At 40.6% G+C, this 102,003-nt stretch overlaps 1 protein-coding gene across 50 annotated transcripts; it reads left to right on the top strand.

Moving 5' to 3' along the window:
• The first annotated feature begins 6,612 nt into the window (after positions 1-6,612).
• On the top strand, positions 6,613-94,655 carry C2CD5 (C2 calcium dependent domain containing 5). Of its 50 annotated transcripts, none has more exons than XM_083699863.1 (30): positions 7,077-7,489; positions 14,629-14,715; positions 15,155-15,326; positions 16,853-16,948; positions 18,000-18,155; positions 21,651-21,849; positions 25,335-25,544; positions 26,409-26,560; positions 29,795-29,986; positions 32,590-32,675; positions 33,479-33,511; positions 37,778-37,886; positions 43,556-43,621; positions 59,163-59,277; positions 60,752-60,940; positions 63,243-63,434; positions 64,187-64,373; positions 66,611-66,775; positions 67,704-67,841; positions 69,486-69,549; positions 74,233-74,294; positions 75,964-76,062; positions 76,939-77,028; positions 79,163-79,250; positions 80,206-80,292; positions 87,809-87,850; positions 89,705-89,806; positions 90,734-90,921; positions 91,544-91,690; positions 93,198-94,655. In XM_083699863.1, exons 1-30 carry the CDS (start codon positions 7,400-7,402, stop codon positions 93,336-93,338), a joined length of 3,744 nt encoding a protein of 1,247 aa, XP_083555989.1. In that variant the 5' UTR covers positions 7,077-7,399; the 3' UTR covers positions 93,339-94,655. The 50 variants fall into 50 exon arrangements, with proteins under 50 accessions (XP_083556027.1, XP_083556030.1, XP_083556003.1 ...); XM_083699874.1 differs by lacking the exon at positions 43,556-43,621 and adding an exon at positions 55,694-55,723 and having other exon boundaries at positions 7,078-7,489; XM_083699900.1 differs by lacking the exons at positions 33,479-33,511; positions 43,556-43,621 and adding an exon at positions 55,694-55,723 and having other exon boundaries at positions 7,084-7,489; positions 25,335-25,459; positions 60,752-60,847.
• The last annotated feature ends 7,348 nt before the right edge of the window (positions 94,656-102,003 follow it).

Genomic DNA, 102,003 nt, shown 5'->3' with positions numbered 1-102,003 from the left:
AAAATTTTAAATGATGATGCTGTTAAGGTGCTACACTCAATATGCCAGCAAATTTGGAAAACTCAGCAGTGGCCAGAGGATTGGAGAAGATCAGTCTACATCCCAATCCCAAAGAAGGGCAGTGCCAAAGAATGCTCCAACTACCGCACAATTGCACTCATTTCACACGCTAGCAAGGTTATGCTTAAAATTCTACAAGGCAGGCTTAAGCAGTATGTGGACCGAGAACGCCCAGAAGTGCAAGCTGGATTTCGAAGGGGCAGAGGAACCACAGACCAAATCGCAAACATGCGCTGGATTATGGAGAAAGCTAGAGAGTTCCAGAAAGACATCTACTTCTGCTTCATTGACTATGCAAATTCCTTTGACTGTGTCAACCACAGCAAACTATGGCAAGTTCTTAAAGAAATGGGAGTTCCTGATCACCTCATCTGTCTCCTGAGAAATTTCTATGTGGGACAAGAAGCTAAAGTTAGAACTGGATATGGAACAACTGATTGGTTCAAAATTGGGAAAGGAGTACGGCAAGACTGTATATTGTCTCTCTGCTTATTTAACTTATATGCAGAATTCATCATGCGAAAGGCTGGGCTGGATGAATCCCAAGCTGGAATTAAGATCGCTGGAAGAAATATCAACAACCTCAGATATGCAGATGACACAACCTTGATGGCGGAAAGTGAGGAGGAATTAAAGAACCTTTTAATGAGGGTGAAAGAGGAGAGCGCAAAATATGGTCTGAAGCTCAACATCAAAAAAACGAATATCATGGCCACTGGTCCCATCACCTCCTGGCAAATAGAAGGGGAAGAAATGGAGGCAGTGAGAGATTTTACTTTCTTGGGCTCCTTGATCTCTGCAGATGGTGACAGCAACCACGAAATTAAAAGACGCCTGCTCCTTGGGAGAAAGGCGATAGCAAACCTAGACAGCATATTAAAAAGCAGAGACATCACCTTGCCAACAAAGGTCCGTATAGTTAAAGCCATGGTTTTCCCAGTAGTAATGTGTGGAAGTGAGAGCTGGACCATAAAGAAGGCTGATCGCCGAAGAATTGATGCTTTTGAATTATGGTGCTGGAGGAGACTCTTGAGAGTTCCATGGACTGCAAGAAGATCAAACCTATCCATTCTGAAGGAAATCAGCCCCGAGTGCTCACTGGAAGGACAGATCCTGAAGCTGAGGCTCCAATACTTTGGCCACCTCATGAGAAGAGAAGACTCCCTGGAAAAGACCCTGATGTTGGGAAAGATGGAGGGCACAAGAAGAAGGGGACGACAGAGGACGAGATGGTTGGACAGTGTTCTTGAAGTGACAAACGTGAGTCTGACCAAGCTGCGGGAGGCAGTGGAAGACAGGGGTGCCTGGTGTGCTCTGGTCCATGGGGTCACGAAGAGTCGGACACGACTAAACGACTAAACAACAACAAAAGAACATAAAAATTACTGTCACGTAGAGCCTGTGTAGATTTGAACCTAGGTCTCCACTGTTTCTAGTTCAGCACTCCACCTACTATGCTTGGTTAGAATGAGAACCATTTAAAGGCATATGCATTTTAATTCAATGCCAAAAGCATCATACTTAACAACCTCCTGTTTGCTTTGGGGAGCATTGAAGAGAGCATGCAAAGATCCACCTGCGCACACTACATTTCTTTGACCATTTGCTATTGTCAGACAGTATAGTTGTCAACTATTTTGCTAGATGGTTGCTTTAAGGACAAGACAGAGGGCAAAAGTTCCTTTCTTTCTCCTCCTGAGAAGTGTAGGCATAGATTACTGATTGGTAGCAGGTCCAGATGATTCCAGATTGCTGAAGTTCCAAGTGGTAGAAAACCTATGTGACTTGTGCATTAAGACTACTGTATTGTAATACACAGCCTCACTTGAGACTGGTTTAGAAGCAGCAGCAGGTGGAGAATCCTGTGGTCATGTTGTTTCATACTTTCCTCCAAGCTTTTGCTGGAGATCTAAGGGAATAACGTTTATTCCCTTGCCCAAAAAGCAAGTTCTTTATACAGGCTGAAGCCAAGGTCTTTGGGAAGCAACAGATGACCTTGAGCGCCCTTTGAAGTAGTGGAGTTTGAAGAATCAAAAACAAAAAGCACACAAACCCCAAAGCATTTTGGCTCATTTTGGAACAGGCAGCACAAAGTGTCATCACATGAGATTTAATAGCTGCGTTTGCTCTCTTAAGTTTGAAGAATACAGAGGGGGTTTTGTTCTATTTGTTAGCTAGCTTAATCTCTTTTAATGCACTAAGAAATACCTGGCACGTCTCTACAAAGAGAACACAGATTATACTATAGATAAATACCGTATATCCCATCACACTGCTGAAAATATCTTCCCATGGTTCTGGCCTTTTAAAGTTGGTTGGGGATGGGCAATGACAATTTTTGTACTGCTGCTGCTGCTGTTGTATTTTCTCTGTGTGTTTGAAGCTGTCAACCTGAGGTTTAAATCCTACACACACACACACACACACATTTGGGAATACCGGTAAGTCCTATTGAAATAAACAGAACTTCAAAGTACACATGCAAAGGATTTGGCTGAACATCTTGGAGTTGATTCTTTGCAGAATTAAGTGTGCCTAAGCCCACAGAAATAATTTGGTTTAGGGTTATTGTTGTTGGCATCAGTTTGTCTCAAGAGACAATGGACTGCCTCTGGGGGTGAAGCTAAACTACTGCATTAGCAGCACCAAAGTGACCTTCCCAGGGCGCAAGCCTGTGCAGTGTGTATGGAGGGCCTGGGCTGCCCAGACGACAAGACACCCCTCTCAGCCTCACTGATGTGGTCCAAATGAAAGCATTTGGCATCAGCTTGACTGCAGGAGTTGCCAGAAGGAGGCGTACAAGGTGCCACCCAGCCGCCTTAGGGTTTACTGTAGAGTTTGTGTAGGGTTAGGATTTGTGTAGGGTTTACTCCTGAGCCTTTTCTTCTCCTGAAGATACCCTGCAAAGCAGCAGAGGTTTAGGATCAGAGTTTTCCTTCTCCTAGATGGGCTACCTTCCCAGGCTGAACCCCACCTACCCTTCACTTCCCTCTACAACATGTGCAGAAACTGCCTTCTTGACCGTTGAACCCACAATTGGTCTTGTCACCTCAATCGGCCACAATCTATCTTCAAATGCATAATTATGGTCTTATTCTATTATTAATTAAATTTCTATACCACTTTTCATCCAAGGGTCACAAATCAGTTGACAATAAAAACACAGAAATGCAAAACAAACAAAAACCGTACTATGGCACATATTATGTGTGCCATAGAGTTGCAGTCCTAAAGGTGCTTTTTTGTTTTTGATATGCTGTTAATATTGGTAGCACCACTATAATGTACTTCAAAGGTAATTCATATACATATACAGTAGATGTTTTCAGACTTTAATACTACAAGCCCCCCCCCCCCACTAAAAACACATGGCTAAGGCCTTGGGAATCCAGAGTTAAGTCTCTACTTAGCCATGAATCTCACTGGGTGACCTTGGGTTAGTTACTATCTGTTGGCCTAACCTACCTCCAGTTGTTGCAAGGATAAAATTGGGTGGGTGTCAGAGAACAATATATATTATCTTATCCCACTGAAGATGAAAGAAACTGAATCAAAAGTACTATTCTTACCAGAATACTAACTGTCTTTCAGCTGTAACCTCTTTTATACCCTTCAAGATGTAAATAAGCCTGATGTTTCACAGCTGATTGGCCAATACAGCAATATTGTGTTAATGTTAAACAAACTTACCTTGTCATCCATCTAAATCTTAATGCTTGTCAGTACAATTAAGTTATAAACTGTTAATAAATGATTCTATAGCAATAAAATCCAGAAGACTGTGTCGTTCTATTGCAGAACAAAGAGTATTTCGACACCTTAAAGATGAACAGATTTAGAGTGCAATCTTACACATACTTTCTCAGCCACAGGTTCCAATGAGTTCAATGGGAATTAAGCCTAGATCTGTATAGGACCGTGGCACAAGCTTTTAGGAACAAGGGTCTGGACGAAGTCTTTTTTCTCAGTTGACAGGAGCCATGGAGTCTGCTGCCCATCAGGATAGGTAGGGCAGAAACCAGCAAGACCAACAGTAGAGAGAGCCAGAGGTAATCACAGGCAGAACCAAACCCTCATTGTGTGTAAGAAAGAAGGCAGGCTGAGACTGGTGGGGCAGAGCCGCATTCACGTTTCATGGATCAGCCTCTACTGGATGGGAGGATATCTTGAATGAAGTGCATTGGGAGGAACATACTGGAGCTGCCTGTTGAAATATCCACTCTTTCTTTTGCAATGTTACGTTCCCCACAGGGTTGTTGTGAAGTTAAGAGATGAAGAGACCATGCATAATGCCTTGAGTTTCTTGGGATGATAGCTGGAACACCAGTGTAATGAATAATAAAACACTGGCTCTTCATATATCACAAATGGTCACTAGCTCATACCAGATTTTCCCAGAAAGAGGAAATCTGGATTAAATTTGGGGGGGGGGGTAGTAAACTGGTGAAAGCTGTTATGTGGAGCACCAATTCTACAATAAAGACCTGCCTGGACATACCCTAAATCTCTTAAGTATCAAATGCAGCATCAGAAGGAGGATACTCCCATTGCTGGAACCCTGTGATTACTTGAAGGTGCAGCACTTTTCACATATATTGGGGGGGGGCCAGAGCAAGAGAGTAATTCTTATTTGACTAATTTAAAATTAAGACCACCCAAGTTAAAAAAACTTGGAATGTCACCTATATTGCAATTCCACTTTCAGAAATCTAATACGCAAGGCAAAGCCACCCCCAATTAAATATACTTTGGCCCTTTTCTAACCTCTCGGCCCCCCTCCCCTGGTTATAGATCATTGGTTGGTCAATGTGTCACTGACTGCATCCCATAAGTGGCCATTTAAATTCCACACCAATGCATCACTCTGGAGCATTCTGGGAAATTAAGACGGCTGCCTGCTATTGGCCACCACTAGGTAAGGCCAGACACACCAGACGTCAGCTTTCTAAAGCCGCAAGGAAACATGAAGCCTTTGCATCCAGTGTTTAAATTTAACGTGTTAGAAAGTCACTAAGAGGTTTTGTTTTCAGTGTGCAATAAACAGAAAGACTTGGCAATAGATTTAACCGTGCAAATATTGACAACAGACTTGGTAATAGATTTAGCCGTGCAAATATTGACAACAGGTAACTGAAAAGCAAGTCCTATTGAGCTCAGTGGGGTTTATGCCCAGGTACTGCAGCCCAAAAATCCTGCTACAAAACACACAGTATTACAGAACATTGTCTTTCAATGGAATCTTCAAGCTGTCAACCAAGACGTGAGGAGGCCAAGCAAAAATCGTCATGGCTTGCAGGCCTAGACTCGTACAGGGAGAGAGAGGTATAATAATAATAATAATAATAATAATAATAATAATAACAACAACAACATTTTTTATTTATACCCCACCCTCCCCAGCCAAGGCCGTGCTCAGGGCAGCTAACAAGCAATAAAAACAAGTTGAATGAATACAACTTAAAAACAAGATTAAAATACAACATTAAAACATTAAAACGCAGCTTCATCACAGGAGGAGAAAGGAAAAAAGAAAGAGGGGGAGGGAATCAAATTGACTCCAACCCAAAGGCCAGGCGGAACAACTCTGTCTTACAGGCCCTGCAGAAATAAATCAGATCATGCAGGGCCCTGGTCTCATGAGACAGAGCATTCCACTAGGTCGGAGCCAGAGTTGAAAAAGCCCTGGCTCTGCTTGAGGCTAATCTGACTTCCTTAGGGTCTGGGACCTCTAGGATGTTGCTATTTATGGACCTTAAGGTCCTCTGTAGGGCATAGCGGGAGAGGTGGTCCCGTAGGTACGAGGGTCCTAGGCTGTGAGGGCCTTTAAAGGTCAAAACCAGCACCTTAAATCTGACCTTGTACTCCACTGGGAGCCAGTGCAGCTGGAAAAGCACTGGGTGGGCAGACGAAATTAATGGACTATGCAGAATTGGACAAAATGACAGGAAGGATTCGTAACCTGCGGGACCAGAGATTTACAGAAGATTGGAAGAAGTATATGAATTATTTGAAGAGCAGTTGTAATCAACAAATTACGCTAGTAGGATTACAAGAAGTTTTGTAAGGAGAAATATATGAAGTGTTACAAAGTAGAAAAAGATAAAGATATGAGTTATGAGTTTGAAATGTAATAGGGAAAATAAGAAATGCATACCGAGAGACTAGATTGGAAAATTTCCAGACAGGATTGATGGAAGTCAAAAATTTGAATAAGATGTAAAAGTATGTTTAATTACTGTTGGAAATGATATGTTAAAAAAAAACTAATAAAAAATATATATTTTAAAAAAAGGAAAAGCACTGGGTGAATATGCTCCCATGGCAGGGACCCGTGAGGAGCCTCGCTGCAGCATTCTGCACCAAGTGGAGTTTCTGGGACAGCTTCAATGGCAGGCCCGCGTAGAGCGAATTACAGTAGTCAAGCCTGGAGGTGACCGTGGCATGGATCACTGTGGCCAGGCCGGGGCGGGAAAGGTATGCTAGGAAACCCAACTCCAAGCTGTGAAGAGGCCTTTTAACGCAGCTGCAGGTGCAGCCGCAGCAGCGACAAAACCCCGCTTGCAGGCATGGAAAAGCCCATCAATCTCCAGCTCGGTGCTCTCCCGCGCGGCCTGGGAAGGTAACCTAGGCAACCGCAAGCCGGGCTCCTATCGGGGACTCGGCGCTCGATACTGCTCTGGCCCCCACCGACGGCTCGCGCTTTATCCGCCCTGTTTTAAATAACTGGTTGACGAGGAGGACGCGCCCCTTTCTCCCCACCCCAAAACAAGAGGTTCAATGGGTGGAGGCCCGAGAATCACTTAAAATAATTTCTTTAAAACGACCCCCATCAGCGCCGAGACAGTTAGCCGGCTAATGGCAACAGGCCTGCAAGCTAACGCGCCTGCGCGGAAGTCGCCATCGTCTCTTGTCACCCGTCGTAAAACCGCATTCCCTTTCGCGCATGCGCAGACACAGGGAAAACAGGCCTGAGGGAAGGAAAATCATCAGCTGGAGGGGGGCGGTGAAGGGAACGAGAGGAGCGATGTTGTTCGACGAGTGCGCAGGCGTGGGGAGCCGCCGCAGCCCTAGCCGTGGAGAGCCTCGTGCTTAATGCGCTCGGGGAGGGCCGTTGGGGAGGGTACCTTCTGCTCGCGCCCGTGCGCGCGCGGGGGGATGCGCATGCGCACGGGCGACGTTTACACCGTTTCTGCCTCGGTCTCTCTGCGCTCTCTCCCCCCCCCCGGCCACCGCTTTCCTTGGACGGAGCCTCCGCTCTATGGGCCGCCCGCCTCGGGCTTTTACCTCAGCCGCCCCGGGCGGAAGGTGAAGAGGAGGAGGGGACTGAGGCGAAAGGAAGATGCCCGGGAAGCTGAAGGTCAAGATTGTGGCGGGGCGGCACCTGCCCGTCATGGACCGAGCCAGTGACCTGACAGACGCCTTCGTGGAGGTTTGAAGGGGCGGGAAGGCGGGAGGGGCTTCTCTCTCTCTCGGTCTCTGTCTCTCCTCAGGGCTCGGCCCCGGTCAGTACACCTGCGGCTCTTCGCATTTATTGATTTGCCGGGGGCCATTTGTGCTTCCGAGGTCGTCTCGCCTCGGCGCTTCGACCGGCGGGGCTGGCGCCGCGCGGCGCCCTCCTCCTGTTCGTGAAGAACTTCGGAACTCCCTGCCACTTGAGGTCCAGCAGGCGCCTTTCCTGCGCATGCTTAGAAAAACAAAAAAAGCCTACCCGTTTTTTAGACTAGTCAGATGTTTGGGAAGTCGAGGTGGTTTTATCCCGTTTTGTTAGGTGTTTTTATGTTTTTTGTAATGCGCTTTCATTAAAAATAAATACAATCAAGGGGTGTATAAGTTTCGTGAAATAGTTTTCTGCACACACACCCCATTGTTAAAAACAACAACCACCTCAAAGTGATTTAGGATAAAATTCTCACACACAAAAATCACAACCCTACTTTAAAACATACAAGAGTTAAAATACTAAAACAAATTAGAATCATCTCAACTTCTCTAAACAGTGGTGTTTTTAGCAGGTGCCAAAAATGCAATTTATTTTATTTGCTTATTAAACTTAACTAGTCGCTTGTCACCCAAAGTTTTCCAAGCAACTTGCAGAAATATATAGCCAGATGGGTGGGGTACAAGTAATAAATTGTTATTATTATTATGCACCTATTTAATACCATAAGGGGAGGGAGGAATCATGCAGTACTTCAGTATATCATCTTACATAACATTTAAGAAAAAAACAACACACCCACCATAAGTAATAACAGAAAACAATAATTGCCTAAATTTGCATACAGCACACAGTGAAATACACACGTGTGTGTATGCATGTGTGTCTTTTTCATGTTCTGTTATTGTTTGATCATTTAATAAATCGTTCAGTAGATCAAACCAATCAAACCACTTTGCGAGGCCTGCGTGAAAAGCAAGTGGTATGTATGAACACCTTAAATAAGCAACTAATCACAATGCATTATTACTACTTACTGGTCGCTTGTCACCCAGAAAGATCTCCCAAGCAACTTGAAAAGCACATACATTGGTGAATACACTATATGACAGAAAAGGGAAAATAAAGATATAAAAATTCTAAATAAGTTTTTATAAAGGGCCAGGTTGAATAGAAAATGAGCATGAATGTATGGTATATTCTTAATCAGATTATATGTAAGGTTATTACAGCAGTATTCTCTGTTGTTGACATTTGTGTGTGTCGAGACATAATGGAGTATGCCTCCAGTGTTGAAGTCAAACTCCTGTGTTAGCAGCACCAAAGTGACAAAGTGACAGCTTGGGTAGTGTATATAAAGGTCCTGGGCTGCCCAAATGACAAGAACTCCCTCTTAGCCTCGCTGATGTGGTCCAAAGGAAAGCAGAGCAATATGTTTGGCACCAGCTTGGCTGTAGGAATTGGCGGAAGGAGGCGTACAAAGAGCCATTCAGCCATCTTAGGGACTCCACTCCGAATTTATGTAGTGTTTGCTCCTTAACCTTTTTTCTCCCAAAGATGTCCCACAAGGCAGCAAAGGTTTAGGATTAGAATTTTCCATCTCCTAGTTGGGCAGGCTACCTTCCCAGGTTGATGAGCCTCACCTGCCCCTCTTGCCATTAATCTCCTAATATCCAACCGAAAATCTATTGTCTTGCAGTTTCATTGAAACATAGAATGACGGAGATATAAGGGACTCAGTGGGTCATCTAGTCCAGCCCCCTGCAATGTCCATTTGATGTATGCTTTGCTACTGGGGGAGGAATAGTCTTTGTCCTCTTTCATGTCCTCGCCTTTTCTAAACTAAAAAGTGTAAAATATTGTTGTGCCAACCTCTTGATCAAATCTGTGTTCAGTTCTTGCCGAAAATTGTACAAACAGTAGTTGTCAATTACCTTGTAGTTCACAGGACATGGCTGCTGGATTATATACAACTAGGTGAATTGCATGTCATGCAGGCCTGATATAGATGGTAACTTGTTTTCCCGGCTTGTGAGCTAGGTGCTTGTGTGTTGGCCAGTGCACTTATGGCAGAGAGCTAGAGCCACTCTTGGCATGTGTATTTGCATGTGACCAGAAACGTGTGTTACAGATATTTGAGTACACATACAGGCAGAACACATCTACTTGTAAAGAAACATAATATATGAAGTTGCCCGGTATGCTGCACATAGTAGTCTACATGAAGATTTTATTTCTTATGCAGTACTGGTATAAAAGGTCTACATGAAAGTGGTTTGATGTAATATTTGAAGTAATTATTCAAGGAATTGTTTTCCCCAATGCTTAGTTTAAAAAAGGAGAAATGTCATTTCATATTTCTTGTACCATATGCTTTCCTTTTATTAGCTATAGATAGGTGTTGGCTGTGTTTCTTCAGTAGTGATGGAACAACACTTGGCTCATACTCAGAAATACTATCTTTACTATTTAACTTGTCCCTGAGCTCAGTTCAGGCATTGAAAACTGATTTTGTGGTCCTGGTGACTATGTTTGGTGGGCTTTTTTCTACCTCTTGAATGAACAAGAGCCTGAAATTTTATCTCTCACATGTAAGCAAATTATTATTCATTGTACTAAATTGACAATTGACATGTTTAGGGTTGTCAGTTTCTCACATATAACAATTATTGTGCCTTTAATACAGTAATTGCTTTGCAGACTTTATACGTAATGCACTTATTATGCCTGCTTATTGTAGGGAGAATGCTTGCCATCTTTTTCCTCACAGAGCTTCTGTGTTTTTAAGACTTGTATAATGTTCAGAAATGATAATGATGAGAATGATAACAGCAACAACAATAATTTATTTATGCCCCACCTTTCCCACTGATGGGGCCCAAGGCAGCTTACAGATAATAATATGAACTGATAAAAACATAGGAAAAAAAATAATTAAAAACCTATCAAACATCGATAGATTATATATATGTATACAGTTTTAATTCTATTTAAAGCATATCAAAATTTCTCCCATTGGGACAACAAGAAGAGAGACAATCTTGCTTCTCTAGGGAGGGAGCTCCAAAGTCTGGGAGCAGCCACCAAGAAAGCCCTCACCCATGCCCCTGCCAAGCATGCCTGGTAGGGCAGTGGGACCAAGAGAAGGGCCTCCCCGAAGATCTCAAAGGTTTGTTTGAGGGAATACAGTCTTTCAGATAGCCTGGACCTAAGCTGTGTAGGACTTTATAAGGGGATAACCAGTACTTTGAATTTTGCCCAGAAACAGTCAGTAAAGGTGTTGTAGCAAAAGAGTCGCATGCTTCCTACAACCAGCCCCGGTCAACAATCTGGCTCCAGTTTTCTGAGCACCTTTCAAAGGCAGCCCTGCATAGAGCTTATTAGAGTAACCCAAACAGGACGTAACTAAGGCTTGTGTCACTGGCCAAATCAGACATCTAAAGGAACAGGTGCAGCTGGCACACTAACTGGGTGGCGTTGTGGGTTAAACCACAGAGCCTAGGACTTGCCGATCAGAAGGTCAGCGGTTCGAATCCCCGTGACGGGGTGAGCTCCCGTTGCTCGGTCCCAGCTCCTGCCAACCTAGCAGCTCAAAAGCACGTCAAAGTGCAAGTTGATAAATAGGTACCGCTGTGGCGGGAAGGTAAACAGTGTTTCCGTGCACTGCTCTGGTTCACCAGAAGCGGCTTAGTCATGTTGGCCACACGACCTGGAAGCTGTACGCCGGCTCCCTCGGCCAATAAAGCGAGATGAGCGCCGCAACCCCAGAGTCGGTCACGACTGGACCTAATGATCAGGGGTCCCTTTACCTTACCTTTACCTTTAATCCTGGACAATGCAGAGGCAAGAGGCAAGAAGAAAGTCTTCAGCATATGTGCCGCTGGGGTGCAAAGATCCACCCAGCGCCCCCAAATTTAGTTGTGAGCGCCGTCATTGAGTCTGACAAGCGCCACCACTGGCACGGTGCATCTTTGGTAAATGAACGCGCAAAGTCGAAAGTCCTTTAGTGAAACAGTAGGTATATATTTCGGTAATACTTAGGTAAATATGTATTTTGTTTTTCTAGCTTGATCAAAATTATTTATTATTTCATAACAGGTAGATAGTTAAGAGCTTAGGCGGCTTCTGCGGGTGGCACTTGGCGCCCCCCAGAATTCGCCGCCCAGGTGCCCCACACCCCTTCCCCCCTGGGCAAAGACAGCCCTGCAGAGACCTGGGCATACAAGTAGTTTCTACATAGGTACCACTTTCCCCCATCAGGGCATCTCTGTGATGTGGGAATTCATGTGGGTGTTAAAGACAAAGAGCCTTTGCAAAAAAGGTGATAACTAGACTTAAGTCATTTCTGTTATCCACTGTTTGTTCATTTACACTGTTTTAAAATCAGTTGCAATGTCAGCTAGAGCTCATCTGGTGATAATTCAGGGCACAATTGTGAACCAAATGTGGTTTAAAGCCCCTTTAAGAGCTTATTTTATGGTGGTTGTGGTGGCAAAAGAAATATTTCCCACTGATATTGCAACTGCAGAATGCCATCTGACAGTGCTGCTTAGGAAAGACAGGAGGCTGATACAGTTGGATGACTGTGATTCTTTGGAATCAAATATCACTCACTCTGATAGGCTTGAAATACGATCTGTCTTGGATAACAAGCCAGTTTCAGGAACTGTATAGGATGTCCCCTTAGCAGTTGTGTGGGTGATGGATTTCACCTGAGGTTGTGAACTAAGTACTTGGGGAAGTCTGGTCAACAATTTTCTCTCCTGGCTTTCTTCTGTCCTAGCTGGTGACAGCCAGCTGAGAGGCTTTGCCTGCTCTTGTGTATTTGGTAATGAATACAACTTGACCAGAGGGTTCATTTTGGGCCACCTTGAAGGAGGCATGGTTGTTCACATTATTTAGCTGTTTATAAACTTCTGTGACAATTGTAGACTGCGGAAAGTCAGCATAGGAAAAAAAATGTATGCATGTAAATAATCACATAGAAAGATATTAATTCCACTTATTTTTGTACAAAAGTGTGCTTAAAATACTGACCTTTAATCTTCCATGTTAAATACTATTACTACACTGTGGAATGCCTCTGTTCTGTATTCTGCTCTTCAAAATGCAGTGGGTGGAAACATTGGGAGTCAAGCCTTTTTCAATGCCTGAAAGGTCAGATACAAGTCTGATGCAGAAAACCTTGTGGCCATCTGAAAAACTGTGCTTGTTCTCTGAGTTGAACATGCACCTAAACTTTCCAACATTAAGAAGACTTGTGTCGATTGTGTTCCAATTATACAAATAGGAAAAGGAAATACTGTATAATAACTAACCTTTAGTCTCTTCGAGTGAGATCCAACATTTCACCAGCAGACATAATGGGACTCCTTTCTCTTTCTCCCCAACGCCATGCCTTTCCAAACTAGTTCTGGAGACGCCTCAGCCATCTGGAGCATATTTTGGAGGAGTATGGGGAGAAGAGAATTCACATTTGTGCGAGTGGTTGTCTGCTTTGCAAGTGGGATACCACAATTTGTTATCACTCTTTGAGGTTTTCAAAATAAAAACTAATTCTTCCCTGTCCTTAGCTATGATTCTTCTGTAGATTAAAAAAAAAACCATGTGCAGAAAGAGCCTTTAAGCTGTGTGCCTTGCTTATCAGGCTCTGAGAAACTCTCTCGTGAGCTCTGGAGGCCTGCATGAGATCTTGGATGGCCTTGCGAGATCTTGTGCTGGCTCTGGAAGGTAAGATTGCTTACTCGGGGTAGTTCCAGGGGGTTGTTTTGATTTTACATGATTTTGGCTTTACATGCTACCCCTGGAACATAACCTCCTTCAAGATGCAATCCTACTGTATATTAATAGACTAAATAATTGCGTTGTTGCAGTTATGAAGCTTTTGACAATGTTGGCTGAGCCATAGGAATGTGATGAATGTTGATGAACATTCTATCTAAGTGAATTAATCTGTTAGCCATAGAATGTTCAAAAGCATGGGGGAAGTTAAAGGACAGTTGGCCTTTTAAATATCCTAGAGATAGGCAGAGTTCTGTGGGCAAGGTAGGGAAACTGAGAGGTAGAAAAATGAATGAGAAGCCCGTCAGTCTCATGGTTGTTTGAGGGAGGAAGCCCAAGGTGTTTTTAGTTAGGTAATCAAAGCTGTGTGTTTGCTTAGAAATTTTCTAATTTGGCAAATTTTCCAGACAAGCTCCTCTCAAATTTTGGGATATTGAGTCTTTTTGATTAAATATGAGTTGAATCCTAAAGATTTCAAAGTTGCATCTATTAGAAAATTACACATGTTAAAGAGCTTTAGTACTCGTTTTTAATCTCTCTTCTGTATGTGAATAGAAACTTTTCATCTTACACATTAGTTTACATGTGTATTGATGGAGCTGTAGTTGGGAGATGAATCCTGAAGGGACCTTGCTCTACATTCCCCCCCACCAAAGAACATCTTAATTTTCTTTCTGCCTTGTTTTTCATTTTTCACGATATAATCTACAAGTGTATAAGTCCTTCACTTGCTCACATGTTCAATAATTATGTGTAGAATCTGCAAGCATGCTCACCCACAAACACTGTACAGTGAGCATATTGTTTTCACTGTCTAGCCCACTTTTCATCTCCCATATAAGCACAGCCATTTTCTTTCACACCAACTCAATTTTTCTCATTCTCACTGTTCTGCTATAAACCACACACTGTTTTCTCTCATGCGCATTCAGTAATCATCTTCAGAGTCTTCTGAGCCTATGCATTGTTGTTTGCTGTCTTTTAGGAGGTATAACAGACTAACTGCTGAGGGATAGAAGTGCTAGCTGCTTACTAGCTGCATTGGAATTGAAGATGTAAGCTGGTTACTATCTGGTTTGGAACTCTGAGCCAATCTAGATGTTGGGGTTGTGACTTGGCATACCAGGACAAAAATTTCTACCTCCCCAGCTTTATAATTTCAAAGAACTCACAGTGTTAAGTCAGGGCAATCACATTTAAAGGCCCACTTTATATACATGTAGCAATGGTCTGTCAAATGTTTGAAAACAATTGCATGGCACTAACTTTATTTTAAAAGTGTAAGTTTTGGAAAAAGGTGGAGAACAAGATTTTGCTTCAATTTGTCTTTTTTTGGGTATATTTTTCAGGTGAAGTTTGGAAACACCACATTTAAGACAGATGTGTATCCCAAATCTCTCAATCCTCAGTGGAATTCTGAATGGTTTAAATTTGAGGTAAATTCAACAAAAAAGGTAGACTTCAAAGCAAATTATTGAGTAAGCCCAAAGAATGTCCATTTTCAACTAACAGCAGCTCCTCATTTTGTCTGAATTAGCACAAAATGTACTTAATTTAATCTGGTTTGTCCAAAGAAAGAAGTTCAAACTGGTTTCTGATTTTGGATTGTTTAGATAAACTGTAGCAAAAACTTAATTGCAGTTCCCATTTCAGACAGAAAAACAAACTAGTTGAAGAACAGAAGTGGATGTTTTGTAGTGGTCATCTGAACAGAACCATTTGGAATTCGTAGTTTTGAGACTCCTACCAGTTTCATGTTAATCTTTATTGTATGCTCCACAGGGAATTTAAACTAGCAATTTTGAATCAATAAAGGTTTTGTTAATACAGATTCTGCCTTGTGAAATTTTGAAGCTCCATATTTTTATTTTCTAGGTGGATGATGAAGATCTACAAGATGAGCCTCTGCAGATAACTGTTCTTGATCATGATACTTATAGTGCTAATGATGCCATTGGAAAAGTTTACATTGATATTGATCCTCTCCTCTACAGTGAAGCAGCTACAGTTATCTCTGGCTGGTTTCCAATTTATGATACGATACATGGTGAGATTTTTAACATTGTTTTAAAACATATTTTATTTGGCAAATCATTTAGGAGTGTTGAGGTAGACTCATTGTGCCATTTAAAATACAAATTAGTTTTAAGTTTTCCTGAGACATCAGTTGAGTTCTTTCAGTTTCACATGTTGTTTCAAAGAAAGAAGTTGTGTTTAAAGTTATGCCATTTTTTCTTTTGCCATGGATCATAGCACTGGGATGACAAATCTTCCGATGCTAAATCCCTGAAAATCTGGACAAAAATAGTATAATATAATATATGAGCAACACCTAAACAGTGCTGTGTAATAGCTGTTGTGATGCAGCTTTTGTGTGATCTTCATTGTTAGTAGACTCACAGAAGTCAGTGATCTAGTTGGATCTTGCCCTGTGTAATGTATGTTTGTGTGTCTGTGTGTGTGATGCTGTTTTTATAAAAACAGTTACAAAACAGTTACAAAATAATAAACAATTAGTACTGATATGTCTACATTAACCTTGTGGAAAGAAATTTAATTTAAATTAATTTTAGAAACAAATCAAAGAATTCTGCACCATATACTTAATGTGGTCACTTAAGTTATAGTTAACATTTTATGATAATTTTAAGAATACCAGGTGTAATCTTTAAATCACATTCTGCCATCATAATATTTTCTGAAAAGCTTTCCTTAAAAAACTAGTTATGGAAGGAATGCCTTTTATTTTAAGTAGACTTGTGTTATGGAATGATCTGTATTCTTTTAAAAAGGATACAGCACATGACATAGGGTCATTAAGGGTGTTCCTCAATCAGTTTCCTGATGAACTTATTGGCTTTGACTCATGTTTCAAGGGATTAGAGTTCACAGAGTGGTGAAGCAATGTGCTGAAGCAGTAAGTTTTACTTGACATCAGGCTTACACCATCCTTCAGCTAGGACATAACTATGGAGGGTTTCTTGCAGCTATTTAGATCTGTTCTTGACATACTCTCCAGTTTGACACTGTTGCAGACTGTGGTTGTTTGTATCTCCCCAAGATGCAGGTTCCCAAGCAGTTTTCACTATAAAAGTTGCTCCTACCTTTCATGTTATATTCTATGTTGTATATCATGGATATACTATAATATGTGATGCCATAGAATAAAGAATATCCCAGTGCTATTTGGGACTGAAATACTGAATAAGAATGTTCCAGTTGCATCTGCCCAGTTATTAAAATTTTCATTAGAGGCCCTTTTGTAGGTTACTTTTCAGTCAGGAAGAATCTGGTGACATGTGAAAGGACATTATCTACCAGTACCCCCATTGCCCAGTCCATGTGGTGTGTTTAGTTTTCATTTGAGTACCTATTTGATTTTTAGTATTTTTGTGGCTCGGTTTTTACCATCTTTTAATAGATTATCTATTGTTTTCTGTTCTTTAATTAATTCTGAACCCCCTTGGGAGTCTTTGGGCTGACAATGGTATTCCGATATTTAAAGCAATCGTGGAAGATTATTTTTCTATTGTAATACAAATTCACACTTTCTCGCATATTTTTTACAAACAGGTATACGTGGAGAGATCAATGTGGTGGTGAAAGTAGACCTCTTCAATGATTTAAATCGTTTTAGACAGTCATCATGTGGAGTTAAATTTTTTTGCAGTAAGTCTAAAAACATAGTTGGAAAAAATTGTCTGTGGAAAATGAGATAAGTGATGTACTAAAGAAATAAAGCTTTTAAGATTTATATTCTCTAGATTGAAAATAGTCAGTTAGTGCAGAATACAAGTGCCAGAAGAGACTGCCTGTTTGTTTCCATCTTCAATTCAAAGCGAATGGATTTATACATACATAAATACATACATACATACATACATACATACATACTTACATACATAATAAAGTAAAAGGACCCCTGACCATTAGGTCCAGTCGCGGACGACTCTTGGGTTGCGGCGCTCATCTCGCTTTACTGGCCGAGGGAGCCGGCGTACAGCTTCTGGGTCATGTGGTCAGCATGACTAAGCCGCTGCTGGTGAACCAGAGCAGTGCACGGAAACACCATTTACCTTCCCTCCACAGCGGTACCTATTTATCTACTTGCACTTTTGACATGCTTTTGAACTGCTAGGTTGGTAGGAGCAGGGGCCAAGCAATGGGAGCTCACCCCGTTGCGGGGATTCGAACCACCGACCTTCTGATCGGCAAACCCTAGGCTCTGTGGTTTAACCCACAACGCCACCCACGTACATACATACATACATACATACATATATTTAAACCCTTAATAATTTTGGCATGCAGATAGCTGAAGGAGCCACAACTCTCATACCAGACTACCCACACTTTTGCAGTCCTTTTCCGATCCCTTACTCCGAATGCCTCCTTTGGAGGTGAGATGGGTATCAACTAGCAAGGGGGCTTTTTTTTTTTTGGCTGTGGTGCCCCAGCTATGGAATGCTCTTTCTAAGAGGCTTCTTGGTACCAGTGCTTTTTAAAATTTCTTTTTAGTGCTTGATGTTTTTAGCATGATTCATCTGTAAGCTTTTTATCTTTGTATTTTATGTTGTTGTTTTTTTGGGGGGTGTATTTCTATTTTTAAAAAATTCAAATTGTTTTATTATAATCCGGCCTGGAATGAGTTGTGGGAAAAGGTAGTATATAGTTGTGTTAAATAATTAAATATTTTACACTGTGCTTATGCTTTTAACAGCTACTTCTATTCCAAAGTGCTATAAAGCTGTAATCATTCATGGGTTTGTAGAAGAACTGGTGGTTAATGAAGATCCAGAATATCAGTGGATAGACCGAATCCGTACACCAAGGGCATCAAATGAGGCCAGGCAGAGGCTTATTTCATTAATGTCAGGTAATTACAATATCATTTATTGCCTTGAAAAAAACACACATTAATCTAATAAAGGCTCTGCATTTCTGTTAATTTCTGTTGAGATGTTTTGCAGATTTTATTACTGTGTTTTAAAGCCAGCTGAACATTTTATAGTTAACATTACGTGAAAGAATAGAAAAGTATCAAGTTTGTAGTTCAGGGCTGCTTCCTGAACAATCCTTGCCACTGGAGACTCAGATGGCCATGGTGGTTAGGACAACATTCCACCAACAGCAACTGTTGTGCAAGCTACACCAGTTCCTCCGCAGAGGTAACTTGGCCACAAGCTAGTAAATGCATTAGTAATTATGTAGAGGTTATTCATATAAATCTTGGTAAATAAAATAAAACAAGTAACTTTTAGACTGGATTATTGCAATGCACTCTATTTGCAGTTGCCCTTGAGGCTGATTTGGTGGTATATACAGTGGCTAGGATGCTTGATGGACTATCCTACCATGCACATACTACTTTTGTGCCAAAGGAATTGTGTTGGTTGTCTGCTGACAAACTGATTGTAACGTTTTGTTACTCTTCTTACAAAGCCCTGTACAGCTTGGGACCAGACTACCTGAGGGCCTCCTTCTGTTTAAACCAGCTCAGTCCCTGTATAAACCAGCTCATCATTATGGGAGGCCCTTCTAGTCATGCACGTCCAGCAGAGTTGCATCACGTGACTGAAAGGAGGGCCTTCTCTGCTTTGACACTCACATTGTCAAATGACCTCCACTTAGAAATATGACGCAGGTGTTTCACCAGCCAGTAAAAGCTTACCTGTCACAGTTGTCAATCCTGGCCACTGATCCTTAATACCAGCTTTAAATGAACTGGATATCTGTTACATTCTTTACAAAAAAAAAAAAAAAAATACAGTAGCAACTGATAGACTATATGGAGCTTGCAGAAATGACTGGCAGAATCCGAGACCTGGGAGAAGAAGTTGTGGAGGAGGACTGGAAGAAATTCAAGGACTATTTACAAAAATATTGTAAATTGTATGAATGTTAAGAAAGATGTAAGATTATCAACAATATGGCACCAATAAGTTAGTTAAAAGGAATATGAAGATAAATGAAAATATAAGAAAAGATAAATTTTGGATAAATATTATGTTAAAATTAAGCTTTTAAGGTTTGGGTTAAATTATCTAAAATTAGGGATACAATATCAGAAAATTATAATATAAGAATTGAAACAAGGTGATAAATTGCTGGGTAAAGTTTGAAAATTTGGAACGCAGGAACGAGAGATGCGAGGAAGTCCAAAGAAGTGATGAAAATGTGGATATTGGAAAAATTATATGTTATTTTGTTTGTTCTTTCTATTGTTCTAAGAAAATCTTTAATAAATATTTATATAAAAAAAATACAGTAAACTAGTTTGTTATTTTTAGGATGAAAATGCTTTTTACATTTATTTTAAACAGATAAAAATAATTTCTCTCTTGGGTATTAGGAAGTCTACAAAAAATCATATTAATAGTAACTGGTAAACATTTCACTTGTTAACATATACAGTAACTTAATATAGCAATAATTTACAAACAGATACAGTAATTGCAACTTGGGGGTGGTGATTTCTAGTCTGTGTTGAAACTTTAGCTCACATTATACAGCAGCCACGTATCCCCTGGAAAGTTGGAATTTCAAAGGTCATTTTGAAATGTTGAACTATGTAAGCAATCTTTACAGAATAACAGTGTAGACACTGAATGAGTGAAGATCTGCTCTTAACTGCTTAATGATTCTTTTTCATATACTTGGCCGCTGATTCAGCCTACAGTTGTTTGTCTTGCACTGTTACTAATTATAGTAGTTCTAGCACTTAGCAAAAATATTTTTTTTACTTTCTGAAAGTATATTATTTACAGTATTTAAAAGTTGGAAATCTGTTATGTGCTTTCTGATGGAATATTGCCTCCTTTGGAGAGGGTTGTAGTCCCTCTGAAAGACTGTGGGGATTTCTGCACCATTTCTCTACTTTTTGCTCTTCAAGCACCTCCACATGCTCTATAAATTGCTTGCTTTGTGACATGTTCAGTTGTAGTTTGGAGGAGGTGTGTGGTCACAAGCATTTAGTTTTGAAGGTTGTTTTTTAATATCCGTAACAACATGGAAAGATGATTTAAATTACATCCTGTTATACAGAAGATGTAATTCTTTTGTATAGCTAAAGTTTCAGTGTCCATTTATTTTCAAATTTTGCATCAATCTATGAATGCTTACATAGTACATGCAAGAGCAACATAGTACATGCAAGGCCTGCCACAGAAAATGATCTACAAATATATTTAAAGTCTGCTTGTAGTCTGCAGGAAAATGCTTACATAGTACATGCAAGTAATGCTTACAATCTATGAATGCTTACATAGTACATGCAAGGCCTGCCACAGAAAATGATCTACAAATATATTTAAAGTCTGCTTGTAGTCTGCAGGAAAACACTTTTGGTCTCGTACTAATGATGGGTTTACAGTCTCAATGCACTTGCCTACTATTAACACTGCTCCCTAGAGATTTCTTGTTGATCAATTTTGCACATTAGAGAGCGTTTCTAAATTCTTTTCTAGGCAATGGATTTCAGCACTGCCTATCTATGTTTATTCTGAACTTAGTTTACTACTGAGTAAATGAGTATAGGAATGAAGCTGGCATAATTTATATTTATATTTAGAGAGATTACACACACAAACACACACACACACACACACACACACACAGTGTCCATTGTTGTTTTGTTTAGCACTAATACATCAGCTGTTGCTCCTAGAAGCTGTCAGCATGCAACAGCAGCCATACCCAGGGTCCAGCTTTGACTAGCTGTCTAAACCAGGAGAGGGTAGCCAATGGATCTCAAACCCTCAGTGAGTTAGGGACTTCCTCTGCATGTGAAGAAAGGCTCTGGAGGATTGTGCTGTTTTAAAATAAAAGTGTAGCAAATTTGAATAATAGCTCCTATTTTATTAGTATTATAATATATTAGAAAATGGCTTGAAAAATGTTTGGCGTCTATTTTCATGGTTATAAAAAGTTTCAGCAGAGACACTAAGGGCCACTTCACAGACTATATAGTTGTCATGAATTTAACCTGTGTACAGGAAACTTGTTTGCAAATAAGCATATATCTGCACCTGTCTTATTTCTACTACAGGGATAGGGAGCCTGTGGCCCTTTAGATGTTGAAGGCTCATCAGACCTGAAGAATGAGTCCAACCACATCAGAAGGGCCATAGCTTCCCTGTAGCAGTTCTATAGGCATCTATAAAATATTTTTATGCATCTGTAAAATTGTAACTGGTGAAACAGTCCTTAAGTCCATGTACCTCTGGATGACAGAGCACAAAATTTTTAAAAAATGAATAAATCATGCTATCTAAATGTGAATACATTTTTCTGTTCTCATCTTTTTCTTATTATCAGACTTGCAAATATATTTTAAGTTAATTTCTGGCTAACTGGCATACACCTTTTGCAGGAGAGCTGCAAAGGAAGATTGGCTTGAAGGTACTTGAAATGAGAGGGAATGCAGTTGTTGGCTATTTGCAGTGTTTTGATCTGGAGGGAGAATCTGGACTAGTAGTACGAGCCATAGGAACAGCCTGTACCTTGGATAAATTAAGTAACACATCAGCATTCTTACCCACATGTAATTCCCCATCCAAAGATATGAAGGAGTAAGTATGAGTCAGATGTTCATTGGAAAGAGACTTTCATGTTTTGTTTATATACTCATACAGTTTTGCATAATTTCATTTGTCTGCTGTGATTTCATACACACGTTCCTGCCTACCAATCTTGTTGGTAATTTTTTGGAATTTAGAAATCTGAGGGGATTCAAAATGAACTGATGGTCCTATTTGACCAGATGCTGCAGAAATAAAATTTGTGTGACAAATGCCTATGCAGTCATACCATATATAATTCTAGCAGTGTTATACAAGGTGCTGCTGATTGTGTTTGCCTCTTCTACGTTGCAGTTCAATGTGCGAGTTTTACTGGTGGTGAACCTGCATCAATGGAATGTTTTGTCTTTCAGAATCTTTTGCCATATTACAATTTTTCAACAGGCCTTCTGTTTCCAGTACTTGTAGTCTGAATGTGCTTCTGCATTAGAGACAAAAGTATTACAATGTGAATATTAAATGCTATAATACCATAAGATGCTAATATGTGTTAAGCTTTTTCTATCAGCTTTTTCTATATCTGCCTTTATTCTAAATAAGAGAGGGAAGCACCAAGTTGTCTTTGCTGCTCTTTGACCTGAAATAGTAGGCAAGCTTTCACTTCACTTATAGTTCATGGAGTTCAGTTTTTAGCATGAGCAAGTGAAATAAAAATAGTACCATGCCAGCCTGAAAGCACCTTGTTTGGGAAAGCTATGTATATGCCTGGTGAAAGAGCATCTAGCTACATTTACAGCATCATAAAGACTTTTTTATGCCAGCCCTAAGAGAAGGACCAGCATATGTTTTTTCTGTGTGTGTAAATTGGGATTATGTGTGCTCTAGTTGAGATAGCTGGAATCTTCAAAACTATCCGTTATTTAGGAGCTTATCATTGAAAATAATTATTTTCATACATTGAGGTATGTGCAAATGTTAGACTCACCCTCCTGTAACTGTATATTTTGTCAATATTCTTTGTACACTGCTGTTGCTGGGATTGCTGAACCTTAGGTTTCACACCTATCCTATAATTCCGCAGTTAAACTTGCCACATTCTGTTTCCATATCCCTCTAAGGTTGGCTCAGGTTTTATGAGCTGCTGCAGGAAGCACCACACTGACATGGTCTGTGTGAAAGCAATTGATAGCTTAATGAAGGGTATATGACCAAAGTTAGTCTGTGCGATAGCTAATCAAGTTGCTTTTGCACTGGTAAGATAAATAAATGCTTCCAAATCTTCATTCTGAATTAGCTTCATTCATTGTTCAGAGTTGATGCTAGTTTGATCAGACGATCAAAACAAAACGCTTTGTGAACTCGAATGTCACTGGCTATTTTTATTTATTTCTGTTTTCAGCTAGCCATGAGACTGGTCTACAGATACTGGCTTGGCTTGCTAGCCAACCTTTACTTGATCTTGCAACATACATCTTTCCTCAAATCCTCTGGCATGCACAGAGGGCTTGGCGGGGAAGAGTAGAGATTTTTTCCCTTTTAGCGTTAGTATGGAGAGAAATACTGCAACCCAGAATATATTTTTTCCCTGTTGTTTCTTGCCTTTTCCAATTCTCAGCACAAGTGAGAGTTTAGAGAAGTATGGGCTACTGGGTTTTATTTTCATCAGAAAACATGGGAAACTCATATATTGTGAGTAATTTGTATATACCCATCTTTTAGCTAAGAACCATGTTTTTTTAAAAAGACATTTTTTCTTTACAAAGCTTCCCTGTAGTGGAAGCATAGGTCCATAAGTAAAACCATGCAAGTGCCACATTGCTTTTACACATCTACCGTATTTTTTGCACCATAACACTCACTTTTTTCCTCCTAGAAAGTAAGGGGAAATGTCTGTCCGTGTTATGGAGCGAATGCCTACAGGTGGCGGGGGGGATCTGCTGCAGTTGTGAGCAGAGGATCCATGGTTCCCCTTCCTTCCCTCCTCCGTGGCTCGCTTTGAAACAGCAAAGCGGGAGAAGAGCCGCTGAGTGGGGAGGAGAGAGGGACAGAGAGCCTGCTTGCTTTAAAGGAGCAAAGCGGGAGAGGAGAGGAGCCGCTTACACGAGTATAAGCAGCTACTGTCTGGTTGGCTCCTTTAAAGCAAGCAGGCTCTCTGTCCCTCTCTCCTCCCCACTCAGCTCGCTAAATAGCATTATTAGCAGCATCCTTCTCCACCCACCCCACACATGCTCCTTGTCCCTTGAGTGCTTTTCCTTCCCTCCCCACTTAAAACGTGGTTACAAAGCACGGATCCACATGGATCCTCAGGATTTTTGCACTGGGTCACCCCAAATTCACCATCAGATCACATAGCATGTCCATGGCTACATTTTGCACCCAAAAAATCACACACCCACTGTTGCCTGGGGTCGCAGTGGTGCAAAAACGTGGTTACAAACATGGATTCACATGGATCCTCAGGATTTTTGCATTGGGCTACTCCAAACTCACTGTCAGATCACATGTCTGTGGCCACAGCATGAACCACAAAAATCATATATCCACTGTTTCGTTTAGAATTTTTTTTCCTTGTTTTCCTCCTCTAAAAACTATGTGCGTGTTATGGTCTGGTGCGTGTTATAGAGCGAAAAATACGGTAATAACCTACTAAGAATGTTCTTCCTATATCTGTTGTCATTCCATCTTGAAAAGAAAATGGAAACATTATTTCTCCATTTGCTGGTTGCACCTTGCATGCTAAGATTTTTATATTTATTAGAAACAGAATCAAGCCAGTCTAAAGAAATTGCATTGAATCCAGGTTTTACAAGATTAGCAGGCACCTGCGGGTATTTCTTTCTTCCCAGTTAACACATTGCTACAGATACAATGTCACTTTTAACAAGGTAATGCTTAGCTGCTTTCTTAAGGTTTCATCTTAACTGTTTAGAGCAGGGGTGTAAAAAAATGAGTTGGAGGGCCAACTTCTCAGTGAGTAGATCCTTGGGAACCACATCCATTTTTTAAAAATAAAAAAAGTGAATCCCAGCACAATTTGTTAAACATCTGCTGCTGAGTCCCCCCCTCACACCACAATTTCAAGTATTTCACTGTCTGGTGTATATCCCTGACGGGGGGGGGGGGGGGGAGAGCTATGAACGAGAAGCTCCTGTTGGAATCCACTGTCCAATGGCTCCCTAGTTCATCTCCCTTGTGTGAGCATAATTAATTTGCTGAGGCCTTTACTTAGCATGAGATAAATTGGAGTGGCAGGCTAGAGCCATGTCATCGATTGATCTGCTTGCGAGGAAGCATGCCAGTTTGCCATTTTTGGCTTCTTGGCTCACAAGACTGAAGTTCTGTGAAATATGGTAGGTGTCCTGTGGGCCATGTTGGGAACCACAAAAAGATATGATAAGGCCCTCAAGCCTTACATTTGACACCCCTGCTTTAGAGCCTGCTCTTAAAGCTCCCTGAAATATTTTTTAAATGTAACTTTGCAATCTTTTGTATGTATTTTTTTTCTTTCCTTCCGCCTTGGCTGCAAATTCTCTCAGGTCTCCGCTGGTTCATCCACCAAGCCATGGATGTCGCTCGACTCACAACAGCCCAATTCACACAGCTACTGGCTCACGGCTTACTCAGAACTTCTCTGTGTCTGTTCCCACTCTCATCTACACTGGTACGAGACTGCTCAGACTCAGAAGCTGGGGAGAGACAGGCTACAGGCACAGTGACTGCAAAGGGCAGGCAGGCAGGCAGTGTAGGCAGGTACCACAAAACTTTTCTCACTGGGAGTCTTACTCCTGGAAATAACTACATTAGTCTTCATCTGATACAGCAGAGGTGATAGGCGATTGGAGTTTAAGCATCTCTCTCTGTACTTTTGCTTGGTGTGTGTGTGAGTTTTTTTCCTTTCCAGTTATAAACTGGAAAACCTAAGGTGTGAAAATATCCCTTGTCATGGGGGGAAAATATGCATCTTGATTGGGCTTCAGGCTTAATCATGATGTCCTCAAAGATGTTTCTGTGACTGAAGTCTTAATTTGGACAAACAGGTAAGGTACTATTAAATGTAACCAAGGTTGTCAATACAATGGTATCAGTCTGGTTTCCTTCTTTGTTTTTAGCTGTGGCACACTGCAGATGCTAAAGGATAAGGAAACTTTCTTGGAAATATATATGTGTGTGTGTATATATAAGTGTCTGTGTCTGTGTGTATATAAACACACAGATATATGGTCTGCAATTGTCTTTGTTTTCCTTTTTGATAATCTGGTTCAAAAAAGCATTTTGCACTGCTGCCCCAAGTGATGGTTTTGATGGGTTTTACTTTCTTTGCCTGTTTTTCTTGGTTTTTGATGCTTCATTCCTCAGCTGTGTATTTTGTTCTTGTTTTTGTTTTGCTATCAAATATTTGCCATCTCCCTGCAATAATGCTGAGTTGGTAAACAAATTTTTGTTTTTCGGTTTTTTGCCGTTGCCTTTGGCTTCATAATCCAGCTTTGCACTTCAGGACAACTAGTGGCCCTTCCCCATCCCTTCCCACACCCTCTTGTTGGGCTCATGCTGCTATCAGCCCGGTCCTTTGGCATAGGATCACTGAATATGTTTCCACCTTCTTCTGGCAGGATTCCTTTCAATGAAGATCCCAATCCCAATCCTCATTCATCAGGACCCTCCACCCCTCTGAAAAACCAAATCTATTCCTTTTCACCTTCCAAGTCCTACAGTCGACAGTCCTCTTCTTCTGACACAGATTTGAGTTTGACACCCAAAACTGGTAAGGTGCTGCCACCCACGTTATTTTGATTTGTTTATTTGTTTTGTTTAATTTGTGTTGTTTCTATTAGCTTTTTTACTCACTTCCTTTTCTCTGTTTTTTGGCATGTAAGTTAGCACAACAACCGTAAAATAGGAGATCTCTCCTACTCCAATAAAGTTTGAAAACTGTCTATATGTCTAACTCTTATGAATTGCTTTTTGCATTATTTAGTTTATGGACAGCTTTTGCAAGCTGACATATAGTACATCAGAATATAATAGAAAGGTCACAAGGAGTTGTCTTTTAATTTCCTCCACATCATATTGCAAATTATGGAGATAAATAGTCACCATAATATGTTGGGGAAGTAGTTTTGCATGTCCTTTTTAACAGTGTCATACTCATAAGACTAACTACCTTCTAATCCAAATATGTTTCTGTATGCGTGCACTTCTTGGCAATTAATCACTTGAGCTTTCTAGAAATTTGGCCGATGGGCTGCCTGCTGAGCTGCTTCCAAGCTATGTACAATTGGCATAGACACCACCTACTTTAAGATAGTAGTAAATTCTTGTTAGCAACTTATGTTTTTGATGTAGAAAACATTTTAAGTTTTATTATTTCATTTAATGTATGGAGTGAATGCATGCCATCTTACAAACACTGAACAAATGCCATCATCCCTTAATGTTGCTGCTTTACTCTGCCTGCTAATTCAGTGGTTCTCAAACTGTGGGACAGGCTTCCCTTAGGAGGCATGAGGCACCAGGAGAAAGGTTCCAGTCAGGGATAGGATCTTGAAAATTGTAGTGCCGTCCTTGGGCTCCAACCGAGACCTCAGTGGAGTACCCCTGAAGACAACCTCTCTGATCAATGTGGGGCTTGAGGCAAATTGCATCTTCTCAGGGTGATTTGACAGGCAAGAAACCTAGAAACTGCTACTGCTTTGATCTTTGATGAATCACTATGCAAAGCTCCAGTTTTCTTTTCTAAAATATATGTGGGGGGTATTATCCAGATCCTTATGCATAACAGCAAGTCACTTGCACCTAATTTAGGTGCAAGGATCTCTACAGGTTCATCTGTGGAAAATAATTGATATTATGTGCAGAATGTAGTGGATGTTTGAAAAGGAGCCTGAGTTCAGAACGTTTGAGAAACACTGCTCTAACTATTTGGCTATGTGCATTAATTTTCATGCAATCTACTTTTGTTCTTTTTGTCGTTAAGAACAAACTCTGCTAGAAGATAATGCAATTGTTTTGGTTGTCTTTTTTGTTTTTTGAAATAATAGTTTTAGAAAATGCTACAGAATCTTAGCTGTGAACAGCTGTATTTTAAATCCGGTTTTCCCCTGCCCCATTTTGTTGTTGTTGCACTTGAAAATATTGTAGGCTGGGGAAACCCAGCTAGATGGGCGGGGTATAAATAATAAATTATTATTATTGTTGTTGTTGTTGTTGTTGTTGTTGCAGGTGAAATTAGTAATGTTAGGGAGTATGTTTTTCATCTGTTTCCTCTTAAAAGAGTACATCTTTATTTTGTACTTCCTTTGCTAGATAAAATGATACCTACTGTATATTCCTGTTTATGTTGATTTAAGAGGCTATTTTAACATGTGGTGTGGATCTAAACTTGATCATACTTTGAGTAGGCCTATGGTATCCATGGGACTTAAAATAACTTTGGCATCGCTGGGTCTATTTTAAGTATGGATCCAACCCATTGTCTTTACAGAAATAAGTTATTTTTCTATGCTGTTGAATTTAAAGAAATGGAAAGAAATAGTTGACATGGCATTAACCATTCTTAGAAAGTAGGCTAACATTTGTGCATGTGTGTGAGGGAGAGAGAGACAGGCATGCACACATACATACATACACACACACACACACACACACACACACAGAGAGAGAGAGAGAGAGAGAGAACATTTACTGCACTAGATCTAATATAACTAATGGGAGGAGCAAGGATCTGAACAACTTGTCCAAAATCTTGCCCTCACTTACATTCCTTTGACTTTGGTGAAATTTAGGTAGGCTAATTGGCTAGACCATGGATGGAATCCAAAGGGACTCTCATGCAAATGGGATACATTTCTGCTCATACCAAGTGTGTTTGTGTGTGTGTGGTGGGGAATTCTACATTTTCTTCTTATTCCTTCCTCCATCTACATCTACCCTGTTTCGTATCCCATTCTATTCCTAATGAACCCGGTCCTTTTCATTGGCTGAAGCCAGACTCAGTGTCTGGAAAGTTTCATTCCATTAGCAGAATTTGACTTGGAGTTTGTTGGATCTCAAACTCTGAAACTAGTTCCATGATCTCAAGAGAGGTTTAGACACATTCTGCTTGAAAAGCAAACCTCTATAATGCATGACAAATCAAGAAGAGTTTTCAAAAAAAGATTTCATACTGAAAGTTACTTCCTCATTCTACTGGTAGAACACTTCCCATCCGCTAAGTGCAACCATAGGCTACAATCACGTCTAACCAAATAGAGTATACTAATAGAAATGATGGTGTATATTCTTTCTAAATATATTACAAGTGTATATTGCTAAAAAAGGGTCAAGTTTTGCTGTCAGTGTAGGTTAAGTGTTAGTGATTACCATCTTCAGAATGCTACTTTGATGCAGCTTAGTCTTGATTTATGACTCGTGCTGTTTTTTGGTTTTTGGTTTTTTGCAAACCAGCAGAATAATCTTCCTAATAAAATGTTTCTAGCTGTTTTTCTAACACTGGTCATTACCCTAACATATATGTGGAGGAAATTGAGAAGATAGGAACTAAAAATAAAAACTTAGAGTAGATCAAACATGAAATAAAAATTAAAGGCTGTGTGGTTCAGGTTAAGAAATTCCAAAATTCTTCTGAAAAAGAAAATGTACATTTTTTAGGCTCGTGGAAAGTAGCTGTTCATCATCTGCAAGCAAATTTATTTTGAATATCAGAGTTTGAAATAAAAGTAAAAGCACATTGAAACCATTCCTGCTATTAAGGAAGAACAGTTTATTAAAGTATCATTTGAGTGTGCTCTTCATTCACATTGTAGTGCTGTATTTGTCATTTCACTTATTGTATGTCAGTAATAGCTCATTCATATTCTGTTAGGTTGTCTGTTCGTTTTTACAAAATTTGTTTTTGCTTGATTCATTTGGGGTTTTTTTCTTCATTTTGCTTTTTTTCTTTTTGATTTCTTTTTAGTCATCTTCTGAAATCTATCATCTCTACTGCTTCCCTCCACAGCACCTTCCCCCCAGGGACCTAGGATTTTCCTGTATCCCAGCTCCCCTACACTATCTTGTGATTCCCCACAGCTTAAACAGCCCTGTCTCCTTCTCTCTGGGTCTATCTCTAACCCTCTTCACTCTAGCCATGCCAACCCAATTCTGAGGAAAAGTGTTTCTTTCACTGAAGAGCTGCTTCTGGCTGCTTCTGGTAGGATCAATCTTAAATCGCCTTGCTGTTTTTTTTTAGTCCCACTATTGGCGCTGAGGGTAGTTTTTAAGCTTCTCTTGTTTTCGCTGCACACCCTTTTAAAACTCTGAAAACTGCTGGCTGCATGACGATAACAAAAGTCTACTCACTAAATGGGTTTTTCAACTTAATCAGCTCCCCCCCCCCCTTTAAAGTTTGGTCACCATTTAAAGAAACCTCATCCTTTTTATACTACAGACTTTTCTCTTTTTTTCTCCAAAAACTTTACTAAGCATTGGTAATTGGCTTGTTTTTCATCATTAGATGGTGATGTAATAATTCGTTTCCAGTCATTTTAAAATGTTCCTCTGTTTTACCTGGAACAAGCATTCATTCTTCCTCTTCAGGGCATTTCTATTACTCTGTTGACCATCATGTGGCCATCAGCCATATTTGGTTTCTGTCCTGCTTTGAATACCATTCCCAATATGCACCTCTGTTTTGCCTGTTATTTCTCTAGATTGCTTTGCTGAATACATACTTGGTTAGTGTTTGTCTACAGGTAGTGTTTTAGTTGTCCTTTCTTCTGCAAAAATATGTTTCATTTCCACAAATAGTCTTCATTCCATTCTGTCTTCGTTCTTAGTATTGTATAGTCCCTTGTAAGATATTAAATTAGATTGACAATACAGAATGGGACTATACAGATGCTAATGTTAGTTTCCTTATCCAAAAGCAGCTAAAAATATTCCCTTAGATTTTTTTTTTTTGTCCTTACTCTAGAATCTGGCACTTTTAATAAAAGGGGGGGCGATCAGCATCATGTAGATTACCAATATAAGTTCAAACACTTACAACCACTTTCTGCTTGCATTATTTGGATTTGTGAATTTGCAAGTGGTTAAAAAATTCCAACCACTTCAGATATTTTGTACGAAATTAATGTATGAATGGGTGGGAAATCTTACACCTTACCATGAGGTTATCTGTTCGAATTGTGGGTTTCTTTTTACTTGCCTTAAACAGATTAGTTTTTAGTCTAGTATAGGATGGTATTTAGTGTATGCATCAGTATTTGAATTGTCAATGGTATGGCTGTCCATATTTATTTGAGATAGGGATGCCTTTAAGGGGGGGCAAGGGACTGAGAGCCCCCCCCAATTTTCAAGAAAGTAGACAGGCCCCCTCAATATTCTGCAGCAATGTTCGCACACTGTGTGTGCATGCCATGTGACGTGCGCACATCACGCTCAAGTTGCACGGTGTGTGTGACACGTCAGCATGTCACACAGCGTGCGCGAGTGATGCCAGTGTGTTGTGCAGGCACAGTGTGCGCACGTTGTGTGGTACCGGCCCCCTCAATTGCAGGGGCAAGCCGCTGTGCCTGATTTGAGATATTTAGAGTGCCAGTGATGTTCTGTTTTGTAAGTGTTATGTGCTAATGGGTAAGACCCCTTTATTTCAGTGAGGCTTGCCCAAAAGCCGTTTCTGGTGGATCATATCTTACGAGAGAGAATACACATTTCATCACTGGGATTGTTATGATTTTTAGATGAGACTGATTCATATTGGTGTAAAGAAACTAGGCAGCATTGAAACAAGCCCTTAGCAAGTATATTGTAAAAAACATTACTGGCTTTGATAGTAGAAATTGCATAAGAAACACAGGAAGCTGCTTTCTGCGAAGTTAGACCTTTGGTCCACCTGCCTACACAGGCAGCTTCTCTCCAGAGTTTCAAGAAATAGTTTCCTTTCCCCACTTGCCAATGTCAGGGATTAAACCTTTGCATGTTTTCTACCCCTGTGCTGTTGCCTTCCTTATTATTTTAGATGCTCCTGCTGTGTGAACACTGAGGTGTAATGCCCCTAAATGCTTTAATACTTTACCCTGAGAATTTTACTGTAGAAACTAAAAGTGTTGACAGTTGCACGTTTGCCTTTCTAAATGCTCTGGGCTCATGTGAATATCATATAGTGCAAAACTCTAAGGTTTAGACCACTGTTGTGGTGCAAAAATATTCTATTACTCTGAAACATTTGAAAAGAGAAGTACATAAATAATCCAATTACCGTAATGTCAGGAGAAGAGAGTCACAATCTTTTGCCAACAGTACACTGAAACCTCTAAAACGATAGGTTTTACTTAACCACAATTTATGAGCATGCTGACAGATTTTTTTTATTCTAATTGAAGACCTGCTTGTAAAAGTTAGAGCTTGAAGCCTGAAGTTCCCAGTATTATCAGTGAAAGAAAGAAGAAACTATGCTTAAATCTTTCGACCTTCTACTGTTTTATTTCTATCTACACTAAATCTCTTTTAATTTTTCTGTACATGTTGATGGAAAATTTTGCCATCTTTTTGCTGCATCGGATAAATAAAAAAACATTATTAGGTCTTCTGTACAATTAGAAATAAAAAGACCGACACATTGTATTTATCAAAATATGGTTTTTTGTGCAAAGGTACATGGTAAATGATTTTGGCTTTCCGAATCTTGCAAGTTTGAACTTTCACAATTCTTACATTTGCATGTATATACCATGTTTTTTAAATGAAAATTCAGTATAATATATTATTTAGCTGTTTGATATGACTGCTTACTTACATGCTGATATCCTTTAGGAATGGGCAGTGGGAGTGCTGGAAAAGAAGGGGGGCCATTAAAAGCTCTGTTAAGACAGCAAACTCAGACGGCTTTGGAGCAAAGGGTAAGAAAAGCATGATGATCCTATTTTTAACTTGCATGTCTGAACCCGTCACTGTGGAAATGTCTCTTTATCAACTGCTAATTTCCTTGTTCATTAAACAACTGTTATCTCCTTATGTTGATCCTGAATTGTATGGGATTTAATCCTTGTTCAGATGGGAGAATTAGATATCCAAAACAAGGACATGCCATGGAGTATTCCACCATAAGTATGTACAGTGTTTCTGTCCTTTCTCCCAATTTGATAAACACTGTTGGATATCCATACTCAGACTCTAGAAAGCTCTAAAACAGAATTTAAAAAGCTAAATCTTCATGTAAATGAATTTGTGTGCCATGTCAAAGCAGCTATAACCTCCTCCAACTGCTCCCTAAGCTTGTATTTTTTAAGTGGCTATGAACTAGAACTATAAGCACATTCTGCCTAATGCAGCCTTTCTCAACCTGTGGGTCCCCAGATGCTGTTGAACTGCAACTCCCATCACCCCTAGCTAGCAGGGCCAGAGCTCAGGGATGATGGGAATTGTAGTCCAACAACATCTAGGGACCCACAGGTTGAGAACTGCTGGCCTAATGGATCTAAGCTCAACTGGATACCTGCACCTAAATTCTTTGTGAATTTCTGATTTCTTCACTAAAGACAAACTTTTACTTGGGTTTAGAGGACTGTACCAAATGTTATATACTTAACACTGTATATGCACACACCATTAAAATGCGAATTAATTCTATAATGAATAGCAACATTAAGTTTGTATAAGTTGGATGATTCTCTTTTCATTTCTTGTGTTACCCATTGCTAAGGGAGGATCGCCTCATAGGTTCTGTAGAAGGCGGGTATGTTCCAAATCATTGTGTGACATTTCTTTTAAGCCCTCTCTTTTTGTGTTAATTTTATTTTGAAAACCCCTTTCGAGTTCGGAGTTACATTTTAGGAATTTGGGATTATTTGTTAATAGTATTATTTCCAGATTCCCTTTAGAATCCTTCGGATGCAAATTTATAAAGATTTCTCCTCAGATCATTTAACAAATCCAAGTCCTCCTGCTTAACCAATAGTCCGCATGACTGTACATTTCATTTAACTTTTCATTTCATTTAAATAGCAATTCATATTGTTTATTTTGTAATGTTTAATTTGAAAATAAACTAACGCAAAAAGGAAGTTTTTACCCTGTGCCCCTGTCTTAGTAATTTAAATGTTTTGTGGGTTTTATATGTTGTTCGGGTTGATAAACTTCATTTTTAAACTCCCTTTGCAAGCTTTTAATACTTTGATGAATTCTTTATTAATACGTTTATTAGTCATGAACAATAATTATAAATGAGATACAACTTTGAAAAAAGCTGGGCTTAAAATGTATCTTTAAAAATGCCCTATACCTTCACACCGAAGAGTAGCATATAAACTCTGTGTGATGGTACATTGTGGGTCTAATTGGCATACTTGAAATATGCTTTAATTTTACATCTGCTTCTGTTTTCCCCTCTCCAGTCAAACCATTTGTTAGTCATCTGTAGTGCAACAAACCAAGTATTACAGCTATGTTCCTTCTATTGATTTTTGTGTGGATTATGCAGAAGTGTTTGTTCCTGTAGCCTGTACCAGTTTTAGGGGTTAGATTATAAGCCAGTAATGTGGCTAGGAAATAATTTCCAGGGGCTGGTTCTGATGTTACATTTGCTACTTAAGGAATGTAAGAAAATGGCTGAAGATGTATTAATGTTTGTTCTGAATTATTATATGTGCAAAAATAAACTCCCAATACTAAGGAAATAATATCATGGCAGTGAACAGCTTAAAATCAACAATAAAATTACATTCATAAAACAAGTACTGTACAAAAAAACACTACAAATTGGCAATCATTTTAATAAATCAACATAGTAGGATTACTTCTCAGAGTAGGCCTAGGTAAACAGATGAGTTGGATTAAAGGGACATCTAGTTCAAAACTCTTCTCTCCTAAAGCAGCTCCCTAGATGTCCCCAGGTGCCTCTCAAATTGGAAATAGTATAAGCAAAGTCTTAGATTGCTCATATATACTGGTATGCTGTGTTGTGCGATTGCACAGCTGGCTTTTTATTTTTATTTTTTTAAAAAACCCATTGACTTATAGTACAAGGAACTGGAGTGGAAATGGGTTGAGAGCTCTTGTGAGATGATTTATTGTTGATGTCTCCTGTGCAAATGCATTTTGCAGTCTTTTTATTATGCCTTTTTAATTGGAATACACGGGACGTAGGGCTCTTGTTGGCTATTGGTCATGAAACCTCTACATTTGGAGACTATATAACTCTGAATATCAGGACTAAATATAATTAGAAGTCATGAGATTAAAATGTAGATGGCATGGGACAGGCCTATGTATCATGAGCTAGAATATGGCAGATGCCAAAATTACGGTTTGGTTTTATATATTGATTAGTTTGCAAATTACACCAAACCATGGTTTGTGTTGCAAGGAAGTGCTGTAGTGAGTCTTGGGCTCGCGCCCTCCCCCTCTTGTTTCAGGCACGGAGATCAGAAACTTCTGTTTTAGATTATCCACAGTTTAGCATTATATCCAAAGCCTAAACAGTGGATAATCTTAACTGTCCTTAGTGAAAACAAGTCAGCATAAACAATGCTTTGAACTTGTCTTGTTTCCAATCACCATAGTTAAGACTGACCACAGTTTGTCAAGGTTTGGGCAACACAACAAAATGTGGTTAATGTAAAACAGAGGAAAAACTTATGAATGCCTCCTCACTGCCACCCTGGAAGAAGACGATGGTGGTGGGGGAACACACAGGCCAAAGGCTTGCTGCAGATCACCCTCATGGTTTAGCATTATAAGCAAATGATTCATTGCGAGTTTGAACTGGAAAAAAATGAGATGGCTTGAAATAATCATGGTAATGCAGGCTTAGAGGTTGCAAGAGTTGAATATCTTTTTTATTTTCCTTGTTCTTATCTCTTATTTCTTATTTAACTCTATTTCCCATCTCATTTTAGAACTGCCTATGAAATCTTGTGGGTTAGATATCTAGCTCTTTAAAAACACCATACCTCTCAGCAAAAACAAATATTCTGAAATGCTAAGAATCGCATATTTTATTTTCAGACTTTTAGAAGGTTTTTCAAAGTTTGTGCTTGGCTTGTTAATGGCTTCTTGGCTTCTTCCATGCTCCTCTTTGTACTGCTTTTTATAATCTAAGGAAGAATGTTAATGCTATGTAACTGAATCAGTAGATTATCCAGATTGTGAGCTTTATAGTATGAAAGTAGAGGCATCTGTCATTTTTCATGTCACAGTGTACGATGTGATAATGATTATTTTCTCCTTTCCTTTGCACTTACCAATCATAGGAACATTACGAAATAAACCATTGTTGCATGAACTTCCATTTATTTTTTGCATTGATGCTGTAGAACTGGCAAATGGAAACCCATCTTCTTTCCCCCCATAAACATGCTATATATTATTGTGTGCAGATCTGCATTAGACCAACCCATTTGGGGCCATCCCTGTTTAGAGACAAAAAGATAATCTTTCATAACAGATATAGTAGAACTCTGAATCTTATTCTCTAGATTCAGTTTTATACCTGAATCTTATTCTCTAGATTCAGTTTTATCCCTTAAGTAGAGTAGCCATGTTCAAGAAAAAGCTTCATGAAACATTTTAAAGTTGCATTTCTCTTTATTATTCTTTATGGGTTTTTGCTTGTAAATTCCATTTGTTTATGGGCTGTGTGACTACACAGAACATTTTCAGTTGCCCAGAAATTTCTGCTTGCTGGAGTCAAGACTCCCCCCCTTATCTTTGCATCTCTCTGAACATTAGCCCTGTGGTTTTGGAAAGAGTGGTGCTACTCCTCTACTTGTGCTTCATGTTCAGACCCACTCCTGCCATCCCTTTCCTCTTTCCCATCCATTCATTTCTTCCTTGTAGCCCTTCTCCTCCTGCCCTCTTGTGTCTGGAAAGCAGATGTACATGATTCGAACTTAAGGTTGCAATGGGAAGGGGAACTGCAGCCTGCAATCACCTAGTGTAGCCTAAACCTAATTTATGCCAATGCATGGGTGTTTCATGCTGTGTTAGGGATCAATAATGCCTGTACAATAATTTTAACTTGACCACCATTCCAAGTATTATCATAATAGCACAAGGTACATCATTACACTAGCATTGTAGATCGAAATTTCAGCACAAACATGGGGGTCATGGTGCCACTGTAATATGGCCTGATTGAAGTTAAGGAAAAATCCATGACTTTATTAGGTCCTAGATTCAGTATTTTTCAATACATTCTCCTCTCAGAGTAAAAAGACTGTTTAGCACCTATTAAAGCATTTGTTTGTCTTTTAATTGCCATTGTATAATGACTCTTTGAGGTCCTGTTTCTGCAAAATAATGGCAAAGTCCCTGAATAGTGTATTTATTTTTTATGAGACAAAAAATATGGAAGGTGAAGAAAATACCTAACTGCCAGAACAAAGATAGACTATAGGATTCCCAGCACAATTCATTGAGCATTTACTTAGAAGTAAATTACCGGTTTCCATGTGATTTAAACTCAGTATGGTTTCAACAGCAGCTATAGTAGTAGTAGTAGTAATTAATGTCTTGAGCTCCCTGGAAGAAAGGAAGGGAAAGAATGTAGTAATTAAACGTAAGAATTAAACAGGACTTACAAGTAAACACCACTAAGATCAGGCTCTAAGTCTCCTAATAATATCTCTACAATACTCCCTGATCCCTCTTAATGTACTCACTAGTACATTTTATTGAGTCCAGCACGAGGTACCCATTCTGGGCTTTAGGATTCCAGTGTCACAATATATAGTTAACATCCCAGCCCAGGAGCAGCATTATGAGGGGGAAAGTAGTGTCTTAACTGCTTTTGAGATGTCTGCTAACCCCACAGCGTGTTGGGTCTGTGGATGGCATACATTTTGCTTGTTTAATGCATAGTGTGTAAATCTTTAAAAAGCATTTTGCCAACTGTTCTGCTTTGCCTGTGTTTCAAGAGATACTTGCATGTTGATTGGTGAACAATAGGCCAAGCCCTTAAGATCAACTATAATTTCTTCCTTTTTTCTTCTTATCGGAACAGGAATTTCCTTTTTTTACTTTGACGGCCTTTCCTTCAGGCTTCCTTCTTCATGTAGGCGGTGTTGTCAGTGCTCGCTCAGTGAAGCTCCTGGATCGCATTCACAATCCTGGTATGTTACAGGAATAAATCTTGATATTTTGTTGTGACCTTGACACTCTGTATATTTATATATATTTATTGGAGGTAAGACCTTTGCAAAATGTTTTGAAGTGAAATAAACAAAGCTTTGAAGTGAAACAAACAACAGCCTTCTTGTAAATGTTTTCAATGTCATCGAGCTATTTAATTATAATGCCAGTGATATATAACATCAGAATCAATGACAGAACTGAATTCTCAAATTGTAAATCTTACTAGGACTCTCAAGAGAAAGTGTTCAAGTGCAAACTTGGATGTTTTTCTGTTTCAGCTCTTTTTAAATGTTTGAAAGTTGGCTATTGAGGATTCTTCCAGAACCTAGGAACAGCATGTCTAATTTTTTGTGTGATGAATCAAGGAAAATTGCATAAATTATCCTGAGATTTCCCTAGAATATTCTCTAAACATGAACAGAGTAAGATTTGGAAGTGAGGAATTGCATTTTTCAGCAAGTTAGAGGCAAGAGGTTAGAAATGGCTTTATTCAAACGGTGAGCTCCCAGCCTCTGGTCTGTTCCTCTTAGAACTAGAAAGCAAGTGTTTTTTTCCATTTAGCATTACCCATTTCCCAGTCTAATCTTTTTTTCCACTGGGCTTTAGTTAGGATAGGAAAGGGTGTAAGTTAGAGTTTGGTGGTGTCCCATTTACTCTAGACGAGCAGAGAAAGAGGAGCAAAAGAGGTTAGTGTTGGAAGTCCCAGAGGGAGTAATTCCCTAGACCAGGGGTAGTCAACCTTTTTATACCTAACGCCCATTAATGCACCTTTCTTGATGGTAAAATTTCCTTACCGCCCACCAGTGCTCGATGGAAGGAGGATTTAGCTAGCGCCGTAGAACCCCCTACCGCCCACCTAGAATCCTGAAATGCCCACTAGTGGGTGGTAGGGACCACGTTGTCAACCCCTGCCCTAGACTCCTCCCTTAAGGAAACATTTCACCCTGCTTTTCCTTGGATAGATTCAAAGTGTGATACTGGTGCTGGGAACTTAGTTGCCCTTTATCAGTTTCTTTAGACTCACAGCATAGACTACAACCCTGCTTCAGTCTCCTGTTACTCAGAGTAAGCTGTGGAGCCCTGTGGACTCGGGAAGGAGGGAAGGAATAAAGCCCTTGAGCTCAAGGTCCTAAAGGAAAAGGAGCAAGTGCCATTAATGCCACAAATCTAATTGTAAACATAAAAAATAAGAGTTATCTGGTGGGCACTAGGACACAACCAGATGAGATTGTATTCTTCCTGTTGCTTGAGGCAGGAAAACTCCGAAGGAAGGTCTCAGCCTCTGGGAATGTCAGTTTGTTTTCCCACCTCAGTTGCAGCAGATCTATATTCCCTTACTGCTCTTCTGGCCTTTGCTCCCAGTTCACCAAGTTGTCATTTTCACTGTTTTTGAGAATTCAGAGTGATTGCACTTAGTTACTGTGTTTCAATGTTTCAGTGTGTTGGGAATTTTATTTTCAGTCAGATGTCAGTTAAATTACCTCATTGTGGTGTGTCTCTTATTAACTGCCCTGTTACCTTTCCTATTTAATTGAGATCCTGTTTATTCAAATTAACTGAGTCTTTTAATTCATTCCTCTCATTTATTAATTCATTATTCCTCTCAATTCATTAATTGTGAAAATTGATTTTACTTGAATAATTATTTTGCTTGATTGAAGAAATTAACTGAACCTTTAAAAAAGCACAACCTCCCATTTATAATCCTTCTCGACTCCCCTATCTTGCTGCTTGGTAAAGGCTGTGAACAGTTCTAGGTAAAGGGACCCCTGACCGTTAGGTCCTGTCACGGACAACTCTGGGGTTGCGGGGCTCATCTCACTTTATTGGCCAAGGGAGCCAGCATACAGCTTCTGGGTCATGTGGCCAGCATGATTAAGCCGCTTCTGGTGAACCAGTGCACAGAAACGCCGTTGCGGTACCTATTTATCTACTTGCACTTTGACGTGCTTTCAAACTGCTAGGTTGGCAGGAGCAGGGACCGAGCAACGGGAGCTCACCCAGTTGCAGGGATTCAAACCGCTGACCTCCGGATTGGCAAGCCCTAGGCTCTGTGGTTTAGACCGCAGTGCCACCTGTGTCACTGCAGTTCTACTGACTGCTAAATACCTTGTTCTTTAAAGAAAGGTTCCTCTTCCTTTGTGCAGGGACTTTGTTGATAGAGGGCATAGTAACACCAATGGCCCAATTCCTCTCAAGAAGCAAGGTGTTGGAGCATGCAACAAGTCGACAAGGCATGCAAATAGATGTCTGCCACTTGAAGGTGAAACAGCACACCATGACCAACCCCGCAGTAGCAGTGGCAGCAGTGGGCAAGGAGATTCTACAGAACCTGATTGGCCAGCAGCGGGCAGAGGAGGTGGCCATCAGCTTCAGAGCTTGTGTACAGGCAAGCCAGATACAATGGTGAATGTCAACAAACACCAGTGAATCACAGAGATGAGAAACCTTCTGCAGATGATAGTGGATCTGGGTCAGCCCCAGATCAACAGGTCTTGTTGAATTCTGATAGCTCTTCAGGGTTTATGGCTATGGATTTTGAAGAACCCCCCTTGCCTGTAGCTCCAGTGTTTATGAGTTCTTCAGTGCAATTCAGTTACTTTGTCTGTATAAACAAGAAGATCTACTACTCCCTCTGCTCAGTGTATTGTACAGCAGCAAGCTGTTATTTTCTCCTAACACCTGTCACATTAAAACTAATACATGCTTAATGGCTGAGATTTCAGCAGAATTAGTCACAGCAAAACAGTATTCTACCACCACCCTTCCTAGACGAGTTGCAGGTTGCATTTTATCTGACATAGATTTCACTTCACCTAACTGTCATTGCAGACCCATTCCATAGGGGCTGTTGCCACTTCAGCAGCATTTTCCACTAACGTGCCTCTTCAGGAGGTTTGTGGGGCAGCCACTTGAGCTAGTCCAAGCTCAATTACTAGGAATTATAAGATTAAGACAAACATTTCTGCAGAAGCTGCATTTGGGAGGTGAATACCTACCCATAGATGTTAGGATTAGCTTTAGAGCATCCTGCTTTATGGTATCTAGTGCCTACTAGAAAAGGGACTATTGGTTCTATATGAAAGGTGTTTTTGAGTGGCCACTAGAACATCCACAATGCATCCTAGACTGACTGACAAGCTTATAGTTAAGATTTGGTGTTAGGTGTGGACTGTCCATATAGTAACCTTGTGTCTTTATATGTTATATGTAGTTGTCTTAATTTTTGGCTGTGGTGTTTGTTAGTTGAATGGTTGATCATAGTATTAAGCAGTTTTTGCACTTGGCCAGAAGGTGAACTGACATTCTTACGGAAACTTCAAGGGAGGGATAAGAGATTGCTTTCTCTGGAGTGATAACATTTTCCTACCTTAAGCAACAGAAGGACCACAATCCCACTTGGTGGTATCCTAGTGCCCACTCAGAAACACCCTTCAGATCAGTCCCTTTTCTTCTAATTCCTCCTTATTCCTCTGTACTCTTCCTGCTCTAAGGAATTCTGGAGAAGACTGGATAGTTATGGGAAAGGCAAAGAGCCAATTAAGTATTCTTCATGTGGAACTTTTCCTAATATTAACTGTTCCACAGATCCTGTCCATATGATGAGGCCAACTCCAAAACCTTCATCCTCAATAAAGGGGGAACTCTGGTAGTGGGACAGCTCCTGTAAAACAGGGACTCTATTTAAGCTTATTAAAAGGGGGAACCTCTCCAGTTTCAATAGTACTGAATGCAAAAAAGATAGCTGCTTTCCCTTAGAAGTACTTTGAGAGAATTATCACTTAAGGTAGTGGATGCACGGGCTCCTTTTACTTCCTAGCCTCTGGAAATAACCAAAGTATTTCTTGGTTCTACGCAATCATTTTTTCAAGTTTCATTTCCACCCTTCCTTGCCCAGGTTTTGGTCTGAATGGAAGACTCCATTAGCAGCAAAACCCAGAAACAAGTTGAGATATTGATTGTGTCCCCTTCCTAAGGACATCTCTAATCCTTTAATAGCCCCTAAAGTGGATGCTTCTGTCATTGACTTGTTTTCTATGACAGTTTGCATTGATTTGTAATTGATTTCCTAGCAAGGTAAATGTCAGAAAGGTAAATGTACCCCCAGAAGAAGCTTTATGTCATGACAGCTGCTCGTAAGGCATTGACTGCAGGAATCAGTTTGTTTCTGTGGGCTAATCAGCCAGCATCACTTCTGATAACCTGTTTTTTGATGGTCTTGGTAAGCTGTCCTTGGCATCCGCTTGGGAACAAATGCTATTCTGCATGCTTTCAGATTGTTTTGTGTGAACCACAGTGGCTAATATGGTTGCTTGGCTTGGTCACCAGAAGGGCCCTCTGTTCATGTCCAAAGAGAGGAGATTCTTTCATTCTTGGTAGATCTCCATTTTGATAACTTTCATCTCACCTAATCCATTTCCAACTAGGTATAGACCTAGGTATAAATAGATGGTTCTTGTTTCTGTTTTTCTCCTTGATGAAGTCCTGTGTTTTGGTGTTGTAGATTGAGGACTGGGAGCCTTTTCTTTTGGGTAAGGTCATTTTCTATGTCTAACTTTTGGAAGAAGAGGACTTCCCACTTCAAAAAAATTCCTCTGTTCCTGTCCAGATTGGATATTGGTCAGATCAGACACAATCTCCCTTTTGCCTCTAACCAATAAAGATATGCCCAAGTCCAAGCTCCTTAACAGATCTTGTGCGTATCTGTGGAGTTAATACCTAGTCAGCATGCAAAAGGGACAACTGCCTGTGGGGAATTCCCCTGTTTTGAGCAGTTCAAGTGGGCCCAGGTTGTGTGCAATGGTCTGGCCCTGTTTGGAGAGTAGATGATTCATGCCTAATGTTGCTCTTGTAGAGAGAGCCTTCTTATGCAGTTGAGACCCCATCGCTTCCAACATGCAATTAGTTCCAGCCAAGCTTTTTCTGCTGTGAAATTTTAAATGTTTTATACATTAGCCACAAAAGTTGAAATATAGCCATTTAAGTACTTTTCCCTTTTCATGTCTCAATACATTAATGAATCCTACATAACTTGAGAAAATCTCTGTGTAGCATGAAAAGAGAAAGGACAATTTCATTGGAACATTTTCCAATCTAATTTCCTGTTTAAAAAATATCATTTAAAAAATAAAAAGAAAAATGCTTCATAAGAAAACAAAGGAAAATCTAGAAGCAGGTGAGAGATGCTTGTGCTGATAAAATGCTAATATTGGCTATTCAAAAATAGTTTCTCACAGAAGTGAAGCAACACAGTAGTTCTGAAACTGTCCCGCCATTTGCTGTCTTTCTTTAAAACGTTATGCTATCATTTCTGCTCAGATAATATTAACTGATAATTCAAGAGAGAAATACATAAACTGCCAGAAGAATAAGTAGGGAAACATAGAAAAGGACTTTTGAAGCATGGTATTGGTAATTGCGTTAATCTTTTTTTACTTGATAAATATAGCTAGAATAATACAGCATGATCCTTTCATCCTTCCTTTTCTATTTTCACTCTCTTATTAACTTTGCTGTCTGTGTCTTTCCAGTTCCTGTGGAGTGGTATTAATCAGTTGTGTTCTTGTTGGTGGTGTGCTGTTTTTTTTCTTTCTTGCTTTCACTATTCTGCTAAAACTGATCTACTAATTTGCTGTTTTGAACTCAGCCTTTGTCGGAATTATGGGTAACACAAGATCATACAAACTGCTAGACTGGAATAGTTTCAATTCAGGTATTTTATTAGTCATTCAGTACTACATACGCTGACAGAAATTATGGCAGCTCAGTGAAGTCTTTTTAGAAAAACGGTAGCTTGTTACCAAGTTAATATTTCAAATTTTAATTATTTTTTATCTTGAAATTTTGCAAAAGAATTTTCAGTTTCAGAACGTTAAACCCTACTATTAAATTAAATCTGATTTAGTTCCTTGAGAGCCTCCCTCAGCCAACCCTTTGCACCCAGGTAAATCTAATGAGGTCATGCTCCATGTTCTGTCATTTGTGGAAGGGTCTCTTCTGTGACATCTCCATTAGAATGCCCTTCCCTGAGAGACAATGTTAACCTTCTGAAAGCAACCTAGGATCTTTTTGTCCCAACAGACATTTAAGGAACTGGGGAGAATATGGGTAGTTCTTGCTTCTGTTTGGGGGATTTTGAGAGATTTTTCAAAATGTATCATATCATTTCCATGAGGATTTCTTTATTTTTAAATGAGCCAAAGTGCTGGGCAGAGTGGAAATATAGCAACTGCCAAATTACCAAACCAAATTCTTTTGACATAATGGAAAGCCCCTTGCATGCTGCAAAGTAACAACATTTTATAAAAATTACCATTTCATAACATTTTCCATTGGAAAGCCTAGAGACTGGCAGCCACCAGAGTCACATCTATAACCATGGTGTTATATTCTCTTGATTTTCTGTCTTATAGGGAGGGATGGGCAGAAGGGCATCCATTGGAAATTGTATGCTTTCTTAAAAATCCATAAACACATATTTTTTAAAGAAACACTTTATGAAAATGTATAATGGAAATAAAAGAGAGGGATCAGATAGATCAGGGCCTAGGAAGTGCTATGTTAAGAAGTCTGAATGGTGAAGAAATACTTCTAGTGGACTGGTCTATACCTGAATAATGTAACTGAGTTTGAGGTTGGTAGGTCTTATGGAGACGAATACTGTTGCAAATGCTTTCGTTCCACAGTAATTTTGGAAGCACACACATGCAGCCCTTCCCATTTTGTAAGTGTGTGAATAGATGGATACAGGAATAAAAAGTTTGAATAACCTTTTGAATAACAAAAGTGTAATTAAAACCAGCTTCCAGTGACAAGCTTCAAAATACACACAAACACACCAAAATTGAATCAGCAAATCCATATCATATTGCCAATATGGTAACAGTGTGAATGAACCTATAAAATTTAAAATGTTATAATTATTATTTTTTACTAATAGTAATTTAATTGTGTTAAAATTATTTGATTTAATTCCCGTTTTATAAAATAACTTTACACTTAGTGGGCTGCCTATATTTAACTTCTGAACACTTCTGATCCTTGCTTATAAAAAAAGTCAAAGATGTCATCCTGTGCCCACCAACCTTGAGAATAAACCCATTAAACACAAAAGTGACTTATTTCTAGGTAGGCATTTATACTATTGCACTATAAGTTAACCATACAATGAATTCTTAATGACTGCCTGGATTTCAGCTCCTACACAGCAAGCAACATGCCTAAGCATCTTTGCATTTGCTATTCGGCAGGGGCAGGGGGGTACTTTAACATCCACCCACACTTATCGTGTTATATGTAGTGTTTGCATAAAATAGCTTCTAATGAGTGCCTGATCTCAGATGAGCCCATCATAGGAAATATGAGTCCTTGTTGCTAGAAAGTAAAGGACAAACGACAGAGATTTCAAGGATTAGAAATGAGACAGAAACAGGAAATAAATGTGAACTAAAGAGATTAAAGCAGCAACTATTCAGGATTCTGGGGATTCCTAAATCCTGATGTCCAAAAAAAGCATGCATTAGTCATAGGGTCACCTTCACTCATTAGCTGAATTCACTGAAAGCAAGAGCAATAATGTTGGCTCATCTCACAGAAATCGCTTAGAAGGTTGCCTACACATTTTGCTTTCTTACATTCTAGGAAGGATAGAGACTTACTTTTTAAAAAATGAAAGCTCATAGTCTGGATCCCCTGGTAGTATGAGCCAATTGCACAATTCTAATCTGGCCATGGCTGATGTCCTGAGCTTCCTGATCAGAGCTTGTTCTCTTCAGTTTATCTAGACTTTCAGGATATGTCAGTTGGCTCTCTGAATAATACTGATTTAGTAGCTGATAAATCTAGAATTCTAATATTTCTTATTGTTTTGATTAAATGAATAAGCAAGTAAAATATGGTTGAAAAGAAACCAATTTATTGTTTTCAGTTTATTCTTAATATTTATCCTATATGAGCTCTGTAAACTGCTTTAATCTCTTAAGAAGCCCCACAGGGGGCCACTGGTATGGAACTGGAGTAGGGTAGCTGAGTTTTGAAAGCAAACTTAGAAAGCTTGCTTAAAAGTGTAATTTAGATGGTAGATAGCCCAAGGTCTAATTGACCTTGGCAGCATTACAGAAATAACTTGGTGTAAACATTAACGGTCCTTGAACAATTTTTTCCAATCTATTAGACACCACAGAGTTTTTCACTGTGATGTTATCTTATTCTTCTGTCTCCGCATTTTATTTTATTTTTTCCAATGACTGTTAACTTTTGAGGAACAGTTTTTATCTCCAGATTATATTTCCATTATATCCAGCTTTTAAATTGTAAGCATACACTGCCGTTAAAAATCGTTTGGTCTTTGCATCATGCAACTACAATTTAACTTTCCCTGTATGACGTTACTGTAGCTCTCATTTTCATTAGTAATCTTCTCCCCTTGGAAATTGATGTTTGGGATGTAGTGTTGCGGGTTGTTCAGCGAGCCCTAAGCCTTGTTGCTGTCATGCAGCATCTGTCAGTAGCCACAAGATCATCACCTTCACTTTAATTGTGAGGTCACTTAATGTTGGCTGTTAAAGCGGTTACCCATGATTCATGGTGGCATATGTGTCTATTAAGTTTATGGTTTATCTAATACAGTGAGTTCACAGAGATTTCACTGAGTATCAGAATGAGAAGCCCTTCAATCTGGAAGTACTATGTAGAATTTTATTTTCTGGAAATGGATCAGGATCGGAAAATGCAAGGGAGGGAGTAAGAGCAGAGGGGCTATTTTTGAATGTTGAAGGATATCATCTGATTAAAAAAATTTTTTTATCCGATTAAAATTTTTTTTGATGGAAACTCCCTTTAAAAAAAGTTGGCCTTGTTTCTTGGAGGATATATTTCCTTTTCAGGATCCTGAATACAGATTATATTGCCTAGTCTAGGTTTATGGTGATGTTGGTAAAGCACTCAGATCTGAAGAGCTGTTGTATTATCACTCAGGTACATGGTGATGATTATCACTCAGGTACATTATTTTCTCTTTTCTGGCTGTAACTCTGGCTGTCCCATCAAATGCCTGCAGGAGCAACTTTTTGTAATATGTGATGGACTTTAGTCAAAGAGAGGTATGGAGCAAGCTTTGGGGAGGTGAATGTGTGTCTACATGGCCCCTTTGATTTCCTGACCTGCTAATTAATATACATCAAGGACAATAGGAGAGAGAGTGAATCACAAAACAGCTTTGACAGATTAATGGTTCTGGACCTTTTGTTCCCAAAATGCAGAATGAAAAAACCATGACTTACCTTTAATTGGTTTTTTGGGAGTCTAAACAAGAAATAAATTAACAGCACAAACGTATACAGTTGCCCAGTTTGTGCAAGGACTTTTGTTGGTGCAGTGGAACTTCCCCTTCCTCTTTTCCCTCTGTGCAGCCCCCAGATCTGTTCTAGCAGTTCCTCCATCCCTCTGGACCAGATTTGGGTGCATGCAGGAGGAGAGGCCAGGGGGCAGAAGTTCCAACATGTAAATCCATGTGTGAACAGGATGACTTCATTTTGTCAATCAACCCAACCCTAAGGCCCACCGAGTTCATAGAGTTAAGTGGGAATACAGTTTTAGCATGTGCATTTTTATATAATAGGTAAATAATAACTGACTCCTTCTTGTAACTGTCTTAATATTGTCTCATTCCAGAGTTTTCAGATGGTTTTATCTAGTTTTTTCTGACTAGAAAGCATTCACAGGTTGTTTTTTAAAAAATGTAATTCCCTCTTTCCCCAAGGCTTATGCATAGTTAGGGTTGCCACCAGAGTTCTGTGCAGGATATATGATTTGAGAATGTTACAGTTTCAGTTGTAATTTGAAACTGCTATGAACTTGTACATTTCATGGGCTATTTTCCAAATATTCTTACAGAAAATATAACTTATATTGATGGCTAGACTTCCAGAATGATAGTGTTACTCTTTCACAGAAAAGCAAAACTTTGTGGCATCTTAAAAACCTGCAACTTTTATGGCATAAAAGTGCAACAGGAGCTGGCTTCTAGTCCATAAAAACTTATGCCATGATAGAATCATAGAATCATAGAGTTGGAAGAGACCACAAGGGCCATCGAGTCCAACCCCCTGCCAAGCAGGAAACACCATCAGAGCACTCCTGACATATGGTTGTCAAGCCTCTGCTTAAAGGCCTCCAAAGAAGGAGACTCCTCCACACTCCTTGGCAGCAAATTCCACTGTCAAACAGCTCTTACTGTCAGGAAGTTCTTCCTAATGTTTAGGTGGAATCTTCTTTTTTGTAGTTTGGAACCATTGCTCCGTGTCAGCTTCTCTGGAGCAGCAGAAAACAACCTTTCTCCCTCCTCTATGTGACATCCTTTTATATATTTGAACATGGCTATCATATCACCCCTTAACCTCCTCTTCTCCAGGCTAAACATGCCCAGCTCCCTTAGCTGTTCCTCATAAGGCATTGTTTCCAGGCCTTTGACCATTTTGGTTGCCCTCCTCTGGGCACGTTCCACTTTGTCAGTGTCCTTCTTGAACTGTGGTGCCCAGAACTGGACACAGTACTCCAGGTGAGGTCTGACCAGAGCAGAATACAGTGGCACTATTACTTCCCTTGAACTAGATGCTATACTCCTATTGATGCAGCCCAGAATTGCATTGGCTTTTTTAGCTGCCGCGTCACACTGTTGGCTCATGTCAAGTTTGTGGTCAACCAAGACTCCTAGAGCCTTTTCACATGTACTGCTCTCAAGCCAGGTGTCACCCATCTTGTATTTGTGCCTCCCTTTTTTTTTGCCCAAGTGCAATACTTTACATTTCTCCCTGTTAAAATTCATCTTGTTTGTTTTGGCCCAGTTCTCTAATCTGTCAAGGTCATTTTGAAGTGTGATCCTGTCCTCTGGGGTGCTAGCCACCCCTCCCAGTTTGGTGTCATCTGCAAATTTGATCAGGATGCCCTTGAGTCCATCATCCAAGTCGTTGATAAAGATGTTGAATAAGACCGGGCCCAAGACAGAACCCTGTGGCACCCCACTAGTCACTCTTCTCCAGGATGAAGAGGAACCATTGATGAGCACCCTTTGGGTTCGGTCAGTCAGCCAGTTACAAATCCACTGAGTGGTAGCATAGTCAAGACCGCATTTTACATGATAAATGTGTTGTTTTTAAGGTGCCTCAAGATTCCTGGTTGATTGTGCTGGATATACACATCTTAGTAGCCTTTTGTTGGTTTATTTTAATACCATTGAGTTGCATCCAATAAACTTGTTCTGTTAGTGCAAAGACTTCCCCTTGTGCATCAGAACTTTCGCTTGCTCTCCTCTCCCGCTGTGATCCCCCCACCTCCCCCAAAACAGATCTGAGAGGGACCTCTGAGAGCAAGGGAATTTCTGTTGCACAAATGGAAGTCTTTAATTTCTCTTCAGATTGCAGACATCTTTCGCCCTTAAAAAAACCAAGTATATAGGGCCCACATACTTTATCTTTTATGCAATTAAATTTGGGAGTAATTGTTCTGTTAGTCTCTAAAATTATTCTAATGCATAAGAACTTTAAGAAAACTTTTGAAGCAGCTTCCTACAGAAGCTTCATATATACTTTATTGTAGATCTGTCTCTATGACCATAATGGCTGAACTGCAACATTTTTCAATGCTAAATGTCCCTGTGAATCTCTGCATTGTTGGCACAAGAAGAAGTAGATTGTTTTAAGATTGCTTACTGTAGCTTGCTTATTCCAGCTAATACTGGTAGTAGCAAGCCAGTAATATCTGATATAATGTTGAAGAACGTGCTGCTAGCAGGCTGCCTGACTGTTAGTGGGATTAATAACTTCATAATAGAGCAATTCATACTTGATTCTCATCCAGTTGAACACTTGCTTAACCTGGCTTATCATTCATCTCTTAACTTGGAACGTACAGCTGATGAGAATCAGTCAGCAGCCACCTTTTCGTTATGTAGGTCCCTTTGCTCTGTGCAGAATAGTATTTTGAAACAAGCAAAGCTTGAGAAACATTGGCAAGGGTTGTATAATAGCCCTAGGTTAAAATGACCAGGAGAGCTTTTCACTATATACTTACTGGGCACATTGACCTCTTAGAAGCTTCTAAAGAAAAGTCAGCCCTGCTGGCCACCAAAGACTCTAAATAGCAGAGCCATTAATTATATAGGGTTGTCTACCCCTGTGTGGACAGGAAACAGCACATTGAGGGGATGGGGGAACTACAGACTGTTCTAGGTATGGTGCTCTAATGTAGGCATGATGGCCCACAGGTTGACTCAAAATAGTTTCTGTGTTTTAGTGTGATTGATTAAACCAGCTTGGCATCGGAGCTTCTCAACTTTATGGCCAAATGGGATAATATAATGCATGTTCATTTAATTGTATCACAGTCTCTTTCCTCTAGTAACAGGATTGTAGCAGAGATATTTTTCTGTGTATCCATGTGAGATACCGCTTTGGACATTTTCAGTGTTTGCCTGGAGATCCAGAGCTTAGATACTTTGCTATTCTTCAAGATACCAATCTTACCACTAGGTTTGAAATAGGCATGGAATGTGCCGGGGCAAGTGATGCACACTAAAGTAAAATATCCTAATTTCACATAAATTCTAAGGAGGTCTGAACAGGCAATGAACACCAGAACATCACTGGGGCATGTGATGTGCTGCTGTGGTTTCGGAAATGCCTGTCATGGCCAGGCAATTGACCACAGTAGGGGATCTTTTGCAGAATCCTCCAAAGCTATAAATAATAAAGGATGCGTGCGCGCACACACAAACACACACAGTAGGAAATTGCTATAAAGACTTATTTAGCGAGCTATGATAAAATGTAGTGCTAGTGCTATTATTATTGTTAATATACCCGACTACGGCTACATTTTGTGGATGCTATTCAACTAAGTTTTACATAGAGTAGACGCATTGAAATGAATGGACATGACTAAGGTAGACCCATTAATTTTAATAGGTATACTTTGAGTAAAAGGTATTGGAATAGCGTGCTGAGTTCTTATCCATCTATCCATTCTTCAGGGAAGCCTGATGTTTTATTGCTTTTTTATAATTATTATCATTAATTCTGTTGGAAGCCGTCCAGAGTGGCTGGGGAAACCCAGTCAGATGGGTGTGGCATTATTATTATTATTATTATTATTATTATTATTATTATTATTATTAATTTTATTCACCAGAAGGTCCCAGTGTAGGTTTCTGAATACAAAAATGAAAACAGTACCAACCCATAACACAATCTGTGTTTTCAAATGCAAACTGGAAGATAATGCATGTTGGATCATCTAGGCAGTACAGGGAACTAACAACTTACATGTGTTTAAATTGTGTACATTTAGCTTTATGCGCTTGCCCAAAATAAAAAATAAAAAGTGGAAAGGGGGGCAGGTGCTTGGGAGAAAAAAGGCAGTCCCACCCACTATTGAACCCAATTTGTTTTGATTGTATATGATTCCTCTCTCTTTTTTAAAAAAATCTCAGATGGTACTGTAAGAGATGATTATCCTTTTTCATAGAAATTTCCATTCAGAACTGTCAGTGCCACCAGCAGAAATTTTTAAAAAATCCATTGAGTTTTAAGTATAGGCTAGGATCTTATTTGCTTTTAAGGGTTGATTCCTGAAAATAAATAAACAGGAGTAAGGAAGCATTTTGAGTACAACTGTCTTAGTAATACTTGGGGTTTGTGTTGATGCAATATTTCTCTCTTTACATTTTCAAGTTGGGGTACTCGGGTGGATTTACCCTTTCAATAGTCTTAATCATATCATACAGGCTGCAATTAAAGCATATTAATTAGTCCTGGTAAATTATTTGACTTATTTCTGACAGAACTTAATTTAAGGGCATGGAGCCAATGTGCAATTCTAAAATCATATCAGGAGAAGGCTCATTGGTGTATGCATGAGTACACCCACAGAAGTTGATATTGACTACAGCTAACTTGTTAGAAGCAACAATTTTTCAGCTGGAGTGTCCCATTACTGCTCTACTAATCATTATCCTCCAACACCGTATCTATTTGTAGGAACTAAAACATTGATTCAACCCTGTAAGATTCTTGTAATTCCAGTGAAAGATTCAAATGCAGCAGAATTTTGTACAGATCTTCTGCTCAAAAGTTTTTAGGGAATCCTTGCTAAACTTACTTGAATAGATTTTTGCTAGAAAAGCTTGTGACTGAGTGCTCTGTATGCTTGCCTTTTGCTTTCACCTAGACTCCAGGGCCATTACTTTCTGTAACCATTTCAGTGAGCTGCCATAGTTTTCAGTCTGTACTGTCACCTGATCCAAGCATGCGCCAAAATACCCACCGTTTCTGGCTCCTGTCTGCTGAATCTGCTTTGCAAACCCTTAGTTCTTTAAGCTTTTGCTTTAGCCCGGAACAAACAGGCGGCACCCTTCTGGAGTGTGCTGGACCCATGCCATCCTGCTCCCCCCCAACTCCTCTATTGTTTATGTAAATCCTTAGCTTTACGTAAATGTGTAAATGCTCTGATGGCATCCCCATGTGAAATTGTGTGGCTCGTGTAAAAAAAAAAAAAATACATGTCAGAAAAAATAGAATGCTCCACATTGCACTGCATTCCAGTGTTTTGTATGAACTATTCTTGCCATGTTGTGGTGTATTGATTTTTATTTATTTATTAAAGTCATTTTTATCTTTTTACATGCAAGGTAAGTTTGCATATATTGTGTGTGAATATGCATTGCATTTTGTATATATACAAAGTTCTTTGGTTAATTTTAATAGAGGGGGAACTAAAATCCATTAAAACCTATGATGTTGTGGAAGAGAAATTCATTTCTTTTTTACCCTTTAAATTAAATTATGTATGAGAGGAGAAACTTTGTTTTAAAACTTTGTAGTTTGGCATGTGGTTTTTCTGGACGCAGTGGAGCTGGTCCTGCTCCCATACACTACCTGTTAAGTGATCCTCGTAGTTCTTCTCTGCTAAAAGCTAGTTAGCTTTTTGGGGGGGAAATATTGGTTTGGCCATTTGTTATTGGATTCCATGTGGCGGTATACCACATGGCGTTTAACCATGATCTCACAATGTTCTTTGCATTTTTAGGTCTCGTTTTTAGCCATTGAGTGGTTTTAACTCAGTGACCTTTCAGTAACTGGTGCTAGTCAAACATTTACAGTGAACAAGTGTTCACTATTGTGAAGACACTACAATCAAATAACACACATGAATGGAGCTCATCAGGATTTATTACTGTAAAGGTAGCAGGAATAGGAGATAATTTGTTTTTAAACTCTGTGAGCTACAGAATCCCACTTGTTAGCAGAAAGAAACAGAATGAGTCTAGGGATCTAGTCCAGGGATCTTTCGACAGTGTTTCTGCCTCTTTCTTTTGAGCATTTCTTTTTTTACCACTATGACCTTTTTTAACCATGTTTGCAATTTTCATATATTTGCTTGTGTTTTGATTTTTTTGTTTGCCTTGTTAACTTCCCCACCCTCCCTCTCTCTTGTCTCATCTTCTCTGACCTGCTTTTCTGAACTTTCATTCAAACTTGATTATTTAGAAGGTTAAGCAATACTATCAGTAACTACATATGTTATATATGTTGAGACATGGTTCCAACACAAAAGAGTGATGACACTTAGATTTTTAGAGTAATTATCTTAATATTTTCTTACCATGGATCATTGTATAACTTAGGAAAAGCTGTTTTTTCCCTTTTCCCTCTTTTAAATACCTTGTTTTTAGAAAGATCCCCAAACCAAACTTAATTATAATCCCTTCCAATATCTTACAAGCCCAGAATATTTTGTCCTTTTCCCTCAGTACCCCTTTAAGGCATGCTTAAGGAACTTTGAAATCTCAGTTTTATTACCAAAAAGCAGCTTCTCATGCTACTTTCTAAGAGTGCTTTTAGGATTATCACAAGTTTCAAAAATGGCTAGTCAAGCAGTGCAGGGGGCTGCCATTGGAACAGCATTGAAAAAGCCCCAAGGAACTTGCTTCCCACTCCTCTGGACTGTTGCCTGGGTTTTCCACATACAGAATTTGAAGCTTGCAGTGTAAGGTTAGACGAACATTTTCCCCATCAGACTCCATTCGTGCCTCGAAAGGTATTTGAGTGAGCTATTCACTTTCCATTGTAGGAGTCTGGCCTGCTTTTGTTTTTGTCCTAAAAAGACCCCATCCACTTGAATAACTGATCCTCAGGCTCTGATGTCTGGATAGAGTCAAAAGTCTGCCCTTGACCGGAGAATAGGAAAGAAATGGAAACAGATGAATGCCAAAGAAGTGGGTGCACCTTGTAAATCTGTTTGCCTGCCTGTGATCCACTACGGCAGAAACTAATAGAAATTAATAGAATGCTAGGTTTAAGTATATGCTCCAAATTTCATTTTGGGAGATAAAAACAGGAGTTACAGATATATGATTACTTCTACACATTTTAGTAGCTGATGATCTCACTATGCCGGCAAATGCATTTTTGCTTTACCAACACAGTACCACAGAATGGCAGTGATGTAACACCAGTACTGTTACAGATATTAACTATAGGCATGTACACCAACGTGGGTGTTTAAGATGCAGATTAAATAGTTTAAAGAGTCATATCTTTAAACGGTGGACAACTATTTCTTCTGAAGCATCTAGCTTTTGGTTCCCACCTAGTCCTGGCTTTTTCTCAGGGTTGTAAGGGTTAAGCAGGTTGTTGTCTGGACCCAGGGATGGCCTTAGCATTAGACAGAATGAGGCAGCCATCTTACAAAGTAGATGATGATGAGCGGCAATGAGGTGCTAGAGGACACAGCTATGAGTTCCATAATTCCTAAGCCGGCCGACTTCCCTCAGGTGTAATGGAGAATGCTATTCTGCCTCCAGTATTAAAGTAATATCCAGCTTCCATTCTGGTCAGCTTCTGTACATGGAGTGTATGGAGTACCATCTTGTCCTTTGCCTCAGGCAGCAAAATGTCTTGGGTAAGCCCTGTCTGGAAGTAAACTATAGTCGTACCTTGGATCCCAAATGCCTTGCGAGTTGAACATTTTGACTCTTGAACGCCGCAAACCCGGAAGTAAGTGTTCTGATTACAAACGTTCTGTGGAACCCGAACATCCAACGCAGCTTCCGATTGGCTGCAGGAGCTTCCTGCAGCCAATCGGAAGCCGTGCCTTGGTTTCCAAACGTTTTGGAAGTCGAATGGATTCCATTCGACTTCCAAGGTACGACTGTATCTTGATTCATTATTAGATATCCTTAAGCTCTTTAGAAGGCATGCCCATTTGAGTATTGACAAGCTTTATTCTCAAACTTTTACACCATGAACACTATTTTATCAAGATGATTCAGTAGCGCCTTAGATAGTTAGGCCTTTTGAGAAGGCCTACACGTTACATGAGAACTGGTGAACCCTCCAAGTGTTCCTGCACTACAATTCTTATTCTCCATGACCATCAGTGGTGGTTGAGGGGCTGTGGGGAGCTGGAGTTCAGAAACACCTAGGGGACTGTAGGTCTTAAATGCTTAGCTGCTAGCCTTCCATTTTGTGGGGGGCCTTGAGCCAAGCCCCACCACCATCACCCAAGATTTCACTCGAGCTGCCAGTTTTTCAGCCCTAACTTAGAGCAGTATGATTTGTATTTTTAGTTTAGTCACTGCATGCTTTTTTAAAAAGGCAGGGCCAGCCACATTTAGAATAAATATGGCTGTATGATGATATGGTTGTCATTATGGAGTCAGTGAAACTCATAAATGCATTCATTTTATTTCTCTTTATGGTGACCTCTTCTGAAATTGTGTTATGGAAAGGGAGTCCCCCAAGCCCTCTCTCCTTTATAAGTAAGCTTTCACAGTACATAGTAAGTCATTTTTGTTTGTTTTTGTTTGTTTTGTTTATTTGCTTGTGTGTGTGCTTGCTGCTGAATGCATTTCTTTCTTCTTAATTAGCAAGTCCTGCTCTTAAACACATTTTTCTTGAGAATTAAGATTGCTTTTGGATTTTTGGTTGTGTTGGGCTCCATAATAACCTCCACAAATATTTCTGCTGGTGCATGTGCAAGCCATTTGAAAAATAAATGAATTAAAGATTCTTGCTCTGAACACCCTGCTTGTGAGTAAGTTCTGTTTGCAATCATTGGAACCCACTTCCAAATAAATTTGTTTTAAGACCAGGGTGCAAAAACAAGGTTTGCCTTCAGTGCATCCTCACAAACGTGTCATTTATGGTTACAGTGTTAACAAAATTGTTCTTTAAAATGAATGTTATACCTTGAGTTTTTGATTCATTTAATAAATGCCATTTTATTTACTAGCGTAAGACAACATCTTTCCCTTTTTGTTTGCAGCAGCAATAGGCTGTGTGTCTCATTTGATTATTTTTTGGTTGTCATATCAATATGAAAACACAGACTGGTAGCGAAAGAATGGCTTAACTGTGAACTATGCCATATTCCACATTGCTTTTGAAATAGTTTAAACCTCTTTCAATAGAAAAAAAGTTGTATCAATTTGTTATCATGGTTAGATATGCTCCGGGAAAGTTATTAAAAGAAAATACATGGTAGAAATTATCAAGCGTGAGACCATTTGCAAGTGAAACAAAACAAAATAAAATTCATGCCTTTTTGAGACCTCTTTTCCCAATAAAACACTATAATTGCCCATAAATCATTGGGGTTAGCAACACTACACTATGTAAAGTGTGAAAACTGATTCCACCATTTAAACTTAAAAAGTGCCATTAACACACATATACTTATGCAACTGTTATAATTACATTATAAGAGTGCAGTGATAATGAGTGGTGAACTCCTGGTAACAACAAATAATTGTTTTATGTTGTTTTTCATGTATACTGCTTAGGTTTTTAAAATAATAATAATAATAATAATAATAATAATAATAATAGGTTTATAATTTCTTCTAAATTAATAACAGGGCAATCCTAACCATGTCTGCTCAGAAGTAAGTTCTATTGAATTCAATAGGTCTTACTCCCAGGTAAGTGAGCAGACTTTGTAACCATGGTGCATGATAACTGAGCAGCCTAAGCAGAAAGCACCACTTTTCACAACTCGTAAGAGTAGGCCAGACAAATGATTTACCAGTTCTGAGACTGCCCCAAGCAAGCTAGCTACATATCTAGACTTAGAGCAGAGGTTGATGAACTTTAGAATTAGATCAGCCACAAGGGGATTTTTCAGGATACTCACACTACAGTGGGTTGTTCAGTTTCCAGACATAAGCAGTGAGTGTCCACCATATATTTAAGCACCATCAGCCACAGTTTAATCATACATGTGGAACTGTGTACGAAAACAATCTGGTCACAGGCATCTATGCCACCTTTAATTTAATACAATACAGAATGGTCTCAAGCTTAAAATTCTGATCTGAGAGTACTACATAGTTAGCCTATGACTGAAAAGTGTCAAATCTTGAAAGCCAAAATATGTTGCTGTTGACACTTCAGGATTTGTGGGCAAGGAACTTGGGGGGAATTTCTGGTTTGTTTGTTTTTTCACTGAGCCACCCAGATTCAGGTTTTTCGCACCAATCCCCTGGCTGTTTATTGTTTATATTTCATCCATAATCCTGTAAATCCTGTGTTGCTTGTTTCTTGACTACTGTCTGGCTACTGTTCTCCAGTCCCCGCTTATATATACATATCTGTATCATAAGCATGATGTTTTGGAATTGCAACACAGCCAGAGTTTTATGCCATACTTTGTGAATTTGGATGGCATATCCTGCCCCATTGGACATCTTTCTTTGCATGGCACTAATTTTTCACCAGTTATTACATTATCATATGTAATAATGAAATATTGTGTGTGAGTGTTATTAAATGTATCCCATAGGCCACACACAAGGGTAAGCTTGTCTCTCACACCTGTAGTTCAGTACTGAAACTTGTCTTCAGTTTGCGAACTTCATTCTTTCTTTTTAAGGAGGCCAGTGACATTGTGCCCTAGAAATCATCAGAAAAACATTTTGCAGAGATGGTTCTATGTATAGAGAAAAATGGGCATCTAAAGGTCCTGTACTGTCTTGCCACCTACAGAAGTGAGGGTGCTGGTTGCCTGCAGTTGGGGTCTCAGTGACCCCCAAAACAAGGTTATTTAGTTTTGCACAAAAATAGCTATGATACAGAAATGGTTTTGCTTTTTCACAAGAAAAGTTCTAATTGAGGGGTGGGGTTAAACAATTCAGGGTTATAAAGTGGCTTAGTACACCTGTGGGGGTGCTATTGACCCTTGATCCCATCTGTGATGTTGGTAGAAGTTGAGTTACTGATTAGTCTGTTACGAAAATAGACAGAACATTTCATCCTCTATGCTCCTTTCTGGTGGACAGAATAATTTCTGGGCTAAGCATCTGCAGCTATGGCCAACAACTAAAATTATAAGCAGCTTTGTGCAGGATCATTTTGACCTCTGACGCTGTGTGCATGCCTCAAATGCTGTAAGGGTCAAAACACTGATTTTCCCTCTCACACTGTTAAGAAAGGAAGGCCTAAACATGGCAATTTACACATTGTCATAGTTAAGGACCTAGAAGTGAGGTCCTTATTTTGCCCTAATGGGCAAGAGGGTGGCTATTGGCTATGACCAGAGGCTGAGGGAGAAGGACTACCTGGAATATGGAGTTGTAGAAGACTGACAAAAAGTTTTATGATTTTTGCTCTCAGGGTGTATTCGAAAAACAAAACACCATCGATGGAGAATTACATATAGCAATGGGGGCTTCTATACACGAACAACAAGCGTTAAGCTCCACATTTCTTGGTATCCTGACTATGGAGTTTTTGAAAGTGATGCCCAGAGAGGGAGGAAACCACAATGAGTGTGATCTCTTTAACATTATGATTTGGTGACTACAGATGTCCTTACAGTGGGATTTGAGGTAGATCCTGGTTGCAGAGGCTACTGCTCTATTTTAGTCAAGAAATAAATACGCACATATAAGGTTAGATAGGAAATGAGTGTAGCTCATAGCCACAACGTTCCCCTGTGCAGGCAATGTTGTGAAATCTTGTGTTTTTCTAAGAATTAAAGAAGTCAAGTGAATCAACAAGGTTTCAGTTCATGAAATCAGCACTACAAAGGAATAAGCAAGGTTACCTAATCAGTATACAGATAGGCTGATAGGAAGCAAAAACAAAGTTGTCAGGCGCTTGTGACAGCTTGAAAGCTAAATTATTCTTGATCTTTAGCCACAAAGTTTTACAGACTTGTGTTAGTGCAGAACAGTGACTGATTTTTGCTTTATCTTTCAGATGACCCAGAGACACGAGATGCATGGTGGGCCGAAATACGACAAGAAATTAAATCCCATGCAAAGGCACTGGGGTGTCATGCTGTAGTGGGCTACAGTGAATCAACTAGCATTTGGTAAATCACTTATATTTTTGTAATGCTTTTGAAATGAGTCCTGAATCATACAAGCTGCATGTGTGGAAGGAGAAGAAATTACTGCAGGAAGCAGTGTGTAGGCAAAGCTGAGATAGGCAGTGAGAATGCTTCAGACAATGGTGCAGAAAACAGGCAGAGAGGCAGGGACACCCTTTCTGGCGCATGCCAAAGATGCATCACTGTGATGTGTTTCAGATGCCTATTAAAAACCTATTTATTCAGGCATTTCCTGACTCTTGTTTTTTAGACTGCACTGCTTGCTAGTTTGTTTCAGTATTCTGGTTCTGGATTCTTTACAGTGATAATGTCTTTTTGTGTTGTTATTTTTAATCTAAACCTTGCAGTTTTACGTTTTTTACTTTCAAAATCACTTAGATTTTTGAAAAAATATTAATTGGTCTATAAATCAGTGGAATAATTGAATAAATAAATATAGCAACAGAACTGTAGGAAGCTTCCATTACTCTGGTATTGACTGCTGTTTCTTGTAGATGGAGCAGAACAATTAATTAGATCCTTGTATTTACAGGAGAACATAGTGCACCCTAGGGTGGCGCTGTGGTCTCAACCACTGAGCCTCTTGGGCTTGCCGATCAGAAGGTTGGCGGTTCGAATCCCCGCGACGGGGTGAGCTCCCGTTGCTTGGTCCCAGCTCTTTTCAACCTAGCAGTTTGAAAGCACGCAAAAAAAGTGCAAGTAGATAAATAGGTACCGCTCCGGCAGAAGGTAAACTGCGTTTCTGTGTGCTGCTCTGGTTTCGGTGTTCCGTTGTGCCAGAAGCGGCTTAGTCATGCTGGCCACATGACCTGGAAAAACTGTCTGCGGACAAACGCCAGTTCCCTTGGCCTGTAAAGCGAGAAGAGTGCCACAACCCAGAGTCATCTGCGACTGGATTTAACTGTCAGGGGTCTTTTACCTTTTTTTTATAGTGCACCCTTGCTTAGGCTTCACAACCTATGGGAGGATTTTATGTGTTCTCTTGTCCCCAGATCATTCTTTGATCAATGCTGCTTGGAAAGAAATGTCTTCTTTTTGAACTGGGTGGCCAACTATCTCTAAACTTCACAGCAGTAAAAGTTCACTCATTCAACGTGTTTGGGAAAATACGCCAGCAACAGTTCTAGTGTATATTGGTAGAATAGAAGTGGGGAGCCTTTTTGGCCCAGTGGGTCAGATCTTTATCTCCCCTATGGGCCAACTTGGATTGGGTGGGTGTGATAGACACCTGCCAATCATCTGTTGATGAGAACAGAGTGCAGTCCTGCTGGCTGCAGAGGGCTGCCTCACCTTTCCTGAATCCTGTAACTATATTCTTCAACTTGGGCTATACAGCTCCAAAAGGGTTTGCTCTGAATTGGTTTCATAATTGTTGTTTTGACTTTTACTAAATAGGATGCTTAAAAATGCATATAATCAAAAATGTGGCTTTATCATCTTCTTTTCTTTTCTGTAGTGAAGAGGTCTGTATTTTGTCTGCATCTGGCACGGCAGCTGTACTGAACCCTAGGTTTCTCCAGGATGGCACCACGGAAGTCTGTTTGGAACAAAGGTTGTCATGGCAGCCTGGCTACTTTTCCATAGGGTCAGAGAAGGGAGAGGTTGATTTTTTTCCTCAAAACCAGGATAGTTCTTCTCTATTAGGGTAGGTTACCAGTGTTACAGTACAGGATGCGGAGCCAACCACTTTACTGATTTTTCACTAACAACAACAGAAGTTGTGGAGCTCTGCACCAAATCTCTAGCCTTATTGTTTTCAAATTTCTAACAGCCTCAGCAAGGTAACACATTTGACTACTAACCACATAATGCAAATCTTTTCTTCCTCTTTGCCACTCCTTCCTATTCTGCTTCTCATAGCACACTGCATACAAGTGACCCCCTGTGTCGTTTCACTGCATAAGCTTGATGATAAATGTATCATGTGGCAATTTGCCTCTCTTGAAATATTGACGAAATCTTTTGAATGGGCATTGGTAAATTTAACTCTTTAAAAATGTCAACTAAAGTTCATGAAACGTTAGAGGTATTAAGCCTGAGAAAATCGGCTAGAGTTGATGGTATTGAAGCACAACTCATTCTTCAACTTGGCACCATCTAGTGGTTTAGGACACAGGTGCTTTCCACACTATCCACTAGGAAGCAGGCTGTATTGATAAAAGGTTTCGGCTTGAGGTTAGACTAGAAGGCAGTTCCCACTTTCTCCCAGAAGCCAGTATTTCCCCTGCCTCCCTGCAGGCCTATAAAATACTGTAATGTATATCTGTTGTTACATCATTGCATCTTGGTACATTCCCCCTCCCCCTTGTTCCTTCATCTTGCCTTGCAAATATTAGTGAATTAAACTTTTACTTAAATAAAGTACATCTTAACCCAGTTCATTGTTAGGGATCAAAAGCATTATGTCTGCACCTAACCATTTCCCCTCTGTGCCCTCATAAAAGAGTATATATTGTTATCCCTCCCCCAGTATATAAAAGAGTATCAGATAAATACAAAGATGGTAAGCACCACGTTTTGAATATTATATGTGTATATGCTGTTCTTTTCAGTGGGCTCTATTGCAAGAGATGTTCTTGTTGAATTTTATTTTAAAGCTGTTGTTTATGCAATCCATCCCTTCCATTAGACCGATGAGTTTGTTTCAGTGCTTCTGAAGGGAAGGTGTTTTACGTCTAACTTTTGCTGCTTGGGTTGTACCCAGTTGTTTTTATGATGAAGCTTTCATATGCAAATTGTGTTATCAGAATTCCAGTTTTTTTATGCCGAAAGCATCAAATTGGTCCACTTGCTCAGCTGAAAAATCCTATCAGTGCAAGGTACAGGGAAGATGTGTGGTAGTTTAAAAATAAAGAAGAGGGATAAGGTGTTATATGTGCAGATAACAATATAAACTACCATGTCCTGTGATTTCATTTGCTTATCCCCAAAACATATATCCCACCTTTCTATGAAATATTCAGTGCAGAATATTTTGAGATTTGCAAACAGTAGCTCTCCATGTTCAGATTACGCTGCAGCTGTCAGAAACATGAGACAATACATACGTTTAGGTGCTCCCTATTTCCCCAAGAGGTAAGAAGTAATGGGGTAGTATTATGGGTTTTCTTTGGATCAGGAAAATGACGTTAGGTGTTCTTACCATAATGAGTTTTATTTACAAAGATACGGGCAGAGTATAGAACAAGCAAAACAGACTCCTAGAGGAGGCAGCACAACTGTTAATCCTGCATCAGACTCCCAAAGAGAACAATTGCACCCCAAGGTCTTTTGCCTTTTGCTGACTCACTGCTCTCATGCATTCTATCTCTGCTGAAATTCAAACTGCCAGAACCTGTTCTAGAGGTGCCCAAACTCTCTGAGTGTTATGTTCCAAAAACAAGAGCCCTCGGGGTACAGTCAGGTCTTTTTGTTAAGACAAAGGCAAAGCCACAGCCATATATTTGCTCATTCTAATCAAAACAGTCCATCTTATTACAGTACTGTGTTGCAGTTGTCCCTCTGATTTATGCAACTTGGTTTTTTCATTGTACTGAGCTTTTATATTCTTGTTAAGACTGTAACTCTATAGAAGCTTGACTTTTAACATTGATAAAATCAAGTATTCTACCATTAGTTCCCATGTATTCCAGCCTTACCTTGCATATACAAGCATATCTTAAAAAGGAAGGAGGGAGGAGAACAAACTTTTATACAGCGTCCCTGCCTGATCTCTTGAAGGCAATTTTGACTCACTACAGGTGACAGGTGTGTGACTGTTTACCAGCTTAATCAGTTGCAAGAACCATAAAAAGAGAACAAAAGTTGACCACCACAATGTACGGGTTCTGTTAGTGCCTGCATGGGTCAGTTTTTTAAAAAAACACACACAGCAAAATACAATATTTATATTTCACAAGATGGTGTCTGAATGGTAATATTAGATGTCTCACAATCTCATTTTTTAGGTTAGAGGAAACATCACCTCTGGGTTGTGGCTTTTGCCACATACCATACGATGAGCTCAACATGCCATTCCCTGCTCACCTCACTTACTGCTGCAACTGCAGGAAGCAAAAAGTCCCTGATGTTCTTTTCACAACAATAGATTTGCCTGTGGATGCACTGGTGGTTGGGAAAGGATGTCTCATTCAAGCCAGGTATCTTTCTGCCAGATTTGCTTTGCTCTCTGTTTTGACCTCTCTGTTTGTCTTAAAGAGCAGGGTACAGCTATCAATGTTAGTAGCGCCGGTTCCTTTAACAGCATCTGAAAGTTTCCTTTTACCAAGAGCAGGTCTACTCTGGAAAAGGGAAGGCAAAAAATGAATTTTAGTCTGGACGCTTTTTGTCAAGACAAGCAACTTGTTACTTCTGACGCATCATTTTTTTTCTTACAGCTTAAGCACATTTTCTAGGAAGGAGGTACCATTTAACTTGACGATACTCCCTTCTGGGTGGAACTTGCATTTCGCCCTTTTTTAATTTGCATATTTAGTAGATAATGCTGCCCATAATTCTGTTGCTGGTAAGCTTTAAAACTCATCTGTCAGACTGTGTTTTTTTAATCTAGTCCTTTGTTTTTGTTCAGACCTTCTAGTTTACCTGTTAGACCTTTGCTAGCTTCAACCCATTTTACCTATAGCTTGGCATATCACTGATTGTGGTGGGGAGCCTTGGGAATCATGCTTTTATAGAATAGGGCATTTTATGGTGTTAAACTTCTTAGCCATTGCTAAGAGACTTTTCATGTAAGACCAGGCTTACCACTCTGGATAGTATTCAACTAGGTTTTCCTCATGGTCCATTGAAATTAACGGACCTAGCTTAGTCATATACATTAATTTCAGTGGGACAACTCCAACTAAAACATAGTTGAACATGACCCTTTGTGTTTTACTGTCCATCCCATTAGGTTGTGTCGGCTGAAAAAGAAAGCACAAGCCGAAGCAAATGCAACTTCCATCAGTAATCTGCTGCCATTTATGGAATATGAAGTACACACTCAGCTGATGAATAAGCTAAAACTGAAAGGAATGAATGCTCTTTTTGGACTGAGGATTCAGATCACAGTAGGAGAAACAATGCTAATGGGTTTGGCAGTAAGTTTTTCTGTATTTATTTTGGGGTTCTTTTATTCCCTTTTCTGGAGAGCAGTTAAAATAAAATAAAACCCATATAATGAAAACAACACCTCTATTTCAATTAGAATATCCCCATAGCTGCTTACTCCTGGTCACTGGATGCCAGTACAAAGAGGATTTTTTAAATATTTCTTCTAGAAATTATAGAGGATCAGATTTTGACTGAGATAGTCAGGCAAAGTCTTATTGGTAGCCATTATGTTCTCTAGAAAGTGGCAATCTTCCACAACCAAGTAGTTAGGCTCTATAATCAAGCTGGCGCTATTCGGCAGTTAGGCCTTCCAAAATTATGGAGCACAAGCATTCAGGCATAGTATTCTACACAAGGACATGCATTGTCCTATTTACACACATGTTATAAAGAAAGTAAAAATACATGTTATAAATAAAGTAAAAAAGTAACAAAGTATGGGCTATTTACATTTTGTGCAACCAAAAGTTTTTCTTTTCATCGCAATTAAATGAGAATAGCATTTGCTGTGCCTTAATTGAAACTTGGTCAAGGTACCGGTAAAGCATACAGAATTGACTCAGAAGGTGGTGTATTTGGCCTACAGGCAGCCAGCTGGCCTTCCATGCTTTAGGAGAAGTGGGCTCCACAGTTGGTGAACAGCCACCTGGAATGCCTCAATACTTTTCCATGATGGTAAATGCACAATTAAATGGACGGTACAATCTAGTCTTAGTTGTGATGCTTTTTTGATTATGTGCCGTTTAGTCTTTCTTCTAAACTGCCATGGAACATGATTGAAGGGCAGTATAAAAAGTACCTATTATAAATAAACAATGACACCAAAAAGAGAAGGTAGTATTTAAGAGATGTATTTAGTTGATTAAATGTATTTTTGGGGATGAGGGAAGATTATAGGTTTGGGAATGGCAGACTTCAATGGACTTAAAGGTTTTCAAGGCTATAGAGAACCTGGAAAATAGCCACTGGCAGGTGGCAGAATCAGCAGGTGACACAACTGTGGCTCTCTCCAACCAGAAATGAAGGTCACTACTTAAAGAGTCAGTCTGCATTTCCCATAGACTCCAGTCTCATGCTCAAAACTCTCTCCTCCACATGCAGCTGCTGGGTTAGCTGCCTTGGGCTAATCACACTTCTCTGAAGTCTCTCAGCCTCACTCACCTCACAGAGTGTTTGTTGTGGGGGAGGAAGGGAAAGGAGAATGTTAGCCGCTTTGAGACTCCTTCGGGTAGTGATAAAGCGGGATATCAAATCCAAACACTTCTTCTTCTAATGTGTGATACGGAAAGCAGTATGCTCTGAATACCAGTTGATGAGAATCACATGTAGGGAGAGAGCTGTTGTCCTCACAACCTGCTTGCAGGCCTCCCATAGACATCTGATTGGCCATTGTGATAACAGGACTGGACTAGATGGGCTTTTTTGCCTGATCCAGCAGGGTTTTTCAAGTTCTTAAATAATTGTTGGTAGAAACAGTCTTGCAGCCAGGAATGGAGCATTCTTGAGTTCTCTTCACCCATTCTAAAGAGCATTTATGGGCTTGGGAGGTGTGCTCCTAAGCCCCACTATTACCGCACATTCGTTCACACCCCTGCATCATCCTACCCAGGCTGAGGCATTGCACTTTGTTTTGAACGCCTGAAGAAAGTGAATGTTAGGATGAGAACTATGATCCAGCCGTTTATCTTCTCCATAGTTTTCTAATGAAAACAGAGACTTTGAGATTCAGCGTTTAGGGATGTTCCTTGAAGGCTGCTGGCAGAATAAATCTCATTGTGGTTCAGGATGGGATGCATCCTGGTTAAGTTCTTAAGATGCTTTGTCTGCAGTTTCTATGTTATCCGTTGTATTTTGTATATAAAACACAAAGATGATATAAGAGCTAGTGCACTCTAGACTCTTGCAAGATCCAGCTTATAGCAGTTTTTGTAAAATTGTAAGTATGAACAATGAAGGCGATTTCTGTTACAATGTATAAATTTTTGTGTTGCTAGTCTTTTTAAAAAGCTGAATGGATTACATGTTCTGTCAAATGGGTTTAGTGTGGAAAGCTTCCAGAAGTTATTCCAATAGTATAACATTACTAGAAAATTTGTGATTGTGAGATTCAAGTTTAAATAGTGGACATTTAACAAATAGTGTGAAATGCATGCTTATAAAGCATTTATTTAAAAAAGTATGAATATATATTGCACTTCAATTTTTTTTGTCTTATTCTTTAAAGTCTGCCACAGGTGTATACCTGACTGCTTTACCATCTCCTGGTGGAATTCAAATTGCTGGGAAGACGCCGAATGACGCCACTTACGAACAACATATATCACACATGCAGAAGAAGATAAATGATACAATAGCCAAAAATAAGGAGCTTTATGAGATTAACCCTCCAGTAAGCAAGGTTATGGAACCGTTCAAACAATTCTGAGTCATACACAGTTCATACCTAATCTATATCCTGTTAGCTAATGCAGAATGGATCATGCACATGAGCAAAGAAACTTACTTAGAAGGTAGCCGTGTGCACAAGTGGGGGAGTCTTTAATTTGGGGGGAGGGAGGTTTCTTTTTATTATTATAATGCATATATACAAAGAGGTTTGCAAGAACAACTGAACCTTTCCTCCCCAGCCCCTTCACCCCCTGATGTAGCTCAAACCTAAATTGGTGGCTTCTGTAAAGGAGGAAGGCCAAAATACCAAGGAACCCAGATACACAACGTAGGTCTAGGCTTGGTTTCCTCATTTCCTGCCTTGGCTTACCCTCAGGAACCCACAGTCTGCTCAGTTCTGTACATAACTTTTTAAACTGCAGAGCCCCAGTGTCCCTGCATTTCATAGAGAAAGCATAAGTTGTAGGTGGATTCTTTAGTCTAAGAAGATGCTGGTGCTGCATCCATTAGGTTCTCAGTTGGGTACTTCGGACAGGAACAGTTAAACAGGCAAACACTTTATTGCTTCCTCAGCTCTTGAACTGCAGTATTTCTGCTTTAGGGGATGCTGCCTCTGTGCTTTTTTTAGACTGCAGAAATCATGCACCCCTTCATCCACTGCCAAGCAAGGAAGGGAGGAAGCACCAGCAATCGAAAGGTGCACTTTGAAGAAGTTCTGCGTTGCATGAATTAGGACCTGATCCATGCTATTCAACACTTCTTCAGATTGTACCTTTCAAGGTGTTGAATTTGGCCCTGATGATAAGGGGCAGTGCCTGTACTTTTTGCCTTTGTTTTGGAGGAAGGGTATAGTGGCGTGGCATTTAAAATAAGCGAGATTTAATAAAATAAGGGATGCATACATGTTTTCATACCATTGTTCTGCTTAGGAGGCACCTGAAGAAATTATAGGTTCGCCCATTCCAGAACCAAGGCGTACTAGGGTGCTAAGATCACAGTCTGAAAGTTCTGATGAAATTACAGAATTGGACCTGTCACATGGGAAAAAAGATGCTTTCGTCTTGGAGGTATGTTCTGTAAAGTTTAGACTTCTACATGCCTTCTGAAGAACTTAAAGGGTATAAAAATATCAAAGTTGCTAATTAAAGAATACTTTCTTGTTAAACACTAACACATCTATTGTGGTGCAAGCTACTGTGAACTAGATTCTACTTCATGAAGTATAATCCTTGGGGAGAGTTGGGGGTGTCCACTGTCATAAAGTATACGATTGTTTGCCTTACACGCCTGATTTTCTATAATAAAAAGTTGCAGGAATTCAAAAATTTTCATGGTAACATAACAGCCCTAGGAGAGGCAACTCTAAAATTCTTAGTGACAAACTTATAGTTTAACTATCCAAATTATCAGATATGCTCTATCAGCCAAAATAGACTAGAAAGGGGTTAGTGGCCTACAACAAATATTTTTTAGCTCCTGTTTGATCAATGAAGACCTAAGTGTATAAGTTGTTTGTTATTCTCAGCATTCATTGAGCTCTTCTGTTTTTTCATTTCTAGATAAGATTGCTTTGATAATTATTAACCAAAGTATTGCTTTATTTGTGACATTGAAGGAATATAGCTGTTCAGAATTTTGTATTTTGGTTGGTTGGTGAAATTGTTGCATCTGCTTTCTAACCAAGGTCAGAGATTCAGCTAAGGAACTTAGTAGCTAAGGGAAAAATTGAACAAAATATTTAAGGGACCTAACAGGTTTAGGGAAATGAAAACTGAAAGAGCAGTCATCTACTGTCTGGTGGTCCAAAAAGTTGGGAGCGGATGCCTTTTCCTCTCTTATTTGTATTTTGCTTTAATGGATAGCTAGTCAAAACTATTTTTTAAAAAACAAATGTTTTTCTAGAACATTAAAAACTCTGAATTTGTTACCTCACACAAAAATCTTAAGTAAAAACTAAGTTTGTTTTGGGTTTGTGTCTTTGCCTTCTTATTCACCCCTTACCTAACTGCCTTACCACTCTGTCCAATGTGGAGATTTGGCTGCACCAGTTAAGAAATGTTGGAGAGAGATAGGGGAGGTGTTTAGTGGAGGGAGCCAGGGGAAAATGGTATCCATATGGTGCCAGTGGTAAAATTGAAGAAGGGGCTGGTTTAGCAGGTTTGTTTGCTTGCATCCCTTCCCTCTCACAGCCCAAACTACAGCTAGTGCCACGACAGATCAGGAAATAAAATTTTTATAAAGTTGGCACAGCTATTCTTTATGAAATAAATATATCTTTTTTAAAAAATATGGACAGTTGTTTTATAATCATGAGCATTTAAAAATAGTCCCAAATCAATTGAATTGTCTTGAAGAGTGAAAAACCAGTTGAAATGATTTTGGCTGTGTTCATAAACACACTTTCTCTTGAGCATGTTACATTTAAATTCCAGCTCAATTTGTCCAGGGGCAAACTTAGTTGTGATGGTGATTTTAAGCCTAACTGAAGTTACCAAACATGTTTTTAGGAGCAAAAAAGCCTTGGCTATACGTATATGCATGTATACGTATACGTATATGTATACATATACGTATATGTATATGTATATGTATGTATCTGTATGTATCTGTATGTACCTGTATGTATGTATGTCATACAGTATATGCTGTATTCATCTTGATAAATTCAATTTCAGAGTGCACAACATAATTTATATACTGTCTTTTTTCAGATTGATGATACCGATGCAATGGAAGATGTTCACTCTTTATTAACAGATGTCCCTCCACCTTCAGGTATGGTAAACACTGGTTTCTAATTTTGTTGACTTTAGGCAATTCTCTCCGACAATAAACTGCCGATTCTCTTCATTTGATGAAGAACCATGTAATCGGGTATATTGGACATGTTCCATCCAAAGGTGGGGAACCTTTACTTTTGGATTGAACTGTTACTTGCATAACGTGAACTGAAACTGTGTGAGACATTTAATGCTATATATCTGTCAGGGAACTGACATCAGAGAGAAAAGCGGAGGCAGGGCTCCAGAGCGATGCCGGAGAGGGAACCAGTCGGGGGGAAGGAATTCAGTGTGACACCAATAGAGAGGAGAGGGAGATGGAGGAATCGGTGTCAGGGCTCCGAGACCCTTCAACCGAGACCAGCGGAGAGAGCGCTGGCACGCCCTTGCCGTCCCCTTACCTGCGCAGACGCGTTCCGCGCAGGGAACACAGGCGGAGACTTGGGGTCGAACAGCTTTTATGCTGGAAGAGATTCAAGAAACGCCCACTGACGGATTCTGCAAGTGACTAACAGGTCACGGAGGGCGAGCTCTAACCCTAAACATGGTTGAGCAAACGATCTAACTGAAGTGGAGGCAGTTTACACACGAGTAACCCACCCATAACCATCACAATATCTGAATCACTTTTGTTAGCCTGGACTTTAGATCAATAATATAATACCCTCTGAAGAGGATATTATCTCAGTAAGATTTACAGTGAATTTATAATGTAGATCAGAATTATTACCCCCCATATTAGAGAAGTTTCTGAGGTTGAGAGATGATGGCTGCATTCATATATATACTGTCAACCCACAGACTGAAAACCAGATTCCATTCTGGTGCTTCTCCATCCTGGTTTTTGCATCTCCTAACTCAGAATGCTAGTTTGATGCTCTGAATTAATTCAATATTGGTTTTAAGCCTATTTTCCTCATCTAACTCCACAGGATTGATAACCTTGGATACTTGTTAAATATTTGTCTAAAACAGGGTGGATTCATTTACAGTATCTCTCTAATGCTATCTCTTCTGGCACAGGCTGAGATAAAGGCTGAAAGCCCAAACTTGCACAATCCTCAAAGAAGTGCTTGAGTCCTGCCTGGCTCTATGAGTGTGTTTTCGACTAAGTTGTTGAAGGATTGGTCGGTGCTGCAATACAATCTACCAATAAGCTGTGTGCATTTCAGTAGCCGTTGTGTGGGTGTTTGTTGCTTCAGTATCGGGTTGCTTATAATGGCTGTGCCCTGATGAGGTTCCCATGTCCACAGAATCAGATTAGAACAAGTTGAGGGTTGACTCTTTTCTGACATGCTTTGCAGCGTGACCCTGAAGGTCTGTTCTCCAAATGCTACTAATGTGACCAATCTTTTCAGTGTAGGTCTTTATGTGATTGGTCCCTGGATTAGCTCACTTTACTCGCCTTCCAACTTTTTAGGATTTATAAAATAAAAAAGAGATGACTTTCCTTTTTTTGTGCTGGCACCACAAATTAGAAACCTTCATATTACCTGCTGAAGGGTGATTAAACATGCTCAGATTAAGGGGATCCTAGCATTGATTCAAGGTTCTGCTGGTTAAGAATCCATCCTATTATTGTTGAGCAGTTGGTTAATAAATCTGTTGTGTTCATAGAAATTGTATATATTCTTGTTCACGGGTGGCTAATCCTTTTCAGGCCGAGGGCCACGCTGACCCCTGGTGAACTCTGGGGCTGCATGTAAAAGTGGCTGTGGTAATAGCTGCAGTTCTCAAGGCTTGCTTTCCAAAAAGCATTCCCAGCAGCTGTTTTACACTATTTTAAATCATTCATAATAGCTCATAAAATTGCATTTGTTTAAAAGGACAAATTCTGAGGCAGTCTTTCAGGGGCTCACAAAAACCCTTTGGCATTATAGTGTCACAAAAAGGGATCCATGGGAGCAGTCAGTAAAAAATGAAGCACAGGGGAATGGACATGTTTTGCAGGTAATAAAAAACCTTTTTGCATGGAGGACCAATTCTTTTTATTTAAAAATGCTATATTTTGGGGGTGGTCTTGGTTACAAGAAGTCAGTGTGTGTGGATATGGCCTACAGTAAATCATAGAGTCGTCTTGCATACCACTACAAACCGTGCTGACTAGCCTGAGATTGGGACAGCCATACTTGCACCCAGAGCTGGACTGTGCTTTCTCCAGTGGAGGGTCCTTTGTTCTGTTGCTGGAACTGGGGGTGCCTGAGTTTGACCCTGAGGTTTAGAATGCAGAAGCCTGGCTGACAAAACTAGAAGCCCAGGCTCCTGTTATTTAATATTACTGTGATGTTGCTTTCCTCCTCTTGGCCTGGTCAGCGGAATAGTATTTTCTACTTGGCCTGTCTAAGGGATCCATGCTGCTTGCCAATCCTAGGAGCCAATATAGATTACCCCATTCTCATCTCTGCCCAGTGGTTGTGTATAGACAGTATGAGATAGCTCACCAAGCTAGGGTTTCAGTACTAGTTGGCGGGGAGCAACAATGGGAGGCTGTTGTTTTGCTTTTGTGGGCTTCCCAGAGGCATTTGATTGACTGATGTTGGTAACAGGATACTTCCTACCGTTGATGGATATTTGATTCGATCCATTTGGGCTTTTCTGACGTTCTTCCACAGTCATGGTCATTCCCCCACCCCACTCTCTTATCTCTTGAAACTGCTTAACCTCCAGAATTTGAAAACACACTTGTACTTTGCACTGTTTGAGGCCCTGCAGGTCCAATAACAGATGCCGCTAACTTGTACTTGAATAAACTGCTGTCCGTGAACTGTCTTTTAGGTCAGTAAACAGAAAAGGTTTCAAAGTCAAACAACTAAAAAGGGTACAGTGGGTGGGGCGCTCAGCGTGCTGAAATGCTGTGTTCTTCCATTAACTTATCAGTTTCATGATTTTCTGCAGTGCATCACAACTGTATAATAGCAAGATTCTGTCCTTCCCACCACTTCACAGCCCTTGAGAATAGCAGAGACAAATGCAAAATATGTGGAAAACCTTTTGGATATTGCCTTTATATTATCTTTTAGTTACTTAGTTTTATATTGGCTGTTTATTAACCGCTTTGAGGACTGTCATGTCAAAATATTCAATACAAATTCTATAAGTAATAAATTATGCACAATCACACTTCATGGGCTAGTGAGTCTACCAACAACATCCATAATAATTGTTATATTTTAGTGTCCATTTGTTTTCATTTCTCAACTTCCAACTTGTCCACAATCTACTAGCCACTTGACACTTTATACATCATTTTGTAGTCCTCCCTCCAGTATCGTCTTTCTTCCTTTAAACCATTCCGGTATTTTTTGGTAGTCAGTTTCTCATATACAGGCTAGAATAGATCTATTTATTTTGCTGCATTCCATAATGGATTTAAGAGGATTTGTGGCTCTAGGAGTGCCCCCTGGTGGAATTTCTCAGCCACTATAGAGTGCTAGTGGGATTTATTTCTCACAAACACTTTACAAAGTGTATTTTGTTGATTTTCTCTACAATTATGAGAACTAGAAGGTTGAAAAATATCAAAAAAAATCTCTTCTTATTCAATCTATCTTCAGTCACCTAGACTGAACAACTGATTGGATTTTGCAGTTGTTGTTTTTTTTAATCTGACTGCAAGTACTTTCAAAGGAACCACCTTATATTGCGTTTGACCATTGGTCCATCTAGCTCAGTATGGTTGACACTGACTGGCAGCAGGAGTTCTCCATAGCCCTACCTGGAGATGCTGGGGATTGATCATGGAAGTTTCTGCTTGAAAAGCAAATCTTGTGCCACTGAATCATGGCCTTTCTCCAGTCGGGGATCTCGGGCTCATCTCATATTTTTACTGTTTTCCTGCATGGTTGCCTAAAATACGTAATCCTGGCCACTTTCACAAGTGGGGTGTCAGGCACTGGCTGGGCAATTAGAAATGGTGGGAGGCTGCAGCTGGAAAACCCTCTAGTGAAGCCACAGAAGAGGAAGACTCCAAACCCAGGGAATGTTGGTGGCACACGGAAGACAGGTCAGAGGATGAAGGGGTGGAGGCAGAATGGTTGAATGCTGAACAAGCAACAGGCTTGAGTGAGAGAGAGGAAGAAGAGGCAGAAAATGGCAGTAGGAGGTGGGAGCTGAGGCTGCAAAAGATTCACAGGAGCCTGCTGGTCCTACTGTATGCAGCTCCCCTCCCCCATTGTCTCCAAGCGCTTGGAGAATTTTGCATGTAGCAGAATGACAAGCCCAGAGGTTGTAGCGGCCCCCTCCCCAGCAGAGTTTAAGACTGCAGGGAAAACGGCTGGATGGGGAGGAGACTTAGGGGGAAGTGATCAGATCATCAGTTCTGGCAAATTCTTCAGTGGGGCCAGTCTCGCGTAGGATTTTCTTGTTTGTATTCTGTTTCCTTGAATAAAGAATCAATTTTACAGTTCAGCTCTGAGTCTCCATACTGACCTGCAGTTGAACCAGCCTTGACATTGCATTTTAAAAACTTTCTGTACTCTTACTTTTTCTAAGGATTAGCACACATATTTGTGCAGAATATTTCTGGATTGTGTTTTCTGATATATTAAGCTAGTTGAAAATCTAGCTGTGAAAATACACAAAACTTGAAAGCTGATCATGTTACACAGCACCATAATAATGTTCTCTGCTATTAATGTTCTCTGCTATTAAAAACAATAACTTTTATGTGATTTGGCAGGATTTTATAGCTGCAACACAGAAATTATGCCTGGTATAAATAACTGGACTTCTGATATACAGGTAAAGAAAAAAGCATGCAAAAACAAAAATTAAATGCCTTTTCTTTCATAGTGAAATGTATAATCTCAGACCTAAATAATGATTTGTGTCTAACACAGTGTTTAGCATTCATAAGAATAATTATCCATGTAAAAAAATTATAGGAGCAAGATCCCCCATACCATCAGTTCTTTATAAAAAATTAGGGCCCAGTGGTGGCACGATGGATTGTATCTAAAGGTGCCCTTCCACTCAGAGAAGGACCATTTTTACACCTTCCACTAGAGTCCCCTTCCTCATCCTGCTGCCCTCCAGATGTTTTGGACTACAACTCTTACCAGCCATCACCAACAACTGGAAGGCAACAGGTTGGGGATGGCTAAAGAGATTGTTTGGCTTCTGCAAACTGTGCTCAAGATGAAGCATAAGAACTGCTATGAAACCCACCTTAACAAATGAATGAATGGACCTGAATATCTCTCTTCTGCAAAGGTTTACAGGGCACTTTACAAATATGATAATAATAATAATAATAATACAACATAAGATCCAAACATAAATTGCAGTGGGGAAAAGGCCACACAAAGCAGGAAATACTGTTTTTAAAATTTGAGGAGGAAAAGTATTTGGTGCCCCAAATAAAATAGTTTGCATGCCCTGCAAGCCTTCCAGGCACCACATCTAAATGTGCCTTCTTCTCCTTGGTTGCTAGCCACTTCACCTCAGGTGGAGTTATTCAAACGAGAGCGCTGATAAGATTATTTTAATACACAGCCAAGTTGCTATGGGAGTAATTACTGTTCCATTTACCTGGGTCCCAAACAGTATAGGGCATTATAGCTAAGTGCTAGCAATTTGAATTGCACTCTGAAATGCACCAGGCGCCAATATTCAATATTACTGAGGTTTTGTTCCCGATGACCAGTCTCAGTTAGTGCCCTACCAGCTATGTTCTGTGCAGCTTTCAGTTTCTGAGCTGTGTTCAAGTGTAACATGTCACCACCCTCATCTACCAGATTACGGTAGTCTAATTGGAGCATTACCAGAGCATGGATGACTGGCTATCTAGAAGAGGTCCCAGTTACTACACCAGCCTAAGCTGGTGAAACATATTATGTGCCACTGATGTAACGTGAGTCTGTTGTGACAGACCTAGGAGTGTCCTCAAGCTGTGAACCTGGTGTGGGTATGAGTGTAATCCCATCAAGAACAGTTTTAACACCATCAAGCAAATGAACTATTACTCCACGGAAGTGCTCATCAAGATTGAGTTTTGTCGTAGCACCATGTGAAGTTTTTGTGGAAAAATGCTAGTGGGTTTCTCCACTACCCCCCTGAACCTTCAGCTCACAGATATTTGAAACCAAACCTAAAAGTTAAACTCTAAACTATGTTCCTAATCTTTCCCTTCTCTGGTACAAACCCATGCCCCTCCTTTATATAAATACATAGCACATATAGAATTTACTTGCACATACCAACACAGGTTCATGGCTCTTAGTTGTACTGTAAAATGGAACAGACAAGTTCTATCTGTGTTAAGTCATCCTGGATTTATTACAACAACAACAACAACAACAGCAACAACAACAACAAACTTCATCACCTCTCTCAACCTTAATTACTTATATGGTCTGTAATAAAATTATATTTAAACAGCAACTCATTTAATTTGTTGTTTCTGCTTTAGATGTTCACATCAGTGAGAGTCTCCAGACTTAATAATGTTACCCTAACAAACCAAACACTCAACAAGACCTTTAATGATCTCTGTGAGAATCTGCTCAAGGTAAATGAATGGCTGCTGGAACTATGGATGTGTTTGAACTATTAAGTTTTTTTGCCAATGGTACGTAGAATTACTTTTCTGTCACTTCTCAGTGCCTACTTTTCTGCTTGTGGCAAACTGTGGAGTGGATTGCATAAGCTAATACTGAATGGGACAATGCTGGCGAGCGGGTGGGCACAGCCTCGTAGCAAACGGTTGTACTAGATGACTACCTGGTCCATTCCAACTTTAGGTCTCAGGAAATCATATACAAATGTTAAATGGCACATAAGATAATGCAAGTCTACATCTATTTTCTTGTTAAGACACCAGAGTAAGTATCAGTGTATGTGATTCATTAGCTATCTACTTTAAAACATCAAGGGTGCTTTTCACCGAAACTCTATTCCTGAAAACCACTGACAACATACAAATCCAGTAGCAGCACAACACCTGTGCCAAAGATGGAAGATTTCTTGCATGGGCATTTCTGGAGTTTGACCAAAAGCCACACATTCAGCATGGAGTGACAAAGGTTGGCAACTATACAGTAATTAGCAAAGTCATCAGATGATTCTTAAATGCCATTTTAATGCCACTGTAAGAAACTGAGTCTCTTCCCCCCCCCCACATACACATTTGCAATATATATCTCCAAATGTATGAATCTTTCCAACATATCTTTTGCAAACCACTACAGGCAAGGGTCCAAGTATGCCAGAAACAGCATACTCAAAATGATTCATGCACACTTTAAAGGTAGATGGCAGCATCTGCTCACACTGATGTAGCTGAAGCAGGGAATTAGAGTTGGGCTACAAAGAAATGAAACCCAGACTTCCACCAATTCAGAGCATACTAGATACATAATATATACTAATTTCTTGTGTTCAACAGAGCCTGTATTTTAAACTTCGATCTATGATTCCTTGCTGTCTGTGCCATGTAAATTTTACAGTTGCTCTTCCAGAGGATGAATTAATTCAGGTAAGCCAGTCCATTCACCTTTTTGTATTTGAAGCTCTTCACATTAATCTGTGACAGGAGCAGACTTTGAAAAAGTAAAGCTGGTCAGGTCAGACACAGGTGATGCTGAAAGCTCCTTCCCAACCATTTAGTTTTACAATTTTTAAGTTTAAAAGCTTGGCCTGCTTAGCAAACAAAGTTTATGAAGATACTTTGGAGAATGACAGTTGTAATGCTCCTTTTGCTCAGTTGCTGTAGGACACACATTCTCAAGAATGTGGCTGTTTTCGGCAAGGCCCTGGACATTGTATATAACTTTGATAATTTAAATGTGTCTCCACAGAAATGTTCATGTGGTTCCATGTAATTGCAGTGCTCGTTGCCATTTCCTTTTAAAATATGTGTGGCCATGCTGTGAGCCTATTTTAGCAATTGCTGTATTTAAATGAGAGGTTTGACTGCATTCTAACCTTTGCAGTTATTTGCATGCCCCAGAGTATGGTGAAATCATGTTTAATTAAATTTCTTTCTTTCAAAGTTGTTGTGAGGAATGCTGACAGAAACAAAACCTTACTAAGATTACACTGTTGCATACAAACTGTTTTGCTATTTTAAAAGGTTTTTCAGATGGTTGTAATGCTTGTAATTGTTTTTTGTTTTTTTAAATGTGCTGTTTTGTGGTTTGCTGCCCTGGGCCACCTTGCAAGGAAGGCAGAGTTTTATAAAATCTCAAATCAGCCATACAAAGTACCATTGCTCTGGATAGTTGCCTACCATTTTTCCTTTACACAGTCCCAGACATCTTTATTTCTAATTACAAGTTATCAAAATAGGCTCATTCAATGGAGTAGTTTGTATTGAAAGATCATTGAGTTGGATTCAGACTATTACAGTCACACCTGCCATCAGGTTCTGTTGATTTTGGGGGTGGGAGACAATGGGCTAGTCCAGTGATCAGACCCAATGCTGTCCCATGGCGCTAGTTTTGGATCTAGCACAGCCCCTCCCCCATTTGGGGGCTTTCTGCAGGCTGCTGGCAATCCAGCCTGTGGCACTTCTGCCCACTTGCATGTTTCTCAGGCAGAACAGAGAGTTCCCTGTCAGTGGAGTAACACTGGCATCACTCCATCAGTGGAAACTAGCAGGGCTTGGTAGAGGAAACCTCTGTCCAGTGCACATGAGCCCTAAAAAGAAGGCGAGATCAATTGCAACCTTAGGTTGGATCCAATCCATAGTGATTAGGTTATGATGTTCTGTAAAAGTTTTGCTTTCAAACCTGTCTTGCACCCACTGCACCCGAAATGAGAGTCCAGGATTGGCAAGGCACAGGGCAAATCCTCACCTAATTGGACAGCTTGCCTGCTGCCCGGTATTTCTCTCTCCACCCCACCAGCTGTGGAATGCGCGTAGGAGTCCCCTGGCATCAGGGGTTCACCCTGATGTGGGCAGTTTTCAGGAAGGCCTCATCCGAGAACCTGGATGGGTGACGGGCAACCCTGCCCCTAAGCTGGGGCCAAGGCCTAATTGGTGCCCCCAATATTCCTTAGCCCTCTCCCCCCGCATGACTGATGTTCCTTCTGAGTGCCCTTCACTCACCAACAGATGTTCTGGAAATAAAATGCCAGAAAACATCCTGACTGATGAGGAAGGCAAAAAAATCCCCCTCAAACAGCTAAACATGTGGAGGGTAACTAGTGACAGCTGATGCCCATAGCAAGAGTATGTGACAGAGGGAAGGTGAGCAGGGAAGTCACCTCCAACACTAATGTGTCTCTGTGTGGCATGTCCAGTATTTAAATACTTGGTGTGGTCCACAGATGCAAAGTTCTGGTTCATGGCAAGTCTCTGTCCCCCAGGCGGTCAATTAAGCTTGGACTGGCACCCAGTGAGGGCCAGTGGAGGTGCACTTCCCAACACCTCTTCAAGCCCAGTTGGCTCCTTCACCCTTGAGCATGCCATCTGCTGAGATCAGCAAGTGAAGATTTCCATTAACCACCAGCTAAGAAAAATGCCATGGTTAAGTTAAAAAGCAAAGTGTGAAGGTTTGCACAATGTGTGTCTGTATATCTCCCCAAAGTGTAGATGGGGTTAATTTAAAACTTTGAAATAAAGTCTAAGGAATAAAAACCTGACAACATTATATTTACAATTGCAGGTCACTGTTACAGCAGTTGCAATAACATTTGACAAACACCAAGCTTTGCAAGCAGCTAAAACTCCTGCAGAAAAAACATTACAAAGAGGTAAACACATTGAGGAACTTGAAACTGTCATCTCTTGCCTGTTATGTGTGCTATAATTGTTCATTGTCACAGCCATCTCAGGATGTCCATTCATTTAATTGGGCCTAAGTGGGTGTCATTAGGCGCAGCACTGCAACCTAGACACCCTTTCCTAATGTTGCTGCAACATATTTCATCTTTAAAATCATTACGGTCAAGCAGCTTTTATCATTCTCAGGTTTGCTTTTAACCACTTCTTGCAAGCTGTGGCATATTTCACAAGCAAGTGAAATAATCATACATTTATGCTGCTCACACACACACTGGGATGGTGATGATGCATGCAGATGCTGGGGGTGGATTGAAACTCTAATGTATTTAATCCCATGCCTTGATTAAGATTGGTTAATTTAATTGTAGTGTGTGCAGTGACTTACAGGGTGTGAGTCTGAGAGTAAACTGCATTAAAGTGCCCTGCGTTCATGCCTCTGGGGAATAGAATTAACATCAACTGAAGCAATACCTGTGGCTAACCTTAAGGCGTGATATCTCAATTTAACCAGTGATTTTTCCAGAGGGGCACAGGTCTTCAGGGCATATTTAGAAAGAAGCTGCTGGTACTACTTAATCAGTTAAGTGAACTGTAGTTATTAGTGAACATCTCTTTGCTTTCCACTACAGTGGATTGCTAACGAAGTTGTCCTGTTAGCACAATGACTTCTGACTGTGCAGCAGGTCATCTTTTTTTCTCCCCAGGGTAAATCCAGAATAGATTGGGGGAGCAGAAGAGAGGAAGAGGAAGTCCCATTGTGCAGGCAGAAGTCCTTGAACTAAAGGGGCAATTTCATTGGATACAACCAAGTCTGTGGGGGTTTTTTTGTTTTGTTTGTGTAGGTAGGTATATGTGGATTTTGTAAAGGAGAAATAAATTAAGGTTTTTGTGCCTTTCTTCTTCTGTTTTTGTTTTTGTTGCCAGCTTCTACAGACAATGAAGAACAGCTACAGTTTACCATGGAGCTTTCTTCTGATCCTCATGCTCCCCAGCAATTCTCGCCAGCAAAAGGTTGGTTAAACAAAAAGGCCATATGCTTATCTTCCTGTGTTCCATCCACTTGCTCCTTTTTTGTTTGTCAACCTTAGAAGTAGCCCTGTTACGCAATGCAAGTTTTTTGTTTGCCAAAAAGACTTCATCCTCCGGATATGTGAGGAGGGCGAAACAAAATGTTCTTAATATGTCCGCTGTGCAGTCTCTTTTTAAAAACAGGGTGGCTGCTGCTGAAGAGGGAGCAAATGAACAGGAACAACGTGCGCTTCTTTTACTGCTCTTCTGATGCTGCTTTGAGCTGCTGCCAAACAGCCATTCTAGTCTAGAGACAGCTGCATTTCGGAACAGTATGAGGTGGTTCATCTAACTACAAAATGTGCTCTGAAGCGATGGGTTTTGCTGAGTCTGAATCAAGTCTTTTTGGAATTTTAAGAATTGTAAATATTGTAGATTATTTCTCTTGGAGAGGCAGATATAACTAACAATGCACCGTGCCAGGTATTTTCCAAAGGAAAGGAAATGTTCCACCACCCTCATCCTAAATCAGGCTTCCTCAAACTCATCCCTCCAGATGTTTTTGGCCTACGACTCCCCTGATCCCTAGCTAGCAGGACCAGTGGTCAGGGATGATGAGAATTGTAGTCTCAAAACATCTAGAGGGCCATGTTTGAGGAAGCCTGTCCTAAATCTTTATCCTAATACAGAGGTTGTAGACTTCACAGTGGGGAGCCACAAAATGATTAATCCAAACTAGGGAGATGAGGCAAAGTATGTGATTTGGCATAAGTGCAGAGTAATGATCGCTGGAATATATATTCCAAATTTTGCATTAAACTGATGAGGTCTAAACAGGTAACTACCTAGAAAATGAGATATTAGCATTGCATTGGAAAGCTAATTTGAAATGCCATGTCTTGTGAAAGTGTTTTGCTACTCAAGTCAACACAGCACATCTGTAAAGAGGTCAAACGTATAACGCTATACATGTCTGTTGTGAAGCAAGTCCCAGTAATTTCAGTGGGCTTACTTCAAGGTAAGTGGACATAGAATTGCAGCCCGAATCAACAAAGAGTATTGTGATACATTAAAAGATGAACAGTTTTATCATGGTGTAGGTGTTTGTGGCAAGAGCCTACTTTGTTGGATATATGAGGTTCCATCCTGTTGAAAAAGGTGTATGTTCAACAAATGAACTTCAAAGAGAGGCTCCAGCAGGAAAGTGCTGAATGAGAACTTAATCAGTTAATTTTATGTGAAGAAAATGTATTTTTGCTTATTAATTATTGTGGATAATAACATTTAGTCTGTTACAGATTTTAAATACTGTATTTGTTATGGATTTTAGTTGTATGGATTTTATTGTTGTAGCTTGCTTTGATAACTTTTTTTGGTGTAAGGCAACAAAATAATTTTCTCCATCTGGACTTGACTAAATCTTGACACAGTTAATTAATGCAGGATATGTGACCACCAATTTCTGCTCTTGTGAATGGTCACTATGCTTTATGAAACAAGACTCATTTTGTTTTTACTACAACATCAGGAGTGTAATTAGGGAGAGTCCCAGAGACCCGAATCCCACAAGATGCCCGGAGTCTTCCAAAGTGCAATGCCCAGGAGACCACAGCCAACCACCACCTTAATTTTCCCAGAGGCTCTTGTTTTAATTTTAATATGTATATAAGCAGCCCATAGCTCAGAATAAGCCCTGACAGGTAAACTTTGCTTTCCCCACCTTGGAATGTGAGCCTATATTTGCATGTACATACACTGCAAATTTGTGTCATAAGCCTGTGCCCCAAGTCTTTGAAGTACCTAACAATGCTCCTGTGCAACTGATTAACATGGCTATCCTCTGGAAACACTTATCCCTAAAGTCAGTTTTAACAGATTATGCTAGGTCATTGCCAAGTGAGGTAATTACACAGTTAGTGTCTCGAGGAAGCTTCTGGAGCAACACACTATTGACCACACAAATACTTCAACAAATCTATCCTGTTGCTGAGTTTCTGTTTACCAAACCCTCCTCTTCTTTCTACAAATCAGAATCTTCTGGAATTCCATGTCTTTCATTGTGTAAACTTAGCCTTCTTGCAGGGTTTCACTGTTGTTAACTTATTTGGCTTATTCTTTTCCAAAGATTAGTAGGAGACCCTATTTGTAAAATAACTGCTGGCCAGTAGAGGGTAGTCTACTCCCTTGTCAGCAAACAGTGTGTTTAACATTAACCATGGACGGTCTGTGAAACGCAGCAAGCATTTATGTGAGATCATCAAGGTTCGTATCGACGCCTCCCATTCTCTAAAGAGAATTCTTTCTTTTAGAAAGATCTGTAATTGATTTATGATTCATAATTTACTTGAGCTCCTGTGAGAACTTAATTATTAAGTTCATTTGCACTTTCGGCAAAATAATAGATCAACAAACCAAACATTTATTACGTTCCCACTAAACCCCCACAGAGTGCAGTGTTAATGTAATGGTGCTAAAGGGGTATATTCAGCTTACAAATAAAATTCCTGCCTGATCAGGTTCTGTTTTTTAAATTTCTGTAACGAAAACACAGCTTGGACAATTGCCTGCCTGCCTTACATAAGGTCTTGGAAAATTGTTTTGCGTTACCATAATACTTAGGTCCTGGTTTTTTCTGCGTTTTGACTAACAGCCTGCTGCCCTCCCTGCTTTCTCCCAGCAACTTTGAGACAAACTTGCATCAATACAAAAGGATCAGGGAGCGTCTACATACAAATAAGCATGTTGTTGCCTAGTTAAAGCATTATGTTCTGCATGTAGTAAAGTATGCAGGGAAGAAGGCTAGTGTGCATAACTCCTGTTACACATTTCTGCTATATTCTTGGGAAAAAGTAGCATGTGAACAGGCCCTGTATCTCTAAAACAGAGAGACCTTAACCTGAGTAATGCTGTTTAAATTGTACTATGTACATTGTGGGTTCATGAAGGCTTCAGCCTGAATTTGTTATCACTTTTCGGAAAGCAGGAAGCATTGCACTCCAATTAATCTTGCAAGTGAGATTGATTCACAACTGCAGGCATGTAGTCTTTATATGTACACATACACACAGGCAACACATATGCACCTTCATAAAAGTGCAGACATTCTTTTATTCATATTGTTGCATTCTTATTGTTGCACATTACAAGAAAAAAAAACCCCTCCCAGAAAGCAAAAACTGGGACATGAAATTCTTTTTTCACTTTGACTTTTCACACAGATACACACATGACTTTTCTCTAGAGTTGCATGCACACAGCAAGTATTGCTGTGGTGTGTTGACACTAGCTAAGCAGGCATGTCTGTCTAGGAAATCTATAGTCCAATAACACCTGATGTGTGTTTAGTTTGGCCCCTCCCCATCACTTTTTTGTTCCTAGCTTCCTTCAAAGCCCCACACCTAGCACTGTTTCATACGCAATTTTAAAATGTATCCGTAAAAATGCAAAGTGTTTATATGACAAATTTGTGTTTACAAGCACATCATATGTGCACAATCATCAGGCAGCAAGGATTGGTTATAGCTCCTTTAGTGTCAGTCTTTGCTTTGCTGTTGTCATGTGGATAAAATGAGCCCTAGTTGACATAACCCATGTTGATGGTGCTGGGCTAGTGTATAGCTGCACTAATAAAGAGTTGCCAAGGGCACACATGCAAAATAGGGGAAATTTATTCTCCTGGCTTAAGATTCTCCAGCCTGGGCTGAAACATAACCTTTTTATGGTTGACAGAAGTGCAGATTAAGTTAGTGAAATAGTGTAGTTAAACCGTGTTCTTCCATAAAGAACTGACATGATTTACATTGATTTGTAGAAATTACTTCAACCGTGGTGAGGTAACCAGTGGCCCACGGGTCAGATTCAATCCACCAGCCTGCCAACTTGTCTCTGACTGTCTAAAAGTGACAGTCAGAGCACTGCCTCTGGCAACAGCTGCGTTCAGCATAGGCAAAGGAGGTGGGCAGCTCTTTGAAAGTATCAGAGGAGATTGGGAAACCATTTGTCTCTGCTGCTTGTGATATCCTACCTACCTCCCTCCTCAGCAACTGCTCAGAGCAGTGGTTTCTAATGTCTTTTGTCTCCTTTACTGTTGGGAAAAGCGAGGGACGAGGGAGGCTGGCTTTATTGGGATCCACTGTCTCAAGGCAGCTGATGCTCCATAAATGAACATAGGGAGAGGTTGCCACAAAGTGCCTAGCTGCACCCACTGGTGGTTTGAGCCCTCCAGGTGGTTGGCCAAGGGGGGATGTGACTCTCAAGCAAAAATTGGTTCACTGACACTTGATTTAAACTGTAGTAACAATTGTGTTGCATTGATCCTATAGTAATCAAACCAGATTTTCTTTAGCATAGCAGCATTTGAACACCTGGAAAAGCTTGTTAGATAGCCAGCACCCAATGACAATAATATACATAAAATATAAAGAGATATTTTAAAATGCTGCTTACATAATGACTAGGGAGCATTTTTTCATTCAGAGTGAATATAAAAGTTTCTCAGTAGAGAACTGTATACAATCATATGAAATATCCATGTAGCTTAATGTCTGTAACCTATATGAAGCCCTCGTTCTGGGGGTTGTTGCCTCCGTTTGTGCATAGAGAGGTTTGCTTTTATGATGCTCTTTGCAAAATCAGCACCTTGGAGAGCAGAATAAGGCTGGTAGTCTGGGGCTGGAGACATCCTTTCATTTGGGTGTGTGTGTATGTGTTGAAAATAGTTTATTACAGCCATGGTTGCCTGTCCTATGTGTTTGCTTTCCCCACAGTCAGCCATTTCAAACCAGAGCAGTTCATAAACCTGCAAAACTTGCTTGATCAGAGACAACCATGGCACTAAAGAACTAACAAACAGCAACACACAAAAACAAAACTTGCCATCTGTCTTCAGTCTGATTTTGCTTAGTGGAAGCCTTTATGCAGTATTTAGAAATCTGATGAGAGAAATTTGTGGCTTTTTCATGCTAGAACAGATGTCAGCATGTGATATGTCAGTAAGTTCCAGAGGTTTTGTGAGGTTCAGACTTGCGGCTGATTGTTCTTTTATTACAAACATATATTTCTTTGTCAATTTTCCAGTTTCTTCTTTGCATGCTTACCTGAGGACCATTAACAAATTTTCAGTTCTTTCTTGAGCCTGGTTTACCTTGGTCATTCCTGTTTCATGCTTCTAGGGCGCTGTAGTCTATACTATTATGGGTTAGTTTGTGTGGGATGAATATGTGGCAGATCATGGGTTATGCCAGGGAGTTCAAATGTAGTCACCTTTTGGATTCCTATCTTGTTGCCCTGTGAACTGATAGACCAACTTACAGATGTCAGCACCCTGGTGAAAAAGTTCTGAAAATAAGAGAGCTCATCTGAAAATAATTATGATGAGCTCTCTTAAATATTATGAAGGTAAACACAAGCTTCCTGGATTAGAATTTATTTCATTTGAACAAGACATAACTAATTTTGGGTCTGTTGGACTCAGAAGAAGAAAGAATGTGGTATAGAAATGATAACAATGCAAAAGATAATTGGATACATGCCAGTCAGGGCACATGCCTCCATTGCTAGAAACAGTTGAGATAGGCTTTTTAAAAATGTTCTGTTGTTAGCCTGCAGTTCTTACAGAAGAGCTTGAGTAATAAATTACTTGGCTACAAATGAGTACACCCCATGCTAGGCTTCTAAAAACAAGACTCAATCAAAGGGTGGAGGGGGCGGGAACCTGACTGAGGACAAAATAGAAATGAACAATAAAGATCATGTTTGAAAGAGAAGAGGAAATTCATAGGAAAGAAACAGTTCAGCAGATTTGAACCATGTGATGAAACTGCAGGGTATGAAACAATGATGGTGGTGATGAGGGCTTAGAATTGGGCACCCTGATTGGAGTGGCACTTTTAGTGGAAAGTGGAGAATTATAGCAGAGTCAGTATTCAGTAACAGGAAGATTCATACGGGAAGAAGAGAAGCATAGAAGCTATGAAGGGGGAGCATTAGGTAGCAGTGCAGGACATAAAAGTCCCTTACCCCACGAAGAAAGGCAGATACAGTATAGATACAGTGGTGCCTCGCAAGACGAAATTAATCCGTTCCGTGAGGCTCTTCGTATAGCGGTTTTTTCGTCTCCCATTGACAGCTTAGCGGATTAGCGCTATTAGCGGTTTAGCGGCTTTTAGCGATCAGCTGTTAAGCGGCTTATCAGCGGATCAGCTGATAAGCGGCTTAGGAAAAGGGGGGGGAGGGGAAAAAACCCACAGGAAATCGCAAGACATTTTCGTCTTGCGAAGCAAGCCATAGGGAAATTCGTTTTGCGAAGCGCCTCCAAAACGGAAAACCCTTTCGTCTAGCGGGTTTTCCGTCTTGCGAGGCGTTCGTCTTGCGGGGCACCACTGTATAGTTTCTTAGGAATCCCAGATTCTGCTCACAAAAGTCCAGGGATTATCAGCAGCCTTGCATTTGTGATTATATATTAAAGCTTCAGTTCTGTAATTATACCATGCACTTATGGTAGAGTTCACAGAGGTAATTTGGCTCCCAACATTTGGGATACTTAGAAAGAGAAGAGTTCTGCATGCTCAGCTTCCGCTTTAAGTTCTGAGAGGTAAAAAGCATTCCTTGTGATCTTTCACTGACAAAAATTTTGTGAGAGAAACTGTCCCACAAATTTTGAAATTTATCATGTACAATTTTTAAAAGGTTACACACCTTATAAATTTAATCTGTGTCACTTGTACTAGCTGTTAAAATTTCCCCACCAATAATTAGTGGGGTCAATTTTACATACTGTACTTGCAACAAAGATTTTCCCTTCCTTTTCTTTCTTTCTTTCTTTCTTTCTTTCTTTCTTTCTTTCTTTCTTTCTTTCTTTCTTCTGTTGGGCTCAGTCTTGGCTTCTGCAGGGGAGCAAAATGGCTAAGTCAAATATTTAGACTTTGTTCTTTCCAAGATTTTTAGAACTTAGTCTCTGCTTTTATAACCTACATGCATAAGTGCATCATTCTATCGTTTCTTCTTTTTCTATTCTGTGATTATCAATCCTTGCTCCCTCTGCTTTTTCAGTTTAGCTGCCTATTCCATGTTAGGTTAAGCATTAACCCTTATTCTTGCATAGCCATTCTATACATTTAGGTTCTATGGAGCATAGGAAGTAAATGTAGCAACTTCGCAGGCTACATGCTTCTTTTTTTAGTACTTGTAGTTCAGATTTGCAATCCCTTGCTATTTTTAAACAGAGAGCCTCCTAAGTATGGAAGGCCATAGAACTAGAAGAGAATCTTTTTAAGGTGATATCCAAAGACGCTTTGCCAAGAAAAATCAGTCCCTCTTGAATGTAGTACAAAGTTTACTGTATTCTGTTGTGAACAATAGGTTGTGCAAAGTTACTGTTGTGTGAAATAAAACCAGAAAACACAACACAGGGATTTCTCTAGCAGATTACTCACTTTAAAATTGACATGAAATAAAAATCTGTATTAATATAGTTAATGTTTCTTATGTCATATCAGTGGAATTCATTTTGTCTTATTAGAGGACCTGGAGAATGCAAGTTCCCACACAGCTGTCCAAAGAGGTGAGTTTCCTTGATTTAGCTATAAGCCAGAACAGGGGATGCATTCCTGGCTCTATTGGGGGTACACTTGGGATGTGGCTTCAAGCATTCAGGAAGTATGTACCAGTTGCCTTGGAAAGCATGCTCTGATGTGGCTTATTGATATCTGAATATGCTCATCAAAGTGTTTTTATATACATTAGGGATAGCTAGAATTAGAAGTGATGGGTGGTCTTATATTGTCGCTTTGTCTTCCAGAACAATTTTCAGAATAACTGGTTGTTCAGTTCTTCATCTTCCTTTAATGTTATATTGAATTCCTCAGTTGTTGTTTTTTACGGAGGACTGGAAGGGGATGGAACTAAAGATCAGTTAATACATAAACAATGCATGCTGCTGTGGAATTCTTGATACCAGTCTTGGTGCCTGCCTAGGAAAACTCAGTAATCTGGGGGGGGGGGGGGACGGGACGGACAAACCTTCAATTTTCACTGCAAGCAAGGGTAACGATCTTGAAAAGGAAGAGGTGTTTCAGCAGCACAAACAGGGGCTTACCTGCAGTATATTTTATTTCCTGCTTATCAGGAGGAGTTCTGTGACTTTTAAATTAAAGCTGAAAACAATTGCTGAACTTTTGATCTAGTGAGCTTGTCCGGGAAGCTCATAAGCTTGGGTTTAAGAGTTTGAGTGGCCATGCAAGCAACCCCAGGTGTTGGATTCAAAACATCAAAGTTGTTGCCAAAAGGGTGCAAATACTTTTCATTTATTTGTTTAAAAGATTTGTCTGGCATGGATACTGTCGAGGGTGAGGTGTGATATCCTAAGGACATTATATGGGAGTTCCCTCATTCATGCAGCCCTGTGCCAGTTATTTTGTTTATTATAGTGAAAATATCCTTTATATTTAAAAATATGTGCTCAGAGCTGAATGACTCTGTCCCATTTGACCACTGTTTGCACCTGAATTCACAACATCAGGTTACCTGGGTAATTCACACCACTTATATTTGTCCAGTACAGGTCATTTCATGATGTATTCATTAACTAAACATATCACAACACTGAGCACTTCACACTGGTTCAGACAGTCAGCAGACCCCATTCAAACTGCAGCCAGCAAGCTCTCACCCAGCAGGGATCACATTGAAGAGAGAGCTGTACAAAACAGCATGTGGGGACCATGTACACTGGTGCCATGATTTGTACAGTCACAGTGATCCTCCAGATCAATTCGTTCTTGCAAATTGCAGCAACTTTGTGAATCTGTTCATGTGATCTCTGCTTCCTTGCAGTCCCTGCTGGTGGCCCTGCAGACTCCCATTAGGCAGTTTGTGTGGACCTGTCTAGTTTCTGCTCTGGACCAGTGCCTGAAATTGGTGTATCTAGGGAATGGAAGGTACTTGTGCAGTATCTTCCTGCTGATCATCATACAGCAGAAGGCTCAATTTGAGCTGCCTTGTAGAAGCCTCCACAGTGATCCCAAGCACTGTAACTTTCAAAAATGTTGGACATAATTCACAGAATCATCAGAGTTGCCAAAAGGGCATCTCTTGAAGCACCGCCAAGCACTCTGAAAGCACTGTTACAGAAAACTGCAGCAGGTACTCTTTTGAATTCACTGCTGTAGAAATGGATAAAACAAGACATGTATGCATTTATCGTAGGGATGATGTTTCTAGATGTTCATACTACGTCGGTGAATCATGTCCTACCAGTAATGTCCAAGCAGAGGCAAGCACTGTGTTTTCTTGGAAAACCACTTATTCTTGGATGCAAATAATTGATTCATCAGAAGGAGCACTGCAATGGGCAAAGGGGCATCACCCATATTTTTTTCCTTTGTTTTTCCTTTTGTTTTTCTGTCTGTGTTTCCAGCAACATCAGTTGATTACAGTTCCTTTGCAGACAGATGCAACAGCTGGATAGAATTCATTAAACTGAAAGCTCAGACCATAAGGCGTGGATCAATTAAGACAAGTAGGCAGTCATTTCTACCACATTCTGATCATTGGAAGCGTAGTTCTGATCTTTCAGTGGCAAACGGTGGAGCTCCCTACCCAGTAGTGGCATTGCAAAATCAGTGTCCGAGTGTGAAAGCTGCAGACACACAGCGTCTGTTTTTGAAAACATTAATGCCAGGTTGATTTTGGAGCACATTGTTCTGTGCTCCAAAAGTAAACTGCCAGTAAATATATAGGTGATAAATAGGCTTGTGAATTGTACAACTAAAAGGTATACATACCGTGTGGCAGAAAGTGTATGTATACATCAGTGAAATTCTTCAGACTATGCAAGGATCACCTGCATGATATTTGTGGCAGCAATCACTGAATTACAAAGTGGTGAGTTTTTAATTTTTGTTTAAGTAGTTCAATGGCTGCAGGTATGACTTTTGCTTTAGTTACCCAAGATGAAGATTTACCTGGAAGCTGACAGCAATGAAGAATTTGTCCAAAATTTGAAAAATGCTGGACTGGAGAAACATGTCAACTTTCACACTCTTTCCTGTAGACTTTTTGTCGTTCCCTCTAGCAGAAATTTTTACCAAATCGTGATACCTTTCCCAACCACTCCCTCCCTCCCTCCGCACTACCTGTGTCTTCACACTTTATAACTGATCATTTGTATGTGCAGCTGCTGGCCTCAGTGTTTTCTTTTGCAGGAATGCTACTCTTCTTCCAAAATTAAATCCCATTCAAGCTTTTTGTCTCTCGTTTGCATGTGCTGCATGGTTATTTCTTTTCTATGGCTGAGCATCACGGGCAGCTGAATGTTGTCACCAAGCTATGTGGAAACCATGAAGAAGGCTTAATCTGTTGGAGCTACCGATGCAACTGTCCATATATTGAGTAGTTATTCTCTGTCTGTCTCCCTTCTTTCCTTCCTCCCTTCTGCCACTTGTAGCCATTTCATTCGACAAGCCAAGTCCATTGACAGAAGGACAGTCCCGTCGTTCTGGCTCATCCGGCATGAGTTCCACTGTGCCAGTTGTTAAGATGACACCTCTTTCTTTCATCGCTGGGGCAAAAATAACCAAATACCTTGGAATAATCAACATGTTTTTTATACGAGAAACCACTTCTTTGCGTGAGGTAAGCTGCGCTGGAGTTCGCCTTTCTCTCATGGCTAACATGGCTGATCTTGGGGTTTATTTATGCTGGGTGCAAGAGATTCAGCAATTCAGAATTAGCAGAAAAATAAAGGGCATAAATCTTGCTTGAGCAGATTCCAGATTATCATATCTCCATATACCTTCACTATAAGCAAAATCCAATGCACAGTTGAATTTGGTGCTCTTTTTAGCAGATTAACCCAGCCCTTGATTGTGTGCTTGCAGAAAAGATCCATAGTATAGCTCTGCTAGATAATTTGAAAAATATGCAGGTATGCTATTATAAGGTATGCTATTATAAGCAAATTGTCACACAGTCCCATCTGTTCCTTGTATGGTTTTGAATGCTATTTGTGGTTTTTCATTGCTTTTTTGCTGATAAATCAGACTGTTTACTTGGAGGTTTGAAGTAGTAGTTCTCAAAGTATGTGTTAACTCTGAATGATGCTTTAGAAGACTAAGAAAAACGACACAACTCTTTTGGAACAACTGTTGATTAGTTTTCACTTGTTTAGAATAAATTTGAAACTAAAGACCAGTAAGTGCTGGGGATGGTTTTACTAGTGCCTTTCCACTAAAATGCTTGTTGGTGTGTTTTATAGGAGGGCGGTGTAAGCGGTTTTCTTCATGCATTCATTGCTGAGGTCTTTGCAATGGTAAGGGCTCACGTGGCAGCTCTCGGGGGAAATGCCGTTGTCTCTTACATCATGAAGCAGTGCGTGTTCATGGAGAATCCAAACAAAAATCAGGTAAATGGTGCTTGAAGAGAACACTGTATGTCTGCACATAAACGGTCAAGGACTAGAGAAGCCTAACAGCATTTGCAATGTACTGGCATTCAGGCAAGGTTCTCCTAACTAATCAGTCTGTTACAATATGAGATCATCGCAGCTGCAGACAGCCAGCTTGTTTACATCACATGATGGGGCTGACTGTGGGAAACAATGTTACAGTCAGTTCACAGGGCAATTCACCGGAATTTGCTCAGTGTGTAATATGAGACCTTCCTCTTGCGTATGTACAGGAAGTCTCTCTCACTTGTTTGCTGAAGTTTGAAGTGATCGGACATGTTTTCTGTAATGCTGCAAAGTCAGAAATAAAAGTATGTAAATAGACGTTTCTGGCTATCTCCTTTCCCTGCTATGGAAGCAGCAGGGAGTGGGTGTGCACTTCCCACGCTGGGAAGTGTCGCCTACCGAGACCTAGCCTGGAGCCTGCGGGGATTGCAGCCAGGGAGGTCACCGGAGACCAAGCCAGGAGCCTGAGAAAGGCTTGTTTTCCAACACAGTCAAGAACTCCTGCTAAGTAAACAACCTACCTGTTAATCACACCATGTCAAGTGATTGATGAGTGGGTTATCCCACTCACCTGTCAAAAGTTGGCACACGGGAGTGGGGGCAGATGACAGTCTGGCTCACAAGTCCAAAAGGATCCCCCACCCCTTCTTTAAAGGGTTTGTGACAGCCCCTGGGCCTTAAAATGGAGCAATTAGACTTTTCATTTGTTTGTAGCTACTGGAATTCTTGGCTAATAAATGTGGCTGCATGATTTGGCTCCTTTTGTGTGTGAAGTCGCAATAGAAGCACAGGGAACGGAGGGCTGCATTTTCCAAGAAACACCACAGTTTTGGTAAAATATATATATAACATTCCCACTTTTTACGGACAGGAGTCTTAAATCCCGATAAAAAAGGAACAGCTGCATTTATTGCACTGGGCTCCAAAGGCCTTTTGAACAATGTGTACCATTCCAAAAAGGACGTTGGCGAATTGTCAATTTGTAGCTTTCTGCTGTGTCAGCTTTCAAAGAAATTGAAAGGGAAACACATGAAAAGTGAGGCTGAAAAGGCTGAGCATCCTTAGCTTGGAGAAAAACAAATGTTTATTTGTTGGGGCTGTTAGGGAGGGCCCTATATTCACAAAATGAGCTGGTGTAGGTGGAGAGGAAATAATTATTTACTCAGGCCACTTCACACAGAAACCATCTGTGTGGTCAGAAGCTTCTGAATCGCTAGTACTACTACTTTTGGCCTCTGCTGTAACCATCTGCAGAAAGCTCCTTCTCTGCTAGCGTTGCTGCAGCTGCTCATCTGTAAACTTTTTGTCAGCACTTGGCTGCTTCTGGCAGCAGGGAGGTACAAAGACCTTGTCCGGTAGCAGGAATTTATTTGCACATTTCAAAGTTCTGTGTAAACAATAAGGTTCTGTTTAAAGTCCAGAAGATATATAACTGGATGCCCGCTTTCTGTCTTTGCAGGCACAGTGCCTAATAAACGTCAGCGGAGATGCAGTAATCTTTATACGTGAATCGGAATTGGAAGGAGCAGCAAACCAGCTCTCCACAAATGGCTCTCAACCTACCAATTCAAAAGATGCTGTAAGTTACATGAAGAAGTGAAATGGCTTTAATTATACCTCGAGGTTATCTTCAAAGTGTCAGATGCCATGGCTTTCATTTGTTTCTTTTCAATCAGCAACACTCCTTATATTAAGGACTGCTCCGTTTTGAGGCAATCATAAATACTGTCCATCAGATTTCGTAAGAGCCCCTGTGCACACAAAAGAACATCTGTCTAAAGGAAGAACTGAAAATAGCAGATGTTCATCAGAACTGAAGTCATCAGGATATCGCCCTGTATATTATAGGGCCAGAACAAAAAAAATCTTACTTGGAAGCTATCAGAAACAAATGTTACTCATTCTCAGAGGGAGGAAGAGAGGATTTATATTACAACTGGAATATAGCTGACAAATTCAAATCTCTCCATGTGTTTTGACAAAGGAAAAGCCTGTTCAAACAGCACTGCCAAATACGCAACATACAAAGTAAACATCGCTTTTGGAACTAGTGACAATCATCGCCCACATGAACTGGACAGACTGGATGTAGCTGCATGTTAAAATATGTTTTTTCATGTTTGTGAACTATTGGATATTTTTCTATTGTACATTTTTTAATTTTAAATTGTTAAATAGAATTATGATAAAATAACTGGTTCAGATAACTATCGACATTTTTTGTTATTGGAACAATAGCAGTAGATGAAAACCTGCTATCTGAAGTCTGTGAAATCCTAGCTGCGTCTGAAGAGGAAATCAGGGCTTTGGATTTCACAGGTTGCAAATACAAGGAAACTTGGAGAAAGAGCAGTATTCTAGAAAGGCCACCACTCACAGATGGTGTTAAATATGGTACCTAGGAAGATGAGGATTGCTGCAGTAAACAGAGGATTAGACACACCCAGAGGGATTTGATAGAATATAACAGTCCGTAGATCTGAGAAACTGCTATTAACAGATGCGATCCTAGACACTTGCATGCGTGGATAGGGGAGATAAATGCATGCTGAAGCATGAAATATGTTTTGAAAGTTTCTGTGGCAGCAATCACTTGGCTGAACAGGCATGCCACTTTTATTAAAACTGGCTTGCCTCTTCAACTGATGAGTAGCTGTAGGAAAAACTTTGAAAACCTGTGGATGCACTTCTTCCCTCACTCATGGCCATATAGGAGCCCAGCTGAAGTGTTTTTGATGGCCTCCAGTGTGGAACTTGAAGAAAAGGTGTAAACTTGAATGTAAATAGATGACATTTTGCTAGATCTAGGTACAGAAATTATCTATTATTTGTCCAATTCAGAGATTCCATTGTAAATGAGAATGATGAAAATCACATTCCTATTTGCATAATAAAGCTTCTTTCTTAAAAAAAAAAAGATAATCCTGATTTGCTCTTTGGGAGAGGTGGTGAGGAGGTAAGCATGCAACAATTTTGGGGTGGGTTATATCAGTTGCATATTTTGCATTAGTCACGCTCAGAGAATACCCGCTGAAATTAATGAATTCAGGCCCCTTAATTACAATGGGTCTATAACCACATTTCCCAGTATCTATTGGCTTTGTTGTAGAAATAGCTAGAAGCAATTGCGGAACACAATCCTTGGAGCTGCTTTGCAGAGATACATTGAGGACATACTGACTGCTAGATTCTCACAGGTTGTAGAAGGTAACTAACAGGTGCACTAACAGAAAAATTAAATGAGCCCCCCCCCCCCAAGTTCTGTGAGTGACGTTCAGGAAGTAGGGTCTCAGCTGGCATACTAGATGGAGTTGGTGACTTCTTGAAAGCTGACACAGAGTCAGTTTTCTTGATTCTTTTATCTTAATTCATTTCTAACTCCTAAAAATTGATGTGTACTGTTGTCATACCACTTGCCTATTTTATTTTTTTTCAATCGCTGAAGTTCTGCCAGGCAATAGAGGAAACAGCCTGACAGATGAAAGCTATTTTTCATTCTAGTCCTATGGGAACCCCTGGTTCCATTGAGTTAACACATTGTTTTATTTGCTTTAACATCCACCACACTTGGCAGTAACTTTTTACCAGTGCCTGTGTTAGATTACAAAAACAGGAATGGCGACCTCCATCTCCACTGGTTGCTGTGGAGAAATGAATGCTCAAACAAAGGCAGAGCACAGGCCATTCTTCTTAACCTCCTGGCTAATGGCAGAATATTTGAGACTTAATTATTGTGGTCTGCATCCAGTACCGGCTTTGCACTGGCAGAAAACACTTCCTTTCACCTAGTTGTCACCAGTCCCTTCTACCCACTTCAGCTCCCCTTGTCTCCTCTGAAAAGGTTAGTAAAAATAAGAAAAAGGTAAAGGACTCCTGACAATTAAGTCCAGTCGCGGACGACTCTGGGGTTGTGGCACTCATCTTGCTTTACAGGCCGAGGGAGCCGGCATTTATCCACAGTTTTTCTGGGTCATGTGGCCAGCATGACTAAGCTGCTTCTGGCGAACCAGAGCAGCACACGGAAACTGTTAGGGTGTGAAACCTAAGACGCTGGCAAGTTAGCAATGTTATCTGACTTTAAGTAGTCAAGCTCGTTAAGTTGTTAAGTTGCTCAGTATATAAAGAGTGTTTGTTTTCTCTGCCTGCGGGGCGTGAAGCAAAAATGTCTGAAAGCTCCGGAGGTAAAAAAAATAATAATAATTCCTTCCAGTAGCACCTTAAAGACCAACTAAGTCAGTTCTGGGTATGAGCTTTCGTGTGCATGCACACTTCTGTGTATCTGAAGAAGTGTGCATGCACACGAAAGCTCATACCAAGAACTGACTTAGTTGGTCTTTAAGGTGCTACTGGAAGGAATTATTATTTTTTTTTACTATGGCAGACCAACACGGCTACCTATCTGTAACTGGAGCTCCGGAGGTGTTTCTGTTATCTTTCTGCAATAAACCTGTCTTTGGAAAGACAGGCTTCCCTGTGTCGTTATTTCTTTGCTGCTGAGACTCTGAAGCTTGTACTGCAACAAGAATTCTGCACTGGACTTAATCAATGCTCTGCAAAGAGAACTGTTGCTGGTTGCACAGTGGAAGCGTTTACTGGACCAGTACAGTGAGTGCCTGGAGTGTAAGGCCTCTCCCTCCTCAGGCTAACTCCATCTGGCCTAGGGGGCGGGGCCCAGGCTCACCTTCGCCACGGCTTTAAGAGGCCTCATTGAGGCCAGGGACATCGCTGCTGCTGCATCGTGAGTGCTTGGAGTGTAAGGCCTCTCCCTCCTCAGGCTAATTCCATCTGGCCTAGGGGGCGGGGCCCAGGCTCACCTTCCCCACGGCTTTAAGAGGCCTCATTGAGGCCAGGGACATCGCTGCTGCTGCATCGTGAGTCTTTGGAGTGTAAGGCCTCTCCCTCCTCAGGCTAATTCCATCTGGCCTAGGGGGCGGGGCCCAGGCTCACCTCCGTGATAGTTTTAAGGACACCGGTGCTGCTGCAGCAAATGCTAAAGATGTTTGATATATTTTAATGTGTTTTAAACGTGTTTTTATTGCTTATTTTGTTGTACCACCGTGAATGGTGGTTTTTATCTATGTATTCTTGTTTTGTTCTATTTTGTTCTGTTTTGGGGTGGGATATTGAGTGGGATGGGGATTGGTTTTTGTTTGGGCACAATTGTTTTTTGGTTGTTTTGTTTTTCTATTTTGTAAATGGAGGTTATTATGAGGCTTGGGATTGCTACCGTGGTGGGGCGAGGGAGGTATGGCGGTGGGGGCAGATGTTATAAGCGAAGGGGATCGAGATACGGATATGCTCGTACCCCTTCCAATCTGCGCCCCATCCCGAGAGACGAGGGTAGGGTGAGCAAGGATTACTCACCTCCTTCACTGGTGTTGTGCAATGCCAGGTCTATAGGCAACAAAACCGCCACCCTGCGAGATTTCTTTACCTCGCAGGGGGTCGACCTGGCTTGCGTGACGGAGACCTGGGTGCGCGAAGGGGTAACTGTTACCTTACGAGAGATGGCGCCCCCGGGTTTCTCCGTCCTCCACCAGTCACGGACTGTGGGCCGGGGGGGAGGGGTGGCATTATTAATCCGGGAAGATTGTTCTTTCAGGGCTCTACCATCGCCATCGATCCCCGGCATTGAATGTGTTGGCCTAGTGTGGGACTCCGAGGAGAGCTTGGCTGTCTGGCTGGTGTACTGGCCACCTAGCGCACCAGCAGCCACCCTGTCAAGCCTGCTGGAGGCGGTGGCCAGCTGGGCCTTGGAGTTCCCTAACCTATTGGTATTGGGAGACTTCAACTTCCATGCTGATGCCACTCCCTCCTCACAGGCTCTGGACCTGGTGTCTTCCATGACGACACTAGGGCTCTCCCAGTTTGTTTCGGGCCCCACACATCAAGCAGGCCACACGCTGGATTTGATCTTTGGCACCGGTATAGATGTGATCATGTCTCCTTCGATGAAGGTGCCATGGTCTGATCACTACGCCCTGAAAGCCAGGATTGACTTTCCACCCCCACCCTGCTTAGGTGGTGAGCCAGTTTGGGCTCACCCGCAGAGGCTGATGGACCCTGATAGATTCCGTCAAGCCTTGCGGGACCTTGCTCCCCCTGGCGACTCATTGACTGAGCTTGTTGAGGGCTGGAATACCCAGCTCCTGGCAGCCATCGATGAGATCGCACCTAAGCGCCCTCTGCGACCCCGCAGAAACCGGGCTCCCTGGTTTACCGAGGAGCTTCGGAAAATGAAGCGGGACCTCAGACGGCTAGAGTGAGTATGGCGGGGTGCCCGTGACGGAGCCTCAAGAACATCTTATAGGGCTTTTATGAAAACCTATGAGATGGCAGTGAAGGCCGCTAAGAAGTCCTACTTCTCGGCCTCCATTGCATCCGCTAGCTCTCGCCCGGTGCAATTATTTAGTATAATTCGGTCTTTAACGTCCCTTGAAGGACAGCCAAATTTAAATAATAATTTGACACACAGCTGTGAGGCATTTGCGAGCTTTTTTGCGGAGAAGGTCCTGTTGCTCCGCCATGACCTCCCTGCCAATTTGGATACAATAAAGGAACTGGAGGCCCCTCGACTGTCCTCGGGTTCAGTATTGGACCACTTTGACTGGATATCCCCAGCCGATGTGGACAGACTCCTCCGAGCTGGAAAGCCCACCACCTGTCCTCTTGACCCGTGCCCGTCATGGCTGATTAGAGCGTGTCCAGACGAGGTGCGGGCCCCCCTGGGGGATATCATCAATTTGTCCCTTGGCACCAGGATATTCCCAGGGGAACTGAAGGAGGCAGTGGTGCGTCCGCTCTTAAAGAAAACATCATTAGATCCCTTAGATCTATCCAATTACCGCCCGGTCTCGAATCTTCCATTCCTGGGTAAGGTGATTGAGAGAGCGGTTGCTGAACAGCTTGGTAGGTTTCTGGATGAAACATCTGCTCTGGATCCATTCCAGTCCGGCTTCCGCGCTGGCCATGGGACCGAGACGGCTCTGGTCGCCCTAACAGATGATCTCCGCAGGCAGCTGGATCGAGGCGGGTCGGGGCTGCTGATTCTTCTAGATCTGTCAGCAGCCTTCGACATGGTCGATCACGAACTCCTGGACCACCGCCTTGCCGACGTGGGGATCCAGGGCACAGTCCTTCAATGGCTGCGCTCGTTTCTCTCTGGGCGGGGACAGAGGGTGGCGCTTGGGGGGGAATTGTCATCGCGCCACTCCTTGGTGTGTGGAGTGCCTCAGGGTGCGATTCTCTCCCCGATGCTTTTTAACATCTTTATGCGCCCCCTCGCCCAGCTTGCCCGGAGTTTTGGGCTGGGCTGCCATCAGTATGCTGATGACACCCAACTCTATCTGTTGATGGATGGCCATCCTGACTCGGCCCCAGACACACTGGCGAGATGTCTGGAAGCTGTGGCTGGATGGTTACGTGGGAGCCGGTTGAAGTTAAATCCTTCGAAGACAGAGGTCCTCTGGCTGGGCCGGGACGATATGGGATTGAGGGGGCAACTCCCATCTCTTGCGGGGGTGCAATTGGTGCCAGCACCGTCCGTTAAGAGTTTGGGTGTAATCTTCGATACCTCCCTCTCTATGGAGGCGCAGATTACAGCTATAACAAAGGCGGCATTTTTTCATCTCCGCCAAGCTAAGCAGTTGGCCCCTTATCTCTCTCGCCCTGACCTAGCCACTGTGATCCATGCGACGGTCACCTCCAGACTGGATTATTGTAACTCGCTCTACGTGGGGCTGCCCTTGAGACTGACCCAGAAACTCCAGCGGGTGCAGAATGCCGCGGCGAGACTCCTTATGGGGTCTTCACTGCGAGATCACATTCACCCAGTACTATACCAGCTGCACTGGCTCCCGGTGGAGTACAGGATCAGGTTTAAGGTGCTGGTTTTAACCTTTAAAGCCCTATACGGCCTAGGACCCTCGTACCTACGGGACCGCCTCTCCTGGTATGCCCCACGGTCTGCAAATAATAACATCCTCAAGGTCCCAGGCCTCAAGAGAGGTTAGGCTGGCCTCAACTAGAGCCAGGGCCTTCTCGGCTGCGGCTCCAATCTGGTGGAACGCTCTGTCACAAGAGACTAGGGCCCTGCGGGACCTGACATCTTTCCGCAGGGCCTGCAAGACAGAGTTGTTCCACCAGGCCTTTGGTCAGGGCGCAGCCTGACTCCCTCCTCTGGCAACCTGCATAGAATATTGCTTAATTGGTTGCCATTAATTTGATTTTAATTAATTTTTATAATGAATATTTTGAATGTGTGATTATTTGATTGTTTGATTATTTGATTATTGTTAGCCGCCCTGAGTCCGGCTTCGGCTGGGGAGGGCGGGATATAAATAAAATTTATTATTACTATTATTATTATTATTACACAGACTCTCTTAGAAACGCCGTTTACCTTCCCACTGGAGTGGTACCTATTTATCTACTTGCACTTTGACATGCTTTCAAACTGCTAGGTTGGCAGGAGCTGGGACCGAGCAACAGGAGCTCACCCTGTCGCAGAGATTCGAACCGCCGACCTTCTGATCGGCAAGCCCTTGGCTCAGTGGTTTAGACCACAGCGCCAACCGCGTCCCGGAAAGGTTAGAGGAACCTTCAAAACATGTTCAGATATGTCACAGAGGGTGGTAGTGAAGGGATATGGAAACCCATTGCCCTTCAGGCCTCTCTGTCTGGCCCTTGGGACATTCTCCGAGCCTGCTTAGCCATGCCTCTCACTTTGTATCCTCCTTGACTGTTTTTTCCTGACTGAAACCTGTCCTTGAACTCAGATGATGTCTTCCGCTTGCCTGAACAGAAGGTAGAGAGGGGTGTTTGGTTGCGAAGAAACTTAGCCTTATAGGTAAAATTCATGTTTATGGCTCTGAGCACTTTTGACTCTGGCCCTGTCCACCACTGGCATGTGACCTCTGAAAGGTCCAGAAGGAAATGTGGCCCTTGATCTGATAAAGGTGTCCCATCCCCCAATGTAGGGGGGAAGTGCTTTCCACTAGTGCAAAGCAACTATTGGATAACCCTGTAACTTCTGAACACTGGGGTTTTCCTTGTTGTTACAACAAGCCTGAGTCTCGGCTAAATATATGCTCTCTCTTCAAGCCTTTAGCAGCAGTGTGAGGGAGAGGGAGAGGGAGAGGGAGAGGACTGTGATAGGCAGATTGACAATAAGAGTGCTGCATGCAGTTGTGAACTTTTAAGAGAACACACCTCTTAAAGGAGATTCTGAAGCTTGTCAAATATTTTTTATTCATAAAGGCACAACTGCTGCTAGAGAGTTGCTGCTGCTGTTGCTGCTGCAGCTGCTGTTGTTGTTGTTTTAATACCGCCCTTCACCTAAGGTCCCAGGAAAGAACCCTGGTTGCAACAACGAAAGCACAATGTTAAAAGCAGTTTAATAAAACAACTTACAATCACAAAAAGAAGGCGGGACTGTATATAAGGGGAGTGTAGAGACATAGACAGTATTTTAGATATTTGGGGCCTAAGCCATTCAGGGCTTCAAACTTGTAACATGAGCACCTTGAATTGGGCCAAGAAGTGAATTCTCAAGCCTCTGTGTTTTGGAACAATTGCGGCAGGAAGAGTAGCAGCCATTTATAAGTATTTATAATGCTGCACATGACACTTTACAAAGAACAGGTCTCTAGCCCAAAGGGCTTACAAAATCTATATTTAAAAAAATAAGATGGAAACAATAGAAGAAGATGTAGGGGAGAAAGGCAGGAGTAAGGCTGAGTCTTCACAATCATTTAATCTTTCAGTTACGGTTGTATTGGTTTTTCAGAATAGTTGTTTTTTGAAATGGTAATGAAAATCCCTTCTTGAATGCACAACTTGATTTAAAACCTCGTTGAACATGCTACTCATTCCCTTGATCCCAGTGGGACACACTTGCATCTGCTAAAGCAAGCAAAGAAATAAATCGTTCTCTTATTTACTGGAAGCAGCTTTTAAACATGCAAGATCATCACTTTGTGGAAGACGGCTTTCCAAACCTGATAGACTTCACATGTAGGCTGCCCAAAGTGGTCAGATATCGGGTCAAAGAGGGGAATAGGCAGATTTTGCTCAGAGTATATGGTACAACCCAAGTTCACCCAATTTCTCACTATCTGAGATCCAGCAATCATGCACCTTGCAGTCCTGCCTATAATGTCCCTTCATGACACTTGAACAGGAGGTAATTTCTGAGAGCAGAAGTATGTCTTCCTTCTACCAAAAATTCCTTCTATCAAAATGTATGTTATGATTTATGGAGGGAT

Source organism: Podarcis gaigeae (assembly GCF_964106915.1).
Source record: "Podarcis gaigeae genome assembly, chromosome: 10".
NCBI classification, from domain to species: domain Eukaryota; kingdom Metazoa; phylum Chordata; class Lepidosauria; order Squamata; family Lacertidae; genus Podarcis; species Podarcis gaigeae.
Note: the sequence above shows the minus strand (reverse complement) of the source record. Positions and strands in the feature narration are given on the sequence as shown.

Coding starts and splice junctions, on each gene's coding strand:
- C2CD5 (XM_083699863.1), top strand. CDS start 7,400: ATGCCCGGGAAGCTGAAGGTCAAGATTGTGGCGGGGCGGCACCTGCCC. Junction 21,850..25,334: donor CCATCCAAAGATATGAAGGA/GTAAGTATGAGT, acceptor AAATTCTCTCAG/GTCTCCGCTGGTTCATCCAC. Junction 91,691..93,197: donor AGAATCCAAACAAAAATCAG/GTAAATGGTGCT, acceptor CTGTCTTTGCAG/GCACAGTGCCTAATAAACGT.